The following is a 143,496-nucleotide window of genomic DNA, read 5'->3' as shown; positions in this document are numbered from 1 at the left end:
GAGGTTACTTCATTTTTGGGAGACCAAACAGAGATGGCCTACAGAGGCCCAAAATCCAAGGGAATGGCTGCAGCACATTCTTAGGGACACATTCCCTGGCAGCAATATTAAGTGTATTCCTACAGAATGTAAATGTGTTTTTGAAGAAAAGGCCCTTGGTGTCCTGATGGACAGCAAGCTGAACAAGACCCAACAATGTGCCCTTGCCACAACGTAAACCGATGGCATCTTGGGCTGCATGAGCTGCAGCATAGCCAGTGGGTCAAAGCAGGGGGTCCTTCCCCTCAGCACAGTGCTTTTGAGACCATCTCTGCAAGACTGTGTCCAGTTTTGAGCTGTCCAGTGTAAGCGGGACACCAAAAGTGCAGCAAGTCCAGCAGAAACCCACCAGGATGGTTAGGGTGCTAGAGTACCCAGGTGAGAGAAGAGGCTGAGAGCCTAACTGGAGTCTCCCACTAATTAAGAGGCAGATACAGAGAAGGTGGAGCCAGACTCTTCCTGAAGGTGCACAGCAGACGTGCAGAAGTGATAGGCACAAGCAGCAGCAAGGGAAATTTCACATGATTGGAGAGAAAAAAATTTTTCAGGGTGGTTCACCCCAGAACAGATGCCTGGGGAGACTGGAGCATCTCCACCCTTGGAGACGATAAGCTGGATGAGGCCATGGGCAACATCGCCTAGCTTGGAAGTCTACTCTGCTTTGAGCTGTGGTGGGACTCAAAGACCTCCTGAAGCCAACTCTCAGAGAATTGTCTCTATGCTTTACTGTTTCTGGAGCTGCAGCTCATGCAGCAGCATCCAGGCTGGTTTCAGCCCCCCTGGGCTGCGTGCAAGTGGGATAGAGCAGTGGCAGCACAGGAGTCCACAGTGGTTGCAAAGGTCACCTGAAGACCTGCATGGTTAGTGCACTTTAAGTACTGTGCTAAGGCACTACTGCTGTCAGTACCCGAGCTAGCAAATGGAAAACCAGCTCAGGTTATAGTTGCCTGTACACAGCAGGTTAGGTACTTCATCCAATAAATTTTCCTTTCTTTTTCGAACTACCACAGCTTATTCATCAAAAGAAAAGTTACTCTGCAGTGAATATTCATGAAGTTTAGCTTGGGGGTTACCAGAAAAACTTACCCATGCATAGTTCTTTCCTTAACCTAAGTAACAGAATCACCTGGGCTCAGAAATTTCATCAAAGCAAGACTTTCTACTTGGACTGTGGTCTCTATGAGGTGGGATGTTAGCAGTTCCCACAGCAGCTGGTGCCTAAGAGTCTGGGGAGATGAGAACATAAAAGTGCTCATGAAAAAAACAGTTCAGCTTGTTCATCAATGTTTAATTTTGTTCTGTGGGTCTCCAGAACTGGATCTTTAAAAGCTGGGCACTGCATCCTTCCTACTCACATCTTTAGGGCTCTCATTTCTTCATGAGAACTCAACTTTTAGCAAACCCTGATAGGAAATGCATCCATGTAAATTAGAACACAACCTGCCCCAGAGAGCAAAACAGGTGCAGTTTTCCTTTAAGAGCCATTTTCCACAACTGCTACATAAATAAAAGCTGATTGCACCAGAAGCAGGGTTTTCTCCATTGCAGGAATGGAGCTCTGGGGTGATAAATGTCAGTGCTGCTAGCTCATCTGACAGCACATGTGCTGTTAATCGCCTCCTCTCTGGGGAAACGGCAGGTATATTCCCCTCCAGGTATGGTGATTCATTGTCTGGAACTGATATCTCTGCTTAAATGGTGGATTAACATGATTTAAGAAATATTCATTGCAAAGTTGATTAGAAAGCACCATCGCCAACCTGGCAGGAGATTTCAGTTATTGCAGCATGATGCCATTTTGAGATTGTCAGTTTTTCTGGAGGAAGGCTGTATTGATGAGTCCTTTTGCACAGTGGCTCCAAAGAAGGAAGCCAAGAAAGCAGAGGTATGTATGTGCAGCAATGAGCCTTTGGATTATTTGCTCTCCTAAGTGTTTGTGGAATCCTGCAAGGGAAAAAAAAAAGGGGGGGCATTTGACTGAAGAGCAAAGACTGTGCGTTGGGAAAGCAGGGGTGTGTTCTCCTAAAGGCACCCTGTAAGATTGTGGCAGATGCAACACTGCCCTGACTCGAGGTTTGCTTTTGCAGAGCAGGGACATTAATCCACCTCAGGGTACCTGCGCAGCTTAATCCACTCATGAGCAAAAGATGCCGAGGGATCACTGGAAGCTCAAACTGCTTCTGCACTGTCAGCTACCACCTCAGGGCTGTTAAAACCACAAATAAAAGAGGGCCCCTATGCTTAGGGCCAACAGCTGCTGTGTGTTCCTTCCTCTGGTCCAGCAGGCACAGGCACCAAAGGGCAAACACCAAGTGCTGTTGAACATAGGTTTTCTATTAAGTTAGCACAGTTTGCAGGGTCTCAGCTGGCACTACAGAATTTCATCTGTTTGGGGATTTAATGAACCTTTATTCCTCTCTACCCTGGAATAAAAATACACCAAAAAATGCACAAGCCAGGGCTCCTTTTAAAAGTGATTTTACACTAAATATATTTATCTTCTCCCACCTTTGCCTAGCATTCCTGAGGGCAGACTGCTGTTCTGCTTAGCCAGCAGCCTCTCTGAAGCAGTGAGTTTTGTATCATCTTCTGGGGGAGGGGAGGGAAGGGATTGCAGGGAAGAGAACAGCATAACTTTCCCCAGGTACTGGTGGAATCTTTGGCATTAAGAAAGGCAACTCTCCTCACTCCACCCACAGAGCTTATGTGCTGAAGTATTAAGACTGCTATCTTTTGCGACATTTAAGACATATGTCTTCATTTCTTACTTCCACTGCTTTTACCCTTGTGAAGATCACACTCTTTTTAGCAGAAATACTCCTAATTTACACCATGGTAACTAAAAGAAATGGGCTGGGAATTTTTTTCAGTGTAGTGAACACAACTATGTTTTGTGTAAAGGAGGGATCTTCCTTCCACCACCTTCACATTTGCTGCAGTCCCACTGCGTTTGCATTACTGGATTAATAGAAGAATGCTATCAATCCATTTCATTTCCAAGTTCATAACCTTGTATATGGGTCAAGGGCTACCATTTATTTGCTTCTCTTAGATAAGATGCAGGGAGGCTCTGAATAATATTTTTTATAGACAATCTTTTTTGCTCTGTGTTTATGAACTCGTATTTCTTGCAGGACCTGCCCTTCTGAAGTACAAAATTTTATGAACGTATAAACTATCAGGCAAATAGCAAAGTCCTACTTCAACATCTGTTTTTACCCAGTCCTCACCCTTGAGCTGCCCCTTAGTGCAAATTCACCATGAGCTGTAGCACTTTGCCATATTCACATATGATTCATTTTGCTTGTAAATGAAGTACAACTGCTGCTGGAGTGAAATGTGGCAGCTGCTTAACAGTACATAATGAATCCGCACAGCTAGATCCTACTGCCACTTGAGGGAGGGGGGATTTGGTGTGAAAAATATATCTCTCTGGAGCCCTATTTTCAGAAGAAATATCCACCAACTTCAGACTATAGTGGGAATTCTTCAAGAATAAAAATAAAAAGAATAAAAAAACCAGGCAGCCTGCTACTGACACCCACATTAGCACTAGAATTTCCCCGTGGAATATTTTTCCTTCAGAAAAATGCCAATCTGTCAAACATGAAAGCCACTAGCAATGAATTTTCACCATGAGAAAGACACAATAGATTTCAATAATGCCACTAGGCTCCATTTTGATTTTGGAATAGTCTCAATTCTTGCTTATGAAAAACCCATCACTTCAGAATCCTCTCTGTATTATCCAAAAGGTATGACATTGCAATGTAAAAGAGATTCCAAGTGTTGTTGCAATAGCTCACTACATTCAGTCTGATGTTATTTTTCAGAACGTTGTTTCCCAGGAAATTTCTGACTTTGTTTTTCATTTGAATGAGGAACAGAACATGAAAGCACTTTGAATATACTGAACCTCTACAAAACTGAAGCCCAGTTTGGCCCCACAGCAGCTAGCAGTGAAACTCTCCATGAGGACAAGCCAATCCCGTCACTGTGAGCAACACTAAAGCATTTTTTTAAACAGAGCTTTCATAACATTATCCTTGCAAGTGACTTGGATACCTTTTCATCTGGTCATAGCACTGCTGTTCTTTTTTACCAAACTTTGCTAGTAACTGCTCAGTAAGGTAAGCAAGGGCACTAAGTAAGTGAAGGAGCACTTTTGCCCCTCTTATCATGCTGTCCCTCATCTCTCTCTTCATAAATGGGTATTGGGTTCCATGAAAGAGCAGTGACTTGGTTAGAGCCAGACCTTTGTGGAGGGATCATCAAAATTAAGTTCTTGTTTGCATCAGCATATTAGCCTTTGTTTGGCGTTTCTGTGTCCAGCTCTTGTTAAAGCCCTGTAGGCATGAGATAATTTTTTTCACGGTTTTTTGTTTTGTTGTTGTCTCGGTATGAACAGACTGCAAGTGTCTCGCATTTGTTTGTTTTTCAGAAATATTCCTGCCATCCTTTAATGAAGAACCCTTCAGCCTGCAGATCATTCAAAGACAGTTTACTAGAAACACTCGCAGTTCACAGTCCTCGCCTCTGTCCTTGCTGACTAGTGGCATATATTGCACAGCACAGCTGCTTCCTCCTTGACATCTCACCATTTGTGAGGTGCCAACAAGGATGCTGCCTGTATTCCAGTCAGAGAGGCAACTTGTTCACTTTTCCTGCTTGCTCCCACAAGACATGCAATGCCTAGAGATAGTAAAGGCTGCAATTTGAGACAAGCCAGACAGCTGCTCTGGTATTCCCTGTTCTTCAACATATACTCAAAACCTGAAATTGGGGTTACTATCCAAATCAAGGCAGGGGGAGAAGAGGGATCTGCAGCTAATTATGGCAAACCCTAATACTGTCAGAGTGAAATTAAGACCATGAGGTGGCTGGAAATCAAAGACATAACATCCTAACTTTGTTCTGTAAGAAGCCCTTGTAGAGCTTCTCCACCGCACAGTCAGCGAGTTGTATGCTGACAGTGTTGGTCATTGCTCAAACATATCGGTTCTGTGAAATACAAATAACGAGAGAGAAGGAGAAACTGAATTAATTTATCAGACTAACACTCCGATCAGCAAATTCCTGGAAATGTAAAAGCTAGAAAAACAGCAAGCAGCTGTTTTTGATTACTCTAGCTTCATCTTCTTCATCTTCATCTTGCAGGGGGGTTGGACTAGATGACCTCTAAGGGTCCCTTCCAACCTAAACTATTCTATGATTCTATGATTCTCTTGATCCAACAGAAGTGACCTCATCTGAAGTAATAATACCCCAAAATACATACCTGCAAGATACCTAGCAGTTTAAAAAGCAAGACTGTCTTGGAAGAGGATGGAAAGCATGCCAAGAGACAGAAACCTGCTGGGAATGGTCAAAAAAAGAGCATGTTCGCCTCAGGTACCATGCTCAGTAAGAAAGGCATAGGTCTTTCTGCCTCCAGGACAGGGCTGCAAGGAGAACTCCCAGCGAGCATGGGTGTGAGGCCTCCAGGATCATGCTGTGTTTCGCTGGAATACACAGAGTGCCCAAAACAGGTGTTTGTAACATTTGGATAAATTCTGAATGTGCCTTGCTGCAAGCAGGGGTTACCATCCATTGGTCTTGAAAACTGACGCTCCAGAGCTCCTCTCACACACACCGAGCCTAAATTCACTTCCACCCCACAGCATCTCCTTCTCAGTAGAAAATGAAGCACAGCACAAGGTGGAGCACAGCTTCTGTTGTTGCCCTGCATTCATCTGCTGCTAGAGCTTTCTGTGAAAAAAAGCAGCCCATGCTCTGTAACGCTTCTCACTAGAGACTCATTTGGTCTCTAAGAGCAATCTCGGCCATCAGAAGAGTCATCTCATAGTTTTCGTAACAGCATCAACACTTGCCAACATCACAGGGTTGGGCAATTAAAAAACCAAACAAACCACCAACCAACCAAAAAACATTACCAGCCTGAGTACAGTCATGTTTTCTCATCCTGATGACTTTGTAGCCAGATACCTCTGAGTTTGCTCATCTGACTAAGTAAAAAAACCAAAACACCGCCCATAAAGAAGGCAGCTCAGCTTGTTCTGGAGGCTGTAGCTGTTTAACACTCTTCAGCACTGTTGCTTCAGCTCAAACCAAACGAGAATATGACTCCTTATTTGAAAGGCATAGGAAGGGTAGCAAAGCCATGGAGAAAAGCCCCAGACAGAAGTGAGTTTCTCCAGTAATCAAAACAGTTTTGCTGCTGAGGGCTGCAGTCAAGGCCAAAGGAAAAAAAGCAACAAGATTTTTTATAGAAAGAGTTTAGGAATTTACCCGGATGAACTTTTAATACCAGTACAGACTTTGAAGGAAAGGCTATTTGTTCTTTTACAGTACAGCTCTGGTGGGTGCATTGGTGCTTAGGATTCATGAAAGACTAAGGCCCTCTGAGCCAGAAGAGAAAAGACCATGTGGTGAAGGTCTAGAAAGCAAGGAGAATTTAAGGCACAGAGCCCAATGGTGCCCTCCCTGGGGCAGTCATCCTGAACAGCATGGCATCAGGCCTCAGCCTGGGTTCAGACATACAAATAGCTAAATTCCTGATGGAAAAAAACTGTCCTCCCCAAATTCTGCTTTCCAAGAACTGTGAGGGGCCAGCTATGACCTGCATGCACAAATATATCAGCACATGCCACTGCAGCACCCTGGAAAAGAAAGTTTGTATGTTTGCTTTTATTGTCCATCCCATTGCCACACACCTGTGGTGTGTCAGGCACACCATTTTCCACACTGGCTCTTTACTGTAACCTCTTTCCCTGCTCTGTGCTGGCAGCAGGCTCCCAGTACATGCATGAGCAGCTTCAGAGCAGCTACAACCCAGAGCCCTTTTGTCAGGATGAAAGCCCCCTCTCAGAGATGCACAACATGCTTTGATAACGCAGGTCTGCCCTCTCGGCTCTGCTCTATCAGTACGCAGAACAATGAGGATTGGTACTATATCTGAGGTATTAATTAAATACCTTAAATAGCTAGATAAGCCATTTAGCTAGGGCTTAGTGCATGAAGGGAGAGCAAGATAGCAGTACAGAGAACCGCATATGGTCCATAGTGAGCATTTCTGACACTTTTAATTGACAATTCAACTAATGTTTTCCTCGGTGTCGTGGTTTAGCCCCAGTCAGCAACTAAGCACCACAAAGCCACTCGCTCGTTTCCCCCACCCCAGTGGGATGGGGGAGAGAATCAGAAGAGCACAGGTAAGAAAACTCATGGGTTGAGATAAGAACAGTTTAATAATTAACACAAAATAGCAATAATAATAATAATAACAACAACAACAACAGCAATAATAATAATAACAACAACAACAACCAGAGAGAGTGGTGAAACCCGGGGGGGAGGGGAAGTGATGCAACCGCTCACCACTCGCCGACCGACACCACTGACCCGAAGCCATGATCGCTGCTTCCCCAGGCCAACTCCCCCCAGTTAATATACTGAGCATAAAGTCATATGATATGGAATATCCCTGTGGCCAGTTTTGATCAGCTGTCCTGGCTGTGCCCCCTCCCCTCCTGGCTTCTTGTGCACCTGGCAGAGCATGGGAAGCTGGAAAAGTTCTTGACTAGTGTAAGCACTACCTAGCAACAAAGAAAACATCAGTATTTTAGCAACATTATTCTCATACTAAGTCCAAAACACAGCACTATGCCAGCTACAGTGAAGAAAATTAACTATTCCAACCAAAACCATGACACTCAGTTACCCATATTCTGAAATGGATTAAGGAAACTCATCACAGATTGCATTTAACTTTTCCAGCCAAACTGCACTATGTTTCTAAACACCTCCTTCTTCTTGGGGGAGGAGGAAGGGGACGACTAAACCCTAGCAAATTTCTGTGATCAAGCACAGGAGGCTATGGGCAACAGTCACAAACCAGGATAGAAACAGAGCCAAAATGTGGAACAAGCAAGGCAAAGTCTCAAGTATTTTACAGAGGATCACTTCTGTGAAAATTATTCCATCCAGTAAAAAAATAAAAAGTGTAAAATGCAAGGCAATGCCTGAAAGGGAAAAGGGACACTGTAGGAATGGCCAAGGCTCAGCAAGACCAGTCCCAGATTGAGACAGACTTGGAAGTGGTTGCTACCCATTGAGGTGAGCAAAACTGGTACAACACTATGCTGGGAAGCATCCAGAAGAGTCTGAAAATAGACTGGAAAACAATATGTAGTGCCTCAGTTCCTGATGCATTTTTAGTTTTAACTTTTTCTGGAACAGAACACGTTAATTTTAAATTTGGTGAGCTTATTAGGAACTCCCACACCAAATCACTAATCTCAATACCAGCACAAATATAAAAGAGGGTTTAAGATGGAGCAAGAGCTGGATGAGAAGCTGTCACATCCCCCACAGCCCACCTGATGATAAAGGTCTCATCCTTCTCCCAGTCATCTAATTTTCTCCATGATGCTGGTGAGCCATGCAGAAAGCGAGTGAGTATGGAGCAGAGCTCAGCAAAGCAGCTTTCCTGGCTCACTAATGGAAAAGAAAAGGCAACACCATCCTAGCAGCTCCCCAGAAAAAATATGGGACCTTGGTTCTGCCACAGTGAACCACCAAAAGTTTGTTCTCCGGAGCAAGAAGATGAGACAGATTAAACTTAAAAATAATCAATGCTGGGACCGCTTTGTACTGTCAGATTTTGTCCACTAATGTGGGATAACACTATGAGGCAATACCAAATCAAGCTCCTTGTTTACTGCATCGAAGAGAAAAAACTCTGTATAAGCATGTGTGTGATGTGCTAAAATGAAGACTAAGCTATTTCTCTCCTGCAGTCTGAATTTCAATTACTGTGCTTGTTGCAGCGTACTGAGACCAGGCCTTGGTAGCTATTAGCGGGAGAATCAAACTATAATGCGTTTGACCCAATATCTGTCCTAGTGAGTGACAGTGAATGGTGCTGAGGAGGAAATACTGTGGGCTGTGATGGATCGGGTTCCTGGAACAAAGAATTACCTTCCTTTTCTCCACTCCCTTATATCCTCCTGCGAGAATGGCCCTATTAACTATGGGCTACAGACAGCATTGCAGCATCTTGCAAGGAAATCACAAAGACAGGTTTCACACTAAATAACTGGACTGTCAGAGAGAGAAAATGATACGGTATTGCTGGGAGACAAAAGCTGAAAGTAATACAGTATAGATACCCCATCCTTCAGCTTCTCTGGGGCCGCAGGCTGCTGTTTATTTTGTGTGTACAGCACCTCATACAATAAGACTTTGATCCCTGACTGGAACTTTGTGATCCAAACATAATAACAAATAATTACTCCACATCAGAATGATGAATGATTAAAAACGTTTTGTTGTGTTTTAACAATCAGATATATAAAAAACACAGGGAAGTTTCAGAACAGTTACTCTTTAATTGTTTTTTTGTTAACCAACCCAACTTAATAAATCTCTGGGTGTTTCTTTAATGAACACAGTTATGCACTGTGGAAAAGCCAAGTGATTATCATAAAAATTATGTTTTACAAAGATTTCTATGCCTTTGTTTTACTTGCTGCATTACCAGGCCTGCAACATAAGCCACAGAGCTACAGTGCTGACATACAGTCACTTTTTAAACTCCCCCTCCTTTCAAGTATACGCCATTTGCCATTTTTGCACTACCACCGGTCACGGTTTAGAGACAGGTTAGATTCTGTTATCTCATTCAGCACTGAGCAATAAGTGAAGAGCAACTCCTCATCACTGCTCGCAGCGGACAACGCTGAAGTCGGTGGCTGGGACTGCCAGGGCTGTGTCCCACTGTTTGTCAGCTCGGCACTGCGAGGAGTTTGCACTGTGCGCTTTATATACATTTGTATTTGTCAGAACTCCAGAGAGAAAATTTTACTGGTGAAACATTCACAGAGAGACAATCTAAAGCAAAATCAGAAAGCATTTAGTTGGTAAATGAATTCTGACTTATAATTCAAGAGTCCATCTCAGAAACACACCCGAAACTCTTGTTTCTCTAACCAGGGCTAGCTCAAGGCCTGGATTTCCACGCACAACTGCCTGCTGGCTTCAGGATCTAACCCAAATGTCACTGACTTTGACAGAACGATTCAGCAACTTCAGTGTACCTTGGAGCACATCTTTTGGGACAAGGTAGCAGCACCCTAGCCCTGCTTGGGGTCAATGGCCACATCATGAACAAGCCACAGATGCTGAGGCTTCATCCCTACTGTTAAATACAGTGGGAGACACCAATGGCCCAAGTCTGTCCCTAAGGCCAAATGGCATGTGTCTGTACCACAAACTTATTTTCTCCCCAAAAGAAGGCAGTCTGATCCAGGCTGGCAGGGAATCAGCATCTGCAAACTGCTATCTGGTAAATAAGAGTGATTCTTTGCTAGACAGCAAAACCAACCTTTTTGAGTAGGATGACTTTAGTTTCAGACCTGAAGAAAAGCCCACATGCCTGAACATTTCCCTGTTTCCTTTCTTCTCCATCTATATCTATAGGTGTAACACAAAGTACTATGTCTCCCTGCCAGCCTGACCTTGCCCTTCATTTTCAGCATTCCTTTATGCCACCTCCCTAATGCCTGCCCTCACACCTCCACCTGTGCCAAGCCATTTCTAAAGCTCGTGTCAAAAGTGCTTGAAAAATAAATATTTGCAAAGGCCAGATCCACTGACTCTACTTGATGACTGTTACCTGGGGTGGTGTTCCCGATGGACAGCATGTCAGGTGTCACCCAAAGCACAGGAATCATAGAATCATAGAATGTCTTGAGTTGGAAGGTACCCACAAGGATCATCAAGCCCAACTCCTGTCCCTGCACAGGACAACCCCAAATTCACACCATGTGTCTGAGGGCGTTGTCCAAGTGCTTCTTGAATATCGCCAGGCTTGGCGCCGTGACTGCCTCCCTGGGGAGCCTGTTCCAGTGGTCCACCACCTTCTGGGGGAAGAACCTTTTCCTAACATCCAACCTAAACCTCCCTGGCACATCCTCCTGCCATTCCCTTGGGTCCTGTCATTGGTCACTAGAGAGAAGAGATCAGCACCTGCACCTCCTTCTCCCCTTGTGAGGAAGTTGTAGACTGCGATGAGGTCTCCCCTCAGCCTCCTCTTCTCTAGGCTGAACAAACCAAGTGACTTTAGCCACTTCTCATGCATTTTCCCCTCTAAACCCTTCACCAACTTTGTGGCCCTCCTCTGGACACTCTCTAGTAGCTTTATATCCTTAATATACTGTGGCACCCAAAACTGCACACAGTACTCAAGGTAAGGCCACACCAGCGCAGAGCACAGCGGGACAATCACCTCCCTCAACCAGCTAGCAACACAGTGCTTGATGAACCCCAGGACATGGTTGGCCCTCTTGGCTGCCAGGGCACACTCTTGGCTCATGTTCAACTTGCCATCGAGCAGAACCCCCAGGTCCCTCCCCTCAGAGCTGCTCAAGGAAAGTTGACTTGTGTTGCTGTCATCATCTACAGTAGGTATTAGAGGCTGAACTGTGGTGCCCAAAAAAGAATTATAGCTAATGCAACACCCAGAAAGCCTCATTAGCACCAAACACAAGTCTTCAGCCTGAGCTCAGATTTGACTCATACATGGATCTGTCTACTCTTGATTAAGTAAACCACTTACAAACACCTCCAATCAACCCTGTGGCCTAGAGAGCAGAGCAGGGCAGGGCCACAGGGTGTCCTGCCCCAGAGTTACACCAGCATATTTGATTTCACAGAAAGTTTCAGGAGGTCTGAACTCCACCCTTGCACATGATCAGGCATCTCCCATTCATTTCTCTATTTCTTCCCCCGGTGACAAAGAGGACTAATTGCCAGGAGGTGATGCCTTTCAGAATGGCAATATCAGGGCAGTTCAGCAAGGCTGTGGACGTCCCCATTTGAAAGACAGGTCAATGGGCTGGCATTCAATGAAAGTGGTTCACAGTCCGTCTGTCCCCACCCCCCACCCCACCCCCCCCCACTCCCCACCCCACCCCCCCGTTGTTTTTCTAAGGAATTTCTCTTTCCTCTTTTTTAAAGGATTTTTTTCCCCAGGTTCCTGCTACTTTCAAGTTACTTTTCTACAAATGTGCTTCTAAGTAATTTTACTGGCAAGAATATATTCAAAAACCATATTCTGAGCAAACCTTTCAGACACAGAAAATAGTCACAACAAACAGACTGATTGAAAATAGAGTAAGTTTCTACCATTTTTTGTGAAAAACCACAGAATTTCCACACCAACAGACTAGTGCAGTGTCCACTCTGTAACTAACCAGATGCGGAAAGCTTTTCTAGGAACAGTCCGTATTATAAAAGGTATCCATACCAAAACAAATCATACCTTTCCACCTGGTTCTTTTTCTGGGAAAAGGGAAGAAATAATGTGTGACAGATGCTGATGACTTTGCTCAGGGCACTTCTGCAAGGTACTCAGATATGGCAAGGCAGTGCATGGATCAAAAAGGTATCCATGTCAAAAGAAGTTGGAGGAAAGTCCATTGCTACCATTTGTCAATAAGCAGCTGACAGCTGTTTCTTCCTAACTCTGGGTCATATTCTTAAGGCATAGGCCGACTACTAAGGATTTTAATGACTTATTATTTTTAGTAGTACAAAACATTTAAAGGTCACATTCATTTTAGTCAGAAAATAGAAATAGTTCAAGTACCTTAATGCATTCAGACTAGCTAATCAACACATCAGCACAGCCAGGATTTTGAATCTCAAATACCTCACTTTGAGCTGCTCACTGACTGAAAAATTCGTAAATCAGAAATGACTAATGGCCATACTCAGTAAATAATTTCAGACAGCAAATGCATTTGAGAAGCCCTCATTCTGTCCGTAGGAAGATCAGAAATGATAAGAAGAGGTAACTTTGGCTGTCCTTCTCTGGGAAATTATTTACTCATAGGAAACCCCAGTTGTCTGGCTCCCAAGACACTGGCCCTGAGGAGATGGGCATGCCTGGGTCCAGCTCAGGGCATGCTCTTAGCAGTAATAGCAGTTGTCCTACAGAAACCCTCAGGAAAAGCTTTGCAGAAGCTGCCGTATTTATTTTAAAAAAAAAAAAAAAAATCTCTGTCACTCCATCTCCTGCATTGGCGCAATCCATCAGGAGAAGAAACATCTGCTCCTGCAGTGGCTGGCTGATCTCTCTGCTGAACCGCACACGTGGCAATAACAAAGCATTGTGAGGTTTTAAAATTAAATTTGCTATGAGATTGAAATCGGGCAGATCTGCAGCAGTTGCTGTAAAGCCATATACGCCCTACTAACAGCCAGCCATCAGGCAGTCACAGCACAGGCACCGCAAGGTGACTCCAAACCCTCAGGCTTGTTCCCTGGCTGCAGGAGAGCACCGGTTTGGATGTCCCCTTTACTCCTCCCCTAGACCAGATTGGGGACCGGATCCAGGGCAGCAGCCATCCTAAGGCATCCAGGCTCAGGGGATCAGCCAGAGGATTTCACCTTTGGGATGACAGCACAGCTCAGATGGACACCAGCCATGCACATGCTGACTAACACCCTTCCAAACACCTCAGCTCATCTTCCTGCTTCCCTGGGAGGCCTGTGGGTCACTGAGAGAGGATTTACAGCTCTCAGCTCCCTCTGACTTGGGGGAGATCACCCTCTTCCCCAGGGTAGAATGTGTAGTGTGAATCTGGGGTAAGGCACTGGAGGCCATCAGCCATGAGGAGAGGCCAGGCCTGCCCCGCACTGATCAGGACTGCTTGTGGCTGGTCCCGCAGCAGCCCCACCACACGGCACAGCCCGGCCCCTCAGCCGCCATGGTGGTACTTCAGGGAAAACGTGTGCAAGGAAGGGCAAAATGCCACAGAGACAGAGAGGTGTGAGGAAAAAAGTGAGAGAAACCACCCTGCAGAAAAGGAGAAGGAGGAGGGGAGGAGATACTGGAGACGCTGGGGCAAAGTTGCTCCTTCCCTTCCCTGGCTCCCCCTCCTGCTGCTCTCACAAATCACTCAACAGGGAGAAAGTCTTTTAGCAGCCAAAATCCAAGTCTCACCAGCTCCTTCCCTGGCTCTCCAGGACTTCCTGAGTAGAAGGGAGGCCAGGTGACCATGCCACAGGGCAGCTCAGCACCTAGAAATCCTCCTCATGGCTTCCCCCTCCACCCAGGGCAGAGCTCCTGACAGCCCCTGCAAACTGCCACGATCCATATCCCTTTCCAGTGATGGAAAGTGTCTTTTTGTTTACCCACCCGCGTCCGCCTATGTGTGAGCGAACATGTGCACAGGTAACTGTGCACATTTAAATCCTACAGATGCATAGATGTCTGCCTATGCCAGTCCCAGGAAACCTGCCTCTGCGCAATGGAGATTGCACATGGGTGAGACAATACATGTGAGCACACAAGGACCATGGCACAGCCATCAGCGCTGGGTCTGAATGCCTTACTCAGTGTTGAAGCATGCCAGATCCACTCACTTCTGCCCCTTCTGCACAGATCTAATTAAAATGAAAAAAAGCTGCCACTCACGGCCGGCAGATCAGCCCCAGCCAGCCATGTGGTTCAATGCCAGGTATAGACTTCACTGTCAGATACGCTCTAATCAGCTGAGCTGTTTTGCAGGCTTTTTTTTTTTCCCCTACTCCTTTTTCTGGTTGTTTTGTTCAGGGCTTTGCTGTGCTGGCAGAGTTCTGCCAGACTCCTGGGCAAATCACTCACACTGGGGTCCGTGCATGCCACAGACACAGGGTTTTCACTGGAGTTCAATGTAATTGCTAGCATTTATCACTTCAATAGCCTAATGAAGGTGAGATGTAATTAGAAAGGGTGTCAGCTGGACTATGGAGTTTGTTTTACAATTATCTATATAGCAGGTAACCACTGGCTCAGAACAATGCCTTTTAAAAGGCTGGTAATACCTGGCATAAATGTTCATCACTGGGTGACATAAAGTGACCCAAAGCCACGTTTTATAATTGCTGCTTTTTTCCTAAGCACTTGAAAGCAAACATGAAAAGATTGAGACCCTCCCAAGGGCTCAACCATTCCAACCATTGAAGATGGTTTATATCCACACAACTGAGCCCATAACTGTCACCTCAACATCATTCCCACTTGCAGAGTGATCAGCAGTGATTTTGCTTGACTGATTTTTGTCTGTGTAAGCAAACTCAAATGAATGCAACAATAATAAGAACTCCCAGCAGAGCCATTGCCATTGCAAAAAAAAAAAAAAGTCTCCAGAAGCACACATACAACCTTCTCATTGCGCACACACACACAAATTAAAATAAAGATCACTGAGAATCAAAGGCAGTTCAGGAAGTTGCATTTCTTCTGTTTTACTCAAAAGAAGTGTTCATACTCAGGGTAAAGTGAGTTTATGCAGTTGACAGGATGGCTGACCCTTATTTAAGGCAGAATGTCTAAAGGCATGAAGAACGCTTCTCCTGGATAATGATCTCCTGCTGCTAAATAAATACCAGGGTTTGTTGCTTGATGGATATTGTGCAGTAAAGTAATGATGGCTGATGGTGCTTTTAGCAGATAGTTTAACACTGAGTGGGAGATCAGAGATTCAGACAGTCAGAAGCCTCCTGAGCCCAACATCCACACTACAAAGTATGACTCTCCTTAAAGAGCTAATCTTGTTTCTGAAAAACAGAGTGTAGTTTTAATTTGTATAATCTCTTGAGGGCTGGCCAGATTACTAGAAGAGCTTCAGAGAAACAAGTCCTTTCCTCTACAGAATGGAAGCGTGGACTTTGGTACTTAGCTAATATTATGAGTGTGTTCTAGTCCTGGTAGCTTTCTCCAGATGTTATAGCTCTAGGATTAATATTCTGTTATATTGGCATCATTCTGACATTATCTAAAATGGATTTTAATTTAGTACAGAAGACTGACAAGAGGTAATGTTGAAAATTTTAGCTCAAAAAGTCAGAAAAGGGAAGATGTAGCCTGCAGCTGTAACAGTTTGGGCTTCGTCCAACCCCGCTGCAAGCTGAAAGTAGAGGGTCTTGTGCCTGCCTATGAGATGCTTCCATTCAGTTCATCAGGACAGGGTTCCCACAGGTCTTACAAACCCATAACTGGCTCTGCATAGAGCCTCCCAACTGCAGATGCAGTAGTGGGTTAGATGAGGGCAGATTCCTAAAGCACTCACAGATGACACCAGAAGTGTTGCTACCTACTTATCATGCAACACTCATGTCACTAGTCCACCATTTAACATTTTCACCAGACAGTTGGAAGCACTCAAGCCTTCCAGAAGCATCATCCTAATAGCTATGAACAGAACCCCCTTCTGCATTATGTGACCAGCTACAGTGCTTTTGAAGAGTGTGGTCATACTCTTAACTCAGCATCAGTCTGCCACCTGATACACACTCCCAGCCTGCTCTTCATTTCCTAGCCTAAACGGCATGCATATCACTTCCAGGTCGCACTTACTGTCATGGTGACATACAAACTGAGTTTATGAAGCTCCTTAAAATTCAAGTTGAGACCTGATTCCAGCTTCCCTGAACTTTGTGTAGCTGTATGAAGCTGCACAAAAGAGGACATGAAAAATGACCATCTCAGAGAGGCACCATTCTGCACTCACCTAGCAGGGTTTTAGGTGCCTTCACAAAGAAGAGGTAGCAGCTCAGGTACTCTCTTTCTTTTGGTCAATTGAACGCAGTTCTTTGGTGTCATCAGAAGAAGGTCTTCCTGGTTACAGTTACAACACAGCAGACAATCAGACTTGTCATTTGTGGCTCGTGTATTTATTTTCTACATGGACATCCCATACACAAGAATCAGCATAGGATGCCCCAACAGGTGGGAGCCTGCAGAAGTGAGAGCCTGCTATAACGTGGAGGCTGTATGATGACAGTGGTGGCTCAGAGAAAGTGGTGCTGCTAATTGCAGTAATTAAATAGTAATGATATAATTAATGCAAAAATTATGCATGGCTCAAATCCAAGCTATTGAATTGCAAGAGGTATTCATCACACCTACATGAAAATCGTTCCTGTTGAGATTATATCAAATCTGTTTTTACGACTTGATCATGGATAATGGTTAGAGGGAATTCAGGGAATGGTGACTATGTTCAGCAGTAGAAGTAGCCATTGTGAACAGCAAGGAAACACATAATGACTTTAAATTTGATTAGACAATTGAGCTGTGAAGACGAGGAGAACCGAAAAAGTCTTGCTATAGCAAGACCCTTCAGATCCATGCCCCAGACCAGCAGCAGATATTATGCCCCACATAACAAGATGCAAAGACTGGCTTCAGTTTCCAACGCACTCAAATGGACATTTGGCATATCCCCTTCCAAATGAGTGACAAAAAACAGGACTGAAAAAGTCAACTGGTTCATTTTACTTTTTACAAAGCAACCTTTAGTGAAGAGCAGGTTTGAAGACCAGCATGAACTCTGTGTAAACCACATCCCCACATTTCCAGTCCAGTATATTCACAAATCCCTAATCTGAGAGATGAAGGAAATGTATTAAAAACAACATTATGAAATTTTAACAAATTTGTATGATTTTGCTTAAAATTCAGGAATTGGGTATTCCCAGATAGCTGGTAAAAAAGTGTGAAAGTTAAAAGTAGTCTGTCATGTTTGCTCCATGCCTGCCCTAGCTTTCAGTTCATTCTGCAGTTTGGCTTCTAAGTTTTGAAAATCCACCTTGTCATATTTCAAGGTATCTCCCATCAGGGCCTTTAGGAGGACATGTTAAAAATATGGCTGAGAAGGTGTCATAAATTGCAAAGAAAAGAATTTTTTTGTGATGCTCAAAGCCAGTTGTGGCAGCCCATGAAGGTAGACAGTCACATCAGTCAGATGGCTGTGACTAGTAACTCTTTCCCTCATTTAAATCAGAAGACTACTGCTGTGATTGCCATTTGATTGCGCAGCAATAGCAGAACTGCAAAACGCTTAGAGTTGTTCGGCTGTGCTATAGGTTAAGTGTGCTGTATGTTCATTAAGCCTTCAGAAATGCTTTGGATTTGCAAAACTGGACTGGAAACGTGGGCAGCCCCCAGCCTTTCCCACAAATCCAGCTTGAAATATTACTACATTAAGTGGTAGTTTACTGGAACTATATTATTTATGCTTCCATATTGGGTACCTTAATGTAGTGATCAATAAAACCAAAGCATTTGCTGTGTATTACCATACATTTTACTGATTGGTCTTCCTATGGACAAGGACAGAGGTCTCGAGGAAAAGGGAAGGACTCTGAGCAATCTCTCAGCTGAATACGCATGCAATCAGTTTTAACATCTGTGCTGAGCCCAGAATCTTTTCCCTGGTGTCTTACCAAGTCACTGGGGTAAAGTCACTAGGGAGTTTTGAGACTCAAAATTAGCATATGGTATACAGATTTGTCTTCCAATAGCTTAAAATATTGTGGTTTATTTGTCTCTAGCTAAACATAGGAAGCCCTGAGGTCCAGTAAACTGGACTCGGTATTTGTGTTCATGCAAGCATACAATATATTGGCCATTTGGCTTTATGAACGTACCTTGCTTGGTGTCTAAGGAGGAGTAATGGTTTTCCATTTAGGCTGTGGAGTCTACTGCTTAATAATAAATACACTCTTGACATTGTTAAATGATAGCCTGCTTCTAATAAACCCCATGCTGATCTGTGTGTTGGTTAGAGTGGGTAATTCATCTCTCTGGGCTGTTAAAACTTTAGCTGGGATTATAGAGACAACATGAATCAGACACGATCAGCATGTCCCCTGCTGGTTTGCTCATTTTCTCCCCATAACAAAATACCAGCTAGTTTCCTCTTCATGTTGCAGATCTTGTTATTGGTTGATCTCATTATTAATCGCTCCTAAGGCTTGGGGTGCCTTTTCGTGGCACGTGCATAAGTGTCCTACATGGTCTACAGCAAAAGACCACTGTACTTTCATGTTCACACTTCTCCCAGGCTACTTGGTATCAAGTTGTAATCCTTTGTGTTCCCGAGTAAAGAGCCTGCAGCCACACTCCAACTCCACAAGAATGAACCAAGTGCTCCAATTTTTCCCTTTATTTGCTACCAGAAAGAAAGAAAGAAAAAAAAGGGGGGGGAACATATTATCCTTGAATCTAATTATGGCCTCATAAATCCAAATCCTCAGGAGCTATTGAAGAGTCTCATAAAAGCCATCCTCGTCATTGAGCTCACTGATACCCTTTGATCTCATGTGTTTGAGTCATTTTAAATGAGCTGGTCATATGCCAACAAGTAGGCTGCAGGATACACCAGACAGCCAAGTGCCCTAGGAAGAGCAGCTTCCAAGGAATAACTTACAACTGCCTGAACAGACCTGGGTTCTTGCTCCATCAGGGTCTCACCAACAGTAATCAGGTTCCCACTGGCTCTGCTGAGGTTGGCATTGGTTTCCCCAGGAGCAGGCATGTCATACCAGCAAGGTATAGCATACTCAGGCATGCACAGCTCACCACCAGTGGTCCTCCACAAGCTGTCACTGTAAGCCTGGGGAGAAAGGCCTCCCCTGGCCCCAGCACAGCCCTACACACTTGAGCACACAGGACACACTATTTAAGAAGCAGAGCTTTTAGCTCCCCATTGCCTCACATTAGAAGAGCTCAAGGCTGACGTTTTAAATCACAGACTGGATAGCGTGTAGTCCCTTCACACTCATCCACGCACCCACAGCTGCTAGTATTATTATTTGCCACAAAAGGTTGAAGTCAGGTTAAGGACATGTTCTTTTTCTTCCCCCAATCCAGTTACTTCTTACAAAACTCAGCTGAGGTGCCATGAATTTTTCCTTTCCCTTCTGGATGCTTACACTCTCAGGCACCTTTCAACAACTACCATTATTTATCATGATACCTGAATATGGGACCTTTCATTTCCACAGCTGCATACCGGCAAGCCAACAGAAGATTTGCTTTCCCTCACCAAAGGCAACGAGGTCAGCTGTGAGTGCTGCCCTATTCCTTGCAGAATGACTAGTGCCTGCCCCAGGCCTGGTCAGACAGGCCTGTTGTCTCAGGGAGAACCTGAGTTGGCATCTATTACTAGGAGTCCATCTGTTCCTGTTCAGGGGTAACTTCTCAATGTTCATAAGCCAAAGTCTTCAGCCCAGCCCTGACACTCCTGCCAAGGGAAAAAGGCAATACAGGACCCACAAAACATGCCCTGTCTTGGCACAACTAGAGAATGCAGCATTGTGTTGAGGGAAGAGAGGGGATACCTCAAGGCAGGAGCTGTGCTGCAAATGCACCTCTATCTCCAGTACCAAAGTAGTGCCCCAAGCCCTGATACCTCTTAGATATCTTAAAAACTAGGTGTTAGCACACATCAAGGAAACCTATTACAAAAGACCAAGAGAGATGGGGAGGAAAAAGTGGTGGTTTGTGTTGTGGGCTTTTTCCTCACTGCTTTTCCCTTTAAGGCACACTCTCTGTTTTGCTGTTTTCTGTAGGTTGGCTGCCAGAGTACCTGAACAGAACAGACAAGCATAAGATGAGGACCAGACTAGAAGGACAGGCTCAGCCAGAGAAGGGGAGAAGAGAGATACAAGATGCTGAATCTATCTAAAAAGAAAAGCGAGCTGCATGCATAACCCTCCAGAGCCACCACGTATCTGGCAGCCCAGGTAGAACCTCACAGACCAGCTTGCTGCCTCCTAAAGGGAAGGGGAGCAGCCTGGAATCTTATTGACAAGGCAAGTCCCTCAAAGCAGAGCTGCCTCACTTGCCCTGGTAATATGCTCTGAGTTACACCACCAGGCCTCATGAGTCTCGGTAATATGATTGGGAAATATGATACACCTGTCCTGAATTAGAGTAGATAGGTTTATCTCATTTCAGAGCCAACTCACGGATGGGTAGAGATCAGATCAGCTGTAAGAAAGTCCTTTTATTGTGCAACTTGTTATTCACGGTAGGGTGAAAATGGCTTCAATGGTGATCTTGTGCACTCTGAGGGATATCTTCTTATATCTAATGTAGTTTATACAAACCAAATTGGTTTTTGCTTCAAACATCTCTCTGCAGAAGAAAATCAATTTCAAGATGTAATGGCTGTGATCTTTCAAGCTAAGGATCTATTGCAAACAAACTAAGTGTTTGGCAATGCAAACCCGCAGAGGCAGGACAAGTAATGCACATTATCAACATATGTGCTGTGTCCAAATCAAGGTTTCACTTCTAAGGCACTGAATAATCCACTGACGTTGCAACAACAGTTTCACTAACAGAAGGAAAAATACTTAGTGACCAGATAAGCAAATTTGTTTTAACCCCTACAGCATTCTGGGGCAGCCATTTCAAGCCACTGGATCAGTTATCAGTCAAAATAAGAAACGCTGAAAGTGCAGGGTGCTGACCTGAGATCCACCCAGGCTCTCTGCACCCCTGGAAGCAGGTGTTTTCATCCCCAGATGATTTGTAACGTCCCTGGTTACTCCTCAGCCTCACCCACTCTGCTGCAGCAGCAGCCTCAGAGCTCCACAAGTTATTGTGCATCTTGTGAACTCACCCCTCTTGCCCTCCATCAGCTCATGCGTCATTCACACAACCTGCAAGTGCTTCCCATCACTGCGAAGCCTCCAGGAAAACTCCTTTTCACCTCAGCTTGTGCACAACCCTCCTCAGCTCAGCTCTCCAAGGATTAGTAAGAAGGTGAAAGCAGCCTGATTAATACCTGATACAAGCATGGCTCCTCTGAAGGACCACAGGAACACTGCAGAGTTGCATGCTCTTTTCAGGAAGAAAACTGAGGATGGGGGGTGTGGGGGGGGGTCTTTGCTCTGGTGCTCTGTTACAAACCTGACCCCATGGCGTAGCTCTGAGTCACTGGGGCTGAATTTGCAGCTTACTCAGACAAAGCACAGGCACTCCAGCCCACAGCCAGGAGGTCACGCTGCCAGTTTGCAGAGTGCCCGGACACAGCATTACAGTGCCTCATGCGCTCTGCAGAGGACTTCCTGCTGCAGCAGAGACAGCTGCTACCCTACAGCAAAAGCAGCCCTCTTCCTCACACAGGGTAGAAATCAGAAATTTTACAACTAAGAAGACTTGTAGCAACTTGACCTTTAGATGGGAGTTTGCTTCTTCATGCTTCTCTCAGTTTGAGTGGTGGGAACAGACTAGCCAGGGCACTTCTGTCTGTAATCAGCTCACAGCCCAAGGTAGGAAAAACTTGGGTCACAGAAACTGCGGGAAAAAGTGTTTACAATCAGTAAATTTGTTTACATTGAAGTTCTCTTTTTTTCTGTCCTTGTCTTAAAAATAACCCTAAACACATTTCTATTGGCTTGCAGACTCCAAAACCTTTCAGCCTGGGAACAATCCTGACTTTGCAATATTTTTCTTTTATTACATGTATCAGGTTACATAAAAGCTTTCAAAGCTCTGTTTCCTCTCCCTTTTTTTTTTTTTTTTTTCCTCTTTGGTTGGTTGGTTGATTGGTTGGTTTTACAGCTGAATTTAACCCTGTACGTAGCAATATCTTATCTGGACACTTCTTTCACATGAATCACAGGAAAGTAAGAGACAACATTCATTGCCATGAGCAGTTGAAAGATAATTGCTAGACAAGCACTTATGCAAAACCCAATCTTGAAACTCAGACACGTTTTCTTTCGTACATCACACACAACCAGCTGGGATTTCCTTAGTGCCCAAGTAATAATAGAGAAAACAAATCAGCCCCCTACATCACAAAAGCAGCATTCTTACCTACAAATTTATGTGTTTCTTTTCGTCAGCTCTAAGTTAAAATGCAGCTCAACTCAAAACTTAATTAGACTCAGTGGGAGAGGTAGTAGCTTGTAACAGGTTTTTATTCTTACAGGGTTCTGAAGGCACTTCAGTGAGTAACAGAAGAGTGGACATATGGTAAACATCCATAAACCTGGAATAATTTCAGTCCTTAAGTCTCATTGTAAGCTGGACACCCGTACCAGACTTCCTTGAACTCTTCAGCCATCTAAAACAGCCACATAATACTAAAACTGGTGGACTGATCATTTGAAATTAATTTAGCCAGAATATTAATGAACCACAGTTTCTTCTGCTGCTTTATGTTGACCATCAGCAGTTTGTAATCTGCTTGATTTTGCTTCCTTTACCAGTTCTACAAACAATTCTGGCCCATAGCTTTTCACTAAAGCTTACAAGACCTGAAATTTGAGCAGCCCAGATTCTATTGCACAGTTGTGAGCAGAGTCCGAGCCATGAAGAATACCAGCCAGCTCCACTGAAGACCCGGGTTTGCTTAGGGCAGTGTGGCAGCGTGACCCAGCCTGGCAGCTAAGCCCCCCAGTCACTCTTCCCCAAAAGGGGTGGGGAAAAGAATCAGAAGGGCAAAAGTGAGAAAAACTTGTGGGTCAAGATAAAGCCAGTTTAACAAGTGAAGGGAAAAAAACCACCAAACAAACAAAACAAGTAATGCAAAGGCAGTCACTCATCACCTGCAGACTGATGCCCAGCCAGTCTCCGAGCAACACCTACTGTTGAAAAACTCTCTCCCTAGTTTTATTGCTGAGCATGACATAATACAGTATGGAATACCTCTTTGGTCAGCTTGGGTCAGCTGTCCTGGCTGCGTCCCTCTTGCCCAACCCTAGCCTACTTGCTGGGGCAGCAGAGTGAAAGACAGAGAAAGCCTTGACACTGTGCAAGCACAAAATAAATAAAACACTGCTGTCTGCTACCAACACTGTTTTGGTCACCAGTCTAAAACACAGCACCATAAAGGCTGCTATGAGGAAAATTAACTCCATCTGAACCGACCCTGCACAGGCAGATAATACTGGGCTAACTCCAGACACAGCCAGTCCATTGACAGTCCAGTACTGCTGGTATTCCATGCAACAAAAAATAATATTTGGCTTTCTCTTTGTTCAAAATGTTCAGCCTTCACTAAAAGTTTCGGAAACTGAGGCAGGGAAATTAAGTAAGCTGTCCTAAATCACTCCTAGAAGAAGTAGAAGGGATTAGCATTCAGGGCTAGTGCTTGTCGTGAACCACAGTCCTCCAGTCTTTATCCACCAGCCCCATTTTCCTGTTGCCTCACTGGATAATCAAAGTTATTTGAATTCAACTTCCACCTCTTTACCACTAAATTACTACATCAGTATGTTGTTAGCTAAGGTTCCAAGCATTGATGCTCTGTGTTGTTTGCATGGCACTGCACTGGTACAGAGAGAGGATAAGCATAAAGTATCTGGAAATCACATAAGCAGCAAGTTAGGGACTGTAAGACTTCCCCAGCCCAACTAAAACCAGGCAGATTTGTTCTCACAGGAACATGGATCTCCTTCAGGAGGGACGGGGAAGGTTAAGGTGCTTTTTTGGGTTTTTGCATCATCTTGGTTGGATCTTTAAAAGGCAGTAGTAGTTCTAGCCCTGAGTTTTCTGCTCTGAATCTAATTTTCCCAAGGCACAAGAAGTGACTTACCTGGAGATGATAAAGGCTGCCACAAACCTCAACAGCCAGATGAGAACCATATTTCCTACTTTATCTTCTTTCTAATTAGTGCAAAATGTTACCAGAAAGCATTACCACCAAATGACATCAGTGCTTAAGAGGCATAGGCACAGGAGCCCATCTAGACACACCTATCAATGTCATGTGTATCTGTTTACAGCATGATAATAAATGTCTAGCCAAATAACAAACACGAAGCAAAAAAGGGCCATCTGTCTCTGGTGTATTTTACCAATGAAATAAACCTAAGGGTGCGAGTTGGATTTCAGCAGTAGTTAACCTTTCCCCTGACATGACGCAAAGTGTCTTTGCAAGGATGCTAAGCATAAGATATGCTAAATGGCATATTGGGGCTAACTCTGGAGACTGCCAGTCCATTGCCTTCTTATATAAAGCTTCCCAAGAGTCAGGCTGATACCCTCAGACTTCTCTGAAAACACTGCTGATCCATAGAGCCATCGGATAATTTCTTGGACCATGAAACAAGCCACAGTCTAAGGGTTACAGCCGATGGATACATGAGACACAATCACTAGTTTGCTGAGTGGCTTCTGTTCCCCAGGTCTGTTAGGTATTTGGTGGCATCTGGGCCCACAAGAGACTAGGCTGAATGATGCTACCTGCTTGTAGGGGACACCATGCCTGATGTCACCTTCCCCACTACCTGCCTTCCACTGCCCCCACCTTAGCATGTGTTTTGGAATAGGAGGGGATTGGTATAGCTTTTCAGTTTCACAAAGTGCAAGAGAGCTGAAAGTTGGTCAAACAACTCCCTAGAATACATCCCTGTGGGTCCCATGGGTCTGCATGCTCAAGCACACACATGTGTAGTGAGGTAGCTGTTTCTGCTAAGAACATTACCTGTTCAGAGAGCTTTGGCTGTCAGCAGAACAGATATTTTTGGCTTAGGTGGAAAATAATAAAGCTAGATAGGTCTGAGGTCCTGGTCAGAGTGTACCTGATGGGTGCTGGGCTTCAAAACTGATGCCAAGTTGTTCAGCTATTTGAATTTTCAGAATTAAAGTGCTGGCAGCTGGGCGGTCTGGGCTGCAGGCACAGTACAGGTGCATACAGGTTAAGCTGCAAGCTCTTGGGAGCTGCTTTCCCATGTGAACACTAGACAGGGAATGATTACCACTTGCCTGTCATCATCTGTGTGAAAAGTAGGTCTGATATTTCCTCGTTCAATTAAATAGAAGGACCCCAAGGTCACTACCCTTCTTTCTGAAGTGGGTCCATTTCATGTTAAGTACTTCCCTTTGTTTCCTACGCAAAGTGGTGACATGAAACAATGCCATCTCCCACGGACGAAATGACAGCTTGCTCCAGCCCTTTCATAACAGAAGCCCTTGAGGTTTGCAGCAAGGGAGCTTGATTAGGTTAGTAATCACTGCAGCACATGGAAAGCATTTATGCCCTGCAACCTTTTGTATATAAAGAATTATACTGGTTCTGCCTCTAAAGCTGGGGAGATTTACACATACAGCTTTCTCCCAGCACTGAGGGAGGAGAAACTGAGGCAGTAAAATCCTGAAAGCCAGCAATTTATTCAAGAAGGTATGCTGAGAGCACTTGAGGTCTCAAAGCTTATGGTATTTTACGCATAGTTTGCAGCACAGGGAACAAGGAATAGGATTTTCTGTAAACCCTAGCATTTTTAGAGACACAAACTAGTTTTTCAAGTCACATTGATGGTCTTGCAAAAGTTTTATTCAAGAGTTGTTACTATATAAAAGCTGTATGTGCAGCCCTTGGTGATTCACTGCCTGTTACCTGCTGCTGTGGTGAGAGCTGCTCTAAAGGATCAGCTAGAAAAGGACTTTCCAGTTCCCTCCTATTCTTAAGACTTCTTCTGAGATCTTCTGTCCTATTCTCCTTTGGCAGTCACCTCACTCCCACGTAGCTATTGCACCTGACATGACCTCTGGTTAAGGACTTATTTCCAAAACCCGAAGAAATCATTTGTGCCAAGTCTGCCTACACTTTCTGTAAGAGGTACTTTGTGACCTGCAGTTCCCTGCTCGCGGGTGTGACTGGGGGAATCTCAAATCTTTTCTTCAGTACTTCATGTCTTGGGCTACAAGGTACCTGGGAAGCAAAACCAGGTAATATCCCTTTTCCTTTCTCAGAGCAATCTCTAGTTTTAATAACCTGCCCTGTTCCTTTGGCAGCAGCACTTCCTGGGAGTTCCCTCTTCTGTAGCCGGGAAACTGGGAAACACAAATATGACACAATTACCTTCAATTACCAAAAATATTACTTTTATGGAAGAAAAGTGAAAATTTTGTCTTATTCCAGATCTGAAGCAGTGAGACACATAGTGAGATTATAGGGGAGTTTTCAGTGACTGAGGCTCACCCATGGCCTTCACAGAAGAGATATAATCACGTTACTGCCTCTCCTTCCAGCTTCACAGTGGTTTGTATCCTTTAATCTCACACACTGAATCCTCTGTTTGCTTGGGCTTTGGAGATTCAACAACCCCCATGTGCAGTTAGCACAGAGCCGGACTCTCCTGTTAATTGCTGGTTTGATCCTGGCCACAGCCATAAATGACTGCCCTGCCTCCGTATGCACAATGTGTACATGGATCAGATACAAAATTGAACGTGCAACACAGCTCCACCCACGCTGTCTGCCGAAGTCAAATGCATCCACGTGATGAAAGGTGCAACGATAATTTAGTGTTTTCCACTTGATCCCAGGTGATGTTTCTTAGCATCCCTTGGCACATCCCTCCTTGCACACCTGCCTCACTCCCCAAAAGCTACTGAGATGCTTGTTTGGCTGAGTCCAATTCACCTTTTGGTCTCCAAGGCTCTTCTACCTGTGTTTCCAGTGAGACTAAAAAATACTGTGCACACCAAACTTCTGTAGGGCCCATCGCAGGAGCCCCAGTATCCCTCTAAAACATTTCAAGCTTGTTTTTTTTTTGCCATCCCTTCTCTTTGAATGTGTAACTGCAAACAAGCCAATAATGGCTATATGCCTTGCAGACAACATCCGTTGTTCAACGTGGAGCGCCATGTCCTTATTTTTATTTGAACGATTCTTCTCCTGTCCCATAATACACAAGGACCCCCAACGGTTTTGCATTTGAGCTCCTTCTGGTGCATCTTGGCTGTGTGTAGCAATGCCTCAGCGCCCATCCCCGCTAAGTCCTCAAGCAGGTCAAGACATGGCCATGTCCCAGCGTTGACTCATGGCTGTGCTCTCACAAGGGTTGATGACAAGCTCTTTGGTGCTCTCATTCGTGTCCCCAGTCATCTCAGTGTCCAAACAGAAGCGGGAAGCTATGTGTTCAATATGTGACCCAACTTTACCCCATCGCTGAGGAGAGATACACAAGAGAGGAGAAACAGGGGTGAACAAGATTCCTCCTTGTTATGCTTTTACTATACTGTTCCAGCATCAAGAGGACAGTCATCACTAAGACTTTGCGACCTGATGCTAGGAAGTACAGGGTCCCTCAGCCAACACTCAGCAGAGAACATGCTGAGTATTTCTCCTATCAGAAGCACTCTCATTTAAGCTCAGCCTCTGCTGATAATATACTACTAACAGCTTTTTCCCCAGGTCGTTGGTTCAAATGCCAGCTCAATGATTAACTGCAGAGAAGTGTTAGCATCTGCTGGCTGACTGGCAGCCCATGTGAACTAAATTGCCAGTTTTGGTTTGACTTCTGCAGATAAATATCCAGATCACTACCCGCACTAATAGACATCCTTATCAACACACTCATTTAAGAGGCAAAGGGCCAAACAGGCCAGACTCTGCGCTCCCAGATAGACTGTGCTTCCCAGAGGAAGTTGGAGCACACAAGCGATTTGATGCGCAGCAATATTATGTTGAAACAAAGGGAACTTCAAAGAAAATGAGGGATTAATCAAAAAGCTCACCTGCTTGTTGTCACCTTCTTTGCAAGGTGACAGCAGCACCTGGGAACCAGGGAAGAGGGTGTACACGGACAAGCACAGCTGCTGCTGGCGGACTTGGTGGTTGTATGTGTACGTCCATTCCTGCAAAGAGGAAGAAAAAGAAAGGAGGTGAGAGAGATCAGGGTTGATTCTTGGTGTTCTTCCACCTGGAAAGCAAACGCTTTGGCTTGGATCCTGCCCCCTTGGAAACCAAGCACAAACCTCATTGACTTCAAGAGGCACCAGGATAGGTCACTAGGAAGTTTCAACTCTCCCCAAAACTGCAGCTACCATTGGAGGACTGTACGTACCAAAGGCAATGTCTACAAAACCTGCTGGAGGATAATGGTTCATGAGGCAAAGGATTTCATAGCCAGAACTGAGCTGTGGTTGGGGAATAGCGAGACAGAAAAATGGCATAAAAAACAGAAATGTGCAACCACACAATGTAAAGGCCTCTTTTTTCCATGGAAAAGCAGCAGAAATTCTCTCCAGCTAGCAACAGGAAAGAGGAGGAATTTTTGCAATACCCAGGATTCTGTTCCCAAATATCACAAAAATCAGGGGTAAAGCTCCCCTTTATATCAAAGGAACAGGACCGAACTCCAAACGTTTGCTTTACTGGTTTGCTATGATCACTGCTATCCCTGCTCCCCATGGCTGTCCTGGAGGTTTTTTTTGCTCATGTTGCTTTACATGATCACCTGCTCTTTATCAGGTCCTCAGCCCAAGAAATAATCTTTGGGGGAGCAGAGACTCGTTGTCCCGTGTAAAGCTCTCTGGGATTATAATTTTTTCAACCCAGGGATGCTTTTCTTGGGAGAAAATGAGAAGAGGATGACAGTTTGACCAAGATTTCCAAATGTAATGGTCAAAGCATCGTGTATGTACAGATACACTGCTTAGTCCCGTAGTATTTCACAAAAGTTTATTCCAATGCCTATTTGAGTTGAACATTCTCTGTCATTCACCTCTGCTCATATTACCCAAGAGCACCTGAGGATCTAAGGCTGTCCAGGCAGGGACATTTCCCTGCTATTTGTGTGTGTACACAAGCAGACAAGAGCTGCTTTGGCTTATGGGAAACCACAAACCACGCTTTTATGTAACCCCAGAGAGTGACTTCTGCAACAAGTTTTTTGCTTATAACTTTGTGAGAGTATTAACTTTAAAATTAGGACTTGAAGGAGTTTCTGAGAGCCCCTAGCCAGGGTGCAAAACAGGATCATTTCCTGCTGTATAAACAGCCCTGAGACAGTAGTCAGGCAAGCAGCAGTAGGAGCAGACAGAAAGCTCCCACAAAGCATCCGAGAAGTTGAGCCATGGCAGGGCTGGAGGAGAAGCAGTAGGCTGGCTTCACTAGCAGAGGGCAATAACCATGCTGGAGAGTGCAAGGCCGGGTGCCAGAGCATTTCTGCAATAGGCCCCAAGAGCCAAGGCAAATGCTTTGACAGGGTACAGGCTATGAGAAAAAGTTGCTGTGAAAGAAAAGGTGCAGAGAGAAAGCAAAAGAGTTGTGAGCTCAGATACTGAGGAGTCAGAGCTCTGGGAAGAGTGAAGTGAGCAGGGGTGCTGGCAATGGAGGGGAAGGCTGCATTCAAATGTGGGCCAGTTTAGGCTGGGTCTGGAAAAATGAAGGGTAAAAGGTGCTCCTGGGAGACTGCAACCCTTTCTGTGTGCCAGAGGGGGAAGTGAAGAATGACTGTCCTGATCTCAGAGCTGGGACACCTGCAGCTCCCCCTGACTTTGAATGGTGGAGGTTTTAGGTTGCATTAGCATGAGTTATTAGAGCAGGGAAACTCTGCCACCCCTTTGGTATTTGTCACCTTCAGCAGCTTTAACGCCTTTCCCTGACTTCAAAACAGACAGCTACAGGCATTTAATTCCTGGGAATATAAATCCCACTTCATTCAGGTTCTTAGCCACCTGGAAGGGAAAACACGCTTTTGCACAGCAGACCCAGATCCACAAGGACTTCACACTGTGATCCTCACACCCCACATTTCTTAGCCTACTACTTCCTACCAGCTAATGGAAATCAAACCTGGCTTTCTGAACAGCCTGCCCACAGGCTTCTCAGCGAGAGCCGCCCAGGATTTCAGCACATAACAAGCATTAATTTTCAAAGCCGTATTCTGCACTCAAAGGGCCTTCTGGCAACTCTTTCTTCTTTGTCAGATGGAGCAGAGTTTACCTGATCCTACAGTGAACGTGTTCCAGACATCCCAACCATGCACACTGTCAGCTGCTGTGTAAACTACCAGCCTGGGAAATCAGGTGCAAAATTAGTCCTGCATCTGTGAAGAATCAAGCCCTACAGGGCAAGCTTCAACACCTGTTCTTGGCGTCTGTGCTGCTACAAGCTGCTTTGAAAACCTGCTTTACATTTTTAACCGATTGGTTGTCATTTTAGCTCAGGACAAGGCCTGAGCTACACCCGTGAGGCTCCTCAGGAGCAGCAAGCTAATCCTGCAACTCTTGAATATATTGGATCCCCCAACTAACTCAGGGAGTGGGACTTTGTGACCTCTTAACCTCCTTGCTTCACTGAGGCATTTCACAGAGGACTGCTGCTCCCAGAGGTTCTCCATGGTTCTTTTTTTCCCAAGCCAGGCTCTGTTCAAGCCTTTCCAATATTCACATCCTTGTAAGGCAGGACCACCCTCCTACTCAGCAAAGTGCCACAGGATAGACAAGGTAACCATCTCTCCTAAGTTGTCCTTCATCAAAAGAAGTGAGGCCTACAGAGCTAGATATATGCATCAGTTCGATAGCTGACATTGGATCCTCCCCTCTTGCCCCCAGGCTGTCCTGCTACTCTCTTTATCTAAACTGACAGATTTTCACACAGCTCTTCTATTTTGGCAGAATGGCTTTTTATGGAAGCCAGTCCTGTTGAAAATGTTTTATCCAGTTCTACTCATGTCTTGTCTCTTTTCAGCCCTAGATGAAAGCCAGAGAAAATGATGCAGAAAATGAAGAAATTCTGGGGGAAAAAAAAAGTCACTTGAACACCACAGTATCCACTAAAAGCTTTGTGTTAAAGTACCGGCAAACGGCCATGCAAATTTTTATCTTAACTCATCTCTTCCTTTATTTGTATCAGTTGGGATGAAAATTCCTGCCTTTTTTTCCCATGAGAAACTATTTTATCTTCTAAACCCTGGCACACTGAGCGTTTACGTGGCTGGCACAGCAGTAACAAGAGCACAGCTTCGCACCCTGGTAGTTGTGAATGGGGCATCAATTAGGGTACTCCTAGGAAGGGAGACCTTCGGGGAGCTAACACAGCTTGAGGGCTGCAGACTGGTCTGAAGCAATGCCAACAGGGTTAAGAGCTGACCCCTGGCACCAAAGAAAAACAGACACGTGGAGTGAAACTGAGATCAAGATTTCCTGCCTTTTCAAAGACAAAGCAGTTCCTGATGAAGTGGTGGTGGAGGAAGGAGGAAGAGGGTGGACTGGGAGAGCAGAGCTACCAGCCGCACACCACGACCAGAAATCCTCCTCCTCCAAAGCCTCAGATAACACTTGCCCCATCTGAGGCTTGTGACTATTTTTCAAGGCTTTAGTATCATTTGAGCAGACACCTGTCACTGCTACTCAGCATCATTGTGAACTGAGGAAATTATTTTAAAATGCGACCTTTGGCTTGTCATAGCCTGGCTGGCAGAAGGAGAAAGAAGCCCCTCAGCCTAGCAAGAAGCAGCCCCGTGGGAGCCCAGAGTTATGTGACAGAGCTGTACATGCTCTGCTGCCAAGCAAGAGGTCAGCTGTACTCTAAAGCTGGGGTAGCAGCTATAGAAAAAATGTTTCTGAAGAAGCTGGGAACAACCTCAGCCCTCTATTATCTTTCTAAAGTCACAGTGAAGGATTTCCCAAGGCACGTGGTTGCACAGGTCACCTAACGATATCAAAGTGCTTCACTCATCCTGGGATGCAACTAGCACATCTCAGGAGAGGGAAAGCGAAGTACAAAAGGTGGCTATGGCAGCATGGGTGCAGAGGTCACACTGCTGCCAACCAGCCCCTCTGCTCTGCTGGCTCAGTCCAGCTCCCACAGCTCCAGCCAGCCTACAGCTAGGGCAGGACATGCCCATGGAGGAGAAGAACAAAGACTTTTGAGGGGAGGGAGGTTAGAAAAGAATTTTTATGGTTGAGGTGTGTCAGGAGGGACACTGTCATGTTAGTCTGGATAGAGGCTAAATGTTCTCCACAGAGGTCCTCAAGCCAAGGGGGGTAAGCTTCAATGCCACATCAGGCAGCTTATCACATTGCATTTCACCAAATCACAGAACAGTAGGGGTTAGACGGGACCTCTGGAGATCATCTCGTCCAACCCCACTGCTTGAGCAGGGACACCTAGAGCAGGGGACACAGGAATATGTCCAGGCGGGTTTTGAATGTCTCCAGGGAAGAAGACTCCACAAGGTCCCTGGGCAGCCTGTTCCACTGCTCTGTCACACGCACAGTAAAGAATTTTTTTCTCCTGTTTAGCTGGAACTTCCTGTGTTTCAATTTGTGCCCGTTGCCCCTTGTCCTGTCGTTGGGCACTACTGAAAAGAGTCCAGTCCCATTGTCCTGACACCCACACATTAGGTATTTGTAAGTATTGATGAGATCCCCCCTCAGACTTCTCTTCCCCAGGCTGAACAAACCCAGGTCTCCAGCCTTTCCTCATAAGAGAGAAGCTCCAGTCCCCTGATCAGCTTCGTAGCTCTCGGCTGGACTTGCTCAAGCAGTTCCATGTCCTTCTTAAACTGGGGGGCCCAAAACTGGACACAGTACTCCAAACGTGGTCTCACTAGGGCAGAGTAGAGGGAGAGGATAACATCCCTCGACCTGCTGGCCACACTCCTTTTAATGCACCCCAGGATGCCATTGGCCTTCTTGGCCACAAGGGCACTTTGCTGGCTCAGGGTCAGCCTGATGTCCACCAGCACTCTCAGGTTCTTTTCAACAGAGATACTTTCCAGCAGGTCAACCCCCAACCTGTATTGGTGCACGGGGTTGTTCCTCCCCAGGTGCAGGACCTTACACTTGCTCTTGTTGAATTTCATCAGGTTCCCCTTGGCCCAGCTCTCCAGCCTGTCCAGGTCTTGTTGGATGGCAGCACAGCCTTCTGGTGTATCAGCCACTTCTCCCAGCTTGGTATCATCAGGGAACTTGCGGAGGTTACACTCAATCCCATTGTCCAGGTCATTGATGAATATATTAAATAGGACTAGACCGAGCACAGACCCCTGGGGAACACTGCTAGTTACAGGCCTCCAACCAGACTCCACCCCATTGATCACGACCCTCTCAGTTCTGTTGCTGAGCCAGTTCTCTGTCCCCCTCACTGTCCACTCATCCAACCCACACTTCCTCAGCTTGTCTATGAGGATGCTCTGGGAGACAGTGTCAAATACCTTACTGAAGTCAAGATAGACAATCTCCACTGCTCTTCCTTTGTCGACCCAGCCAGTCACCATTACAGAAGGCTAAATTTCCTTCACAATGAGTGTCACGGACATGCCACCCAAATGCAATGGCAGCCCAGTCAGCTCCAACGTCTGGATATTTTGGGGTGCAGGCCAGGGAAACGGATGCTGCAACCTTCCCACTCTTTCCTCACTTGTCTAGATGACTAACTTTACACTCATCTTGCTGCTACTGTTTCCATGTGCGTGAGTACCCAGGCTGAGGCGTCTTCTGCTTTTTCATCTGAAGTGTGTCATGTTTCATGGAACTGCTGATGATTAATGGTTTATTAAATAAGTCCCAGAGTCAGATGTCTATTCCAAAGATGTATGTACTAATATCAACTGACACTTGGTTTGAAAAGAAAACCAATCATTCACATCTTTATCAGGTAGACCAGGGCAAAATTATGGTCAATTATTTTCCCTCAGATGCATTTCTCTCGTGAAAAACTAAATCAATCAGTTCATTTAGTAAATGACACACAACAAGATATAGAACACCAAGGCTCCTATGGGCAGGAGTGCAGGCAAAGCCCACTGTGCCCTGAGGATGGGGAGCACTGCATAAAGATCTCTTCCAGTCACTAACTCAAAAGTAGGTCTCTCTGAGAGACACCCCAGGGGACAGAGCCTACCCTGACTGCTACCAGACCTTCTGGAGAGGGAAGGGCCAAGTGGATCCCAGGAATGAGAAGACAGGACTCTCCTACACAAAAATGAGGGGTCTTCTTGAGCCTCAGAGCCCCATTTAGTAATTCATGATTAACACCATACACAACCAGGGAAGGTTTGTGAGATCTGCTAGGGGTCTAAATCTAATTTCACCTCAGAGTATTCTTCTCAATTTACCCAAATTATGGATGTGGCCAGGGCTTACAACATCCTTCCCCTGCACTACAGATAGAAACAACTAAAATAAAGAGCAATTGATTGCCATCTGACAGCTCCTGTTCCTCTGTCCCCAAATCACGGTGATGTATGACAGCTCAGATCTTCTCACACCTGGTCCCAAGACTTCATGCATGTGATGTCAGTAAAGGGCTTGGGAAGCCTAGTAAGGAGACAGCTACGGAAGGGCAATCAAGCAACTAATTAAGCAACATCAAATTAATACTACTAACACGGATAACAAAGGATCTGGATGGCCAGGATATTGCCGTAGTACTTACTGAATGCCACGAAAGCAAAGCTTTGATTTAGCTAAGCCTATTTTTCAAATAATGAAGCTTAGGGTAAACAAGATGTGACTTCAGTATGTTAAAAGTGAAGATTATTGCTCTATTCTGATATACCGAATACAAAACTAAGTAGCATTCAGGACTGCTGCATAATCTATCCTACACAGCCTGGTGACTGCAACCCCCATGTCCTCCACAAGTTCAGGTAGTCTTGTAACAATTGTGTAATTAAAACACCAGTTTCTATTTACAATGAAAATGTAAATATCCTGCTTTTACCTGAAATAATCTCCATGTGTACAAATAACAGAGAACTATCCTAGAAAGACAGAAAAAGACAAAAGGGAAAGGTTTTTCTCTATTCCTGCCTGTGTATTGCGTGTAGCTACTCAACATTTTGTTTGTAGTGCATGTTTCTGTTCCCCTGCAGAGTTAGTCCTAGATGTGCCCCAGAAATGGAGTTGCCATCCAGTGGGAAGCATTGACCTATTGCAGACAGAATCAGAATGGGAAGATGAAAAGTTTGTGGCATGAAGAATTCAAAAAATTTACTCCACCAAAATGTCAAAACAAAATGTGTTTGATGGGAATGAAACAATCCAACTTGCTGGCATGACATTTCTCACTTTAAAATACCACATCAAACTGATATTTCAGAAAGACCAATGCCATTTCATTTTGAAACACTAGCTTGCAGCAGCATTTTCCATCCTGATTTTCTCAGATTTTTAAAAAAACATCCAATTCATTGAAAGTTGCAATTGTTACTAACACATTTTTTTTTCCTTCAGCAGAGTTGACCCTGCAAAACACAGCGATCTGCTCTCATCCGCTCACTTCTCTTGCTGTTTGTGTAAAAAGTTCATGTAGCAGTGCAAGAAAGAAAAAGAATTTTAGAAACTGGAAATCAGTTAAACTGCAAGAACTGTAACTATGTGGTACTTGCAATTATATTCATTATACCTTCTGAACTGACGAAAATTCAAGTAGTCATTGTTGATTTTACCAGACTGTGAAGCAGGTATTATTTTCCTGGCTAAAGGCGGGCATGCAACTGCATGCAAAAGAGATGTACATAATGACATGCTTCATTTGCACATACAAACTAGGGACATTTTCAGCAGCATCTCCAGGCTGGGCCTTTTATATGCATAGCTACCTAGTTTGAATGTGTAACCATGAGGGTTAAGGACATACGGTCAAGTGGAAGCAAGCGCACCATTGTCTATTAAATTATTTCATGGCACCCCAAAGAAGCGAGTGATTGTTATCCTCCCTGTTTTGTGGATGGGAACAGTGAGAGAACTTCCTGACATGCCCAAAATCACAAAGCGAGCCTAAAGCAAAGGCAGGTTTTGAAGCTGCATCTTCAGGGTCTTGCTCCAGCCACTCCACTGCAAGGCACATGTGTACCTGCTCTTGGCTCTAGCATTTCATGGAATATGCTATTGAGAACACTGATTCATGTGTCTTTTTCTCATTTCAGTGAGACTGAAAAGAACAAGATCATCCTCATTAAATTCTCAGTAGTTTAATGAGCAATCTAATATTGAAAGAATGCAGAGTATGAAGTTATAAATACCATTGTGATTCAGTGCATTTTGAAAGAAATAAGGCTGAAAGATGAGGGGAAATTATAGTTCTCTCTGTCTTTCTCTGATCTCTGCAGATGAACGGCGCGTGGCGTTCCTGAGCAGCAGTAAGCGCTCAGTGCAGGCTAGCACAGAGATAAGCAGTCCACCCTGTACTGTGGCTCCTGCACCAGTCCCTGTTGCTGCCCAGGGCCTCCACTGAGGTAAGGAGGATTTACCAGGGTTTAACTACATCCTGCCTTAGGGAAAAGGCTGGCGGAATGGGTAATCCTCCAAGAGAGCTTTAGCCAATTTAGGAAATCACCTTGAACCTGCCCTGGAGCCTTCTCTCCAGCTGGCATCACAGGGATAGGCGACACATCTTACCTGTCCTGTTGCTGCTGTGCCTTTGCTGCTGATGCAAGGATTTAAGCTCAGGATGGGGAACTCTTGGGCTTCAGACTTGTGTGACTCCAGGCAGCTCTGTCTTTGCCTGATCATCCCAGTCTGATAGAGTGATTCCTCAGGAATCCTGTGGGAACAACATGAAAACAACATCCCTACTCCCCCAGGCAGACCGAGTACTTAAAGGGAGGCTCAGTGGGTTAAGGAGGGTGCGGTTGCACTATTTCACCTTCAGAAAATGAGAGTGGCAAGATCTATTACAATACTGAATCACTGAGAGCAGTACACGGGCAGGGATGCTGCAGAAGCAGCACTCAGAGATGGATGGATGGCCTTTCTAAGAGAAAAAATAAATAACACTGCACAAGGCAAACAGAGGAGCAAGGAACAGACTATGAGCAGGTTGAAGGTCAGCCTTCAGCTTACAGGAGCAGGGAACTTTATAACAAACCACTGCAGAGCCCTGGCATTCCCTGTGAATGCTGCTATGCAATACTACATGTGGCAAAAAAGCAAGAAAACAGCTATAAATCATTTTCACACTGTGATTCTGCACTCAGCCATTGCACCAGCAGGTCCCTGGAGGTATATCCAAAACATTTGCACACTTTTTGAGGATGGTTCCCCCTGACAGTGACCAGGGCAATGGATGCAATGGATTCTGGAGTAATTTTGGTGACTGAAAGGGATCTGAGCAAAAGCAACTGTGGAATTGCATAATAAGCTAAGCGTTAGGCTAGGAGTAAGGCAGAGCCACCTGAATATGGGTTATAAACTCCCAGAGTGGATGGTTTCACAACAGAGAAGTCTTGAGTATCACAGAACAGTGTGAAAGGACTGGAAATTAGGTCTTTTTTTTTTTTTTTTTTTTGTAAGCAAGAGTCATTAAGTGCTGAAACAACCACCAGCGGCTACGGTGGATTTTCCACCTTGGGACAGTTTTGTAATGAAAACTGGCTATTTTCCTATACCGCCTATCCCAGAGAGTGGGCAGGAGGATACCTGAGGAAGCCCCAAGAGCTAAGAGATGCTTTACCCCTCACCAGCCCTGCAAGCAAAGAGCCACAGAGACTTTAAGACTGCTTAGAGAAAGCAGGACCACAAATGAACCACATCACACTGTGAGCAAGCTGTGTTTAAAGCTGGCACAAAATTCACTATGCCCTTCTGTGAAGCTCAAAGGAGGGGCTGCCTGTGCCTCTGAGGCAGGGAGAGGTGTGGGGACTGGAGGGGCAGAGGAAGGGGGCAGGAGGGATGGGGCATCCTGCTGGCTGCTAGAGACAGGCAGAGATCGCACACCCATACCGAAGTTCGGGATAAACGTTTTCCAGGTACCACTTGAAGCCATGGCATTTCAACCTCTTCCGCAGCTCCACTCTGCTCTGGACACTGTGGGATGAAAATATCATAGAGATACAATGGAAATCATGAAAGTGAGACCCAACACACTGGAAAGGAAGGCTGAGAGAAACCCAAATGATATGCACAGACAGCAAAGACAAGAGTATCAGCAGCTCTGTTTTCTGCTATCTCCTGCATAAGCTTGGGTGGTCGTTTTGATCTCTGACTCTTTGGAGGTCTCACTTCATAAAATGGCATGATAACATATTGCCATTTTAACAAGGAGCCTAGAGTCTGGTGGATGAAAAGGTTCATGAAAAGCACAGTCATTTAAAAATTATAAGTAAAAAAATATGTTATCTGCTATATGCAATAAGTATTTATTTAATCACAGAACGGTAGGGGTTAGAAGGGACCTCTGGATATCATCTTGTCCAACCCCCCTGCTTGAGTAGGCACACCTAGAGCAGGGGGCACAGGAACACGTCCAGGAGGGTTTTGGATATTTCCAGAGAAGGAGACTCCACAACCCCTCTGGGCAGCCTGTTCCACTGCTCTGGCACCCTCACAGTAAAGAATTTTTTTCTCCTGTTTAGCTGGAACTTCCTCTGTTTCATTTTGTGCCCATTGCCACTTTTCCTGTTGTTGAGCGCAATATATTGGGTAATATATTAATGTACTAGGAAAATAATATATGCTATTATAAGTTACTCTTAGTTTACAGGACTACAGAAGGCCTTGACTTCCAAGAGCACCTAAACATGCCGTTAAGTCAGCAGAAGCTAATTACAGTGAAATACTTCTTTCTTTCATTAACTGAGGCAAAATTTCTGCTGAGGGATAGTGACATTTTCCAAACTCCAGCTCCTCTCTGGGCCAGCCTCTTCCAGCACCTTCCCTTCACATAGGCTATCTTCTCTACACCCTCATATATTTAGCAGGATGGAGCTGCTACTTCATTCGGTGTTGATGGATGGAAAGAAGATATGAATTCAGTGGAAACAGGTTAGTCACCAGGATTTCAATTTATTTATCCAGGAGACTGAAGAGTAGCCAGAAGGAATTTGGGTTTGGATTTGGAACCCTCCGTGGTCCAAAGGAGACTTTCTAAGGAAAGCAAGAGCGTGTGAAAATGAGAAATTAACAAAAATACTTGCAGTCCTTCTCATAGGGAGGCATTTCTGACTGTTCAAAGAACGAATGGCAAATCCTCTGCATACAAAGCACTTGCTCCTTTCCAATACAGCCTTAGTAGGCCCAAAATTTAGTGATTTTCCTGCCCCTCAGCTGCCAGCAAGACCTCTTGGACTCTCTCCCTCTAACTTTGCTCTAGGACCAGAAGCACATATGCCTAATGCCAAGAGCAGGACATAGGCAGAGGGGGTTTTCCCCCACCGTGATTCGGTTCACTCACTGGTATAAACTAGCTGTTTCTATGTTTCATTACTGTGCTCATAGCATCTGCCTACCATTAGCATTTAATTGAGCGTTACTACAGAAACAACGCAGGCAGGTTTCCACAGCAGGGTGATGTCACCGTGAACACCCACTGCAGCAGGCAGGGCACAGGTAGGGCACAGGCAGCAGAGAAAGACACTTACTTTCCATAAGGCCTCCCTTGGGCTGCAGGGCGAGCTGCATAGTAGTACTGCTTGAATTCGTCCATCCACACCTCTGCAGTGCGCTTGGTGTTTCTGAAGGAGGCAACAAAAGACAGGTGAAACCAAGGAAGCCTCCGAGGTGACATTTTCTAAAATGCATCAACTGATCCATCCCACTCTCTCCTCCCATCCTCAACTTGGTCTTTGGCTTCACCCAAACCACCCTCGAGCCAGCCCAGCTCTCACTACTATAGAAGCTACTCTTCCTCTCCATTTCTCCAGGGACCAAACAAAACAGGCCAAAGCTTGGGTGAAGGATTCACCATTTAAAACTCAGGTGGATGCTTTGCATCCACCAAAGTCAGAACTAAAGCTTCTCTTAAGCATCATCTCCTAGGCAGGTGTGCCTGGGGTTTTATTTAGTGGCTGGGATGGAGCTCTGAAAAGTGGTGCAAAATTTACCAAAGACTGAAAGCAAATATTTCCTTTGCATCAATCCTGTATGGACTCTTCTGCTTTGCACTCCTGGATTTCACTGAGGCAAATCTCAGCATCCAAAACTTAAAAGAAACCACCCCAGCCACAGTGCTGTAGCATAAATGTCAGTCTTCCACATCAGCCAGGTGCCTGGAGAAGGTTTATGAACCTCAGGAAACCTGCTGACTTCAGATGGCTCTAACTCTCCTTGCAAATGACTTTGTTGCCCCCATGCCTATCCACCCATCCCGGCCTGGATCAGGGGAGTCATCCAAGCTCCTGCTCGAAGGCAGGTGAGTGCCTCCAAGATATTGCTATCACTCCACTGGGTTGTGGGTGCCGTGGGGCAGGCTCTGATCCAGCCGAGTCCCACATGGCCAGAACAGGAGATAGTCTGAATGTGAACCCAGCACAACACTGGAGCCTGAGCTGTCACTCACACTGAAGAAGAGGCTGTGTGGAGAAAAATCAATATCTGACAGAAAGGTGGAGATATTTTTTGCTGACATCTCTGTTTAAACAGAGGTATGACATAGCATCAGGTTGCCAGAACCTGGTTCTCCTCTCGGTCTATATACTACATTAAGTTGTAGTATACTATAGGTATATAGATACTGATAGGTGATAGATACCTGATAGGTACCATAAGATTACCTGATAGATACCATAAGGTTAATAAAATCCAAGCTCCTAATGCCTACACATATGTTTCTCCAGACTGCTCTTCAGTCCCTTGCTGATTCACAGTGCTTCTTCCTCTGTCTCTAAGGCCACTGCAATAATCTAAGTGCTCTTCCTCAAGAGATGCTGAAGTCACAGTGTCTACATCTGTATCTAACCTTCCCCGAAGTCCAGGGTATTTTTGTCTTGGCTTCCTGATCTCTTTTGAGTTTATATGAAAATTGGGGATAAATGCTGAGGCTCATACCTAGGCGTTAATTCAGACCTCCCCAAAGTCCCTGTGTACCTGTGCCCGGGGTGCAGCCAGAGGAGCTGTACCCATTCAAGCTCCCCTTGCTCCTCCTGCAGGTGCAACGCAGACGCTGCCTTTTCATTCGGGTTTGCAGCAACTCCAGCAGTGAAGAAGTTGCCACATCCCAGCCTCTTCTGTAGGAGTCTTACTTCCCTAAAGTGAGAGCCATCCTCCTGACTCTCAAATTTGTGCCCTTCTCCTTGATGCCAGCAACACCCTGTGCCCCTCACTGCAATCTTTTAATAGCAAGGTGAAAAGGTTCCCTTCCTGCCCCACACACTGTGTGGCTAGAAATCACATATTAGGTATAACTGAGAGGCATAATTTGCACTCCCCCAGGTTGCTGTCTCATGCAAAGCATGGGGAAGCTGCAGAGAGCCCAGGTCAGTGGTAACCCCGCTGCAGGTGACTGGGTCTTCACAAATACTGATGTCAGCTTTTTATAACACTGGGAAACCCACACTAAAAGGAATGCCTGGTATAAGTGCCCCCGGTGTTTCTCTCTGTCATTTACTTAATGGACAACCTTCAGCCTCATGCTCTAAAAAAACGAAGAAACCCTTCCTGACTTCACTAGCTGCTCCCATCATCTTTCCAGTGTTGATTCCCACTTCTGGACTGCCTCCTTCCTTGCCTGCGGCTCCCAGGATCTTAGCCCATTTCTGCCAGCCGTTTCAGTACCTGTTTCAGTCTATGTTCCTGTGTGCGAGGACAGGTCCCCTTCAGCTGGGATGCCCTGGCAGTTCCTTCGGTGTCCCCACCAGTGAGGTGCAGTCCATTGTTGCCTCTGCTCAAGGGACAGCACCAGCCTGGAGGTGAAGCTACCCACTCCAGCACCCTGCTCGGCTCCCTTCTCGGAGAGGCATTGGGAACCAAATTTTCTGGTTCAGCTGAGCCATGCTCAGCCCTCAGCTAAGGTCACTGGGTACTGACAGACGTTGCTGGCAGCCTGATTTCAGGTCATAATAAATGTGTTCTGATGACCTTAGGGTCTAAACCATTTGCTGTTACAGTAGCTAGTACTCAGGGAGATGCTGGGCCTGTCCCTCCGTTTCTGTGCTGATGAAAGGCACCATATAAGTATCCTATTTCTGTCACATTCTCGACACTGTAGAAATCTTATGGGAGAGTTGTACTGACTTGCATTTTCTTCGGCTCACGAGATTCCTGCCCAAGGATATTTCAAAGTTTTCCAAACAAACTTTCCTCCCCATCTTCCCTGCTCCTCCCTCCCCACAAGGCAGCATCTTATTCCATTTCACAAAAAACAAAGCAAGCACAAAACACCTACTTAATGTATGTATTGGCATTTCCCTCTGGAAAGATATATGGATGTTTCTTCCGGAAGACATGTCCAACGCGGCTGCAGGGGATGATTTCCAGGCTCCCTCCACACATCCACACACGGAAAGAGATTTCTACAAGAAAAGCAGCTTCAGCATTTTGTCTTTCTCTCCTAGAGCAGGCTGGATCCTGGTGTTCCCTCTCAGTTCAAACTCTGCCACATTAAACTGGTGTAAATCAGTTACTGGAGGGGCTTTCCTAGGCACAACTCCCTTAAAAGCACATTTCAAAGCTTCTTGCAATCTGTTTGAAGTCAGTGCACTTAAAACCTACCTGTAGTACAGCAAGTGCTGTCACAGTGGCAAGAGCAAGACAGTAAGCAGGTGCCTTTCCATGCAGCCCTGCTTACAACACAGAATCATCTTGCCAGTTTTGTGCTCCTCTAATTACTTCTGCACTGCCTATTTCAGAGTCACTTCCCTCCAAAAGGCTGTCAAGTTCACCAGGAGAGGCCATGAATTTTGCTTATTAATCACTACAACAGTCATTATCTTTATGAATCCAGCATCAATTCTGCACAGTGAACAGAGAGCTGTGCATCTATCACCTGTCCCAGAATGGATAGGAGCTTACCCTGCCCAGCTCGTACTCCGGGCCATGAGTGCCAACTTTGTGGACCAACAAGGCACACACCTTCACACAAGTAAAGATCAGTGGTGGAAGGGATTACCCCAAGAATCCGGATAAGCTGTCAGTATGGGAAATGGCTCCTGGTTGCCCAAACCATTCTCTGGCTGGTCCACAGGGCCCTTCTGGAGGAAAACGAGCCTGTGGCACAGCTGACACCAGAAGTTACGGGATGCCTGGCAGGGAGTTGGATGAAATCCTAGCTGGCAAGGTAGGATGGGTAAACAGAATGGCTGATCTAATGGGTCCATCTGGTCCTAATGCCTGTGAAGCTATGAATCTGCAGCTACATTGTCAGACAGTCATGCTTAGACAGAACCAGCGTGGAAAAAATATGAAATTAAAAAGAAAAGGCTCTGCACTTCTTTTCATCCTATTTTATAATCTGTTGATAGTATAGAGCTACACGTAGCATTTATTTACTCCAAAACTACAAATTCCTCTTCACACCGCCCCACTCATCTAACTACAGAAGTCAGACAGGAAGACACCCATGATCTTTGCCAGCACATGCCCCTGACAGTCCCCTCATACACCAGCACAAGGATGACTTCTCCCCAGGTCAGATGCTGGCAAGACAAGCACCTGGGGCCGGAAGGCCATTTGGGCAGCGTGGACAGGTGGGCACTCCTCCTCCTCCAACAGTGGGCGCTACCAGCCTGCAAAGCTGCCATCCCTCCAAAAACAACTCACAGCTTCAGGGAGCAAAGGAGAATTGGAGCCTGGACCTCCAAAGCCACCTACTCTCAGATGCAGGTTGCTGCAGAGGTGGAAGCCCACTTCACGGTGTTCCCATCCCCACTCGCAGCACGCCTGCCTACTCCTGAGCTGATGGAAACAAGAGTCTGGCACTGCTGCAAAGCCCTTTGATGCCTGGGTCCAAAATTCAAGGCTTGATCCCACCCCCAACAGCTGGCCCTCGCAGCAGGGGCCAGCAAAGGCTGGGGTAGGAAAGCACAGCAGGGAGGAGAAGTATTTCTTTCCAGAAATCCCCTCCCCTTCCTTTCACTGCTGTGGTTACAGGCAAGAGCTGCAACAGCAGCTGGAGCCTCACCCCTTTCCCCAGTTCTGGGTATTAACAGGCCAATAAAAGGTGCCCTTGTGCCATGTCCTGGTGCTATATTGGGAGAAACCTTAATCACAGCTGCAGGGAAATGAGATTAGGGCAGGATACAGCCGCTCTAAGCTGCTGCACTCAGTTCTCCTTGCATGTGGCTGTTGCTCATTTGCCTGTGTGTCTCAGCACCAGCCACACTGCCAGCGCTGCTGAGTAAATCAGAAGGGTGCCTGATAAAATGGGACAATCAGCCAAGCAGCTGTAAACTGCTGCATCGTGCCTTCCCCTCCTGTGGTCCTTCTGTTCAGCGTGGGAAAAGAGCAACTCCCTAAAGGGAGGGAAAGACCTGCATTGTTCAGTCCTTGCCTGCTCTTAATTTAGAGCCTAATGAAAAGGTGAGCTGAGGTGATCTCTGTGCACTGGGAACTGGAATGAAAACACAGTGCTGGGGAAGATGGTGAAGAGTCTGAGCAATCTGCTACAAACATGTTGCACCCTGCAAACCCTGCTCCAGTCCCAGTGAAGGCAATTAAACTACAGGTTTCTGCAGGTAGGGACCACCCTTTGAGGCATCTAACAAACAAGGCATCCAGACAGACAGCCGAGAGCTAAATGCCTTGAGAGGAGGTAAACTGAGGCACCAGTGAAGGCATGGCACAGGGCCAGCTCAGAGAGCCTGCTCAGGGGAGCAGGACCCAGCAGTGCGGGTGGCCCCTCTGAGTGACCCCTAGGAGAGAGGCGAGCAGTACGCGCTGGGGCGCAGCAGCCTTGGCCTTAGCTTGGCAAAATATCTTTGGCGCATATTGCTGGCCTGCAACTCCTTCTGCCATTACTCATCAATTCACCTACAGGAGAGTAAGTAAATTTAAGAAGTAAAGCACCTACAATGTCCTCTCCCTTATCCAAACACACTTGCTTCTGTTTTGCCTGAAGTCTCCAGCCCTCCCTAGCTGCCCAGTCAATAACATTAAAGGCAGCAGCAATGTTCCCCAGGACCAGAGTCCTGCATCTCCTCAGGACTAAGCTACCAGAAAAAGCACAGTTCACTGCGGGTACCCAAAATGAGCAAGCACTCGGTCAGCTCCTGCCTTCTGTCACCTGCCCAGAACTGACCAGGGCCAGCAGGGTCACAGCTGCACTTGCCTGTGTGGGACAGAGAGGTGGGACATGCTGCCCTCCACTACTGTGCCTGCAGGAGACAGACCTTTGAACTGGGCACGCTTCTGCTCTCAGAGCAATGGGCATGACGGGATCTGCCCTGCTGCTACTTTTTGGTTGCAGCATTAGCCTGCTCGGCCCCCTCCTTAACTTCTGCCTTTGACACATAGATGTTCTGAGGCAGCATTACATGCCACAGCAAAGCCAGCGCTTGTTAGGTCAGGACCGGCCTCCTGGGCACAGCACCAGTAAGGGGAACACAGCACTCTGTAGGATAGGCCATAGCCATGCATAAGGAGGGCAACACCTGCGTTGCAGGGCATTGGACAAGCTGCTGGGAACGAACTGCCCCAGAGGGCAGGCTGCCCCATCACCATCATCTCCCAGGAGCAGGGGCTGGCTGCTGTCAGAGACAAGCAATGAGCAGCGACGGTCAGGAGTAGGGCAGCAGTCCCTCTCCTTCTGTCTAGTTCCCTTCCTGAATGCTTTGTTTTGGCCGTTGATCCAGCAGGGGAGGTGGGAGGGCTGCTGCTCCCTCCTAGTTTCCTCAGGGCCACCCCATTCAGAGGAGCAGATGCTTTGGGAGAGACTGGTGGCAAGACACCCACCCACAGAGAGAAAGCATGAGGGTGAGAGATCCTACTGCATAATAAGATATAAATAAATAAAATATGCTAGAGTAAAAAGGCGTGTGAAGGAAACAACAGTGCCAGGCAGTGGATGGGTTACTGCAAGGCGGCAGCATCTGTCCCTTGGATGACTGACAGCACTGCTGTATGTGTTAAGACACGAGATCCTTCCTTCCTTGCTAGCCACTCTCCCCAGAGGTGTCAGCTATTAAAGCCAGGTTCTGATCTGTCTCCCTGACATTGAGTGCCTCCCCCTTCTTTCACGGATACAGTCTATTGCTCTGATCTGCAGCATCACTACGACTTCAAAGAGAGAACAGCCCAGCCTGATCCAGCTCTGCTTGACATGGGGGACAAGGGACAGGCTGTTACCTCTTTCATGTGACCTCTCAAGTTTGCATGCAGGAGATTTCTTAATGCCCATCTTGCCCCATGATAATGCACAGAGGTGACTGAATTTAGGTCAGCTCTTAACCTTTTTTTCATGCAGGAAAAATGATAGTGTCAAGGAGGTTCTGGCAGCGCTCAGCCATCCAGCGATACAGGAATGGATAAGCAGCTGTGTTACTTTGCCAAGTGCTTGCATTGTGCCAGTGGAGCTACTGTTTCAGGCATTCTGCAAACTCAGGGAGGCACCGATGCCTCAGTTCATAGCTTCAAAATGCTACCATCAGACAATGGGATAAGATACGTCTTTGCTTTATTACTGAGAAAACAAGGTCAGGAAGGAATAGGAGGGGGTGTGTGGTATTCTTTCATCTGTTGGTAACACCAAAGCTGAGAATTCTGTGGTTTAGAGTATCTACCTATAGAAAACCAAAGCAGCATGGAAGGCAGGGAGTCCCAAGTACCAACATTTGCTCACTTCCCATCATTCATGGTTTGTTGGTTCCCTTGCTCACCTGAGACCGTAACTTACAAATCTAAGTGAGGGAAACCATGCAGAGTGTTAAAAGCAAAATCCAAAATGACCTTATCTCCATCTGGCATGACTCAGGAAGAGAAGACACCACAGCAAGTCATAGGAGGAAGAATGACTCACCGAAGTTCTCCCCACCCCAGATGTCCATGGCACTGTCATACTTCCCCAGGTGGTTGAACCAGGCTTTGTCGATCACAAACAGCCCCCCAGCAATGATAGGAGTCCTGCAGAATGGGTAAGGGAAGAGGGGACACTCTCTCAAACACTGCTGCAGCACCTGGATGCACAGAAGCAGCCCTTCCCTTTGCCTCCTTTTCCATTGTCAGGACATTACCTATGTATCTCCTTCTTACCAAACAAGGACAACACACCTCAAAAAGCATCTGAGCCTTTCTTTCAGCTGCCTTGGTATTTTGCTGTCAATCATAAATTGCCTGGTGCTTAATGACTGGCTAATGCACCCGTCAGCACAACTCCTACAAGCCCAAAGTTCACAGCTCTGATTGTAGGCTTCAGCATCAAAAATGCACTTAACGCTCGGGGGGTTATTCACTCAGACAGGCTTTTTGCCCAGAGCCAGCCTATTAAGAGCACCATTCCACTGAGGAGGGGAAGGCAGAGCCAATTCAGAAGGGCTTTTTAAAAGCCATCACTAGCTGTGTGATCTTCATTTCAAAACAGGGTTATTTTTCATTCTTTGGATTAGCTAAGAAAACTACACAGAGAAGGTCCGTGGAGGAGGGGAGGGCAGACCCAGAAGATAACTCGAGGAAACTCGCCATTTACTGGCACAAGTCCTGTCTCCATTCAATTGCAGACAGTGTGGATGCCTTAGCGTAGGCTCAGGGGGAGCTGGGGTCACTGCTGCACCCAGGTGAGTCTCCACAATGCTCTATGTGGCAGGATGACCAGGAACATGAGGTGAGCCTTCATGAAGCCAGTGAGAGCTCCTGTTAAAAACAGCATCCTAAGAAGCAGCAGCGCTTTGCTCCCCTGTGAGCTTTCTGGGGTCCTCAGCTTCCTCCAACACCTGATCTCCTCCATGCTACACACTCCAGCGCTCCACAGCTGGGGATGCAGACACTAGCATTTGGCTTGCTGCCAGGAGAGAATTTCAGCAGAATGAGGGACTCCCTCCATCTCACGGCATGAGGACAGATGGCATCTCTCCTGTTCAGTTTTGCTCTCTCTCCTGCACATCCTGAATTTCTGAGAAGCCTTCAGCAAGGTCCAGAAAATCAGTGATGCTCTGGAAAGGCTGGACTAGACACCATGTTTTATCAAGCAGGCTGAGGACACAGTGATAGCTGAGCTGAGAGAAGCAGAAGTCTGGAGCACTGGGCTTTTTCTCTAAACATATTCAGCCTCCTTAGCACTACCAAGCCACGAACAACCACAAATACACCCCTTCTACCTTTGCAGCACTCTCAGGCTTCAATAGTGGGAGATGAAGCTGTACTGCAAAACCCAAGCTAGCCAGGAGCTCGCTATAGGTATTGGAAGTTCAGAGCTGTCCTGGAAGGAATATCACACTGCTATAGTGCATGGTGACACACACAAGGTCAGATGAGATGCCTGTCCTGCCCCATGTTCCCCAGGTGCCTCCTTCACCCTCTTGACTTACTTAATGGGTTCAGTGGGATCAAGTCGTTTGGCTTTAAGCTCTGGAGAAAGTTGCTCCCATTTGAAATGCAGACTCCAGTCAAAACCTAAAACAGAAGTAGGGAAGTACCATGGGGAAATTAGAAATGGGTATGAATTAGGAGGCAATGCAGGCTGCAGAAACCATGTTTGATGGAGTATTTTCACCCCTTTCAAATGACTGAAGCTCTTGGGAGAAAAGTCCAGTGGCTAACATATTTTACTACTACATATGAACAAGAAACAACACATTGCATTACAATTGCAAAGTCAAGCACTCCAAAGGCAAGGAAAGTCAGAATTAAAGCTGCTGCTGAAACTCTACTTTGTCCCCTTTTGCACAGATACATGCTCTGATGGATATTGCGTGCTACAAATAGCACAGGCATACTAATAAGTGCCACAGTCACATCCTCCATTTGTTGCCTAGACATCCCCCATCTCCTCGTCAGCAGCCCAGCTTTCAGTGCTGCCAAGGGTGGCTTTGACATGACCCTTCTTTTCCTGCTTGACCGCCTTATCCATTGTAGCAAGCTCCATTCCTCATGCCACGTTTACCTGTCTCTAAAATAGCCTGAAAATAGCCAGTGGGGAGCACTGAACAGTGCTAATGCACTTTCTGCAAGATGGCAGAAGCCAACAGTGTGGTGCAGAACCAGCAGCCCCTCTGGCCAGCGCATTCTCATACCACGGGACAGGCATTCACAGGGCATGCACGTGACTTGGACTCACCTCCTCTGAGGTCCGAGGAAGCCGCCACATAGGCAAAAGTGTCCAAGTTGATGATGTCAATAACGGGGCTGACCACTCGGGTGGGATCCTGGAAAGTAGAAGTGAAATGACCCATGACTTCAGATCACACCCCTCAAATGGGTCAGGGGATGCTTTAGCTCCGGCAGACACCAGGTGGCTGGAACTCTTGGTGTCATTCAGGTTTGTCAGGGACAGATGCCCATCAATGCTGTCTCCTCCTCAGCCATCACATCAGTTCAACCAAGGAATCAATGGCAGCAGCACCAAGTGGCAGAGGTATTGCTGGGAGCCAGGGGCATGCTGATGAGAGAGACTGGGAAGGCAGGCACCGTCTGTCCTGGGAGAGAGGACTGTGTGCTGCTGGGCTGCTGAGCTAGCATCTCTCACCGGCTTTGGCTTCACCCACAGCCTCTCCCTCCACAGGCTGTGTATGTACTTGGCACCAACCTCGGCAGGATGCAAAGCGCCATCTGCCTTTTGCAAATTCACCAATGTATTCCCCTTTCACCTCCCTTAAATGCTTTTTACTGGATTTCAGAAGTCAGGCAAGAAACAGGCAGTTGAAATGACGGAGGAAAAACACAGGCTTTCAAGCAGCTTAAATATAGGCATTTTTTAAATGAACAAACTATGGGGATAGAGTTTTGCCAAAGGTGTGAAAGGGTTAAAGAAAAAAAAAGACTCAAATGATTTTAAGTAGTTGGTGGTGATTTAATTAACATCTTGTTATGGGCAAAGAGATTATACAAACAGTTATGAACAAAAATATCTACAGGAGAAAGAGATTCTGACAGCTTTGACTGGTCTCTTATCTCCCTTTTTCTTTTCAAAAATCCCAAACTCCAATTATAGCTCAAACTTCAAGCTTTTACCCTCACCAGATCAAATCATTTTTCACAGCCATGCAAAGGAAAGCAGCTGAGCACACACAAGCTTGCTCGCTCACTCAGAAAAGACTCTGTTTTAGAAATTAGTCCTAGCAAAGAAGTATTTAAATGCAGCTGTAGGAAGAAGCAACTGAAGGCCATGAGCCAGGACCTGGACTAGAGCTCAGGTTTTCCAAATGAGCATGACAAATGCTTGGTATTTCTGTAACAACGTCAAGTCAGGAGTCTTAACATGACTTCATGTGAGTCGAACAACCCACTGAAAGGGCAAGGTCTGCTGCACCTACGTACTGCATGGAGAAATTCAAGCCACGCCCAAGTGTGCTGAGCCTTTCAAACTCATCGCAGCAGCTGCATAGTGCCCCTCAGACTGCCGCAGCTCTGTATACCCAAGCATGCTTTAGTTGCCTGAGGGTAGGGGAAAGGTTTTAAGCAAAGCATCTGATTTGAGTGCCGAACACTGCAGGGAAAGGATCATATCTAGTCATTTAAAACTTGCCCCTCAGCATCTTACTGGTGAGCACTTCCAACGAGCCCACATTTGTCCCCAGTTTCAATTCCACACCTATACTCATTACATGGCACAACTTCTTGCAAGAAAATCTCCTTCACCTCTTGGCTGAGTGCATTATGCAGGATGCTAGCAGCTTTCAGCAATGCAACCTTCTCCTTACCTCACTTTCCTTGCCATGTCATGGGGCCATTTATATTTACTCAGCTTTCAGGAAGGTCTCTCTGACCCTCAACAGAAAAGCATGGCATACTCAAGAGCACAGTGCTGTTGCTATGATTTATTTTGGGTTGAGCACTGGATTGTATTATAGGCAGCTTCACCCTTCTGGTTTTTTGATACCCTCCCATGCCAGGGCATGTTAATATTAACAACACCCAAATCTTCAATCCTTTTTCACATGAAATTCTTAAATACCTGAGAACGCATTTCTCCAAAACACTTCTCAAACAAAACAAATTATGGAAGTAAATCAGCAGGAAAAATCTCTGAGAATGGTCCTGAAGACAACAGATACATTTCAACCTTGGAAAAGGACCTTGATTCCAGCTTGTCTCTCAACCTCTACATCATGACCTTGTAATGGACAACAAAACAGGCCATGGTTGCTCCTCTGGCCCCACAGCAGCAGCAGGCAAGGCAAGAGGGCCAGGCTGCCCCTCACCTGCCTCCCCCTGCCCCAAGGGAGCAAAAAGGGGGGGGGATGCTTGAGTTGGAAGTGGGGGGTCACCATCCACTGGCTCATTCCAGTGCCATTTGCAAATTCAGTTTTGGGGCGAGCTTGTTGAGTCATGCTGTAAAAATACCTTGGGCTAGATAATTACATTTTTAGGAAAGTTATTCAGTTGAAATGCACCGTTAATGGCTTCAGAGATATTTGTTCCGTAAGTAAAAACAAGAGCCTGTGTGCCCACGCGCTCACAGTCATATGCTCATAAACATGCTGGTGCAAAACACCCGCTGTTGCTGCCGCTCCCTGGGATACGTAGCCTCCCAGGCACAGGTCCCAGACCACCCCCCAGACCCCTCTCTTCCCCCCACATCCCTTCACTTGCTCTTAGACTTTCTAGTCCTGCTTGTTTCCAAACCCACATGCCAGGCACGCACCTCCCGTGCCCAAAAGTGAGCGTGGGCCTGGCAGGGGGCATGCCATTGCCTGCCAGGAAAACTCAGTGTGGGGCTCAAGGGGCACCTTAGCGCAGGTGCATGGTTGCACACCTGGGCTCCAGCGTTTCCCACCACAGAAAGCTGTAAGAATAGCTGCTCTGGTGAAGAAAAAAAAGAAAGAGAAGCAAAGTGCTGAGTGGTTGGTGGTGGCGAAAGAGCTGGGTGTGCTTCAAGGAACTCACCACTCCTTTGCTTGAAACTTAAATCACATTAGCTCAATGCAGACTGTTCCTAGGAGCAACACGGTAAGAAAATGCTTTCTAGGTGGCTACTTCTCATCACAGCAATCGGACAGGGAAGCTGGCTCTTTAACACAGCCTGAAGGTGGCAGCAGTAACATTTCATACACTCCACGGATCAATATTTTAACCCTGATAGAAAGGATGGGTATGGTGGGCCTGGGAAGAAGGAATCTGAGGACCTTATCCTGCAGCTTTTGCAAGCAGTTAAAAAGCAAACAAGTGGGACTCCACTTGCTTTGCAAGTCACTCAACACTCTTCGTAGTAGTTCTCCCATACTGCCTTCAGCTGAGCTGCAAGGCACTGGGCAGGATAAGTGCAGCATGAGTAGCAGCACAAGCTTACCAACCGCCTTACCTCCAGTGAGGGAAAGACTTAACCCAGAAGAGCAAATAAAAATAAGTTCATGGAGGTGAGGTTTGCATATGACGTTATATGCAGACCATGATGCAGTGAAACTCCTGTGGCAATGCTGCATGTGGCATCCGCATTCACCTGCCCCACGGGCACCAAATGTGGGGCACAGTCATGGAGCTGCAGAGGAAGGCAGCTCTGCCTGCCCCCTTCCTGCCACCACTGCTGCCCTTCTGCCAAAATACATCAAAAGCTCTGCCTGGGAAAGAGACAGTTTCTCTGGATATTCTTCACTGAAATACAGCAGAGCTTCGGCAGAGAATGAGGAATGCCTGTCTTAAAAAAGCTCAGAGGAACAACTGTTGCAGTAAAGTTTAGTGGTGAATCCCACCCTGGGGAAGGCCAGCTATGAGGCTTGAGTGGGGTATCACAGCACACGCTCTCGTAATTGCACGGAAGCTGCGATCGATCATATGAAAAGGCCATTTTCATTATTTTACCATTTATCAGCAGCACTGCGGCTCAGCCTGCAAACAGAGGTTGCCAGCAGCACTGACTGCCCTCGCCCACCTGAAGGGACCTGAGCTGGTGCTGTGCCCCATTTGCCCCTGTCTCATTGCTGCTGCACACAGGGGACACACAGCCCAACCAGCACAGATATCACATATGGAGGTGAGAAAAGCGAGACACCTTGGATGATGGGCACTGTGAACACCAGCCAAGCAGATTTCTCCATAACCCATTGCCTTGGCTTCCCCTTGCTCCTCAGCAGCCCTTATTTCAACATTATTCAGTAGTTTTAAAATTACTGAGTAATAAATACTAGCAATCAGGAGCCATAGGTGTAGCAAGGGTGGAGGAATGAGGCATAGCGAAGGGAAAGGACCATGCGTCCACACTGGAGCTGAAGGCTTCATTCCCTGCGCGGTGCTAGCAGGTCACCAGCACAGAGCTCCCTCTGACTCAGGTGACAAAGTGCTAGGAGGCCCCATGTGCGTGTCTGGTGAGACAGTTGCCGCCGGCGAAAGGCGAATGTCATTGTCTGCTCTGAAATCAGCAGAATTTAAATCCTATTAAATCAATTTATTAGTGCTTAATTTGCATGAAATTAAATTCAGCCCCTATTCAAGGAGCCATCACTCCCTTAAATCATCAGCACTGAGCATTTTACATGAGCTTAATTAAAACCTCTTCTGGAGCACTGCCCACTTATTCCCCTTTCACCACTCAACCTGTGCTTGCTGGGTAGAGCCCTACTGCCCCAGAAGGCACCTTGCCTCACGCACCAACATGCTCTCCCAGTCACAGAAACAACCCCACCTGGCTGCTGGGTGGAGGAAGATCAGCAAATGCCACTTTGTACCCCAGAAACTCATCACTTTCTTACTTGGATGCCTGCGTGCAGTTGGTTACAGTTGGGTGGTCATGCCCGTTGAGAGGGAAGAGGAGGTGGACATCAGTGATGTAACCCCGGGGGGTAGCCCTGGTCTCTCAGGAGCACTCACCTCTTTGATCCTCTGCAGCAGAGGGAGTAGCCAGTCCTTATTCACCTCACAGTGACTGTCGAGGAAGGTCAGGACTCCTGCTCCTGCCACATCTGCCCCTCGGATTCGTGACCGGATCAGACCTGTTCAGGGACATACCATGTCAGCTGCCACCCAGATGGCTGGGCAACGTCCCCAGGCTCCTCCAGCATGGTCTCCTGCACTTGTGCATCTCCTGGGTTTTGACCCATCAAAATCCCATTCAGATAAAACATGGCTTGGGTTCATAGTCTCCTTCCCAGCGCTGCAAGGCATGCCAACCATTTCCCAAGGTCACCAAAGCAAATAAACAGCCCCACCAAGATTAATGGTTTTTGGCACTTATGCCAATCCTTAATTTGCGCAATTATTTCTGCTGTCACCTTCTGGGGCAAAACACGACTCAAAATGCTTTCATAACCCCCTACAAGTAATAAATCTAACATAGATGTAAGTCAGTGGGGAATGGGCCAGGGGAGTCGAGGGTGGAATCACCTCATGCCAGAATTAGGCTTTTCTTAGACCGCTAACTTTTCCCTGCTGTGCCCCTTCCCACGTCCCAGTGACCACCCTGATCTCTCTCCCACCCTGGGGACACTGCTGATCTGCAGCTCAATGGGAACATATTTTCCACAAAGGAAAGAGGCTTGGCTCTTAAGGTGCTAAGAGCTCACTTGGCTCATCAGGGCCCTGATGGTGAATTTAGAGTCCTTCAGAGCTGGAGATAGATTGCTGTGTGCGTTTGTGAGAAAGAAAAATGAACAAAGAGGGAGGTCATGGAAAACAGCTGCACGCATGGATTTCACGCTAGACTCTTTGGCAAGACCACGGCTCTTAAACATGCTCTGTTCCTATTCATACAGGAGTCAAATGGCTTTCCAGCACTCCTCCTGCCTGTGACCAATGCTCAAGCGAATCACAGCATAAGAGAGGAGATGGTCCATTGGCAAACAAGATGACACACAGGTTGCTCAAGGGGAGCAGAGATTCTTGATGAAGGAGAAACAGTGGTAATACAAGGGGAGGCAGGGGCAGATAGAGACAGAAGGGTTTCAGGGAGCAGTCACATATCAGATCCATGCAGAAGGGAGTCACTGACTTTTAAATTTTAAATAAAAACTCCCTAGAGGAGAGGGGTCAAGGAACAGCCTCTGACCAGGAGGGAGAGGGACAGGAGAACAAAGCCTAGAGCAATCCAGTGTTTGCCAAGGTCGCCTCCTGCAACAGAGGTTGTCCCTGTATCTTTCTCTGCAACTTATAAGATCTTGTGGGTAGGCACAGTCTGCTGTACCCACCCCAGCCCTCCCCAAATCCTGGCAGGTCCTGAGGAATACAGCTTCAGTGAAGTATTAAGTGAGGTAAGCCCTCCAGGCCGAGTTCCCAAATCCTGACTGCTTTATAGAGCACCAATACCTGCACGTCCATCCAGTGCTGGGAGCAAGAAGATATGTACCCCCAGAACACAGAAGAGAAAGGTGAGAAGGAGGTGCAAGTCTACTGAAACCTCCCCTACCCTCCTGCCAAAGCAGGTGTGTGTCTTACACCCACGCGTGGGTGATGCCATCCTGACACCAGACCCGCAAAGCTGAAACCTTCTGCAGAAAGAATCCACAGACAAACCCTCTCTGCTCCTCAGTCTCTGCAACCTGACACTCACTTGGACTTTCACCTTCGATTTTTAGCATGAAAAAACTTCTTTGTTTTCCTCATACTGCAAAGCAGGAACTGAAAACACCCATTCAGGCTATGGGGAGCTGGAAAATGTCTCAAAAGGTTGCCAGCAGCAGCCCAGTAGGACACACATTCATCCTCCATATAGCCCTTCTCAATCTTTCAAATATAATTATTTAAAAAAAAATCTCACAGAAACAGTAGGAGCAGATCTCCTCTCTTTTATTAGAGCAAACATCTTTAAAAATAAAACCCGGGGCTTTGTTTTGCCTGTTCTAATTTTCTGGCTAATAAGCTACAGCTGAGCCTCATTGGATATCTTAATAGTCCCATCTTTTTCAGCCAGAGAGGATGGATCCATTTCAAATCCTAGTCCTTTATCACATGTCCTTTTATCAGGGCCCCCGTCTCCAGGAGCTGCTGACCTCCCTTGTCACCCGCTCCACTGAGGTTCCCCCCCTCACTCCATCACTCACGGCTCCTGAAATCTGGGCTTCCCCTGGGTCATGGGCAGGCAGCTCTTACCTTCTCGCCGTCCGTTCCGCAGGCACTTCACCTTGGGGAGCTTGCCCAACAAGCGGCAGTCGTCAGCTTGGGAAACACAAAGGGAGGACATGTCACCCTCAGCCCTCATAGTGGCTCTGGCAGCAGAAATGGTCCTAGGGGAGATTGGGAGCAGGGAGAGGTCCTCATCCTGAACTGGCTGATGGCTTGTTAGGGCAATGGCACTGCTGGGGCACAACAGCATCACCTCCCAGCTCATGCAGTGTAAATCAGGACTGGCAGAGCAGCAGTTTTCATAAAACTAGCGTAAACCTAGCAGATTTACACCGAGAACACCCGAATTACACTAAAGTCAGCATAGAAGAGCCGTGGTAGGGGTCAGAGTCAGAGGTTTTGCACATTAATGTAAATTACTATTTTTGGTAGCTGCAAAGCAATACATAAGCCATTGGATGCATGTCTATGTGGCAGGGCAGGAGCCTCCTGAGGTGGCCTGTGAGCCCTGAGTGAGGAGAAAAGGATGGTCAAAGAGAGCCCCGTGGAGCATCTGAGGGCTCTTCGTGCCCAGGGCAGCAGCTGCATGGGGCAGAGGGGCCCCAGAGCCACTCACACCCAAGCTAGGGAGGCCCTGCAATCCCACATGCAGTTGCTGCCATTGCTCTTGCCCCAGTGCTGCCTGCAGCCCCAGCGTCCCTCCTCACCTGGTGCAGGCAGGTGCACCCATCACAGCCCCCTCTATCTCTGCACACCCACGCCATGACCTCTGCAACCCCTTTGTGCCTCTCACCACTTCTCTGCCTCTTCTTTCTCGGCACACCTGCATGTGCCCCATCCCCACCACCCACCCTGTGCATCCACACGCACCTCCAAGTGCTTTCATCCCCTCCAGAAATCTTTGTTGGCAAGAGACATCACCGTACTGGTATCCCTAACATCTCGGTTACTGAGCTGCATTGCTCTGCACACAACAGGGGAGCAAAAGTGGCAGGGGTTGGCCAAGTACCTACGATGGAGATTTGCTGGGAAGAGCGGGAGCCCACGTGCAGAACAACTGCATCCCAGCAAATAAAAGGTCAATGGACAGACAGAGGTGAGAAATGAGACACAACTAAACACAAGATAAAAGCACCAATTGCTTGGGGTGGGTTGCAGGGAAAAAAATTGACCATGTATGTATAGCATATTATGCAAATACATGTATTTTATGTAAATGCATGCAGACCAGATGCCAGCAGGCTCAGACTATCACAGGAAAGGAGATGCAAGACAGCTGAGAAGCTCTAATTTCAAGTAGCCAAGGGGCTGCTCTAAGTTACATGGGAAACAGGCTCCCCCCTGTTGCCCTGGGATGAGTTTAAACCCAGCCCTGCTCCTTGTCCCTGGCTCATGCTATCGGGTCTGCTGCAACAGGGGAGCTGCATTTCTACAAACCTTCCTCCTTTCAGGAAGGCAAGTGCTTTGTCTATTTAGCCAAATAACCAGCATTTACTTCCTCCGCCCTTCAAAAAGCCTTCTCTGCTTTACACCAGGGCAGCTTGCATCCTTGCACCTGCTCCTTTTCTCCATTGCAATCACTCTACCAGTCCCCAGGCTTGCCTAGCCTGGGTCCCCGTGTGCTGGAGTCGCCCCAAAGCTCACCATAATCACTGCAACCCCTTTCCCTGGCTTCAGCAGCTCCGCAGGGAGTCAATGCCGAGAAGTAGATCTCATGTGAAATCTGTCCTTAATACTCGCCAAGGCAGTGCCTATTTATAATATCCAAGAGTAAAGCACAGATCTTTTTTGTTTTTAAACTTCTCTGGCTTTGTTTTCACATTTCCTAGTAAATGGCTACATTTTGCAGCTCCTTGAAATTTAAGAGCCACGGACCGCTCGGCCTAGATGTGGCCGAGGTGCGGCCACCCTTTTTATGCCTGAGACAGTTTTTTTAGCATTTACTCTCAGCACCTGGATCTTCCACTCACCCATCTCACCAGGCAAGGTCTTTAGCTGGGGTAGTTTCCTGGGAGGCCCTGGGGCTTCAGCTACTGGCTTTTGCTGGAGATCAGACCTATTGATTTCATTTGAGTCATGCAATTAACCGGGAGAGAATGGCAGGAAGATGTGGGCTGTCTGTGGCGTACAGCGCTATTTATGGTGCATCTCAGAAATGGGCAGCCCATGCGGGAAATCCTCTTTACATGGGTGAAAAAACCACCACAAAAAATCAATCATGAGTTGCTGGCCACCTACATAAACATATGCAGAACATATGCATACATCAGGAGGGTCAGACTATTATTATCCTGTGCAATTCCAGTGGTCTCAACCCAGAATTGCTCCTGGCTGCAGCTGAAAGCCAGATTAAACACACTACGGCTGCAGCAGGATACAACTGAGTAAGGATTGGATTCCTGTCTACTGGGCATAAAAGTGATTTGCTATGCGCTTTTCTTGTATTATTTTCATGAGAAGAGGTTTGCTCATTTGGAATTTGAATTTTCCATGCAGCGATGCAAACCTGGCACAGCGGGGTTTGCTTTCCACACCTACAGAGCTTTAAATTTCCTTCCGCTTGGACAAACTCTTCCCCCCTCTCTGCATAAATCCTAGTCTCTCACAGTCATTTTTGATTTGGCCCCTTGCTTTTAATATAGAAAGGGTCACTTACGATCATCACTGAAGTCATCCACTAGTATGATTTCATGGACGAGGTGCACTGGGGTGCGGTTCAGCACGCTAAAGAATGAAGAGAGAAAATCCATGACAGTGCTTGACCAACTCAACAACCCAGCAAACAGGTTGGGAAAGCTTAGGAATCAACCCCTGGCAAAGCACAGAAGTCCAGGCTTGGATTTTCAGAAAGGATATACTGGATAAGAGCAAGAAACCACCCCCTACCACCACCCCCAGTAACCTACAGTGCCTGGCTTCCAGCTCCCTCTAGCCTGATCTAAGAGCTGAGCGCCCAGGATTCCTGGGAAACAGCCGAGATTCACCACCTTTGTGAGCAAAAGCAGAGCCCACGTAAAGCGAGGAGAAACAGGCTTTTCAGCAACATGCACATCACACCATGCGTCCTAACAGCGCTTACAGCAAAGCTGCTGTCACCCTGCAACCTCTCCTGGGGCTAATGATATGGTGTCCACCAACAGCAGGGCCAACACAGAGAAAATTACCCAGCTCAAACCCATCTTTACAGAGCTCACAGCCGTGGCAGGACAACTCCTGTTTTTATCCGTGAGCTGATTGTGTTTCAGAGACTGCCGAGAGGGTAAGTGCAGCGTTGGAGCCCGCCTACTTAATGAAAGAGAGAGGCTGGAGGATGTGGTTCACAGCTCCCTCCAGGTGGACAGACACTGTGAAACGTGACTGAAAGCTACAATCTTCCCTTAATTATGCCACGAAGGACTTTTTAATTATTGTTATTATTATTAAAAAGTCTAGACCTGTTCTTCCCCTTTCTCACACAGCACAGAGGGCAGCAGAATTACATATGCGTAAAATCCCACCCCATCAAAGGGGTCAAGGCTGACTTCTTGAAGCAGAAACCCCAGGGCATCCCAAAAATCTAAGGGCTTCACATGGGCTTTGATAATGCCAGTTAGGTGGCACAGGCCATTCCAGAATTCAAACTCCTTTGCCTTCGTCCTGAGCATGGTTCCTTTTTCTAACAGCATTTAAAGGCCCCCCAAATTTCACACCTGAGTCTGCCTTCTGATCTGGGTTAGGAAAAACCTTCAAACTTACTGCTGGCATAAGAGGACAGACACCCCCTGAAGCCCCTGACACCTCCAGATCCTTATTGACAGGTTTCCCTGACCTCTCAGGCTCCCAAAGCTCCAGCAAAGAGCCTGGAAGTCTAGAAAACTGTGTCACTGGCCCAGACCCCAGTCAAGAGGGCTCCAAAAGGGCAGGATCCCCATGGAACCCAGCTGCCCAGGAGTCACCAGCCCAGTTGGCAGGAACCCAGAGGGGTCCCACAGCATCACCCCCAGATATACAAGGATGTTCATCCAAAGGGCTACACTTCTCTGATGAAACCTTCTTGATGAAAAACCACCAGCCTACCTGCCCAGGAGGGCTTGGAGTATCTATACCTATTGCCAGGTGCCAGCTCCCACCAGGTGCTGGAATTACAACCCTCTAGAGAGGGAAGGAGCTGAGACAGATTTTTTTGGAAGGAGAAGAGGACAACCCAAAGCAGATGTTTGAAATGGATCCTCCCTCCATGTTTTGTTCTGGGTTCCCCCCCTGCCCCCAGCAGAAATCCTGAAAAAAAAGTGGGTTTTATCTCAGACCAAGGCTGGCCCCTCCCTTGTGGAGCTCCTCAACATCACTTCCAGGCCCATAATTACTTTCTCTGGCAACACAATCCCAGCCACCTCCAGTTTCAGGGTCTTGGCAAAAACCATGATTTCCCCTCCACTTCAGATGTTTTGCATGTTAAGGTTTGGGTGAGGAGGAGAGGAAAGCCTCTGCCCCCTAAGCAACGAGTCATATTGGGAGCCCTAACAGCCAGGAGCTGCTGTGGCCACCCCAGCATCACTAAGGCTTGCACCAAGCAAGGGTTAGACAACACCACTGTGCCAATGCCTGCAGCCTGCACAAAGTAATAGAAAAAGTGGCTGAATGCCCCTCCTCCTGCTGGGGCACACAGAGCAATTTAGATGTGCTGTTCCCACCTGTCAAGTGTTTTTTAATTATTATTATTAATAGGTTTGTTAATTTTAAGAAATCCCCATATGCGAGAGCTGAGTTCAGCAAATTACCGTAGCTGAGCGTCAGTACAGAGAGACAGGAGAGCAATATCATGCTCAGTGGAATATTTAACAAGCGCTGATTGCCTGGAAACCTAACTTGGTGAAACCTGCAGGAAAGAAGCAGACTTGTAAAAAAGCCAGCAAAATAAATAAATAACCTGCCGAGAGCGGGAGAGGGGGAGGCAGCGAGTACTTGAATATTCAAAATCTGCCTCCACCCAGTTTCCCCTACAGATTTGCCTGCCAGAAGTGCAAAGCAGGGCTTAACTCTACAGAGAGGTGTTCACAAAGGGGCTGATTCTGCTTTTGCTGGTACTAGCAAGAATAACTCAACCAAAACCACTGCATTGGCTGTAGACTCAAACCTAGACCCATAGCAGTACCTTGTGACTTGGAGGAATTCCCTCCAGGGCACCTCTTAGGGACGAAAATCCAGCAGGGACCGCTGGCCTGGAAGATGTGCAGCCCAGTCTTGGCTTAGCTGCAGGCTCCCACTGTTCCCAGGTCAAGCCATTTGCTGCCAACTCTGTGCCTAAATGCCAATGATGGCCATCTGTGGGATGCAGAGGGTTGACTACAGCAAGGAGGAAAAAGTCAGTGTGCAGGCTGATGAGAGAGCAACCTCTCCAAGGCTTGCCCCATCTCCAAGAACTGTCATCCTTCTGTGGGGTTAATGACAGACACCACCATGGGTGACACCACATCCCCCGGCACCAAAAGCAGCCTCACCCAGCAGCATCACAGCCCTCTCCCATCACTTCCCTTGTGGGACTCACCCACATCATGACACTGTGCCAAATCCCAAGTGAACAAAGCCCTGGTAAGGGTGGTCCAAAGGCTGAGTCTACCACAGCTTCAAGGGACCTGTTGTCCCCTGGTTTCAGCAGGCTTTGAGCTCATCATTGCTCTTGCGAATCTGTGCAAGCCCCAAAACTGCTGTGAAGCTATGGGCCACTTGATACAGGCATGAAGAGATCCACAGCAAAGGCTGCAACACCGCAACTGCACCACACTTCCCAACACAGGTGAGAGCGAGCACACCGGCTTTTCAGCAAAGCCAAATTCATGTCTCCAACAAATTTTCTACCTGTACTCTATTAATCACATGATAATGCACCCATGCCACTGGAAACACAGGAGATTATAAACACCCCTCCTGCAGCACTCCTCAGGGAGGATGGGAAACAGAGACACCAAATACGAACAGGACATTTTCAATGTTACAGGGGTTTTTTTTCAGACAGACTATAAAAGCACTTTTAAAAATTCCAAGGCAGCTTTTCTATTACTTGTGCCTTTGCTCAGCTTTGATTTTTTTTCCTATACTTTCTTTTCTTTCTTTATTTGTGTGCATGGCTTTTTTTCCTTTTATGTGGGTAAAATCAGAAGACAATTAATATTATGGTGCTTTGAAGTCCCCCTGTTATTTATAGAGTTTTTCCCTGAAATCAAACATAGGTAGATATACTGCAGTGACGGGCACATTTTCACAAATCAAAACAGCTTTTAACTTCTGTTGAGCCAGGTATCACAATGCTTTCTCCCTTAAATCACAGAAAGACCTGTTACCATCAAAATGAAAACTCTTGCCTCTAGTCCAGAAAGCGCTTACGCTTACTCAACCCCATAAGACCAGATTCGCTGCTGAATTATCTTGAAAAGTTAATGCCGAAATTCTCTTTGTTTCAGTGGATTTAGCAGATGTTATGCAGATGTAACCATGGAGAAACTCACCTTAAATATTCATTGTGAGGTTGTTCTTTCATCCTCCTCAATGATTTGTTGGAATCCTTTTCCACCTACCCAAAGGTAAGCCCTGGATTGAACAATTTCACCTCCAAATAAATACCACTGCAGAAGTCACCCTGATGTGTAAGACATGGAAAATGTTTGCAGGGAGGAGTTCAGATCTTCTGACCAAAGGTTGGTATGTTTTTGGTCATCACCCAGAATACCAGTTGCTTTGGAGAGGTGACTGTGGACATCGGTCCTCGGGAACTCATGAACCTACTAATTCTCTCCATGGCAACGTACTGGGACTTGTTAGGTGGGAAAAAAATACCTTTGGGTGTATAATAAAGTGTCAAAAGGGCCAAGGGTCACAATTATAGAAATCAGACTGAGAGTGCAGAGCGAAAATGCCCGCCAAAATGAACTGCTTCAACAACCCAAAATGGCTAATTATGTAGGAAGAGAGACATCACACCAAGAATAACCATAATGAGCATTGATTACGCTGCGGCTTTCGCATTTTATTCTTTCAAATACCCACCAAGCTCTTTGAAATTCAAGAGTTCTCTTATGTTAACATCAAAAGGTAAAGGCGCACGGAGGGCTGTGTACTTAGTCACCGTGAGAGATGATTAGCAAATTAAGAAAAAAAGAGTCCAGGGTTTAAGCAAAAAGCAGAAAAAAGATATAAAAAAAATAGTCAGCACAAAGTGCTAATTATACAGTTTCTGCGCAACACCTGGCTTGTTTTTGCTTCTTTAATCAGCCTCGTTTCAGTTATGGCACAGACTCTATACAGTGCCACGGCTGCCTAAGGAAAGAGGAATGCGGCTTTGTCATTTCCCTGCCTCAGATGTGTCTGGATGCAGACAAGGTAGTGGCACGAGGGGACGGTGTGAGGTGCCAGCTGTCCAGGACATCACTTCTCTTACTTACAAGCACTGGAAAATGAAAGGTGTGATATTCTCCCTGCTAATTAATGATCTAAATATTTGATGTGGTATTCACAGCACTCGCATCAGGACTTTTGCCAAAGGATATGTTTTGGTTTGTCAGTGAGAGGTAAATAATTAAGTCTCCTTATTCCTGTTCTGAGCTCCCCAGCTGCAAGTTTGAAGAATAAATAAATAAAGACCACTCAGCAGAGTAAATGGGACTGTTTCACCCTCTGCCTGGCAGGTTGCTGGCACAACACCTCCTACACTCCTCTCCTGTCCAGCCTGCACCAGCGCTGACTGGCCATCATGCTCCCAAAATTGCCTTGCTGGAGGAAGTCACAGCACGATGGTGGTCTCTGATGGTCCCGGAGCAGGGCATCACCCCAGGCTGCCTGCAGTTCTGCCTCCCCAGCCCTGCCTCCAGGGCAGGCAGCCTTTCTCTACCCACCATTGCCAAGGACACCCCCAGGGATGGGGCATACACCAAGCCTGGCTCCTTGCAGACCTCTTCAGGGGATACCGCAGCTCATCAACCCCTGAAATCACAACTGCCCACCCAGCAGTGGCCGCATCTCAGCATATGAGCATGCTGATGCCTGCAGAGGAAGGATGAGAAGGAAAGAGGATGATTTTCTCATAAGCAAGGCAGTTGATCCCCCTAACCACACAGGATTACACAATGGGGAGGCACTACTACCCATCACTGTTAAGAGCCCCAGCACCCAGCCTAGCCCCAGGTGATGAGGAGTGCATCTTTCCTGGCTGTGCTGCTCCTTCTCCAGTGACTGCTATGGCCTTGGGGATATCCTTAAGCTCTCCCACTGGAGGAGCTGGGTAGCTAGAGGTGGGCAATGAGCTGGATTCTCTTCCTAAATCCAGGCTAGCACAGGATGGAAAGAGAGGAAAGAACAAAATTGTATTTTTTTTTAAATTGTATTGCTTATTCTTTCCCTTGCTCCTGCCTTCCCTCCTTGGGTTTACTCGCATGGTGCCATCCTCATTGGAGACTGTCATCTTCTTTAATACACTGAGCCTTGGAGCTTGAAATGAGTGAAACTGAACCACAGAGGGATAAGAAACTTGCCCAAGGTCATTCAAAAAGTGAGTGTCTGAAACAACAACCTGACGGCAGTTTCTTCACTGTCTGCCTATTTAAAAAAAAAAAAAAAAAAAAAAAAAAGAAGAAAAATCTCAGGAGCTACTTTGCTATTCACCATCTCCTCCTTTCTGGCCTCTTCTCCCCTTTTCTATTTCCATTTCTCACGACACCCATTCCCTACTACCTAGACACTGGTACGTATTCACAAGCATAGTTACACATTTATAAATGCTGACTACATCATTTGCAGAGATTTGGGCATTCGATTAATTGAGCTTTTCTTTTTTTTTTCCTCCTCCTTTTCTTCCAGCTGGCAAATGGTCAGAGAAAAGATCGTGAAACTTTTAAATGAATTAATTATTCAACACAGTCCACTAGCTTTTCTCAATAGCCCTGACACAAATTGTTCATAAACAAACTGTCACAAATGCCTGCAATGTGACTTGCATAAGGGGTACTGCGGAGGCCACGTACTGGTGTCTCTGATTCACGGGTCAGAGCACTCACATCCACACCAAGAGCCAAACGCAACACACTGAGCCTGCAGTACAGCTCAGCCTTAGCACTCAGTGAGCATTAAAGCTCTCAAGCACCTAGGAAAAGTGTAGGAGTAGCAAAATCCCTCCTGCTCATCATGTACATGGTCCCTTCTGCAAGAGCTGATTTCATCCTCTTCTATAGGGTACCCTCACCAGCATTTTCCTCTGTCACCCCTCTGTGTTTACATCTGGTCCTGTAAGAAGTGCTCCCTTTGGAGGGGCAATGCTCCGTTGCCCCATGGCTTTGGACGAGCCAAGCACTGTCCCTTTGTCCTGTTTCTTGCTCCTGTCAGGCTGTTAACTGAGAACATTAATTTTGCAATGAGGCTGGAAACCCCAACTTGCTGGAACTCAGGAAACCAGGTTTGCAACCCAGTCTTCCACCAGCCACAGAAAAACCAACTCTGTTCCTCAGTCCGTCCATCTGTCAACTGGGTTATACCAAGACACACCATGGAGGTGTACTACAGAGAACAGGGTAGAAGAGGTGCCCATTTTACTCACCGCTGTGCTCAAAGTGCATGGAGACACTTGGCCACAGACTGCTCCAAAAGGCACAAAGCAGTGTCAGGAGGACAGTTTGTTCTGAGTGGCAATGGAAAATGATCCATGTTGTTACAGCCACCGTGGGACAGAGTTATCTGAAAGATCTAATTAAACTAAGCATTTGTTGAGCAAGGGGGAAAAAACAGAGCAGCCAGAAGGCATAGAAAATTAACCTACAGAGGCTGAAGAGACAGATGAGCTCTCAACTGGTCAAAAAACAGGCACAGAGGTGGCAATACACACATAATCGTGGCCAGAGAAGAGCAGAGCAGGAGCCACGTCACCAGCACGACTTGTCACCAAGGACCGTCTGGGTCAAAGCAAGCCTCTAAGTACTGCATCCAGGAGGAAAATGGTGAACCCTGATGCGAGGAGGTCACCTCCAAACCATGAAGACCAAAAAAAGGAGGGTCAGCTCAGGAGAGCTCAGGATCTCAGCCCAAGGATCGGCAGGGGAGATGGGGACCCAAGGCTGTTATCTCGATTCCTTACTGCTCAGGCTTGTCACTGTGGTGCAGCTCAGTGCGATGCTCCACAGGGCTCTGGCACAATTTGGAGATCAGCCTACAGGAAAGAGGGCTCACAAGGGGCCCATGAGTTGGGAAAAACCTCCCCACAGACGAAACACGAGTGCTGGAATTGCCAGGGCACGTGAACGGGGAAGAGCAAAGCTGTGGTAGAAATCACATGCAACCAGGTAAGAAGGCAGTAAAGCCAACTAAACAAGTCAAGCAAAGAAAAGAAGAGGAACAGGGAAGAAAGTCTTTTTATAGCTGGAAATCAGAAACATCAGAGGACAATATCCTAGAGGAAGAAGGAAAAAATCAAACTACCTGTATTTCTAATCATGCCATCACAGTTCTCTAGTGAAGCTGAATACGGGGGACCCAGGCAGAAGAGCTGCGTCATGGGTCTAACATCTCTCATGTGACAACATCACTCAAGATCGTACTTGCCAGGACAGCTGAGTGCTGAGTCATGGGGAGAAATGAGATTAAAGTCCATCCCTGCACTTTACATGTTATCAGCATCCTATATCTCAGGGGCTAGAGGACTGCACTTGGCTTTGCCTTGCCATCTCTGTTACAACGGGTTTTGGAGAATGGTAAGCCTATGCAAGGCACTATAAAGATAAAAGAGACGGTCCAGGATCAAGGATGTGGTACACCAACACCAACTGTCGGTGTTATGCACACCCAAAATCCACACATCCTAGAGAGAGAAAGTGGTGATAGATTACTAAGTGTGAAGCGAAGGAGATGGGATTGGGCACTAAACCATAAAGCAAAGCAGGAATTCAATTTCAGGACTGTCAAACTCACTTGTGGCGCTGGGTACATTCACCTGAGGAAGGATGCTGTTTTCAGAGAAAAGCCTGGCAAGGATGTGATGGCGAACAGGGCACAGCTGAGGTCTCCCCACAGCCAGCAACCCCAGTCTGACCAGTTCCAATGATGGCAAGGGGTCCCTGGGAATGCCAGGCTTTAACTGACAAGGCTTGCATCAGGGCATAAACCTTCACTATATGGGCATGAGACACACCTGCAAACCACTTATTGCTGGCACAGGGCAAAGCACGCCCAAGCTCACTACAGAGGAACCCACCAGATGAGACCTGGAGATAGACTCCTCAAAGATGCGGTGGACGCACTACCTTACTAAATCTTCCCACAAGAGAACTTGTGGATTCAAGGCACACATTGGGATTAAATGCCGATTTTAAAAACCTGTGGTGAAAATGAAGCCTTTAGTCTATCCACTACAGCAAAACACAGCCAAAAACAAAACGACAAATGAAGGAATGGCCACATGCCCAGAGCACTCCACCGTGTATCCAGAGGAGTACAGAAACCGTCCTTGAAAACCTAGTCTGCATGTGCACCATTAGAGCTTCTCAATTAGCATGCCTTTCTGGCACTTGATGGGTCACTGGAGAAGCTCAAACAGCAGTACCAGAGCAGACATCTGCAGAATAATAGCTGTCTCTAGAGTACTGGGACAAAATACATCTGAGCACTGATACCCAGCTGGATATAAAACCTCTTATCCCAGACTCTGTCTAATCTTCTGCTGCTCCCTCAAGACTGTCCCTGCAAACTTTCCTGAGCATCCCACTGTAAAACCTATTTCTAAGAGACCAGCTTTCACGCTAATTTCTCCCAGTAATTATTTGAGACCGTAGCTGGTAGGTCTGGTCCCATTGCTGCGGTGTGTGCAAACAGATTCTGACTTTATTCATGAAAACTTCTAGTCCACTCACCATTTTTTAAGAACAGACTGCGAGCTCTTACCTCCTAATCGTCCTTAGCAGGGTCGACCTGGCCTCATTGTGGAAGGTGATGACAATGCTGGTTGGTGGGAGGTCCTGGCGATAGCGCAAAGTCGTACACCTGGGGAGGGAGAAAGAGGAAAAGGCCATTCAGGTGCTGGAATTCAAAGTGGGAGCTCACTTCATTAACGCAGGCAGCAGATTCCATCAGTAGATGGTCCCCCAGCTACTACTAAAAAAAAAAAAAAAAAAAAAAAAAAAAGAGGTTTTCTGTGTGAATCCTTTCTGAAGGAGTCCAGAAACTGCCAAGTAAGTCACTGAGAATTAAAGCAGGAAAAAGAGCTTAACTGTCATTAATAGGAAGGGATGAGAAAGGAGGCAGCCAGCCTGCAGCCCTTTTCTCTAGCCATTCCTTCCCAGCTATCACACCCTCCTGGTGCCAACAGCCTCCCCGCCAACAGGTAGTGGGAAGATAAATGCCCTCCCCTCCCTTTTTGTATTAGTTAGGGCACCACCACCTTCAGTAAGGATACTCCTCACTGACATTAGCATAATGGGATCCGAAATGGGTCCTTCATGCCAAAGGTAAGGCACAGGTGAGGTACCTGCAGAAGGCCAGCTGCAAATCTTATGCTGCCTCAGTGGCTCTGTCAGCTTCACGGGGCTTTTGGTGACATTCCAGAAGTACTGGGCTATCGTGCTGAGGCTTTTTTCTTTCTTAAATTGAGGCAGGGGCCCAAGCACTCTTGTACCCACCTGGCTGGTGGCACCAGCAGAGGTAAGAGCATCACTGAAGCTCCAGCTCCAAACCGCCTCACTCCCAGCTCCCGAGGCTGAAATTTCCATGAGGCAGCCACAAGGTAAACCAAGCCCTGTTTCTAAATTGATTGTTTCCTTATTCGTTTTGCCTTAATGGCATAACCTGACTACAGGGAAGATTGGGATTTAACACTTTCCAAGCCAGCCTGCAGAAGGTGAAAACCTACAGCTGCAACCACAGCCCCTGCTGCCTCCTTACCAAGGGGAAACATCGTAGACTCTGTAATTACTTTGACTTTTAGCTGATGAAATTTGTTGCTTTTACAGACCGACACCAACATACTCCTAGCTCAGGAAACCAGATACACCTCTTACATCTGTGCTACTCTTTCTAATTCCCTGTCAGACCATGTGATGGACTTAAGATGACATGCCAGTGGCAGGATGGCACCCTGTGACCAGCCTGAGGAGCTCCCCGTCACAGCCATCACACCCCTTCCCATACACATGGCACTCCCCTCTCTTGTGTCACTGCCCAGGTGCTACAACTACTATCCTCAAATGAAGCAGGAAAGAGAACCGAGCAACCACTCTTTCAAGAAACCATCAGTTTGCTCCCCCAAAGCTCTGGACCACGCTTTGCAAGGTGAAGTAAAAACAGATGGAAAAATTAATGTGGGGATGGGGAGGAGAAAGCAAGTAACAGTAGCGAAATATTGATGATTTATGCTATCAGCATGGTATGTTGCACCTCAGAAATGCCAAAAAGCTTAAGGTATTATTTTTAATGAGGTTTTTCACCTTTTCATTTTGAAATTACATTTCTGATTATTTACAAAGTGACCTAAATAAAAGGAAAAAAGAGCATGTGGCAGGTGAAATAATTCCAAAGGTAAGGAAAAAAATGACATCTTGGATGGGACAAAATATTTGCAAGCTTACATTAAATCTGTTGCTGCCTTTTCTCACCAAAACCTTTCCCAAATCCTGCCTCAACTTGACCAAAGCAGATTTCTCATTACTGCCATGTTCTTGCAGCATAATCACCAACCCCCAAAATACATCATTCAACCAATTCTAATTCTAGGTCTGTCCTCAAAGGACACCGAAGTTGCACAGCTACTCCTCATGCAGGAGAAAATTCAGTGACATTGCCCTGTGAGACAATACCCTCATTCATCTAAGTTACATCTCAGGGATGCTGAAAGCCGAGGGTTTCTGAATTACTAAACAGCACCAGGTCATGCCCTGAGCTGCTCAGCTGGGTCGCTGTGGCGCCTTGCGTCATCCAGGAACCAACTTCAACTGAGCTTTCCCAACCTGATATGAGAAAGAAGCTGCTGCTGCTTGGTGCCTGCTTTGCCACACTCAGGCTCAGCTCTCGCTTGCTTTGCAGAGCTGCAGGGACAGACTACAACGATTGCTCTCCCTGTGCTATTTATACACCATTATGTCCTAACCATTCCCAGATGCGTGTCCTTCCACCCACTTTCAGCACGGCATCAGGAGGGGTTGGGTGGAGCAAACAAGGGAAGCTATTTCTGGAAAAGAATGAAAAGAGGGCAGAAAATACAAAGTCATCAATACTTTACTTATGTTATTACAATAGTTAAGAAGCTAATAAATAAAGCTGCAGTGGATACATGCTGTATCACCCACCAGTGGGAGTGCCAGGGGTATTGCACACTGGCTGGGTCTGCCAGTGCTGTGAGAAAGGCTTCTTGTGCGTGACAACAATTTGATTTTAGAACTCCAGGTGTCTATGCACCTGATCAGCCTAATTAGACAACATGCATGAGGAAAACACTGAAACATCATATATGAGCACCTCCATGGTCACTGGCTCTGTGACTCACCCCTGACTTCTGTATAATAAGGCTCACATCCCAAAAACGTAGCACTGCCGCTATGGAGTGGACAGGGACCTGGCAGCACCCCAACCTCGCCTCGCCTCTGTGACCAGCCCTGCACCGCAGGTGGGACCCGCTGCCCCAAAACCAGCCCACAAAGGGTTAGGCTGAGCTGCTGCATCTGCCAGGGCTCCTCGGGGTCCCTGTGTGGCCCTGACTCTGTCCTTGCCCAGGTTTTTATTCCTGGGCCCTTCTTTAAGGAGCCCTCCCAAACTTTCCTCCAGTTGATCCCTTTTTTTTTTTCCTTCCCCTCTCAGTGTAACTGCAGCTTAAACATCCTGGCTCCTCAGAAGGCAGATTTCAGTTTAAGTTGTTGACTACAAGTGTTTTTTGGCACTTGCTTGGGTAATAAAAACCACAGCTTGGAAAAGCATTAAATCCAGCATGTCCAGAATTATTTTGTGTGACAATTACATCTGGGGTAATTTCAATTTAATACCTCACTGCAAGTGAAAATTGCAGCATGCAGCCCTAAAATTGCTGTAATAATGAAAATAAACCCACTAAGAGCTGCCTATGCTACCTCAGGCTGTCACTGGATAAACATTTTGTGCTGCTTATGGTATTTCATAGGTCACCCAATTGCCAACAGCAAAAAACCAAAAACAACACCCACAACATTTTCAGGAAACCAATGAAAGTTTGAGGGTATTCTTTTAGATTAAAAAAAAAAAAGTAATAACTGCATTGCTTCTATTTGCAGTGTGTTGAAACTCACTGGCTGAAGTAATTTACAGTTTCATGCTTTGAAACCTTGCAGCAGGACGGGGGAGCAATCTTAGCACAGCAAGTGCTAGCAGGAGCACTGCCAGGCTGAACTGCCTGCAACGTGGGCTGCTCCACCAGCTCACAGCATCTGGGGGGCAAAAGAAGACAGAAGCTAGTCTGGCCTGCCCTAAAAAACCTAGAGGGAGCATCCAGCTGGAGAAGCAATTACTATTTCCTCCTGCAAACCCAGAAATCAAACTCTCATTTATTGGGAAGTTTTACTCTTCTGTTTTAAGGTTATTTCCCATTCAAATTTGAAATAATTTCAGAATCAGAAAGTTATAAAAGGGGCATTCTAGCTGCAGACATCTAAGGAATCACCCTTGGAAAATCCCAGCCTGGACTGGCTGTTCGCCGTACTTCCTTCAGGGTGGAAGGAGCAGCACATCTCATCTCCTTGTTCCCAGTATGCCATTAACAGCTCAGGGATATATTATGGTGCGCCTGTTTGCGGGGACAGGGAGCAGACAGGCGGAGCCCTGTACTCATCACCGGAATTGCAAAGCCCTCCCGCAAAGTCCCAAGCTTTAGACACTCCAGGGTTCCTCACAGGCCTCTGAAGTCCCTCACTAAAGACTTTTTTCTTGGGTTGCTTTGACCCTTGTGCTCTTGGTGAATGAGGGGCTATCACACCCTGATGGCCTCTGCACGCAGCCACCCCTGCATCCCTAGAAGTCCTCCTGATGGGGCAATGCACACCCATTCCTGGGGCATGTCAACCTGTTTTAGATTTGAAATGGCAAACTTAACTCATAGTGCCCCTCACCAAACCGAAGCCCAGCTGGGAAACACTGCTACACAGCACAATGGTGAACAGAGATGGACCCTGTTCCTCGACACCTCCAGGTCCACCCCTGGGCTCATCCAGAGTGTGTTTTCTCCTTGACATCTGCCATCATGTGCCCGCAGAGCTGCACTGTGTCTCCCAAAATCTACCTCTCACACTCCCCCTCTCCTGGGTCTTGTTAACTTCCTTCAAGAGATGATTATCCCTATCCTGCTGCCCCAGCTTCCCCTGCCAGGCTTGTGTTCATTCCTCTTTTCTGCTTCGATGCCACCTCTTGCCAACAGCTCTGCTGTGAATTTTTAACGTTTTTCCATGAAGTCAAAGCTCTCCCTTACCACAGCTCACCACTTCCAAAGTGCTCTCTGCATATTTATTTTGAACAGCCAGCTTCATCAGAGCTACACCATCTTTCAACTCCCTCCTGGCTCCTCTCTTCTCCTTGGAAACACGTGGGAGAGCAGTCTCATCACCACACGTCTAAACCAAGAGTATTTGGGTTTGTTTCTACACAGTGCTAACAGGGCTCTCCCTCTCACATCTACCCAGAGGACAGGGACCTGTCATCAGAAACAGTATGGGTTCATACCACCACCAATGGACAAACCCTACAAGCACTTGTGTTTCAGATGACATTCTTTGAGTCTGACTAGCTCTCCAAGCTTGATGGTTCTCTTGAGTGAAGACATGTGCAAGAGTCACACCACAACAGTGCAAATACCATGAGTTGCATGTTATAGATTTGGATGCTCCACTGGAAGCAGAGAAGAACTTGGTGGAGAAAGGGGGAAAAACATTAAAAGTCCTTTTAGTGCACAGAAAAAGTGAACTAAATTACACAAATCTCCACAGCAACTTCTAGGAAGAGTTAATACTAACATCAAAGCTTTCAGCTCATATCCATGCTGGAAGAAGAGACCTTGCCAGCCTGGTGCACACCTCTGAAGGGACTCAGCCAGTCAGGACCAGAGCAAGTCTTTGCTCTAGCCTGGCCTTGGGCTGGACCAAGTCATCCATGCCTGGGAGAAGCCTCTACAGCTTTGCCCAGGCTATACACCAGTCAGTCAATGACTATGTCCCAGGGATCTTGATGTCATCCCAGACCCAGCTGGAGAGACAGAATGGCAGGAAAATAGAGGAGAAAGACCAGAGATACTGAAAATATGTCTGTACCTTACCAAATGGCCTGGAGCCAGTCCGCTTCTGGAAATAGGGGGAAGTCCAGGAAATAAAAACAAGGAAAGCTTTCTTTTACCATTTTTCTTTCTTATCGTGAAAACCAGCTCAGCACTCTCTGTGTTGAGCTACTTCACCTAGCTATTGTGGCCAGGCATCCTTGGTGTAGTCACTGCAATTCCTCTCTCCAGGACGCCAGAGGAAACTGGAGCAAGTCTTGACAAACAAGCAGGTGTGAAAAATTACTCCCTTGGAGGAAAATTAAAGTTACTGCTCTAGGGAGCAAAGACGACACCCACCACAGGCAAGCAAACAGTCACTAGTGGGAGGAAAGAGATTAGAGCCCCAGCTGCCTTGATGAAGCCAGTAGCAAGGGTGCCCAGGCTCTGCCTGCCTGTAGGGATGGCAGGACATGCAGGCACCTTGGTCATGCCTCTCAGCACAACCTCTCACGGTGGCATAAACCCCAGCCAGTGGGAAACCATTGTGCCTAAACCCTGTCTTGGAGCTGGAGCAAAATTACAGGTGAATTCCATTAAAATAATCTAAAAATAGGGACCATGGACATGTTGTGATTTAGAGCTATATTGCCATGTACGTGCCAACTCGTATGGAAGCTAATGAGTTCATAGAGCTTACTGCTGGACAGGACCATGCACTGTCTCACCTGATGTCTGGGAAACAGGGTCTCTGGCATTTTTCCCAGTTATCTGTGCATATCTCAGTTATCCATGCATTAAGCGCAGTGACTTGTGTCTGACAGCACAGTACCTTTCAAAAAATCAGTACTTTATGCCCTCCAGAGCCAGAAAATTCAAGAAGCGCTCTTCATGTTACAATGCATCAGACTCATACAACAATATAAACAGGATGAGACAATTCAGTATTTGCATGACCAGGGCACACAGAGGGGTCAGTGGCCTCCTTCATGACATTTACCTCCTGTTACCACCCTCAGTTCTTCTTGGCTCTTCCCAAGTCATCCTTCCTGCACGTTACCTCAATATTTTGTCACTCAGCTTTGAGAGACCTTCCCAAGATATGCCAGCATCTCCTCCTCCTTCTGTGGGTATGCATTGCACCCCATCAATCAGGATGAGGCTGCTGAACGGAGAGCTGACCATAGTCTGCCTTACTGCATGTCTCCAGCACCACCATGCACTGCCTGCACTGGCTGGCACCCAGGGCCATGCCAGGGGATGGCTGCTAGCAGTGAGCAGGCTGCTTGCACATCCTGCGCTTGGGGTTGTGCCTGAGACAAAGACCTCCTGAGAAAGCTCTGGGGTTTCCTCCATAACACTAAGAGCTTTGATGCTGACCACACCACTAGGATACAGCACAATCTGATCACAAACGTCACTGCTCGGCGCATGTATGTGACCTTTGTAACACAGTAGGAAGAGCAGTGGCTGTTGGGATTTGTTGTGGTTTAGCCCCAGTCAGCAACTAAATACCACACAGCCACTCACTCACTCACTCCCCCCAACACTGTGGGATGGGGAAGAGAATCAGAAGGGCCAAAGTAAGAAAACTCGTGGGTTGAGATAAAAAGAGTTTAATAATTAAAATAAAACAGTAATAACAATAACAATAATAATAGTAATATAATGAAAAATAAAATAACGAGAGAGAGAGAGAGAGAGATGAACCCTCGGGAGAAGGAAAAACAAAAAATCCAAACAACAAGTGATGCAACTGCTCGCCACCCGCCAACCGATGCTGACGGTCCCCAAGCCACGATTGCTGCCTGTCCCCCCGGCCGGCTCCCCCCAGTTAATATACTGGGCATGACAGGAACCCGGGTTCAGCTCAACTGCAGGTTGACCCGAGAAGGTCAGCCTTCTTGGGTTGACCAAGGACATTTTTCTACACAGCTTCTGGAAATTGAAATGGTGCTATGTTTGACTAGTGTACAATTACTATTTCCTCTAACTCACTGTCTCTTTCAGTCTCTCTCTTTCTTTCTTTTCCCTGCAAAATAGATATCTAAAAAATTAATCAAACAGCTAAATTTGAAAAAAGGAGAAAATGCAAGAAATAACCTTCCGTGTACATGACGTGCTGCTGCCTGTGAACCTCAAAATTGATGTGATGATGCATTTATAATTTATTAAACATTTGCTGGATTTTTGTCTCTGGAAAAGGGAAGGGGAAAAAAACAGAACCTACTAAAAAGCAAGGAGAGAATAGCATGGCTGCATTTAAAAACAAGTTAAACCAGATTGTGTGTCTTGATTTTCAAAGCAGCTCATGAATAATTCAGACTTCTAGGGCCCTCCACACAGACTCAGGGTCTGTCTTGCTTCTTGACTCCCCCCACCCTCTCTTCCTCAGAACTGAGGCAAAAAGAAAAAGGAGCCAACAAAAGTGAAGAAAACAAAACAAAAACAACCTTCTTTGTCTTCAGTAGAATTTTAAATTGTGGCCAAATTTCTGATGCCAGTTTTACTGGAATACCAGAGCTGACATCAAAGGTTTTCACTTGGTGAAAGCAAAAGCAAAATCTGGCACCCTGCACCTTCCTGGAAAGATCTTTAGAAGCCAGGACAAACTGGAATTATATTTCAGAGGGTCAGAACCACAGATTTAAAGATTCATTAGGGAGGACACTTTCTGACCAGAGCTTTCTGGCACCAATGGCAAATCAAAGCAGAGGAAGTGTAGAAAGTCCCCATCCCCACAACATCTCCTTAGTCATAACTGGAGAAGGAAAAGCCCAAATCTACACTGTGACAGCTCAAAAGCACTTTAAGCAAGCAGGAATCTGCAGTGTTTACAGCAAAAATCCACCCAAACGGCCCCGAAACATTGCCTGTGGTCACCCTTCTGCTACAGTTGATGGTGTAGAGCGTTAAGGTGCTAGGTAGCTGAACAAACAAACAAGAGTTTGATGGAAGAAATTGTCTCATAGCCTTAATTATCAGTAGTAGCGAGCCTTGGAAAATTAGTTCCATTGCTTACTAATACTCAACTTTGATTTCAACCTACGCAAACATACTGGGTCAATAGAAATTCTGAGACAAGCACTAAAGTTAAACAAACAACTTCATTCTGTCAGAATTACTTGGAGCAAGTTATAAAAGTAATCGATGGCACGTAATAACTATAAGACAAGTGGTCAATATGTTATAGCAGTCAAAGGCAGAGGATGGCTCTAGCAGAGTGATCAATGGCACCCCGGGAATGCCAAAGCGCTTGTGATTAAATGATGTCCATCATGAAGTCATCAGCGGACCCCCGTATGGTTCAGGAGGGTGCCACACCACTCTCTGCGATGGGCACTGAGGCAATCAAGGATTTATCTTCCCTATAAAAACCCCAGGATCCTCTCTGTCTTTTGAAGGGAAGGGGGCACATAGAGTTTATAGAGGAGACCTGATGCCTCCATGGGTTGACCGGTGTTGGCACACCCATCCTGAGGGCCATGGCTGGGGCTGTGGTCAATCCTGGTCTATCAGAGAAGCTGTTCCCCTGGTGCAGCAATCGCCACAGTGATACCACACCCTCCCACTGGCGGTTCCTGCAGCTGCCGACATGCATCGCGGCATCGCTTCCACTCCAGCACATCATTTGTTCCAGAGGAGCCCAACGTTTACTTTTCATCTGATACTCAAAATCACTTGCTTTTAAGTACAGCCTGTCATTTTTAGATGGCTAGAAGTGTCAAAACCATTTGAGATCTAAATGAAATTTTTCCTTTTCAGGATGAGAAAAACAGATCTCTTTGGCCTTAAGTTTTCCTGTATTTTTACTCTTACATTCACTGAGAGTTTTGCTTTTGGTTTATCCTGAAATTGCTAACTCCTGGCTTTTCTTTTTCTTAAATAACCAAAGAACAGAAACACAGTTATTCCCTCAGCTCTACAGAGTGCTGTTCACCCGCACAGCCCCCAAATTCAGGCTCCAGAGACGTGCCATTGACAACACTGACATAACCCAGGTGTGGGGAGCAGAGCAGATCCCACCGCCTGCTCCATCTCCATTTCCAGCTTTAGTGTCTCAAACGAAAGCAGCAGCAGCGCCTATGTCCGCATGCTGCTCACCTTGAAATGGAGTGGTTCATCTTCAGGACGCAGCGACTGGCAGGTCGTTGTCTTTTATTAAATACCCAGCTCTCCACCCTCCCCATCCCCCATCGTGACAGGGACATGCAGAAAGATCACTGTGCCACAGACAGATATCTGGGGAATGAGCTTTTATCTCTGGGTGAATGTGTCGCAGAAGTGGAGCTAATTAACTGGGGCTCTGTTTTTGAAAAAGGTTAATATTTTATCACATGTCTTCTATCTTGAGGAATAATTAGCCCTGGCAGTACTAGCTCTGCTGTTTCCCACGGGACTGAGCAAGAGACTGGAGGCTGGAGAGAGACACGTGACACTGATGGATAGACAGCTTCTCAACACTGGGCTAACAGTACATCTAACCAGCAGTTACTTCTCAACACAAACTAACCTGACATAGAATATTAACAGAGGCAAAACCCTGCTCTAAAGGCAGTACATATTCTGCTCATCCTAGTCTATCCCCTCAGGTACAGGGGATGCTTTAAACCAAGGCACTGTGACTCAGTCAAGAGGTTCACAGCTCCGGCACCAGAGCAGCAGTCCAAACCCCTTCTCCCCAGGCACTGCTGCCGGTGCCAGCTCTGGAGCAGTCTCTTCTCTCCTTGCTCCAATGCTTCGGTCTTCACAATAAGAGGGAAACCCCAAGGGCTCCCCCAACTCTTCCATCCCAACAACAAACCTGCTCTCATGGGGGGAACCGACTGCTGAAGCAAATTCCCACAGGGACTGCAGAGGAGAAACTCCCCCCATTGCTTGCACAGCAGTCCTCATCGGGGAGTACAGCACACAACCTCTCCCCATAAGACTGCTAAGAACAGGGCTGGGATGCAAGCAGAGTAAATGGACAAACTGGAAAAGGGTGAGGGAAGAGTAATTTCAGATCGACCCAGACATATTTTGTGCATGCGTTTTTCTTGGCAAAATGCAATGGACGGGTGGGTGGGGAATTTCCAAAATGAAATCAAAACTCTCAGGGGGAAACAAAACCAAAATAACTTAGGTGAAGGAAATATATCACTTCGAGAGCAGGGAGAAATATTTTTCAGCTTTTTTTCCTCTCTGAAACAGCAATTTTTGGCAAGCAAAACATCAGTCCAAACAAAAGACATGTGTTCTCCTCCAGGGAGGAGACAGCTAGGATGGAGGCTGTGCCTGCTGCTCCTGAGTGAGTTCCTAGGACTCTTGGGAGGATGCCTGTCCCGTATGGATGCTCCTCCTATCCAGCAAGGCACTGTGGGGCTGGGACAAGTGACTATTTGGAGAAACAAAACACAGCACGTAGGAAATGTAATGTTACACCATGGTGTTTGCTGGAACAGTCCAGAGTCACCCTCACTGCCAGGAGCTGGGCTTCGAGACACCAAGGTCCTATGGGCTCCCCCAGTACCGGAACTGCTGATCCCCTTTGCCCTGCAGACACCTTTTAGCTGAGAACACAGCTCAGAAATCATTTCTGCTTGCTGCGCAGACAAGTACCATAACTCACACTCCTAGCACAGCTCTTTCAGATATAACTGGCTTTGCCCTCCAGAAAAAAAATTAGTAACACAGCCACTTAACTGACATATCCTCCTGCATTCAAAACACCCGCCTATACATTTCCATCGGCTCCTCATACAGTCTAGCTCACTCCTCAACTCCTTCCCAACAGTCACCCTCATCCTTCTCACTCAAGAAAAAGAAAAGGAGGGGGAGGAATAGGACTGCAAATCCACTGCTGCAGTCTAAGTACCATCACATTTGCCATTTCCCGACAGCATCCATGACCAAGACACAAACAACCCTGCTCCTGAAGAACACTAGCCTCCCCCTGCCCCTGCCCCAGCATCCCTTCCCAGTACCATTTTTAATTAAAGCACCTCAGCCTGCCTTTCTCTAGGCAGCCCCTTGAGATACAAAACTGGGCCATCTCATGGCACATCAGATCCTGCCCCACCTGGTGGTTGCGAACATCCAGTGTCAGAGCCCATGACTCCAGGGTACAGTTCACAACCTGGGACTAGTTGAGCTGCAGTCAAAAACCTGAGGGGAGCCACTGCGCTGCCAGGGTGAGGAAGACATAACACCTCCAAAACCAACAGGGTGGCAATCCTTTCACTGTGATCCAGGTAGCCTGGCAGTAATGATTAACCTCAATTTCTGCCTGGAGTCGCTTGTTGCCTGACCTGACCCACCACCTCCAGCTTCAGGAGCAATCAGGCAAGAGCTGGAGGACACAGTGTTGTTGCAGGCTGCCACAGACATCAGAGCAAAATCTGGGGTTGTGTTGGGATCTCGGCACTTGGAAGCCCCTCTCCTCCCCAGGGAGGTCTGTGCAAGTCACACAGGGCAGTTCAGATGTCAGTGGGGCCTGGGGAAGACACTAACCCCCAGGAAAAGCACTAGAAGAGCCAACATGGACCACTGCAGAAGTCCCATCACATCTGAGGAGGGAAGAACAGGCTCTTCAAGACAAGTGAATGTTGGGATGATGGTCTGGCCAGCAGTGTTGCCCAAGGACAGTCCCCAACCCAGACACAGGCAGCCACCTTGGGGGACATGAGACCTCTCTCAGTCCTCAAGCCCACTATAATCCCATTTCATGCAGCCCCTTTTCATCACTATTTCCTTCACCCCACCCCACCATTAAAAAAAAAACAGAAAGCTTCAGAAGAGTGCATTAAATAGAAAGAGGTATTTGAAAAGAATCATTGCATTCATCAAGTTTTGTCCCCTGAAGCTACCAGCCTGTGTCTCAGAAGCCATCAGGTCTAGCTGGCCTGCTCCTCAAGACCTCCACCTCCTGGCAAGCTGTCCCACGGGCCAGCAGACCACAAACATGGGGCAGCAAACTCTACAGATGCTATCATGCATTAGGGTGGCCACAGCCATTCCCAGGATGGAGACTTGAACACACACCAGCTATTTCCCAGTACTGTGCATTTCCAACCCTGTTTGCAGCTGGTGAGTCCCCAGAGAGACCCATCACACTTCCTGCACAAGCTCTCCAGAAGCAGTAGGTACAGCTATTGGAAAAAGGCACCTTACCGACTTCCTACCAGGTGTCCCCACATCTATGTAAGAAACCAGCTCCAGCAGAAGCACAAGAAACACAGGTTTTTGTAGCACTAAAATGGTCCAATGAATATTTTTCTCCACTTTCAGGCAACGCCATGAAAGTCTGAGGGATTTTTGTCTCTGAGTGGGAGAGGGATTTTTGTCTCTGACCAAGTTTTCTCAAACCTTAGGAAAGAGAAAAGTTTAGGAGTTTTAGTTCCAGCTTGAAACAAGAAGTCAGGGTTTCTTCCCCTGCCCTGAGCAGCAGAGGTCTGGACAGATCACAGCCCTGCAATCCAGGCAGGATTTAGCCAGGACCTTCCTCTCTTCTTTGAGGAAAGGCAAAGCAGATGGCCACAGTCAGTCTTCAAGTGAGTTCAGGCATCCCTATCAGGAAACACTTCAAATTATGGATCTTATTCTCTCAGAGAAATGCACATAAACCAAGAACCTCTCTCCTGGAAGGAGTGAAGTGGTTTTGGATTTACACAAATGTGAAGGAAAAAAAATGTAGAGGTCTGTGTGCACATCATATTCCGAAATACCAGGGACTAAGGAGTGCATGGAAACATAGGGAAAACATAGGGTGCTTACAGCCCAGCCTATAAGGCTTTCTCCTTTGTTGATTTGGCTCTGGCCAGCTCACATGAGGAGACTGTATCTTTACCACAGTCTTGAATGAGTACAGTGCTAAGGCCACCACATCTCACACTGGATGCACTGCACAGGATGCACAGTGGAATTCAGGGCATGAAAAGAGCTGCAGAGCCCAAGCAGCATGAAAAGATGATCCTGGAACACTGTGGGGACTTTGCCGGAGTCTAAGCAACCCCATCACTGGCAAAGCCTTGCAATGTCAAGCCAGAAGAGATACATGAGTGCAGTAGTTGAGTGTGATAGTTAATTGCATCACTCTTGGGTGATGAACCCCAAAGAGAAGAGAGAATTCCCCTCACTGCTGTCCCACCAAGAAGGACCTGAGTCCACTGAACATATCAATGTCACCTAAGCAGCAGCACAGACTCTCGCTTGTTGATCACATGGATAAAGGCCTCCAGTCACCTCAGCAGCCCTCCATCAGGGCAACTGGACAGTGGTACACAGATTTGAAACACAGATTTGCTACCAATGTAATGATCAATCCTGGAAAAGATGGTGGGTAGCAAGGACAGGAGGCTTTAGCAAGCATGCTTCAATGTGCACCTACCCCTCCTCTCATTTAAATGCACTCACTATGGGGAGAATTAGGGCCCATAGTGTTTGCAAGATAGGAAAGATACAGGTAACGCAAGTGCTGCAAGGACAGCTATCCAAGCAATTGCAAAGCTTGTTAAGCAAATGCAGGCAGCTGGCAGAAAAGAACTACAAATTATGTGCGCTGCAATCAAAGTTTGTAAATCATGTCAGCTCTTACAAACGCTGGGCCAGGCCTGAGAGGCAGGAGCCCCAGAGGGGTCAGAGGTTTCTGCAACAAGAGAGAAGCTTAGGCCAGTTTTGTGGGTGACCCCTCTTTGAGCAGGAGGCTGGATCAGAGACCTCCTGTGGTCTCTTCCAACCTGAATTATCCTATGATTTTATGAAGTGCTTGCTTCTGATTAATAGCTGTCTTGCTTTCCTTGCTTAGCTGCCAACAATTGCAAATCTCAACAGTCCTTGTTCTCTCTGCCACCTGAAAACAATCTCTCTGGGTTTTGATCGCTTACCTGTTCCTCAAACATCCTTGAGTTTCAAGTTCAAATTCACCCAGAAGACCAAGTACAAAATGTCACTATGTGTGGTGAACACTCCAGATGGACTGAACCCACAAAGTGCAGAACTGAGCTCTTTTGAGCGAAAGACTCAGATTTTGGCCCACCTATAGTCATAGGTGGGTAAAGTTTGGCCAACAGGCACACAAAAGCCAATGCTGGCCCAGGAGCGATCGGCAACAAACTGGCCATCACAACCATGAGATGCCAGTACAGCTGTCTGACAGGGGCTGCGAGGCCAAAATAAATAGCACATGGTAGTCCAGAGGACACAGTGCACATTACTATTCAAACTACACCTCACCCTTAAGTCTTTGGCCAGATGGGACCTTCCCAGTTTGCATCCTCTAAATTGAACTTCGTGTTTCATGTTTCAGTTCATTCAAAAGTTCATTCTCCAGCAGCACGTAGGCCCAAATTGTGAGTGACAGCAGGTCTAAACTCTAGCACAAAGTTATAGGTAGTGGGTTTTGATAAGGGGAGCTCTATACTGGGTCTTTTGTAGGCAGACAGCAAATTTTCCCAGCTAGGAGAACTGGCTGCACTTGTAACCAACCTGCATAGCAAAGGTCTGAATTTCTGGAGGGCTGAAGAGCTTGAAAACAGGATAACTATGACGAGAAGAGATAATAATGACGGTTCCCTAAAAAATAAAATAAATCCCAGCATCACGTGATGATCCCATCTTACATAGATGGTATGGCTGGATCTCAAACGGTTGATCAGTGGTTGGTGATAGTGTGTGGAGAGAGAGCTGGCTGCTCAAAGCCATGTGTCTCACTGACTTTCAGCTGCCCAACTGCAACAGGAGAAGCTACAAAACATAGTAATATACTTTCTTTCACACCACCAACCTGGGCTAGCTATTTCAACCATTGCCAAAGGGTTACCAGGTTGCACAGAAGCACCATGAGTGATTCCCTCTCTTAAGACGTTGCCCAGCCTGTGAAAGTTTCAAACTTACACCACAATAGCCGATGGATGGCAGAAACAAAACTTGGCCTCTTCAGGCGGTTCCAGTTTATCCCCAAGACACACACCAACCCCTGCTCTGCTTGATGAACTCATATCTTCATCCCCAGAGATTTCAGCCTAAGGAGGTGATGGAAAAACACGGTGTTGAGCACTAACCCCTTGGGGTCTGGTGTCCAAGAGATGAAAGCAATCACCCTGTTTTCTAATGGAGATACTTTCATCTCAATGTGTTTTCCACTGTTCATTTCTGTAACTGCTCGCCTGCAGGGTCATGCTGTGCTCTTGCCTGTAGTCAGGAATAAGAATGAGATCAAGACCAAAGGCAGGGTGATCCCAGATCTGCTGGCAAGAGATCCAGAGACAGCCCTCATCTGTACAGGCTTTTGCCCAAATGTGATAAATGTTATTTTGTAATGAAATCACGAATGACCTGGCTTTGCCCAGAGAACAGCATAACAGCTGGAATAACAGATCAAGAGACAGAAAAGTCTTTGGGATATTGCTGGCAGTCATGCAGCAGCTAATAACAAACCACAAAAGCAAGAAAAGACCTGTACCCCCTTGCATTCAGCCCCCTCCAACCTATGCGAGGTGCTGCCAGCCCGCTCTCCCTGAGGCATCATGCACCATTCTCCCAGGGGAGCACCCACACAGGGACCCCCCAGCCCACACAAGAGGTTGCAGGACAAAGCAAAGCCTCCAGCATGCACACGTGGCCACACAGTCTTCTGGATTTCACTAATGCTGAGTCCAGAGACGTGGCAACATTTGAGTGCTCCATCTCCCCCATCCTCCTCGCCTGACCCCCTCTTCTGCGGGCCAGACAGGCTTAGCCTGCACAGCTCCATCTGTCCTCATGGACAGAGACCTATCTGCCCCCACCACATGCAAGGCACCTCTGCTCAGACATGCCCCACTCCCTGCTGTCCCACCACCCCTCTGCCACAAGCAGAAGCACTCAGCAGCATCAGCCGCAGGGAGATCTCATGTACACACACACACCTGTACCCACGCCACTTCTTGCCCAGGTCTACAACAGAGCGCAACCAGAGTCAGCAACTAACAAGACACTCCCTGAATAAGCAAATTTTAAAAATAACAGAATCCCTCGGGACTTAGTCTGAATCATGCAGGAAACTGGATTAGCCTAGCTACAATCCAGAGGCCACAGTGAGAAATGTATGCAGTCAGCAAAGGGAAGGGCAACAGTAGACAAGAAAAACTTCTAGGTTCAGTTCCACTTTCGACTGTTTGAGGTCCATCCAGGTAATGTCCCAGCAAACCTTCCCTCGAATTCAAAGCAAGTTTGGCCACCTGCTAGGTACTTACCTGCTTCTGCAGGTCTAATGCTCAGGTACTGCTGAGGATGGCAGAGCGGAACCCCACCTCTGTCCTGCTTGTGGAATAAAATGGGCTTTTCTACACATCATAGAATCACAGAATGGTAGGGGTTGAAAGGGACCCCTGGAGATCATCTTGTCCAACCTCCCGGCTTGAGCAGGGACCCCTGCAGCAGGGAGCACAGGAACACATCCAGGCGGGTTTTGAATGTCTCCAGGGAAGAAGACTCCACAAGGTCCCTGGGCAGCCTGTTCCGCTGCTCTGTCACGCGCACAGTAAATAATTTTTTTCTCTTGTTTAGCTGGAACTTCCTGTGTTTCAATTTGTGCCCGTTGCCCCTTGTCCTGTTGTCCGGCACAATCCTCTTGACATACACCCTTCAAATATTTATAAGCATTGGTAAGATCCCCCCCTCAGTCTTCTCTTCTCCAGGCTGAACAAACCCAGGTCTCAGCCTTTCCTCACAAGAGAGATGCTCCAATCCCCTGATCAGCTTCGTAGCTCTCCACTAAACTGGGGAGCCCAGAACTGGATGTAGTCCTCCAGTTGAGGCCTCACTAAGGCAGAGTAGAGGGGAAGGATAACCTCCCTTGACCTGCTGGCCACACTCCTTTTAATGCACCCCAGGATGCCATTGGCCTTCTTGGCCACAAAAGCACTTTGCTGGCTCAGGGTCAGCCTGATGTCCACCATCACTCCCAGGTTCTTCTCAGCAGAGCTACTTTCCAGCAGGCCAACCCCCAGCCTGTATTGGTGCATGGGGTTGTTCCTCCCCAGGTGCAGGACCTTACACTTCCTTTGTTGAATTTCATCAGGTTCCCCTTGGCCCAGCTCTCCAGCCTGTCCAGGTCTCATTGGATGGCAGCACAGCCTTCTGGTGTATCAGCCACTTCTCCCAGTTTTGTATCATCAGCAGACTTGCTGAGGGTACACTCTGTCCCTTCGTCCAGGTCATTGATGAATATGTTGAACAGGACTGGACCCAGTACAGACCCCTGGGGAACACCGCTAGTTACAGGCCTCCAACCAGACTCTGCACCACTGATCATGACCCTTGAGAACATGTTGTTCTCCAAACATTAAGTTCCTCCTTTGGGGACTCTCAAGAAACCAGGCAAGGAAGATAAGATGCCTAAATCTCTATGTGGGGTACAAAATGCATTTCTAGCTCCTGAGACCCAGTGTTCACCTCGATTCATCTCAAAGTGGTTTTGGTCTAGCAGGCAGTAAAGTTGAAAGAAGACAAGGCAATGTCAGAAGTCCAAGGGGATCATAAACATGCTAAGCCAAAGGCAATGCATCAAAATATACTTTTCTCCTCTTCAACTCTTCAATTCCAAGAAGATATTACAATATTCTCAGTGCACTTGACTGCTTGCCACTCCTAGGATGCAATCATCATCTCAGGCAAAAACAGAACCACTTCAAAACCCGCATGCAATACAGCTGCCCTCACGCAGTCTGCACGTGGACATCTACATATGTTTTCACGTGCTGTGTGCCAAACGTATTCACACAGGACACAGAGACACATGGAAGGTGTGCAGCAGCAGAGATGTATGCTCAGCCCTACATGCCCTACACAGGTACCACACGTGGCAGAGGTAGGAAAATCCTTGGGACAGCGTATTTGTCCTGGTAATCCCCATCCACAGCAGAGTCAGGTATTTTCAATTACCCCAACTAGAGCTGCTCCAACGTAGTGCTGATCATGCAGCCTCTGCACCCTTGGGATGCACACTGCAATTAATGGGTCAAAATAATGCTGCAGCATGCAGTGCTTCAGGGCTGAAATCCTGAGTTTTCTGCACCTTGAGAATTCAAGACAGCAGCTCTTTGCCCCAGGGGAATGTCACAAGCATCACCTCTTCCTGTCCCTCTGTGAACAGTCCCTACGAGCAGAGCCACCAGCCCTGGGCAGCTCTCCTACCCAATGGACACTCTCCAGCTGGTACTACACTGTTGTTTGAGTCAGGAGACCTGAATGAAATTTTATGGTGTGTGCTGTTCCCTGCAAAGGCAACATGACAGACTACAAGGGCAGAGCTTTTCTAGGGGACACAAGTTGGTGTGACGAGGCCCCTGGGCTGCCAGGATGCTCTCATCTTCAGCAGACAATGTGATGCCTAATCTTCATATCTGCCAGTATCCTTACCAGCCTCGTGTTTCAATCACGATTTTAGCAGATGCTTTCTCTCTCTCAGACACACACATATGCACACAAATGCACCCCCTCAAGCAGCTGTAAAATTCAAGCTTAACTGGGTAGGTAGGGCCCCTTGTAAAGCACTCAGGACTCAGTGAGAGACAGAGCTTCAAAAATTTGCAGGATTACTGCTTTATGCCAGGATTTGAGAGGGCTCCATCCCTAGCCTCCTTGCTCTAGCAGCTCTTGTGACAGCACTACTAAACTCAAATCCGCGCTGCAAGACAAATAGAGGAAAACAGGCAGCAGGGAATGCCTGAGGCTACCTGTGATAGCCAGAGAAGTCGGCTGGAGGCTCTTACCTCTCCTCCACCCACTACCTTTTCATCTACTCTCCTCGTCCCCGATTTCACCTCTCTGCTTCGCCACCGTCAGCAAGCACAATCCCCAGCTCAGCTTGGTGCTGGCCACAACTCATGGTCCCAGCTAAGCCTTGCAGCCACAACAGCATCTGCACATCTATTAAACACAATGGAGCATTTGAGAGGTAGAGGTCAGCCTAAGCAGCATATGGAGCAACCACGTGGCGAATACCAGCCTCCCCAGGAGCTGTCTGCCACAGATGGAAAAAGCCCAGGAGCCATCACAACGAAATCTTCTGGCTGGGGGGTGATGCATCCTCCCTGTCAGCTTTCCAAGCCGCTGAGCAGTACGGGAGACCTCAGCTCCTCTCCCTCCATGTGCACACCTGGCACTGACTCACTCGGTGCCGTTTTGGTCCTGTGGTTTGCCAGTGGGAGTTGAAGAAAGTGGGATGTGGTGATGAGGTAACCCCAATGGCGTGTGGCTACCATGGCGGAGGGGGACTAGCCACCCATTCCAGCGGCATGAGATGGCTGTGCATGATGTAGATGCGCCACCTAGATCTGGAACCAGCCTGCTGCTGTGGTCACAAGGATTTTTTAACCTTGACTCTTGGTGGGGATGTGATACACCACCAGAGGACCATACATGGTCTTCTGGAGAAGGACATCCCTTCACATAGTCCGAGGGATTAGTTAATGTGCAACCAGGAATGCAGTTAACAGCAGGCAGATGCAGGTGGGTCACCAGGAGCAATGCTCCAGCTGTGAGATCTCCCAGGCCAAGGGACATGATGTAGTTGTCAGAAGCCATGGCATTTCCCTGGATGAAACCACCCATAAACCAAGAACAGGCTCGCAGCCCCATGCTGGCTAGAGGCAGGCAAGGGGAGCCACCACAATCTCTCCAGCTCCAATTCCTTATAGCACTGAGATTCTTTTCCAGCTGAAACTGTTCCACTAGTTGCAACTTAAAAAACAAAATCAATCCAGCAAACATTGCTAAGCAACTGACTGTCAGTGCCACATCCCACCCTGCTGAAAGTATTTGCCCTCTCCTTGACCTTCTGGCAAGGAGCTTGCTGCTCAGCCCTTGCCAGATTTTGTATATCCAGCTATTGTTGGCAAGTCCAGATGCTTGGCTGGATTAGCAAAGAAAACTCCAGGAAATCTTCTGCAACCATCCTGGTGAAAAACACCCCACAGAGAGGCTGTAAGGAGCAGCAGTCCCACATCGCAGGCACTAGGATCAGGACTATGAGGTGCTGGTCTCGAGGAATTACCATGGTTTGCAAGTCTGTGTGTCTTGGTGCAGCCATGTGTTGTACAGAGGTGATAAGAGATGGAGAGTAAACCTGCTGAAAACCTGGTTGCAGAGCAGAGCAAGCTGCTTCGGGCAACAACATCTGGCTGAGAGGCTGAAGGAGAGCCTGCTTGCCCATAGGGACATGCTCAAGAGTTGGGTAAGACCCTCTGCAAAGTCTCCTGCCCCTCATGCGAACTTTCTTTGGGAATAGCAGCTGGCCAGGAGCACCTTGGCATGGCTCCTGCCATGGTGGTGCCCCTTGGTGTGGGGCCTGTGCCAGGATGCACCTTTCCCCAAGGTCAGCTGAAGCAGAATCAAAGTCTGACTCTTTGGGTTCACTTTCATACAAGCAAGCCTGAGCACTTCCAGTCTGGCTTGCACAAAGCAGCCTGAGCCAGGTTTGCCATTGAAACCAAGTTTCTCTCTAAGCACAGCCCCTTGGCAGGCCACAAAGCGTGAGCCCTGGGGGTCTCCCATCCCTCACACAAGCCTGGTCTCCTGTACCTAGCTCTCCCCTCTGCAAGATGGACCTCTCTTAATCAGCCCCAGGCTGGACTCTCTTTACATGTTCTGGCACAGCCACCAGCAATTTCTCCCTGCTCCAAGAGCAGGCCATGCTCATCCACACTTTCCCACGCAGCTTCACTGAGTAATTCAGGACCTACTCCCAGGTTGCACAGTAGTGCAAGAGCATCACCTGCAGCAGCTCCCTTAACACCTGTGCCGTGAGCAAGGATTTCTTTCCAGAGAGGGCTTTGCAAACTCTGCACCTTCCTCTCCCCCTCAACCACCATGCCCGGACCCTTCTCCCTCCATCCCACCCATCAGTGCCTGCCTCTCCCAGGTCTCCCAGCAGCCCCATTTCCTCCGCGGCAGCTCTAATGCCCGGCTAATGGTGCATCATCCGCAGCATTGTTCCGACATATTCAATAAATCAGAATCCAATTACCGGGTTAAGGAAATTGGAAGCAAATGCAATTAGCCCTAGCCCCTCCCACATGCTGTGCCCTCGCTTCCTCCTTAATGAGAACTTTTCTTTCACAGGAGCACTCAGCACCGCATCCGCCCACCCAGGAACAAGGTGGCTGCCACTGCGCAGCAGGGGTACAGCGAGGGGGCAGCCGAGTCAATCTTCCATTTTAATAGGGCAGATGGTTAATATCCCTGGCATTAATTCTCTCCAGGAATAGCACACTTGCTCTCTGCTCAGCTATTACAGGCATCCGTCAGGGCTGACAGTTCCTCTCCAGAGAAAGGAGCATCTGGTCCTTACCACGAAAAGAAGCTAAAAAAATATATAAATAAAAACACACCATTGCTTGCTATAGGGCTGGAGAATTGGCACTGTTTCAGTATTTCAGCCTAAGTGCTGCATTTGGACTGGAATAGGGGAAATTCAGAGTTGGCTCAGATGGTGGGTATTGGGTTGCTCCAAATGATAGAACTTGGGCAGCAAGGCTTGGGTTCAGCATAGGGCTCCCACCAGAGCAGGGCTTCCCCCAAAAGTGCTCCAAGGAGAAGGCAGGAGAGGACAGCTACTGCCAGTGGGCTGTGACTTAATGCCAGGCACAGCTCCTTGGGAAGGGCTTGCACCAGCTGTGGGCTAGGGATTGCCGGCAGGGGCCAGGCATATACTGTGTTCTCTGAGGACAAGGAGGAAAAATCCATTGAGGGAACCCTGGGGGCATTTCCTACCCCAGTGGGACACCCTGGCATCACTCTGTCCAGCAGACTATCAATTAACCCCACTGACCATCAACAACCTGCAGCCATGAAGGGCAGCTCTTCCCCAATGAGTTTGGAGAGGCAATCAGAGGGAGGCTACAGCTGCACTCACAGCAAGCAAGGGTGCACCGAAACTCCCACCCTGCCCTTCCCACACTGACAGCAGCTAGGAAGCATGGGTCCCTCAAGGCAACCCTCGCTGCAATCTTGCCTCCCTCAAGAGGTCCTTTGGGAGCCAAAGGATATTTTTGACCCGATGGTGCTGGAGCTGCTAGTAACCCAACTAGTTTTTACTTTCCTCTCCCCCTCCCTCAGCAACAGTCCCTATTCCCCACAGTAACTCCTCTCTCTCCAGAGCAAAATAAGTGCTCAACAATTATTTTATACCCATTGCACCATCTCATTGCATCCTCTGCAAAGCAAGAGTTCCCAGCACCAGTGAAGACTCTGCCCACTGTGGGGATGCACTCTCACACACCCATTACTTTTCTCAAGGGGGAAAAAAAAAGGCTTTTAATTTCTTTCCCTATGGTCCTGGAATAATTTATACAGGTTTTCATTAATAGGTTTAGGACTGCCAGAAATGCCAAGAAATCAAGTAAAGCAAAAGATTCAATCCTAAAAATACAACCCAGGCAGAACCAATCCCAAACACACCTGTTGGGCATGGGTGAAGGGCCCAGAACCTCCTAGCATGCCAAAACCACTGCCCTGAAGAAGAAAGGGACTATTCACCCATACAATGAAGTTTCATGAGGAAGACCAGAAGAAATCGGGGGGGAAGCAGAACCTGTGATGGCGGGTGTCACGGACGGCACGGTCACTGGGGATCCTCTCGCTCTCCCGCTGGTTAAAGGCATGGAGCCGGTATGGGTCCTCGCCGCCCTTCCACCTCCGGACACTCAGGTACCTCCGCTCTTCAAACTGATCCCAAAGGTCGTCCCAGTCCATGTCCGAGCCCTGTGCATACAAAGTTAGCCCCGTTAGAGAGAGGAGAGACCAGAGGACACCTGACCCCACTCCAGACATCCTCCCGAGCCCTGCCAGAGGTCAGCCAGCCCTGCAGCACGGGCAAGCATCACAAGAGCAGGCTAACAAGGAGTCACATTAGGTCTTCAAGGTTTTTTTTTTTCCTTAGGTCTTGAAACAGCGTCAAAGAGAGCCTGCCAATTTGAATTTAAAATTACTAATTTGAAACCAAATTCAGGCCTCTGGTGGATCCCCCTCTCAAACAGCACAGTCTCAAGAAAGATAAAAGCACGATGCTCTTGTTAGGGTTTTACTTTCTCTCCAGCCAAAAAACCAAAGGTATTTTACACCACATGCCCCATTACCCCTGTAACCTTTCAAGCAGGAAAGGACCATCAGATAGGACCAGTTTTTCAAGCCCAATCCCACATTTCCACAGCTGTACCCTGGCCCCAGGGCTGGCTCCAGCAACAGGACCCTGGAAGAAGGGGGCCATCATCCTCCCAGCCCAATTTTGATCCATCTTTGCCACAAGTCTCCCACCAAGGACTTCAGCCCTACTACAGGGAGAAGAGTGGGCAAGCATGTGCCCGTGTGGACCCCCGCCCCCAAAAGGATGGAGGAGCTGCATTTCAGGGTTACCCAACAGCCCCGACAGCCATCAGCACGTTTAAGCATCCCTTGGCAGCCTGGTGCCATCAGGGGGTTTAAGCATCCCTCAGCAGCATGCTGCTGTCATAAGGTTTAAGCATCCCTCAGCAGTCCGGTGCAGGAGCCAGAGAGGACAATGCAGCACCGATAAGATCTCGTTACAGCAGCACAACCTCTTTGATCTCAGCCTACATGTAACACGGAGAGATGCAAACATTTACAGATATCTCAGCCCTGAAGAAAATTGTGATCTTATCCAGTAATTGATCTTTTCTTCTTCATTTCTTTTTTTTTCCCCTCCTCAGTTCACACCATCTCAAAGCCGATTTTGCCTGCTAATAGCGCAAAATTAAGCTTTTGAAATGGGTGATTTTTATCCCGTAATTGATTTTACTCGCATCTGGCAGCATGTTTTCTCTAGTTGTAGGAAGGGGAAGAAGGAGTACCGGCTCCTGCAAGTGAACTGTGGCAGGACCAAACCGGGTACCTCCAGCCACATGATGCCCCACACCACCCTGGATCACAGTGACACAAGCACCCCCAAAATGCCAACAGTGCTCAGGGATGTAGGGGCTTCCAGATACAGGTTCGTATTCCTCCTCCCCTGGTGTGACCCCATGGCTTTCTCAGGAGCTCCTCCAGCACCTACCCCAGTGCAGGAAAGATCAGAAGAAACCGCTGAGCCACCAGCCCTACTGGGAGAAAGTTATTCAGAACGGGGTGAAAATTATTCAAGGCTGGGAGAAAGTTATAAAACCAGTAAGGTCATTGCAGGAGGTTTAAAGGAGGATGTATGTAACCCACCTGCGGGCTTTCAGGAGGAGCAACATACACAGGGTGATAAATATTGTTTATGTTTTTTCTAAGGCATCTTGCAAAACATGTTCACCGCCCCAGTAAAAGATCAGGGAAAAGTGAGCCAATTGCATCTCAGAGACACCAACGGCCTGACGTTTATAAGATTTCATGATGACCCTGGGGGGCCTGGCACCGCTAAAACAACTGCTGCAGAGTTGCAGTCCCTAAATTTTAATGCTGTGAAGAAAAGAAAAAGTTGGTTTTATCAAACTTAGTAAGAAGAGAAATGGCTTTTAAAAGCAGCCACAAAGCACTTAAGGCTGTTAGATGTGTGTGTATATATACTTTTTTTTTTTAAAGTCAGTTAAACCCAGTAGCCTTGGATTAACTAGAAGGGTGCAGTTGAACAAGCATCCGACGGCTCGAGCAGTAGGGCAGTTGTGGCTTCAGGAAAACTGGAGCTTCTGCACATGCTGCAAGAGCAGCAAGGCTCAAGCCAGGCCAGCAGAAGCAAGGGGTCAGCATGCAGGAGGCTCCTGGCATGTGCGTCAAGGTCTGGGACAGTATTTCCCCAGCACCTGTCTAACCCCACTACCTTCCTGTTACTGGGGGATCCCAGTGGTAAATGGATAGATGGGCAAATACAAGTGCCTTATCCCATGGCATTTGCTTCTCATCCTGCCCTGGATGTACCCTGCACCCAAGGGTTGCATTCCTGGTTCACACCACAGTGAACAACTAATACCCCTGTGAAATCTCCACCTGAAAGGCATCAGCTCACCTTGATTCACCCAGGCTTTCCTTTCTGGTTTGAGGAAAGCTATCAGTAGGATGGTTCCTAAATATCAGGTAGCCAAATACACATCTGAGATGAAGAGCAAATAGATGCCAAATGGAGATTAAAGAGTTATTTTAGCCACTATCTGGCCACAAAACAAGCCCACGGATTGGGTTAACTTTCTCAGCCAGAAGTAGATACCCAGGTTTGGTCATTTGCTTTCAACCCATATCTCCTGTCCAAATCTTCTGGGTGTTCTTCAGCTTTCCATCCCAAGATTCCCTGCAAGGGTAACAGAAATCAGAGCAGGATGCTAAGGCACACGCACTCGCTGACCTCTGCAAAAAAATACCTGTGCAAAGCGGTGAGGCAGCAGCCTCAGATGAAAAGCTCCCAGCTACGCAAGCAGAGGGAGGCAGGAGACGTCCCCAACCTGCATGCAGGGACTTGCCTGCTTCTTGGTGCCTGATCAGGGATGGGGAAAGTGACTTAAAGCGTAAGGAGAAATCCCCTTCGCTCACCCAGGGACAGCACATCAGTTACAGGTTACTGGATAAGGTCTTCATTGTAATATTTCCGCCATGTATTATCACCTCTTCCTCACAGCAGAATTCTGTCTTGGGAGTTATTTAACTGATGTGCAGAAATCTAAATTTAATTTATTATGATCTAACTCACTTTAGAAGCCAAATTACCCTGCACTAGAAAAGGATCAAGTCAATACTCCACTTGCCTTTCTATTTATCTTCTACAGGGCTTCTCTCTCCAAGCTTCATATTCATTTTCTCTCATGTACCAGTAATAAATTTCCATTTTTTTTCTTGAAATTAGGTAATTTCTCTTTCAACATTGCAGTTTAATGGCTGGTATTAATTATAGGAAACACAGTCAATGCTTAAAAGATTTTGAGAGACTCAGTGAGTCTGCAGGAAAGAGAGGGCAAAAAATATCCAAAGGGGTAGCCAGCCACTCTTGGCAAACGAGTGCTCCCTCTTCCGACACTGCATGGGGGCGGGGGGGTCCCCAGTGGGGTCAACAAGAGGGACACCACCACCCCCAGCCCAGGTAAAGAGACATGGACAAAATTCACTGTGGAGAGGAGCTCCCATCTCATGCCAGCACCCAGCCGAGAGCAGGGCTCGCAGAGAGTCTTCTGCTTTGCCAGCTCACTAAAAGCACCCCCCAAAACCACTAAAGGCATCCTCCCAAAACTGCCTGCCATCTCACCAGCAAAGGGCAAACAGCAAACCCCTAGAGAAAGCACAGAGGCAGCTTTTCACCACAACTGTACATTAAAGATCGAAAGCCTCTCTGCGCAAAGACGTAATTCATCATCTGCCTCTTAAATCACGGCTCAGAAACAAAAAAGGGGAAAAAATATTAAAAAAAAGTGGTGCTGTGGGGGGAGAGCAGGTCATTAGCAGTAAAACTACAATTTTCTGGCAACTGCTAATGCCTTGTTTATGTGGATTTCTGCAAATATGGCATTTTAATGGCATAATAATTGTGTGATTACAGTACAGCAGAGATCGCTGGAGCAGGAAGGAGGAACAAGCGACCCAGCTGGCTGCTGCTGCAGACCTGCAGCGTCCCCACAGGATCCTCTGCCCCCTCCTGCGCCCTCACCGCGATGGGAGGTCAGAGCAGGCTGGACACCAGGGAGGGGGCTGACATGTTGTGGCTGCACCTCGGCTGCAGTGAGGCGGCCTGGTGGGGAAAGGGAATTTTGGGTGACAAGACTGGCCTAAGAAGAGCTGGCAGTGACCAGGGACAGGCAGGTCACACTGGTCCCCAGGGCCAGCCTCCAGGAAGAAAATTAGTGGGTGGCACAAGCCAAGAATGGACTCTTACTCACTTTCTTCTTTTGTGGCATTGTTTCAAAATAGGGAACTTAAGCATCTGCTAAAATAAAAGCCAGTTTCCTCTTGGGGCTATTGTGTGTTACTGTTAGATCAAGGTGAATTGCACTGGCACCATCCACCTCCTTTCAGGAAGCAGCAAACCCAAGACAGCCCAGTGGGCAGGCAGAGCTGCCAGCGTTAGCTGGGGAACCCCAAGTTTTGCCCAGGTGAAGGGGTTTTGCCTGTGCAGGTGCACTGACAACCCCAAGGGGATCTAGCAGTTGCCAAATGTGCCACTACAAACCCTTGGCCCTGCCCTGCACCCAGCTTTCCCTGGAAAATCTCATTCCTACATAATCCCTCTACTGAGCATTCACTGCTGAGCTTCCATCCTGCCTTTCCTGGGACTAAGGCATTTAAAAAAAAACAGAAGAGGAGTTGGGAAATAAAAAATAAATTTAAAAAAACCCACCACATCATCACAAGCTCCAATAAACATGTGAAAACTCCAGAAACTTGGATGCCACACAGCATATCACTGCCCGGCCACGCTCAGTGGCTCCTCTGCCTGCAGACGGTTGGAGCATGCGTGTATATTCACCGCAGCTCAGGGGCACTGGAGGTGGAGGGCAATCTTTCAGCAGGAATTGCAACCAGGCATTATACAAATGAGATTTAAATGTCTTGATCAAGCGCAGGGCCCCTGCAAGAGGTTCAATTATAGAGCTGTTACCAGCCGAGGCACTAATGCCATCTGAAAGGATTATAATACTTCAAACAGGGTAGGGTTCATCCCACCTCATCCCACCGTGACAGCGCACTTTCCCCAGAGGTGATGCAGCCCTGCTTCTTTCCTACCACCTCCATCCCCTTCCCTGTCGCCCCAAACAGCCCAATGGAGCACTGAGGTACAAGATCCTTCAGTCAAGCTTTGGCATAGTTTTCCCAATGCCAGATCCCAGTGGCTTGGCTTAGCCCTGTGTGTGCATTACTGTGCATCCCAATAGCCTCATCCCCAAGATACAAGGGGGACACAGACAGAGCACCATGGCCATGGTCTTTGCCCTGCCCAGAGAGTACATGGTGGTGCCAAAAACAGGCTGCGGATTTCCTGAGACCAGGCTTCATACCCATCCTGTAGCACCATCCTCCAGTGCTGCGGGTACGGCTCAGGCAGGGAACTGGGACAGACCCCCAAAGGGTCACGTCCACACCCCTTTCTCTTATCCCCCTTCCCCAAACCACACAGCCCCCCAGTCAAGCACTTAAATACAAACTTAAGCAACTCCAGACATTTGGAAGAAGCCCACAGAAATCCCTGTTTAAATGCTTGAGGTTACACACTTGCTTAAGTGCTTCATTGGCTCAGTGCCTCTTCTCCAGCTTTGTGCTGACACCAACCATGCATTGGAAATAGAGGTAGCTCTGGGCCCTGGCTATCATCTGCCCTTGACTAGTCTCCTGCCCCATGGGGGTTTTAGCTCCAGTTACTTTATTTGAGGCCTGTGAAGCTCCTCTTCCTCTTGCACCGGTACCTAGGCTCAATACGCAGGTGTACCTCGGTGGCATCTCCTCTGGGACTCATGGGGATGCACAGCAGACCCATGTCTGTCATGATCCCACCCTGCCCCAAGAATGATTGGCAGCTCCCACTGCATGGAGGTGATTTACTGCCTCTCAAAGGAGACCTGCAGATCTAAGCCTGCTCTGACCCCACTTGCTGGGGGAAGAAAGAACAAAATTAAAAAAAAAAATCAAATAAAACATTAATACAGATACCTAATTAAAGCAAAGCACTTCTCCAGCAAAGCCTGTCCTACAGCTGAGGTCCCTGGAGAAGCTCTGAGCAGCATTCACCATTAAGCTTCCTGCTGCCGCTGACCTTTCCCTGCTCATGTACATCCTCAGGCACACTGCTCCTGCTTCAAAGGATGGAGCGTCGCCTCCTCTTTGCTAGCTCAGCAGGGAACATGAGTCCCTGAGGACTTCCCAGCAAGCATCCCACTTTCTCATTTGGCCCTGAGGCCAAGGCCATGTTACCACCACCTCTGCCCAATGCCCAGTTTTCTTTACCTGTTTCTGTCCAACCTGCCCTCTAACACCCACTCCTGCATGGGCAGTGTCTGGACCTCTCCTGTGTCGCACACATGTGTTTACACAATCAAGACACCTACTGCATGAGGCAACAGAACTGATAAAGGCTGGAATGTGACCATGGAAGAAGACTTGACCTCCAGGAACTGGGAGAAGACTTGACCTTCAAGAACTATGGCTGCAACTGCTGCCTGGATGGAAACAGGCCCATTCAGGCTCTGGAGAAGGCTCTCCAGTCTTCCCGTGTCTTCTCTGTGAACATCCCCATGCTCAACTAGCATCAGCACAGGCTGCTGGCCACTGATACAGTGCAAAGAGTCATCCAGGGCTAGGGCAGCTGGGCCATCATTAAGTTAATCGCAGCTAGAATCAGCTCTCTGTGTATCTTCTGTTCTGTATCTGCAGTAAATGATATACAGAGTCCGAAACATTCTCCAAAGGTTTAAATCTGCTAAACTCTCCAGCCAAACACAACAGCATGAAAAGCCGCCAGAGATTTATTGATGCTTTTTCCAGTAAGGGCACCAAAGCTTTAATTTTAAAACGGATGGCCAGGGCAGTCACCAAAATGGGGAATTTATTCGCAAATCAGGAGCAGGGGACTCAGAGTTGCAAGGAGGGAAACATGACAGATTCATTGCTTTGATGAAAGGCCAGATTTTGTTTCCAGGGCTTCCCTTAGGAGAAAGCAAGCCAGCTCAGAATTCTCACCACGCTTATCAGCAAGCGCTCACCACGCTTGCAGCAGTGCCAGGTTAAAATATACCCCCACCTCCTGCAGGCAGGCTGGGCCTGAGCTTCACGTGTGGATGATGCTCCTATCCACTGGCTGTAGCATCAGGCCACCGTCCTGCCTCCACACAGGGAAAGGCAACACGTTTGCTGGCCAGTATCACATGCCCCAGACATCCCCGTCGTAACCCCCATCATCTCCAACGTGCTGAAGAAACTTCTGCCTCCTTGAGATGATGGAGAGGAGTGCAGGATCCAGGCCACTGACCACCTCTAGAAACAACATCCAGCTACAAGATTCCCTGTGTTTCCACTTGGAAAGATGCTCCTCCTGGGCCCCCAAAATCAGGTGCATGCACACAGCTGTACAGAAGTTCACTGCATAAAGAACACAGACTTTAATTCTTTAAAATAATAAATTAGCCCATAGGATAGCCTGACACATGAAGACAAATCCTGTATAATTAAGAAGGAAAGGAAGCCGATTATATCCTCCTGGAGAATATTGCTGCCTGCTTCTGTTTTATTTATACATTACACTGTATAATGAGCTGAATATTTAGGAGGTCAGCACAAACCAATCTGCTGACTGGAGAAAAGAGAAGACCTAGCTCTGTCTGTGCCAGGAGCCAAGCAGGAGGATGGAGAGGATTTTTGGTCATCTCCTCCCCCTGCCTATAGCTCCCCTGAGATGCTGTGGGACTGCTCAGATCAACTACTTACACTCAACTGCTTGTGCTCAGGCTGCATTGGTCTTCCCAAGCCTACATCAAAAAAGGTCTGAGCTCCCCCACAGCCCCCTTTAAAGGGTGAGCGAGGTCAGCCCAAGCCCATTGATGCCTGCAAACTCTTCTAACGGGTCTGCAAACAGTAATTTTGGACAGCAAACAAGACCAAATAGGTTTTAAGAGTCCACAAGAGTATCTCTACACTGAGATATTTTTTTCTTAAGATTTCAGGCTTAAAAAAAAAAAAAAACCAAACCAAAAAAAGGTGGAAAAACACTGGTCTGGCAGCAACTCTGCTCTGTGATGAGCCCCCTGGGTTGATGGCAATAGTCCCCCACCACCACTCCCACCAGCAGTAGGATGCCTGCCGCTCCCCTGGGCCCTCTCCACCTTTGCTGATGCCAGCTCTCCCAAGCGCCTTTGCCCCCTGCTAGAAGGGGTCCTCTCAGCATCCCATTCTAGGCTCACCACTGTGTCAGGAGATGGCAGAGAGCATCTTCGTGGCCATTGTGGTGCGTTAACCAGAGCACCATGGGCAGCCCCTCCATGGCCCGTTGCCACCACTCAGTGCTACTGTCCACTTGCAGCACAGCGTGGGCGAGCCTGAGAGCTGCTCCCCTGAACATCAGTGGCAATTACATGGGGTACTAATTGGGAAAGAAAGCAAGGCAGCATCCCACGTGGCCCCCACACCAGTCAGATTCAGCAAAGATCAAAAGCATTTGGGAAGAGCCCAGATCCACGGTAGGTAAATGAAGTGGCAAAAAGGAGCTCCTGCATGGACAATGTTTTGTTTTCCTTCTGTGTCTCTTCAGGATGGACATGAGCTGCTTCCCAGCCATGAAGGTCAAACCAGCCTTCCCAGGCTTCAGCAGGAGCAGCAGATGATTTAGTACTCAGGCGCCCATAGCTGCATTCGGTCTCCAGCTGAGCTTTGCTCATCCTTCTGCTTAAAAGCCAAAGCTCCTACCAAACCACAGAGCTTGAGCATCTCAGAGGTCAAAAGAGGTCTCCCCCTTCCCCACTGAGCTGCAGGTCCCACGTGCCAGAGGACAGCCTGGGATGGGGCACATCGGGCAGAAAGGGCGGGGGAAAGGGGAAAAGGGAGTAAAGGGTAAAGGAGCCAGCAGCTGGAGTCCTGCTCTGAACCCAGTGCTTTAAAAAGCAGGCAGCTAATCCGAACCGCACCTCCCGAGCAAGGAAGGGATCGTGCTGTTAATACACTCAGCATCCTCGACCCAACGCAGCAGCAGCAAAGCCAGGGTAATCCATCTGGTAATTGCTTCCATGGGGATCTTTACACAGCTTTAGAAACTAATGCTACTATCCTTCCCTGAGCAGCCGCCCTTCCGAACCAAGCAGCAACGAGGGGTGATGGATAACAGCAGCATATTAATGTGAAGGGAAAAGTGCCTCTAAGGGAGGGAAAGCTCAGCCTTTATTTTGCCTTGGTTTATTCTAACAGAGGGGAAAAAAACCCAGAGATTAGAAAAATAGATATTCAAGCAAAACAAAATAATTGCAAATACCAAGGCAGTTTATATGTGTGGTTCTACCTGTCTTCAGGAAGCCACCAGCTTGCCTTTCCCCCTCCTTCTGCCAGCTGACTGCTTTTGAGGAGCAGAGCTTTACCAAGCGGACACCAAAGCACAATCTGCTCCAAGGAAGGACCTCAGCAAGGACAAGAAATGCTGTCAGTCAAAACTCCACACTCCTGCACTCGATTTCCAGCTCTGGAAAAGTCCCGGACTGCCCCCAGCCATGCCGCTGCTTCCCTGCTCCTACAGTTAACCCACAAGCTCCCAAGGCTTGGTGGGAGGCTCCCCAGAGAGCATCACCTGTGCCGAGCAGCTCCAGCACAAGGGCTTTTTTTGTCTTCCCATCTCTCACTCTTCAAAGAGTGGGAAGAGCAGAGGAAAACTATTGCTGGTGGCTAATCAAAATGCCCCAAACCCTCTCAGAAAGCTTTCCTGGCGGATGTGTGCTATGCAAGTGATGTGCTGCAGGCCAACCCAGCTCAAACCATGCCAAGCAGCCACCCCGGTACTGGCAAAGAAAATCTCAATTGCAGCAGGACCTTTCCAACATATTTAAAAACACCACCAGAAAACATGCAGGCTGCCCTACCCTGCAATGAGAGGATGCAGGAGCCAGGGGTGGGTTTTCTGCAGCCGGCAGGGGCAGCCCACAGCACGGGCTGTGGAGTACCGACCTGTGGGGCATCCTGCTAACCCTCAGTGCACAGCCAGAGTGTGAGACCCACCACCAGTATCCCACCAACAAAAAGCGCCAGGGCTTCAATGTGACCCACCTCCTCATCTCATACACGCACATTTTGCAGAAAGGCAGGCATTTCTGTAACCTGGAGCCAGTCCTCAATACACAGGTGGAGGGAGATGAAGCTCAGGTCATGGTGACAATGCTCCAGGGTGCATGTACTATCCAGGCTCCAGCCCATCCTCCCCACAACTCTCCTCAAGGAGAAATTAGATATAAAACATTTGTGACAGCAAGAACTGATCTAAACCTTTGATCCTTAGCTACCTGCTGCTGGAGTGTCTACGAGATTCTGGGCACTGGGAGCAACATGACTGACAGCACCAGATATATAGCAGCATAATTTAGAGCATATGTGTCAGCCCAACCTTCTCCTATCTCAGCTCAGTAATAGGAATTAAAAAAAAACCAAACACTAAAAATCCAACACTGGCTAGTGAGAAATGCACCCTAGTAAGGTACGGTCTGTTAGAAAATAAATAAGCCTGTTGAGGAAGGATTGCAGGTCCCTGCAAGCCGCAAGCACAAGCACTGCAGGAGCCTCAAGAAAGTGCCTTGGGATGATGCAGGCTTAGCTGGGGATGGGGAGACTAGAGGGCACAGCACGGCTGGTGTGACCTGGCTGGACAGATCACAGGTAGATCTCCAGGGTCTGGCCACCTGTCAGCAGCACAGTGCTGGTGCTCGCAAAAGCAAACCCTGAGGAGAGCTGGGAGCTGTGGCATGGCACACACCATGTCCATGAAGCAGGGACACGCCGTGGACAACAGAGTTGGCAGCAGGGGCAAAAGCTCATATCGAGGCTTGAACAATATTCTAGGGTAAGTTTGCCCCAAAAATCATCCCCACAGGGGGAGAAGAGACAGTGCTCAGCTTCTTCTGGAGCAAAGACCCCCTTCCGCCACCACAAAAGCCACCTGCTTCCCTTGAGGGACAGGCTTAAGCAGCATTATCCTTTCCAAGAAGAGAAGTGGGCAAACAAGCATGAAGATGCACACCCCACTGCCCCCTCCTGCTGCGCTCATGCGAAGGCACGAGCACAGCTCCCCACATTGGTAGGGAGATCAGAGATGCAGAAGAGAAACAGAAGGAGGGTGGGGAAAAAAACCAAAACACAAACAACCAAAGCTGTAATTGGGCTTGTAGCAAATCACATCTGTAATCTGGAGAACAGCTGTGTTACCACCAAGTGCCCATCGCTGGAGCCCTCGCACCTGGGAAGATGTTGGGTCAAAAAATCACTGCTATGTCAAAGCCTGGAAACACAGGACAACCTTCCATTCTCCTTTCCTTAACACATTGGCAACACCTGATCAATATTTCTGCACATCTCTAGAAGCAAAAAAAAAAATTTCAAAAAGCCCACACAAAATAAAAATAAAAAACAAACCCACTGCTAAGTCACCTGATGCAGCAACCGCAAAACACCTCCCGAGAGCATGGAGATCTGGATGGAAACCAGCAAACAAGCACTGAGCTTTGGTGTTATTATCAGGGGGGGAATCTGATTCTCTCTCACACATACACACACATTCTGCTGCAATAAGGAAAAGAGGATTTTTGGAGTCATCAGTCATGAAAACATAGCATGGAAGTCTTGATGGGCAGCTTCTGCTTGGGCATGCACCAGCCCCCTTAGTTGACACAGGAGGATGTTTCCTCTACTCCGGCAAGGCAGTACAGCTATCTGTTCCCAGAACGCTCCTGGCCAGCTCCACCACAACTCCACACACTGTAGCTAACCCACACATGGAGGTAGCAAGCTTTTCCAGGTACCTCAATGCATCAAACCCCAAAACCTCATCCTCTTCAATACAGATAGCCAAGCGCTGCTGTAGATAGCATTCTGTATTATCACACAATATGAGGAGGCACCATGCTCACTCTGCTTGCCCACGTGCGTGGGCAGTGGCAGGGTTCAAATCAAAGCAAAAGTAAGCCCTCCTAAATCTTCTGGCTCTTGACGCTTTGCCAGCTTTGGGCTTGGATGGGTGTGGTAGCAGCAGGCATGGTACAGCTTCTTAAAGCACAGTTGGGTGGCAAGTCAACACATGCTCCATTTGTTGGCCGTAGCAGTACAGAGGCTTACCACCAAAGGCTCGCCCACCTGTCTACCAGAAATGAGCTGATAGGCAAAAACTCCAGGACCTCCAAACTCAGAGTCAAGCACCAAAACTGCCTGATGCTCTCTTCAACAAAGAGCATTTCGCACCAAATGAACGCATCTGCTCCGCCAGAAGCTGTACAATATCTATCAAAGATGAAGGTTCCTGCTCTCAGAAAGCCGCAGTGGGGAGAGGGAAAGCACCCCACACGTCACAAGGAATGGAGAGAAGAGGCTGGGTGTCATTTTAGACAGCCCCACCACCCAGTTGGGCCATGGCTCATCCTGCACACCTTTGATCCCCCTTGTTCCTGCAGCAACACGCTCCCCTTGCCAGCAGCACTGCATTAAGGATAAGGTGGGATCAGACATGGAATAATACAAATGAGGTCACATTTGCTGCTGGCAGTAGGTACAAAGAAATAAGAAGCCAGTCTTCCTAGCCAGAGGTAAATGAGAGGGTGGCAACTTTTCTTCCCACAGGTTTGGATATACCACTACAGCACCCAGTGGCCTGCAGCTACAGGGGGAAGGGACTCTCCTTTGCAGAGGAGCCATGTCTCCAGCCAGGCTTCCCAGCGGAAACCAGGGGAGGTGGAGAGTGGACACAGCAGGGAGGCTCTCCACAGCTGGAGGCAAGTCTCTCACACCATCCCTGCACAGGTCTGAGTAACTGGAGATGAAACAAACACCTTTTGTTACCTGGATGGTCCTTCAAGCACATGAAGCCAAGCCCCAAATTGGTGATGCTGTTTCCCTTAATGCTGGGCATCTACTGGCTCATTTCTCCACCTTCACATCCTCCTACATCCCTCAGCAGCTTTTTCCTTCCAGCCACAGGCATGCTTCTACCACCCCTTGCTCCCCAAGACCTTGGCACAAGCCACAGCATGCCTTCAAATGGAGGGGAGAAGATGGAGATACAAAGAGCTCAGGGGTATGTTCAGGCTTTAATAAGCACACTGGCACAAGCAAAAGCCACAGCACCTTGTGGAAGGAAGGGTGAGAAGCAGAAACCCTGTGGATGGGGAAGACCTGCTGAGGAGTAGAGATGCTACTTCACAGACCCTTCCCAAAAACACAGCAGTCACACCACAGACATCCTACCAGCCATGGGGCTGGCAGGCTTGAGCATCTCAACCAGCACTGGTCTTGACGGCTCTAAAAAAATCCCACCTGCCTGCTTTTATATTTGATTTACTGCTTGTAAAGGCACCTCCAGAGCTGAAGCTCCACCTGAGCATTTTCATACTCTTAGTGCCCTCGCTGGAGCCGAAACTCTCACGAGACACGAAGTGCTCTGGACACACCACCACAGGCTCCCAGCTCTGAGCTGGACAACCTGCCACCAGCTTGTGCACAGCCCTGGGAAAGGCAGGGGCAAAGCCCCAGCTGCAATGCCTGCCACAGCCCCAGCAAGCCTCAACGCAGATGGGAACAGGACTGGTCCCTCTGCAGCCGGCAGCATATGCTGCTGCTGCCCACATCAATGCAGGTGCCTGGAGAGACACACCAGAAATAACTGGTTACACAAGCCAAGACTTTTTCTCCTGTGCAGGCAAAGAGAGTTTTAATCCCAAACTACTGGGTACAGCTAGGCATTTGAATGCATCCCCCTTTTTGCAGTGGAAGGAAAAACAACTCAAGGGCAATGAAATGGACCTAAAAATGTGCCGAGGCAAAAAAAGGCCAGCGGGAGGTACCAGTAGCTCGTGACAGCTAGGCTGGTGAACATCTGTATGGCAGAGATTTTCTGCTCTTGGTCTGCCAGAGACCTTTATGTCTGCTCTAAAACAGGGGAATAATGCTCACTTAGAGTCTCACGCTGAATTAATTGTTGCAAAGTGGTCTATGGTTCAGCAACGACAGATAGGAAGGCAGCAGTAACTACAATCATAGCCATGCTCAGCAAGACTAACGATCTGTGCTGTGCTATGGTCCCCGGTAAGCTGTCTGTAACACTGCTTAACGCTTCAGAGGAGGATGCACAGCAGCCCCGGCAGCAGGGATGCACCTTCCTCCCTGCCCAGCTCCCTGCATTGGCCAGGGGTCTCATTCCCACCAGGCACAGCTTCTGCAGTTGTACCCCGTTGTACCACCTGGCTCTAAAACCAAGCTGGGGAGCATGGTGTTCAGAGGAGCATGGAAAAAGAAAGGGGAGGGAAAAAAAAAAATAAAATTGAGCAATGCTAAAGGAAACAAGTTATTTTAAAAGGCTTCCTCTCCTCTGCCAACTTCTGACTTGCTCCTGGGCTCTCTGCCCAGCAAGAAGCATCAGGCAGGGTGAGGTGCGGGCAGGGCATGCACAGCAGTACCTGTCCAGAGGGTGGTATTTCCTGGTTGAAGCCGCCACGCAGACCCAGTGCAGGGTAACACAGCCAGCCAAAGTGGCGCAGAGGGGCAGGGGAGGAATGAGGGTTTCGATCCCCATCCAGCTCCATAGCAGATTCCCTCCTGCCCAGGTGGAAAGGAGCAGCATGCCCACAGCTCCCTCGCTGCCAAGCAGCTTGTTCCCACACCCAGCCCCAGCTTTCCACAGCCCAGTTTTCTTACAGGCATGTGGTAAATTAAATATAACAGTGTATATGCATGCCATGTTTTCCATGCTCATTTACACACACTTCCCAGCAAAGAGCCTCCAAGCTGAACTGCTACAGCTGCCGCTGGGATGCACTGTGGGCATGGAGTGGGAAATCTGGCCCCTGGGGAGCAGAGTGACAGCCATGCACAGACAGGCTGCTCAGAAAGGCAGCAGTGCTGGGTCACATCTGTCTAAATACTCCATCTCTGATGGGAGTCTTGACAGCAAAGACCTGGGAAATAGTACAGGCGAATGAGCACAGGGACACCTCTCTGAGCACCCTGCTGCTGCCAGCATGCTCCCATCTTCACATTTAACGCCTGCACAGACCTTTCTCCCATGTGTCTGTCCGGTCACTGCTGAACCCATGCAGGCTTTCAGCACCTAGAAGATGCTGTTGTAACCTTGCATCCATCTGCATTGAATTTGCCCCCTGCCAGCTTCCTCTGATGACCCCAGCTCTTGACCAGGAAAGACAGGAGGTATTTCCTATCCACTCTTTCTTGGCTAATGACTATCCTCCAGATCTCCAGCACAACCCACCCTCCTCCATGCCAAGTTAAGCAGCCCAAACCTACTTCCCACAGAGAAGCCATCCCAAAGTCTCGATCACCCCATGTTCCCCCTCTCTGCACAATTTCCAGTTGTACAGGCCTCTCTCCAAGTCGGCAGTAAGCAAACAGCAGGCAGGAATCACTGGGGGTTCCCGTGGCAGCACCCTGCCTGCCCTCACCCCTGGACCACCCATGGCTCACCAGCAACACCGCTGACCTGCCCACTGTGCTCCAGCCCTCGGTGCTTGCTATGGGGCACCATTCACTCCCTGAGCATCATTCACCTCTGCTGGCAGCACAGTAAAACCCAAGCACAAGCCACCCAGCAGTGGCTGTTCAACAGTCATGTCCTCTGTCCTGCTAGTTAAATACCTATGAAAAAACAAGCAGTAAAAGACCAATTATTCTAAAATATGAGCCCAGGCTGCTAAAAGGTGTAGGGGTTGTGGGAGCAAGGTACATCAAGACAAGATGTTCTTCCCCACTGAGATGGGAAACAAAATCACAAGGATTTGGCAGGGGCTCTGCTATTTCCAGTGCTACGGCTGAGCTCTGGCAGGCTTGCTTTGGCTTATCCCTCACCCCCTGCCCAGCACCAGCGATGCCAAACAGGAATGGGCAGCCAGAGCTAGTGGAGCAGGGATCTGCTGCCGGCACCGGGCTAATCCCTTACTTTCCGAGACAAAAGTGGTGAACTCATGGAATAAAATTAAAATTCTTCTTTGTGCTTTGATTTAACGTTTTATCTGTATTGGAAGCAGTAGGGTAAACACGTGGGAAATGTGAAGCAAGTAACCGCTCCAGCTCAGTAGCAGGAGGAGGCAGAAGAAACACTAGGGCATCTAGGGCGAGCTCTGCGAGGCTCATTTTAAAATGTTCCCTCCGCCAACACAGATAAATATTTGAGCAAAAAATATTACAGAAAAATTCAGTTGACTCACGAAGAACAACTGTGTTAAATATAGAAAATAAATTAAATAATTAAAGGGCAAAAGAAAAGGTATTTTAGCCCTGCTTTAAGCATATTTTTCATTGCAGCCTTACATGGGGAGCCACCAAGCTGCTTTTAACTCTTGGAGTGAGTGAAGCAGGTGGCAAAGCAAGCTTTTGCCATGCTCCCAGGCCATATTTCCCCCTGTTGGGAAGTGGGGAGCAGTGGGACTGGCATGGGGAGCTCCCTCAGCCACTGCCCCATACCCCCAGAGTATAGCACAGCCTCACCGAGGGCGCCCCATCCCTTCTCCACATCCTGATGGGGCAGCTAAAATGCAGAAACAATAACTGCTTTTCCCAACATTGGCTCAGAAACTCTCTGTGGGATGTAAACCCACTGGGAATGATCTATAAGCCGTTAGCCCAACGGCTGGGCTCTCCCAGAGCTGCAGGTATATGTGGCAGCTCTTCCAGTACAGTCCAATTCAAGCTAAAAAAAAAAAAATTGAAAAAAAAATCCCAGCTCCAAATATACTCGAAGATCTTGGGACAGGCTGAAATTTAGGCTACAGATGTTACTGCCAGGAGTCAAGCCCTGCAATTTAAAGGTGCCCTGGCACTAACCCAGCCCAAATGCAGCTCCCATCCTCTGCTGCACTCATAAATTACACAAGGCAAAAAGAGCAAGCTCGAAGCATCTGCATGGCTTTTGAGAGCTCAGTACTGATCTCGCTTATCAAGCCTTTTACAGATCCCTAGGCAGAGTAGAGGAGCTCCTCAGACCAGCAGGGAAGCCTGAGGCTGCCCAGGAAGAGAGCCACGTAGTCCTCCACTCCCAGAAATTATTCCCCAATATTAAAGCAAGAAAAACTTGTGGGAGGCTGTGCTGGCAGGCACCTGCTGTGGCTGGGGGAACAGCAGGGCCGTCCGTCGGGCACCACTGTCCATCCCGATGGCTCTCTCCTTCCACAGCCTGCAAGATACAGTGGATAAAGGAGGCGAGCAGTAAGGTAAGAGGATAGCTAGGGAGGATATCCCAGGGAGGTGATAAGTTCAGAGCCAAGCTCTTTCATTAATGTCCCTCTCCCTTCTTCTACCAACCCCCCCAGAAAAGGTCCTTTCCTCTTTATGGAGTGACATCCTCAGAGTCTCTGCTCTAACGAGGTCAGCCTTGATGCTGGGCAACCTGGGTAGTCCACAGAGGTGAAATACTTTAAGACACATTTCTGTGTCTGTGATCAGGAGGCTGAAAACCAGCATCATCAGCTCCCTAAATAACACGCAGCGTCTGAGGCTACACCGCTGATCTCTGCAACAACCCCCTTCCTCTCAGCTACATAAAACCTATATATAGGAAACCATACATATATGTATATGAGCTCCATATTATTTTGCCTTTTCTAAACAGTCTGATAAAGCATCACAGATTCACTTTTCCTAAGCAGGAGACTAACACGCCCATGGCTAAGCAGTGTCCCCCGCCCACTGCGCCACATTCCTCTCCGTCTCTAGCCCTGGGTGCCTCCTCTTCTCTGCCAGTGCTGCTAGAAGTTGCAGAGAGGAGGATTAAATTGCTACACCAAACTAACTGAAACAAATCCAAAATATCCCCAATATTTGTCAGGCCACCCTCTTTGAATTTATCTCAGCATCAGCTTTACAGGGATGGAAGAGAGAAGTGTGTGGCCTTGGGCTGCTGGGCAACAAAAGGCACAGCCCAAGCATCAGGGACGAATTCAAGCAGTGAATAACAGGGTTGTGGTTAATGGTTCACAAACATTTTATGAACATGCTTGTGTCTTCCTCGGTCGTGAGCAATGCACGTTGCACAGAACGGGCTCTGCATCCTTACCAGAGCTGCCAGCGCTACCAACGTCCCCTTCAAGACATCCATAATGCACTGCATTTGCAGCAGGACTGCGGGGAAGAGGCGGCAATACCAGGTGACATCAGTTGGTCCCCTCTGGGGGTGTGCGAAGCATCAGGATGCCACTTTGCACCTGAAGGCACTCCAACCACTGCAAGTTCCCTCTAAAGCATCCCCTCAGTTCGTGGGGTAGCCATATTCAATCTGAACCACCAAATTTGCCCACTCTTCCCCAGGCTTAGAAAACCTAGTAATACTGAAGGAGTTAGCCTGTTGCTTTTCCTGTCTCACTTCGACATGTGCGGCTTTGGTTTTAATTGCAAAGTCCCCACACCCTGCAAACCAAATGTAGCTGGAATTGAAACTGAAAAGTAAAACTGCCTATCAAAAAAAAAATTCAAAGCACTGTACTGCCAAAACTGAGCAAAATGCACAAAGCAGCGAGCTTAAATCGGGAGGGGGAAAAAATTGAAATTACATTAATAGCATAATTTAATTCCTAATAATGTGAGAGAGACTGGCAATGACATGGGAAGGTGAGCTATCCTCAGCCCAAGGAGACATGGCTGTTTATGAAACCATCTGGCTGTCAGCGGCTCGAATGCCACGCGAAGGTAAAGTGTAAACGGCCGCTGCATCACGTCACCGTGCCAGCTGTAGTTAGGCTAGAGCCGGGCTGGCAGCAGCCCTCTGGGCAGGGAGAGGATGCTCCGTCCTCCACCTGGTGGGGTGGGGGCAAAAAAAAAACCCAACCAAAAATCATCTGCATTATGGGGAGGAGTAGCAGTCTGCGGTTTATAGTGGTTTTTATTTATTGTATGTAACTTGTTCATTTAGGAAGAGGTTTATAAATCATTGCTTTCTCAAAAGTGGGCACCAAGTAACAGCAACATGAGAATATTTCTTTGCTTTTAAGACAGCATTGCACAAAAATTATCAGATCTATTTAATGGGCTGTTGAAACAGTGTAATGCCAGCCTCTTATGTTATTCTGGTTCTTAATGATTTTTATTAAGCAAAGAGCTGGAAGGAGATCAACTTGGCATTCCTGGTCTCTGCAATTATATTCTGCTCAGACACAAGCAGGAACTATAGCTAAACAGCAACAGGTAGGATGATATTTAATGCCCACCTCTATACCTCAACATTGTCTGTTTTGAAATAGAGTCCTTGTGCCATTTACCAGCAGTGAAACTAATAGGATCCTGTAAAAATCAATCCATAAACGCACAGATGCTAAAATGAATGGTTTCCTTTCTGTTCCATTTAGGGGAGGGCTCTTTTATGGATATCTATATACTGGCATAAAAATTTCAGGAACAACTTTCCTAAGTCTTCATTAAATTCAAGGGGACTTTTGTAGAGAAGACTGCTTTAAAAGAAACTGCTATTTCACACTGCAGCTCGTTATTACCCACAAACTTAAAAGAGCGATACTTGTGAGAGCTGCCCCAACCACGCCGCGATCCCAACAGCGGGGGAAACCAAGGTTGAGGTTAGGATGGGACACCGAGCCCCATGCCCAGCATGGGAGCTATTGGACTGAAACGGTGTGCCATCATCCACCAGCATCCCTGTCCTTTTGAGAGCGACTGCCGCACCCACAAAACAACACTGCTGATGGGAAGACCCTGCCCAGGCTCATCCCCAGGGAGCCCAAGAAACTGGCAGTGCCAGGGTCTGCCCTGCTGTCAGTGGAGGGTTTCCAGATGGGAGAAATAAATTCATTAACTGAAACTGAGTGCTTTTGGGCAGGCCAAGGTGTACATTTCTTGATAAAATATTTAATGAACACAAATGAAAAAGAAATATTTCTTCCCCACCCTACCCGCTGTGTTAATGGCAGGGGGTGGGGGTGGGGTTTTTTTGGAGGAAGCAAAAAGACCACCTGGCCTGTTCCTCTCTTCTTAAAACAAAAGTTTATCAGAGCAGCTTTCAAACTGAGAGATTGTTCAGATTTCTGCCTCCACAAGGATATTTTTTCCAAGACCTCTTTCCTGAAAGCACCGCAATAATTCTTGCCCCAAGAGTGGGGTGGGGATTCCCAGCAAACCCCTGCATTGCTCACCGAACCAGCTTTGCAGGCTCTGGGGTTAGCCTGAAGTCCCGGTCTGGGGTCCCCCTTCTGCAGGCAGGGATACTGCCATGCAAGCCTCCCCTGGCATCATCCCACCTGACTCCAATTTCATTGGTACCGCTTGGATGCAATGACTCTGCCAGCACTGACAGCTGAAAATAGATGGGCGGAAAAGAGCCAGGTCAGGCACGCACAGTCCCCCAAAACATGTCTTTGGTCCCTCCTGATCTACAGGGGACATCAGCTCCCCAGCTTCCCTCAGCAGAGGAGGAGGAGACAGTGACCCCAGGGAGCAGCTTCACCACTGCCAGCCAGTAACACTGACATCCCTTGGATAGTCCACTGGGACTGCCCCTGGGAAAAGCCAAAAGGCAGAAAGCCACTAGCACATCACCAGATCCTCTACCAGGAAAAATTTTCCATGGGACTTAACAGCTATCTCTAGTGTAAATTGGGATTAAGGGAAAAACATATACCCAAGCCCTTTGTACATCTGCAGTGATCCGTCTTGTCTCTGGCAGCTTAACATCTCCAGAAAGATGTAGCTCTGCTGTAGGAAAAATAGCTCCTAAGTGCTCCCGGCCATGACAGATCCCGAGGCGCACAGCAGAAGTTCACAACTGCCTCCTGGCTGACAGCCATGCTCACAGAACTGAATTTCACCTTACCCTCTTTTGCCTCCTTCTCCAGCCACAGAGGCTTTTCTTCATCTCTCCTTCCTCACATTTCACTTCCAAGGTCACGGGACTACAACAGCATTGTTTTTGTTCCATACCCAACCTCAGAAAACAAATCATTCCCAAACTGTCCCACCAGACACCTTGTCTCCAACACCACCAGGAAGATGCAGATGTCCCCACACTGGTTAGCTACACATTACTCCCTTATGATGTATGCTTTCCCCCAATTTTTTGCTAGCAAGAGACCATCCCAAGTCATGAGACTTTTTTTCCTCCTCTTATAGAAGCTGTGGCTGAGGATGGCCATGCAGATGTCAAATCCTCCTGCTGCCAACCATCAACTGCTCAACCCTGTAGAAGCCTGGCAACCTCAAGATCCACTAGTGAAACCCCTCTCTCTCCCTGCAGATAACTTTCCATCATCCACCTTAATTTCTTCCAGCCCATGACCCATCCCAGTGAGATGCCAAAAACTCAGCAGCATACTCAAGGCAGGGGCATGCTCCTGAACTACCAACCAGTGTTATAACTTCATCAGTGTTACTAACACTTCACTTTCCCCTCCGATTTCTGCTTTTCCCCTTCTTTTAGTTAAATCGGCTAAGATTTCACTAAACTTAGCTAAGTAGCTAATTTTACAAAGCGTCCCACATTAAATCTTTCCTTGCCTCGAAGTTCCCATCTATAAAAAGAGAAACATTATCACCAGTTCGTCTCCAGATGACAGAGGTTTAAATCACTGCCACCTGACATCTGGTTTGCAGCCCATGGGGAGCTGCCAGGCTCTGTTCAGCTCCAAGTGGATAATTACCCACCAGTAGAGGTGCCACCAACTCGGCTCCAAACACCCTTCCCCATCCCCAAAGAGCAGGCCAGGGCTGAGGGATACGGTCTGGGCAGCCCAGGGACCCAGAAACTGCTGCCACTTGCCAAAATCAGTGTAAGGCTGCAGCCTTGGGGGCTGCCAGCAGCACTTTAAAATTGAAGAAAGAAAAAAAAAAAAAAGAAATCCAGCTAAGGCAGGCAGCAAATGGAGAGGTTGCAACCTTAAGAGCTGCAGAGACATTCAAACAATAGTATCTCAGCTCAAACCTTCCCCGCAGCTGTAGATGGCGAGGCTATAAATTGGCCTATGATTTAGCTCCATTTGGTGCCCTCTATTTAGTCCCATACCTCAGTACCAGCTTTCATCCTTAGCTCTGCCATCCATTAGCTGCTGTCAGCCAGTGAGAGGGGAAGGGGGCTGCTAGCACGGCTCTCCTGCCCTTTTGGGGTACCTGCTGGGTGGGCATGGCATGCTTACATGGAAACCCCTTTTTCTTTCCCCAGCAGGTCCCATTGCAGCACCTCAAGTCATCACTAGGACCCACACCGCTGGGCCGAGGGGCCTTGGTCAAATTAGACATTTCATTTCATAGCCCATCTGTTGTTGAGTACACTATATTTTTCCGTCTTTTTTTTTTTTTCCTTTTTTTCCCAGGGTTTTTTGTTTTTGTTTTTTTTTTTCTTCCTGCTCCCCCTCAGTTCACATTACAGCCATCATTTATCTCTACACCACCGGCAAGCTGATTTACTGCCTTCATCAGTACAGCTCTGGCACAAGCTGCATGAAAAAGGGATGCATCGAGCCCAACACACAATGGGGACCCAGCCATAAGAACCTGGCAGGACAGGGGGGAGAGCCAGGGAAGAAAACCATCCAAAAGCAGAAAACCAAGAGCACCAACAGCACAATTTGCTTCATTTTCATTGTGGCAAACATGGGAGGACGTAGCAATGCCGGGACAGACAGACAGGTATCCTGCTGGGCATCCCTGGAAGATGGGAGTTTTGAGGCTAAACACTCTAGGAGAGAAGGAGATTTGGGTGAGATGATCCTTTTTGCCCCCTAACAAGGCAGCAGAGAAACATGCTCCATCAGGATTGACTCAGACAATTTCTGCTAAGCACCTAGTTCGCTCTCCCTCTCCTAATGAACAGCTTGACAAGCTCAAAAATCAATGAAGTCTCGGCAAACCCTGAGCAAAGCCTCCTGCCAGAGCCCAGCCAGGCGTTGCCGCCGCACTGCTCTCTCTAACCAAAACCGACGGGGGCGTGATTAGCCGACAGGTTCGTTAATGGCCACCCCATCAGGACTCTTCTCACCGAGACCCCGTGAAAGCAAGCCATGTAAACAAGTCATCTGTGGAGCTGTCAGCCTTCTCCCTGGCAATACTGGCACAGAAAAGAGGGGCTGCTGAGGCTACTGCTGGAAACCGGCCTTGGAAAAGCCCCCAGCATGTTCCCATGGACAAGGATGTTCAGCTCAGCACCCCTCTCCCAGACACCCATGGGCCTTTCAAAGCCCCCAGCCCCACAAGTTAAATCTGAGTCTTTACAGCCAGATGCAGCGCGTTTTTGGGGCCAAATGGGAAGCACCAGGACACCTCTGAAACAAGCCACCCACTTGCAATGGGAAGCAGGCAGAGGAGAGAGAGGACAGCCTCAGGGGACTGAGCAGGATGGGGAATAGCCCAAAGAATGCAGCAGGGTACCAAGAAACTGCTTTTGGCTCTTTTCTCTAAAATACCTGGCAGGCTGAAGCCCCCTCTGGGGCAGCTGAGGCTGCATGCAAGGGACAAGGCTTTGGTGGGGAAATGGCTGTGTCCCAGCACAAGCCAAGGAAACCCAGAAGCTGGGACAACAGCATAGGCATGGCAGGGAACAGATGCTCCCCAAACCTGATACCAGACAAGTCCCAGAGGAAAAACCAACTGGGAGCAGCCTCCCACCAGCATCCAGAGAGCCTGGGGTGGATCAGGGCCTTTTCACAATAAGCAGCTGCTGGCTTCAGTTCCAAAAGCCTCCCCACACCACCACCGTAGCACCCTGTGCCACTCCCCCATTTGCGTCACTACCAAGTATATACCAGTATATATTCACATCTACATATCTTACTCAGTTTGCTGTTTTTCCCATCCAAGTCTGAAAAGACGATGAGGAGAAACATCATGTGGTGTGTACAGCAGTGCTGCATCATACATGTGTCCCACTCACCCTCCTGGCTCCTGACCCTCACTGTGCCTGTGCCCTGTTCTCTTAACCTCTTGGTGAGGGGCTTGTTTCCCACTTCATTTCATGGCTCTGAACCATTCCCTCTGTGTTTGGTTTGCTTAAACAGCACCGTCACTTAAGACACAGAGGAAAAAAAAAAAAAAAAAAAGGAGGTGGGCAAGTGGGAGAGATTTAACTCTGCCTGTGAATCTCCTCGCTGGAGGGGCTTCACACGCTATTCAAAAGCACCGTTGATTTAATCATCAGTGCAATGCTATTGCAAACAGCAGCAGACAGAGCCTGCAGGAGTAACGGGCTCTCTAACAGCATGGATATTAAGGGCATTTAACAGCCCTTGTAATCACGCTGTGGCTCCTTGCAAGAGCACAGCCAGGCAGCACGAGGAAAGGCACTAAACCACGCTGCCAGGTTATCAAACTTCACCGAGCTCCTTACGGCACCTGAAATCAGCCCCACTTACAGAAAAGCAAGCATTGGCTTCCCAGAACATTCTCTTGAAACCAATTTCCATGCGGCAAAAGCCCTTAAGCACATGCTGGGATAAACTGGTTGGCTTTAAAGCCTCCTTCAGTCAAAGCTGGCCCCATGCAGAATCCGGGTCCCTGTAACATGGAGTAAACATTAAGACCTTCAGCAAATTAATCTCATGTACCTGTGTTTGATGCACTGGGAAAGGATTACTGGGGGAGGAAAAGAAATCCTGAGCACGGCATGAATTTAGCTGTGCCTTAGAAATAGAGACATAACACACTTTTCAGGTCAAGCATTAGTTTGTTCTCAAAGGAAAAAGATCCCCAGCTTTTCCATTTAAAAACTTTTACTTTTTTTATTGGATTAATATAATTCAGAAAAAAAATTTCCTGTTATTTCAATGCAGAAATGGCCAGTTATCTATTGCAGCCTACTGTAACAAAATGCCTGTGAAGCACAGCCACTCCTGCCCTACAGACTTGAAACACAGTTTCTGGAAATAAGGAAAAAAGTGGGAATTCATCTGCTTTACCTTTCGGCTACAGTAACGGCTGCTAGTTCTACCTGAAGATCATAGAATCACAGAATGTCCTGAGTTGGAAGGGACCCACAAGGATCATTGAGCCCAACTCCTGTCCCTGCACAGGACAACCCCAAATTCACACCATGTGTCTGAGGGCGTTGTCCAAGTGCTTCTGGAATATCATCAGGCTTGGCGCCATGACTGCCTCCCTGGGGAGCCTGTTCCAGTGCTCCACCACCTTCTGGGGGAAGAACCTTTTCCTGTGATGGGGACATCATCTTAGACCGAAGCCTGCATTCAGAAAGAGAGATGCTAGCTTGGCCAGGGCCATACACTCAGCTGGTGCTAATGTCAAAACCAGTGTTAATACCAGGACGTCTGCACCAAAAATTAGTTGATCCCAGTTGATATTTACATACTGAAACTCGGAATTGTTTGGCTGTGAGATGGTGCAGGCAGATTTTAGCTGGACTAACACCCACATTGCTGGGTTCTCCCACCTCCCTAGTTATCTCAGCGCAGCGCAGCCTGTGCACCAGAGGAAAGGGAAATAACTATCTGGTCCTTCATTCACACCTTTAATTATTCATCTTATACTGATATAAAATTAATTGAAGCAGAATAAGCTTTTATCCCAAATACGGGTGCCCACACAGAGGCACCACTGAGATTAAAAGGTGCAAATTACACTTTACTTAATGAGCTATTGCACAGGCAAACCCCTGTGCTGGACCTGAGTCCAGCTGCACCTACAGCAAGCGCCTTCATACCAGCTTCTGCCCCAGCTTTACAACTGTGGTCTAAGTACAACACTCTGGTTAAACAGCAGATGTCCAAGGGTTTGGTTAAATAGCAAAGATGTTCTGCACTTCTGGGCTGCATTTCATTTACAGAGTCAGGATTTGGCCACAACACTGGCAGTGGGACCTGATCTCTGAAGGATACAAGAAAGCACTGAGAGCAAAGAAACCCTGTTTTACAGAACACCGAGTGGGCCTATTGGGGAAGGTCGAGCACACTTCACCTCCCAGCAGCCTGTACCCTCGAGTACCAACAGGTTTTCCTCCGGCTCCACGCATGCTAGCAGAGCTTCTGCTTGCAAAGGCCAAACTGGAGCTGATTTTCCTTCACTGACGTTGCCTCCAGAAGAGAAGGTGTCGTCACCTCCCCAAGGCATGTGGTGTCTCTGGTGAAGAACGACATCTGAATGACCTTCGCCAGCACTCAGATGCCTATTGGAGCTCGATCCTACCTTGCAAGGTAGATTGCATTTATGTTTCACATTTGATTTTGGAAACATCATGTTTCTTGAGTGTGCAGGTGTGTCAGGAGGTCCCTGCTGAGCAGGCACATCTGTATCTCATCACCCAGTTCTCTCTTTTGCCACTTGCAAGTCTAATTTAAAATTTCAGATATTTCATTTGAAAAATGTCCCAGTGACCTCTGTTTGAGACATCCTTCCTTCTCCAAGCTTAGGGGCTGGGATTTCAAATTGGGCAGATGACCACCTCTCTAACAGGCTCAGATATTTCACTTCCCCTCGCCCCCCCAAGAACGCCACTAAATCAGGCAAACTGAGGAGCCTTTGCAGAGGGTAATTTTGCACAAATACCTGACACTTCCTAAGACGGCAGCAGCTGAAGTCTCAGCAGATTTCAGGTTGTTTGCAGGCTTGATCTTCTCACCGTTTCTAGTGCTGACCAAACCCGTCACACATCACCTCTGCAAGGGGGACATACATCCTTATTTATCCAGGAGCCGTGCAAATACAAGTATTACTGCTCGTGAAGCCCTTGGCTGCACAAACGTTGAGCACAACAGTCTGCGTGCTCTGGGGTCAGCAGGGAGCAGTAAGGAATAAGACAAAAAAGTTGCTTGAAAAGGGAGCAGAGGTCATCCAGCACACTGCATGGGTACTTTTGTACATCATTACATTGGGAAGGATTCAAACTACATCTATTTCAAGGAGCTAAATTAAAGTGGTGATAGGTACGGCAGTACGCTCCACTTTATAATCTCAATCCTGGTCTTCAAACACCCAGAACAGCATTCTTCTGGGTAGTTAACTATATGGTAAAAAAAAATGTCAGAACTCAAGAAAAAAAAGGCAAAATTATTTTCCTTCTTGCTTCCCAGAATTTCAACCCCACAGCAGAATCGCTGCTAACAGCTTCCCAAGACATGCACCATCCCTCCTACAGCAAGCTCTCCATCCACCCATCTATCCCTCCTTTGCTCCATGCCATGGCAGGAGGGCAGGGATTGCTGGTGCTGGCTGGCCCCAGGCAATGCTCATCATCTCCTCCAGTCCAGAATCAGGTCCTCCACATGCCACGACCAGCAGACCGGACCACTTGGACACTGCTGGGCTGAGCACCCGTCCCCAAGCACTGAACGGTGGTTGGTTCTTTCTTTTTTTAAGAGATCTAAACCAGAGATCTTCCTGTGGGATGGGAGGGCAGGATGGGAGGGTGCTTCATGAAGCGTTTCGCAGTACCACGAGGAGAACACCATATGCAGCCTACACGCCATACACAGTTTAACTCTGAGCGTTATATGGATTTTCATCCGTTTTGATCACAGTCACAGGAGCAGATGGCTGGTTAATGCATGTTTGAGTCTCTCTCTCTCCAAATTACACCGTGTTATCATGCCGGGAAAATGCAACGGGAATTATAAACGCCACGGCTCTTCCCCGCTCCCTCCCCATCCAGCTCCACTCTTGCCAGAAGGCAGGACCGTGCAACACGACAGCTTCCCTCCCAGCTCGGCTCCCAAACACCAGCTCCAGCAGCCACCACCCACCCCCCCATCTTCCCACTGCCAAAACCATCCACCTTCCCCAACTGGACCCCAAGTTCTGCATTTTGGCTGGGTAAGGGGCTGCAATCCCAAACATCCCTGAGGCAGATCTCAAAGGATATTAGAGAGCCTTATTCCATCCTGAAGGACCTCAAATCATCTCACCAGGTAGTAGAAAAGATTACCCTGACTCAGAAGAATTCTTTAAAAAAAATAATTTAGAAAATCAATGTTTAATAAAAATAACTGACCCAAGCCATTGAAAATGAGCTACTGTCACCTGTAACTCCTCCCTCCCATCTTTTCTCCGTTTCATCTAATGACAAACAACTAAAAATTCAATGCACAAGACATAAAAGCTGTGCACGAACTCTCCCCGACCCAGGGGGGCTGCAACTGAGGCCTGCGCCACTGAACATACTCGCATCTTATTTGCAAGCCGCATGCCTCCATAATGTGTTATGAGGTGTGTTTGTAACCAGCGGATGCAGGCAGTGGTCCTTGAGGAGGCAATGGTGTGTGTCTAAATGCAGGCAAAGCTATTTAGAAACCCAGGACAAAGCAGCCTTGCTCTCCTTGCTTGGGCCAAATTACATCCTTTGGACTTATTACTTCAGTGCTTTCAAAAAAAAAAAAAAAAAGAAAGAAAGAAAGAATAATCCGTCTCAATTTCCTTGGCTCTGCAAACCTTATTTAGACAATAGACGGTGATTTCAGAGCTCGTTTGTTTTTGCACCACACGAGCCCTGTTCTCCTTGTATCACTTTCCAATCAGGTTTATTGTTGGCATTTCCACTAGAAAACCAAGAAGGGGGAAAGGCTAAAACCCTCAGTCACACTTGAGATGGAGGAGAAAAAAATAAAATAATAAAAAATAAAATAATGATCTATCTTTCCCTGATCTCTCAGCTTGATCTGAAAATGAACCTGTTTTGCTTCTGAATCAATTCTCTCCTGGCACCACGCTTCCTGTGGTCCTTTCTGAGATGAGATGCAATCATTAGCTCACTTGCTCCTCCAAATAATATCACAAAGCCGGAGCTCAAGCTGCTTTGCAGTAATTCATCACTTATTTCTGCCTATGTGCAGCAAGGCAGGGTTTGGCAGGGGACACAAGGCCCACCCCAACAGCACTGTGGGTGCCACCGCCAATGCCTCCATGTCCTGTCTGTGGGGTCAGTCCCCATGCAAGGAGAAAAACCCCACAGAGAAATGAAACTGGCACACTGCCTCTTCCCAAAACACTTCTCCGTGACGCGCAAAGGACCGCCGCACCTCCCTCACTCCCTCAGGGCTGTAGTAAGGGTTAATTAAGGCTTATGAGGAGCTTCCAAACAGAAAGACTGAAGGCAATTTATTAGTACTACTAATGCCGCCTCCATAAACAAAGCGGTGAACTCCTGGCGAACCTGTCACCACTGATCATACTCCGAAGGCATATGTTAACAACGACACGTCCTCCTCCTCCCAGCACCCCAGTGCCATGGGAACCCAGAGTCCCAGCCCACCCCGGACTCCCAACACCCATCCCACAGTGGGGGCCTTCCCAGGGTACCTTATAGACTGATCCAGCCCAACCTAGGGACACTCTCCCCACCAGAGCAGTGGCTATACGGGAAAACCTATATCTAGGCAGCCCACCTTCCTGGGCTCCTATGGTAATACACAGGAAGAGTGGAGCAATGCTGATTTAGATGAGCAAAAGATGGGGCTCAAGATCTCCTCCTTGGCTCACTCTTCCCATAATGCTGACTCCTGCTGAGATTTTGGAACCAAAAAGGGGAAAGAGGGTGGGAAATCAATTTAACTGCAGCTTAGTAAGCAACTGTGCTAAGTGTCGCTGGCCAAATCTGAACATTTCACTATGAAGGAAAGGGGGGGAAAATGGCTTTGTCATTGCATGGGAAAGTGGATTGAGAGCAACACACACCCCCCACACCCCCACCCCCCCGGTCATCTGCTCCTCATCCCTTCCTTCTTTAAACAGGAGGAAACCAGCAAAAAAACACACAGCTAACACCAGCAATCTCCTGCTCAGACTACTCCAATTAATAGTCAATCCACTGCACCCTTTGTCATTAGGCTACATATAATTACCCCTTCACACAAATGTCTTTCTTAAACAGATCCTACTTTTGCTTTCTCTGCAGATACATTCCCTGTAATTGGTTTTATTGCACCAAATGCTGGGCTGCCCTCATGGAAGGGAATGCTTATAACTGTGTTTCTTTCTCCCAGCTGCAGTAGGTTACTTTTGCTTTTCCACAGCTTCTTGCAAGCTTGCTTTTTCCACTGGCAAAGACTATAGCACCCAGAAGTACCAAACTGGCATCCCATAGGCTGAGCGCACTGAATATGCGTGTCTGAGAATCCAAGAAAAACACTCAGCTCAAACCCCCATATTCAGCTACCCGGGAATTCACCAGCCTGGGACAATAATGCTACACCCGCACTTATATGGGCTTATAAGATGATGTTATTTGCAAGGCTGCTGCTCTGAGCACTGCCCTTTCCCACATCTGTGCTTGCCCAGCTTGTGCCTGCTAAACCACAACAGTCGGGCACAGTGTACCCAGCATGCTCTGCCCCAGTCTCTACGCCTAAAACCAACCTTTCAGCTTCAGGAAGGAAAGAACAACTAGTCCTGGTACCATAAAATGCTCCACAGACCTGCCTTCCCCAGGCACAGCCATTTGTAGCCCTACCCTGAAGCCATCCCATGTGCCAAGTCCCCCTGCCCACAGAAAGGCATGGATCACACTGCAGAGCCAGGGTCAAGAGATATCTCGGCAGAGCAAGAAGTAGCAAGCCCAGCCAAGACAGGCCCTGGGCCACAGGCACATCAAAATAAATGAGGATGATGTTCTCTTATCGCAGAAAGGAAGAGCAAGGAGGAGACAACAGCCTGGGGTTTCAAGTAAATAAGCCACCCTTGTACATATCTGAGGTGGTGAAAGGATAAAACATCTTCCCTGATAGTCAGCATCTTTCTCACGAGTGGAGACACTTCACAACATATGAGCTGTGTCTATGACGCCTCGGCATCCAGACACAGAGCAGATTTCAGAGACCTCCCTGCTCAAAAGCAGGATTTTCTTTTGTCAGGCCCATCCCTAAGTGTCACCAAGGGCTCAGGGCCGCGAGCCAGAGCTGAGCCCTCATGACAACCCAGCTGCAGGGGCTTGGGCCCTTCCCTGTCACCTACCGAGGGGACACCAACATGACATGCCATGCTACACCAGCCACCACGAGACGCTGCAGCCCGGAGCGATCCCACTGGCAGCATGTAGGTGCTCTGCAGGGACCTTGCCAGGAGAAGCAGGTTACAAGAGAGACCATGACGCTCCTGGGCCCAGCTTACCCCGGGAGCATCACCACCTCTGACACCCCTTTGGAGCACAGCAGCTGGGATTTTCCAGCTCTTTCTACCCTTCCAGAGCAGAATAAAAAGTATTTTCCTCTTCTGGTACTCAACACCTTTTGTTAACAAGACATGTATCAGCTGCATAGAAATATATTTAGCATCTTACTAGCAAAGAAGCATAATCCTTGCACCCTCTCCCTTTCTCCCTGATTTGTTTTTTTTAAGCACCAAGCTAGGAAAGACACCTGGACATCTTGACACTCACTGTTTTGCAAAGCAAACAGGTCTTGCTCAATCAATATTTATGCCCCCATCAGTCACAGATGCAACACAGAGCTCTACCGGAATGTAATGGGAGTAAAATTCATTCATTGCAATTACCAGTGAAAAGTTAACAGGGTTTTTTCATTGACTGCCTAGTGTTTCACAGGTATTTTGGAGAGCACTCTGATCTGTAGTCACTAGATTAATTAAACGAGACATACGAGGCAGGCTGTTTGTCTGTGGCTGGTTTAGCAGCCAAGGTGACTGGGTGCCGACTTTGGCAGGACTTCTCATCTTGCTCCTGCTCTACAAGGACGCAGGCGTTTGTACAAGGAGGCGGCCGTGCCGAGAAAACCGCTTTCCCAAGTCCAACAGAAGGAAGGCAGGTGCCTGAGAAATGGCACCCTTTGATGCACCAGACCTGCCCCGTCTGGTCCCACAGACAAGGACAGCTTGGGCATGGCTTTCTGTTTTGTATTTCCACATCCATCACTAATACACCAGCAGCAGACAGCGACTGGATTTCACCCCATCTCCCACACCATTGAAGCTTTGGACATCCTAGAAATCCTGGGTTTGCTCTTAAGATTTCAGGGTGGGATTTCACCAGCAAAGCACAACAGAAGTTTTCTCGTCTCTCCTATCCTGGACCTACCCATGCCCCCAGCCAGCATAAGCATCCATGCTATTAAATGTTCTGTCTTTTTGTTCCTGTCAGCTTTGGCACTTCAATCCCTTAATTGTTAAGATCTGAATTTTTGCAGGATACACAGTTATTTTAATCTGTTAAGTGGCTCTGCTGTTATAAAACTGACAGGAATTTAATATCTGGAAACTGTCAGCTGAGCTCCAGGTGCTGGGGCTTTCTAGATGGCAGTGATGCAGAAGGAAGCTCAGGCTGGTGCGAGGCACACAGGCGCAAAGCTGGCAAGCATCCCTTTGCATTGAGGTCTGATCCTGCAGGGTTCTGAGCACCCCAGAGCACTCTGAGCAGGCAGTGAGTGTTCTGAGCATCTCATCATCTCCCAGGAGCCACCCCCAGCTGCATTTGAACACACTCAGAGCTGTTGCATTGCGAATGCTAGTACAAGTATATCAGGTCACTCTTTTTAATAAAATGAACTTTTCCTCCATAGCTTTTCTCCCGCAATCCAGCCCGCAATGGACCCACTTTTCCTCCAGAGGCTGCCAGCTGTGCTTCAGCCATATTTCAGAGGGAGCAAACTGGCATGCAGGAAGGAATGAAGAGAAATAAAAGCTCCAAACCCAACAGCAAAGTCTTCCTGCCCCCCTGCATGCACTGCTGGCCCAGAGCACCAGAGCCCCCCAAGAGCCTCTCAATGCAGCTGGGCTCTTCTATACAGCCAGCTCCCCGCTCTGGCCTGCTATGGATTCACCAGGTGGAGGGGATGAGACAACCAAGGGGCTGTCACCTACCCCTCTCTTTCTCCCTCCTTAGCATCCCCGGCACAGGGCACAAGAATGAGCCAGGGGAGCCAGCACACGCATGAAACATCCCCGCAGAGCCAGCTATGCGTACTCCTCACAAATCAGTTTGGGAATTTGCTTGTAATTAGTCCTGTGTATCAGTTCCTCTCATTATTGCTCAATGTAATTAAGTTATTAATTTATATGTTGTTCCCCCCCCGCCCAAAGTAAAGGGCCAGATCAGAGGGAGGCAGGGGAGATGCTCGGTGGTAGCGCGAGGCCGTGAGCCCAAATTACCCAAGCACATGCCAAGCCCCAAACCACCTCCCTGTGCAACTTCAGGTGGGTCACAGCAGCCTGATTTGCCAAGAAGGTTGAGTGACTCCTGTTCCTCTGGAGTCAACAAGAGCCAGGAGGATACAAAGTTCAATTAACCTCTCCGGGTCCCAGTTTATCCAGCCAGAAAACTGCCCGGGCAGTGAGACAGGCTGGAACTAATTAATGCTTGCAAAGTATTTCAGAACCCTTTGCCGAAAGGCACAGAGGGCAGGAGGCATCCATGAGTCCCAGCTGATCCGTAACCCCAAGCAGCCCCATGTCCTTACACCCTCATCCATCAGACTCTGCTTTACTGCAGGCTGAGCCCCCAGCTGCTAACCAGGCACCCGGCCGGGCCATGCGGGTAATGCACCCTGGCAGAGGCAGGCATGCCGCTATGGCTCCCTCCCTTCTCAGCCAATTTATAGGACTTTATAAAGGGCAGAAAAAGGGCAAGGACAAGTTTTGCTTATTGAGCTAACAGGGCTTGATCTGCCCTTTGAAAAAGAAAAAAAAAACCAAACACCAAGCAACAGCAGCAATAACAGCACCAGAGGGACAGGGGAGCTTGTCCCTGGAGCAACTTCACAGTCCTGAATGAAGCAAGTTATGTTCTTCTACATGCCACCAGCCCTGCAAGGTTACTACACCCCACAGCCCCAAAGGAGTCCCACACCCTAAAATCCAGCCTCAGCCTGCTCCGGCAGCCCGGGCATGTACCGCCAGCGGCAGGGAGGAGGAGGGAAAAGAGGCAACAGGGACTGACGGGAGCAAGGGCTGGCAAGAAGGGGAGCCCTTGAGCCTGCCCACCACTGGGCAGCCATGAGATCCACAAAGACAGGATTAGAGGCAAAAGGTGGGGGGGGAGAAAGAGGAGGTGAAGCCAAGTTAATTACAACAGCCGGCTGCGCCTACCTCTTCAGGCACAAGTAGCTCAGGAAAGCTCAGGTACCGCTGCCAGACCTGCCCCAAATGCCTGCTTCTGCCAGGGCTGTGAGAGGCCAAGCCAGCAGCGTGTTTTGGGGGTAGGCAGGACTCAAAGACCGTGGCAGAGCCCTCACTCCAAGTACCTACTCCTTGGAAACCTTGCCAACCCCAACACAGGGTTCTCCAGCTGCAGGAAAAACATCGCAAGCCTTCCTTCAGGAAGCGGAGCACCGGATCTGGCACAGGATTTGGGGTAAAGGGTGAGGCAGGGTGCAGACCAAAATAGCAGCAATGGATGGACAAGCCCTCCATGAGAAGCAGCTCTGCCACTGGCCCTTGGCAAGCCACCAAGGTGCCATGGCTGGCCATTGAGCTTGGGCACCACGGCCTTCTGGCATCGGACGATTGCTGTGAGCCCTGCCGGGAGACAGGCGTGGGCAGGAGGAGGCATTACCAGCTGGAGCCTAACTAGAAGGGTCTAAAGGTTAAATCCACATGAGGCATGATATATGGTGTGCATATGGCTGCAGAATTAAAGCTCGACTCAGAAAGAAAGCAGAAGGGGGTGTGGGGTGGGGGGTGGTTAAAAAAAAACCCACGTCAGAAAATGCTGCCAGGAAACCTGATGTGGATTTGCTCCATTTCTCCACCGTAGCTGTGCTACAAAGTTTGCACTGCCATTAGCAACCTACTACCTCCAGTTTCCTAAGGAATTTGGGAGGACAACTCTAACTGCTCAAGTTTTCATCATTGGCAGCCAGTCCCCCTGGCCAGGGGAATGGGGCATGCTGCCAGGCTCCTCTCTGGACTGCAGCATCTCTGCCTCTGGTACCCAAGTCAGCTCTGCAGCCGTTCAGAGGGGTTAACTGAAGTGACACCACGCCTCTGCGCTCACAACAAGCTTATAATTCATACTGCTCAAAAACAGTTTCCAAAGCCAAAAAAAATGTAATGCATTAAAAAACGAAAAAAAGAAAGAAACTGCACTCTATGGATCTCAAGGGGATGCAACTGTTTTGATGGAAAATTCAGAGGAAATGAAGGAGAGGCAGTTTTAGCAGTCAAATTGCTGGAGTTATGGCAACTTGGCAGTTGCAGCTTCGAAACTCAGGGCCTGATGCTGTGTGAAGGGTGAAGTTCACTTCGCCAGCTGGGGGAACCCAGCCTGGCCCCTACCAGCACTCCCCACCTCAGGGTGGGGGGAGCCTGGAATGGCAGCAGAGAAACAGAACGGGCCACAAAATGAAGCAGCAATTCAGCTGCAGTTAGTGTTAAGCGAGAAGCAAGCTTCATTTCAAGAATACAGGAGCTCACGTCAAAAAGGGGAGGTCTCGTTTTGCAATTTTTAGGAACGCAGTTCCAAGAGGAACCTATTGACACCAAAGCATAGTTACGGTTAAGAAAGCGCTTGTCTTCTAACTCTGTTTTCAGTGACTTACTACCTTCCTCTGCTAAAATAAATAAATAAACGTATATATAATTATTTATTTTGAGGCCTGAAATTGCATGGATTTGTTCCCGTCTGCCAGGACTGAAAGATTTCTGAAAGCCTGAAAAAACCTCCTCAATCATTTTAATTTAAAAAACATGGAAAACCAATAATTCCTCAGGATGAAAAAAATCAAAGTAAGCTTTATGAGTTCTGACTTTTTTTTTTTTTCCAATCAGGTCGTTAATTCAGTTGCAGAGGCGACACATCTACGAGACTCTGTGAAGACATGGCCAACACATATAGCTGCTGTAAGTCATGGGCTAAACGCTCAGTTCGGTGTCACTGATGCAAGGGCTGAGGGCTTCGCACCCTTCCTCTGCTGCAATGACCCTTAATCTCAGCAGATTTTCAGGACCTGAGCACTAACCCCGATTATTTATTCACTATTTACAGCAGCATAACTAAGAGCAGCATCTAATCTGTGACCTTTGGAAAGTTAACCCTCGGCTAAACTCAGGCCGCTCTCGGCAGTTAGAGAGGAGAGGACACGGGACCTTGCTGAAAGGAAGCTGCTCGCAGCTGCCTGCTTTTCGCAGCGTTTGGGCAGCGAAACTCCTCTGTTTCACTCCCTGTGTCCAACTGGGATGCTCCTCGCATCTCTCCCGCGCTGCCACTCCGGGGACTCAAACACGACGCAGGGACACGCGATTGCAAACGCACCCTTCTTCCACCCGGGCCGAGGCTTACGGGGCAACACTCCTACCCTCGCCCTGTCTTCAAACAAAACCAGTAATCGAAAGCCCCAGTAATTCACCCGGGCTGGTACCCGCAGCTCTGCCAGCCGATGCGCCCCAACCACGCACCACCGAAACGCTCTCCGACTGCTCCCCTCGCCTTTCGGCCAGGACACAGGATCGAGCCCTTCCCGCTTGGGAGAGGGCTCAGAAACGCCGGGTGACCCACGGGGGGGGGGGGGGGGGGAAGGAGTCACCCGTCCCCCCACGAGCGACACGAAGCACTCGCTTTGTTTTGCTGGGGCGCAGCCGCCCCTTCCTTACCTCCGCCGTGCGCCCCTCGGCTCCCGCCGCCTCCAACTTCTTCCTCGCGCCGAAGAAGAAGAGGAGGAGGGCGGCGAGCCAGAGCACCCCCAGCAGAGACAGCGCCAGCCGCCGCGTCGGCCGCCTCATCCTCGGGAGGGGTGGGAAAAGTCCGGCTGGGGAGCGGGGAGGGGACGAAGGGCCGGGAGGGGGTTGGGGGGGGAGGGAGGTGGGCGCCTGCGGGAGCGGGGCTAGGCGGGGAGGAGGGTCTCGCCCGCCCGCCTCGGAGCCGGCGATGCGAGTCCTGGGCTGTGCATGCTATGCAGGGGAGGGGAGGGGAGGAGGAGGCAGAGGAGGAGGCGCCGGGGTGGGGGGGGTGCTGGAGCCAGTGCCGATCGCCGAGGGAAGGTGCTGCGCGGGGGCACCCCGGGCCCGGCGGGGGAGCTGGGGGCGGGGGGGACGCGCCGCTGCCCGCACCCCACCTGGGGGGATGCGGCCACCCGGGGATGGGGACACCGACCGCACCGGGTGGGGGGGGAGCGCAACCGGGGACGCCCACCTCTCTCCCCTCCCACGCACCGTGCGTGGGTCCAGGCCACTTCCCAGCGCCCCGGGGCCGAACGCGAAAGGATGCGGGGGGCCGGGCAGCGCCGCCGCCAAGTTGGCCCGGGCCGGTCCCGGTCCCGGGGCGGGAGGAGGCCACCGCTCGACAACACACAGAGGAGGCTCAGACATGACGGGAAGATTAATTTATCCAATTGAAACAGCAGGGGGAATTCAGGTAGGTGGAATTTAATTACTGGATTTGGAAGAGAAGATATGAGTCTCCAGAGCTGTCAAGAGCACTTAAAAAATAAAATCATAATCATCGGCTGTTGGTACACCGGCAGCAGCTCGGTGCCCAGCTGTGGTCCTGGGGGCATGGTCCTCAGCCCTCATCCCTGTCCTGTGGGGTGTTCCCTGCTGGCTCCACGCACAGCCCGCACAGGGCAGCTGAAGTGGGAATACAGACATTGCTGGGGTGGGGGGGAATCAACAGAGCAGGACTCCAGAAAAGAGCTGCCTCACCCAGCTGTCCCTGCTCACCTGCCTGACTTGCTGCTCTTCTGATCCTGCCACTGACAAGTATTGCACAAGCTGAGCAATCCCTTACAGAAGACATTAGAGAATAAATTAAGTATTGGAGCAGATGCAAGTCATTCACGTTAGTACAAAAACTATAGAACAAACCCCATAAAAACAGGAATCCATGCATAAAGTAACATATGGAATGAATTGAAGATAAGATGTCAAACACTGGAAAGTCCGAGGCACATGTTGTAAACAACCTCTCCTATGCATTTCCCACACGCTCCTCCTGGTTTTATTATTTCCTGCAGTTGTTTTCTGTCACTTGCTAATTTATCATTTGTGATCTTCATCCTCTGTCCTCCTCTGATTTATTTCCAGGGCTCTGTAAGCCCTTCTCCCCTAACATAATCCGTGCCTCTCAGGCCCAACATTCGCAGAAAGATGCCCAGATAAAAATTTCATTAGCATCCACAAAAAGGGACATTTCTCTTTCTTTGTTTTAAGGCCGTCTGACTTTGAAATGCCTTTATCAGAACAATGAAATCCAGGTCCAGCAGGCAGGCTTAGGTTGAACTTTGTTTTACAACAACGGCAGTGGTGCAGCCGAGTGGGAGCAGAACTAACTGGGTGGGAAGAGAGTGGAAAGGCCTTGTGCCCTGGTGAGCCACCAGCCCAACATCACATGGGAAGCCAGCGCCAGCCTGAAAATGCCATTTCTTCCCATGGTGTGCATCACTTGTCACACCAATTAACCTTCCTCAGCTGCATTCTCAGCCAGGGTAGCTGGACCACCACGCTCTGGCTCTGCCACTATGAGACATCTCTACCCAGCCTAGAGAGAACCTGCAAGCGGATGCAGGCAGTACTCTCCTCCCCAAACTGTTGTTTTATGCTTTCTCCTGAAGGGTAAGGTGAAGCACCTGAGCAACTTTCAGCAGCTGAGGCTATCAATGGTGGCTTTTCACATGGGTTATACTTGTGTTCTTACCTCATGCCCACCCCAGCTATTGGCACCGGCTGGTTACTGCCTCCCTCTAACCCCTTCAGAGCAGAAATGGCTTTCTGACTAAAAAGATCATGTTGCCATGAGTAGAAAGTAGCTGCTGGTGTTTTCCTGGCTGGGACAAAGCATCCTTGGTCACTGTAACGCAATGTTCCCCCAACACGTTTGCAAAGGGTGCTGAGCATTTCCTACCAGACCTCGCTCCATGGTAGGCGAGCTTTTCCAGATAAAAGCTCTTGGGTGTTATCATTCAAAGCTGGATTAAAAAAATTCATCTTTTTGTAGGTCAGACTTTCAGTGGAAGTTATTACAAAATATAGGGGGGAAATACAGAAAATATCAGGGACATACATTACAAATTAGATTACAGGTAAGGTAATAAATAGGGCAGACCTGATGAAAATGCAATCAGATAATGCTATCTTATTACCTTGAGAAACAACTCCCTCTGCTGAGAGAAAGTTTTATTGGCAGGGCTTGGTGCTGTGATGAATAACTGCTATGCCTGGCCGAGATAATGGGCAAAGGCCCAACTCTGTCGCCGTTACACCAGCAAGGAGGGTGACACCACCAGTGCCACGGTGACACTGTACAAATCTGTGCCTGCTGGAGCCCTGTGGCTGCTCTGTGCAGGGGACCCATGATGAGACAGGAAATTCGAGGTGCTCTAGCAATGCATATGATCTCCAAGAAAGTCTGTTCCTCCTGACCACGTGCATGTATGCCGGGACAGATAATACATCAAGCAAATGATAGTCACAGCTATTTAAACAAGAATCAGGCAAGACTACAAATCTCTCTAGGTTCAGAGTTGTTTGAAGTCAGACTTTCCGAGACTTGTATAAAAATTCTACTGCAGTTCCATTAAAACCATAGCAGTAAAAAAATCTTCTGTTGTATTATTGATAACCATATGTTCTCCATTTTTCTAATTTTTCATCTGCTGATCGCAGGTGCTTTGCAAGTTGGGTCCATAATGTACTACCCGTTTCCAAGAGAGCAAAACTTAAGGCCAGCAGTGCAGCCAAAGACAGAAAAACATCTAAGAAACAGGTATTTAACATTTGTTGGTATCAGCATTGCAAAGTTGATGAAAAATGATTGCTTCATGAGAGCAAAAATAAGACATCATTTCTGAGTGGAATGGGGACTCTTCACAATTGCAGCCTGAGGCGATAGCCCTTTGAGGTCCTGCCTTTAAGGAAACGCTGGTAGGGAAAAGTAGCTCTCCTTGCTATTTCAAGAGCATCTGCAAAGCACAGCAAGAGCGTTTCCAAAGGAATTTCATCTCACCAGGTCTACAAAAGCTGGGCACTGCTTCAGTACAGTTTGTACTAGGACTGCTCCTGGGTTTGAGTTCAGTTCACATCCAAGATCCCATCCACAGAGAAAAAAAACATATTTCTTTTCCAAGAATCTTGTGGTTTGTTCCTGGAATTTTGAAAGGAGGATGAACAGATACCCTTAAAAAATTATCTGAGGAAAGGATCAAAATCTACCCCTGACTCAGGATTCTGGGAAGTCTCAGCTGAACATCACAGGTTATTTTAACTTAGAGGAACCCCACTGAGCTCTGGCTGAAAAGGGGCTTCTAGGACACAGAGCCCCACCTGGTACAGTCCATCCTTTGGGACAGCCCAGCTCTCACTGCTGTTTATGGCAGCACAGCTGCTCCACAAAGAAGCACTTCTTGTGGTAGCAGATTTATCAGAAAGAAGGTTTGTTTGCAAAAATAAGAGACAGGCATTTGAAAGGGTCAGCATGGTAATGTGTGGTTACATGGGGAGATGGATTTAGTTCAGTGGTCAGCAGTACCCTTGTGGCCCTGCTCCAGGCTCGGGGAAAGAAGCTCATACAGAGGCTTCTCTCCCACCCCTGGAAGAGGGTGTGCTACACTTGGTGAATTTAACCACGCTGAGGACAGGGCCAGGCAGGAGTGAGAGCACATCAAGCTGCTCCCACATAGCTACTTTGGCAAGTGCTGAGCATTGGCATGTTTCACAACAAGCCCAGCTGTCCCTCTTCACCCAGCAGCCAAGGTGCCAGCCTGGGTGCAGGGCCTCCAGGAGAGCAAGCCAACACATGCCCGTGCCCAGGCACCACCCCGACAGCCCCAACCTGCTCCCAGGGGATGACTCAGAAACCATTTGCTACTTCTCTAGGGGTGGAGCTGTGCTTCGAATGCAGTCATGTCAGTGACTCTTCCAGGTTTATATTTAAAACAGGAACAAAAATCCTTTTTTTGGATCTGCAGCTCCTCAAAAAGCCTCCAGGTCACCTAGTCTGTTCCTAATCCAGTCAACGTGGGCAGAAGAAAGGGACAAGCCAGCAGATCCTTTGCACAGGGCCTACCAGCTCTGCAGCACTTGTTACCAGCGTGCTTCAGCCCTGTGGCATGCCAGGGTACAAGTGCATCCTGAGACAGTGGCTCCTAGCCATGGCTGCCATCACACACAGTCCTCAAGGTTGTGCATGACAGTGAGGGCTCTCTGCCACCTCAAACAGTACCCTACCATCTCAAAAAGCAGCTACTGTGAAGGCTGTTGAAGATACCGTGAACATTATCCCACATTTTTGTGGCAGGTAAGCTCTGCCTTTGATTTTGTGCTGTAATGGGAGCCAAAAAAGAAAAAGACCAGCGCTTATGCTGAACAATGTTCTCCCTGTGTATCCTCAGAGAAGACCACAAACGTTAGAGACAGCTCTGGCCTAATACCAGCAGAATTGTAAGTTAAAGTTCTTTAAACAAGTAAAAGCTCTGTAGCTGGCTGTCTCCTTTCCCTCACAGAGATGACAGAACTGTAGTTTGTCCTACACCTGCAGGCTAAACTGGAGGGTCAAACATGAAGCTGTGAAGTTCTCACCTTCTCCACTTGGGTGATGATACTGCTCTCTACCTCCTCACCTACTGCTGCAACCAGAAAGGGAAAGGGAGGGATTCCTGTGGGCTTCTTGCCACTGTTGGAGTTGCAAGCAGATCTTTTTCAGTAACTGTAAAGGTTGTTTTTTTTTTTTAATTAAACCACAAACAGTCTTCTTTAGCAAACTTTCCACGACCACATCTCCAGTTAATTAAAGGTTTAAGCTGTCAGGAAATGCTATGCATTAAAAAAATAAAATAAAGAGGAGAGCTACTTTTATAGCATTTGTTAATTGAAGTTCTCATCAAGTCAGCTGCGGGAACAAAAGCTGTTCCCCGAGTAGATGGGCACCAGCACACATCCAGACATTCACTTGCCGTTCCTCCAAGTCAGGTTCCCACCTTCAGACTAACTTGCATGGCACAGATAAAGGAGGCAGTACTGAGCTCCCTCAGAATTGGGACACATTCAAAGACTTCTCCATGTTAAGGCTGGAGGAGGGTGGGGGGAATTCTTGCCTACCATAACATATTATATCTGGCATCTTTAGCAACTGTAATTCACATTCTTCCCAGTCATTGTCTCCATTTGCTGCAGCGCAGGTTTTTCTGGATTAGATGCAGCCTTTTTACTAGCTCCCAGCATTTCCAGGTGCCCGATGGTGCCAGTATGAACAGATGAGGGAATAAGAGCCAGAGCAACGGGAGATTTGAAGTGGGACATGTTGACTTCAGCATGTGGCTGGGGGTACATATTACAGAGCACAAGAACGGAACCCTTGGGCAGTACTCTTCTGCTGTGACCACCTTCAGTACTGTTCACTGACTGCTTTTGAGTAGCTTATTGCCACAGGAGAGCCAAGTCTTCCAGGTCCTGTCTGCCTCCAGATGTCTCTGGTGGTTGACATTCTCTCCTGATGCTCCACAACACAGGCATTTTCTGGGGACAGCCCAAGGATAAGTGATGGCTGCTGATCCCACAGCCTAGTTTTTCAGTGTTTTGGCCAGGGGGAAGCTGTCTAGCTCTAGGTCACTGCATCAACAACCAGTGACAGCCACTGCAAATAGCCAGAAAAGAGCATTTAAGACAAAGAAGGCAGATAGCTTTACAGGCCAAGTTGCACCAAACTATCAATAAACAAACATAGCACAGGGCAGGTGAATCTTTACCAGCAACACCTGAGCGTTCTGGGCATCCTGCATCCTCAGCACAGCTCTGGCAGGCACCCATGCTCCCAGTGGACCCCAGTGCTGCTGTAACTCTACAGAGGACGTAGAGCTGCTTAGCTGCATCCCAAGGAGATGTGCATCTGTGTGCATGCATGCACGTGCCCACACCCCCCATCCATCTCTAAGAAAGCAGAGAACCCTGCCAGAATTCAGACTAAACCTTTCTGTTACTTTGAAAATGCCAAATCAGTCCTTTTAGCCATCTGCAGGACTATATCCCTTAGACACATCCAAGCCCATAATTGCAGTTTGAACAGGTGACACTCAACAGAATAAAGAACAACTCAGGTGATGGGTGAGAGAACACATTAGCCAAAATAAAGCTGTGTCCTTAAAGCACCTTTAATGCCTCTGTCCTTTTGTGTGCAGGTGTTAAGCAGACTTCAGAGCCAAATCTCTACTTCTGTGATATGTAAGCGTGGCCTGATGCCAACTGGGATTTAGGGATCTATTATCACAGCTGGCAATATGTAATGCTGCACCAAGCTTTTTGTGAGAAGGAGTGCTTTCACAGCTGGATGAAAAGTTTTACCTTCATCTTCCTCCTAGATAATTTTTCACAGAAAAAATTCTTGACTATTCATCCCTCCCCTCTCCTGAGGGATCCAAAAAACAGAAGAGAGTGAGCCACCTTGCTTCTTAAGATTTCGATCCCAGTATTTAGGTGAAGTGCCACGGGATAGACATTTCTTCCATATACAATCAAATGCTTTAATTATAAAGACAGAGTGATTTATATTTGATCAGGTAATTGCCTGCTCTCAATGCAAAAGCTCCAAGGTGCTAACAACTAACCCCACATCTCCTTGAAAAATAGTTAAGAGGAAGCAGTTACTCTGCAAAAAGCAGGCACAACCTCAAGATCTATGTTTGCTCCACATTGATCTTTTCATGGGATCCACCGTGAACTCTTACAGGAAAACACACACAGTGCTCCAAATCCTGCCTACCTATAAGGGAACAGTATTCAACCCTGAAAGTGCTCAGGTGGATTAACATCTCATTTCCCATCACCAAATCATTGGTGCTGGTTAAAAACCAAAGCAGCAGCTTGAGTTCCCCACTAGTCCCCTAGTAGGACAAAATTTCAAGGCTGCTGTTTAGAAAACAAAGTAATGTTTAATTGTACACATTTGTTTTGCTGTTACTGAGCAAGAACAAGTTAGAAGCCCAACAGCATTATTTTTTGTTCCCCACATAACACCTCATTAATGCATTCAAACCTGTTAGAATTTGTTAGTCCCAGAGGCTCTTGTTGAACCTGAACGATCAATAGATGCAACCAGAGCAGGTAAAGAGGCAATCAGGGTCCTAGAAAGTTGAAATATTTTCCATTAGGACACCATAACAACTTCCCCTGAACAAGCCTTTCAACAGCTGGTGCTATGAGCAAGGGGACACCCCAGGGAGGAGCAACCCAGGCAAGACACTTGAGGGAAGAGATGCATCTTGATTTGACCACACAGAACTGAATGTGCTCTGGACAGCAAAATGTGCTCCAAACAGCTTGGGCTATCCCACACAGGAGAGGTATTTCAGAGGAAATTCTGTGTATGGGAGATAATTGGAAGAAACCACGCCAACCTTCCGAATTCTGATCGCCTCACAGTAATGAGCACACAAGCAGATGATGCATATGCATGAGAACATAATTAAGAGTGGTAAAACCTGGAAGATTTTCAAACTCCATGGCAATTACCAACTTAAACACACAAAAAATTAAGATAGCCTTATACCCAAAGGAAAGTTATTATTCAAAGTGCCTTGCCTCATTATAGTTAGCTTGAGCTCAAACAGCAGGCTAGCAAGCAGGGGAGAGCTGCCTTCCATTAGCAGCAGGTGCTCTCCCTGGGACAGAGGCAGGATGCTGACATCCTTCTGCTCTTGCTGAGACATTTCAAACGATCCCAAAATGCTTTAACGGAACAAAAATAGAAAGCAGAGGGCGCATATGACTGGCAGCTTGGGCTCCCCTGTTGCTCTTTGGGCTTCTCTGGTGAAGAACATTCATGGACAGAGAGTTACCCTCTGTAAATAGACTCACTAAATAAATGTGGTAATTAAACTGAATATTATTCTCAGTAGAAACAGCAGCAGGGAAATGATTTGCATAAGAAATGTGGATTATTCATGTAAATGAATGTGTTATTTGTTTATAGAAAAGATTAAGTCTCGTCTAAAGACCTAGAGCTCAGCTATATGTGAAAGCTAACACTCAACCAGTGTCTCAGGCCTTCACTGTGCTCTGTCCACCTTTATCGAGTTCCTCTTTGCAGGACTAGCTACATTTTTCTCCTCAGTCCATTTTGCTAAAGCTCAGACTCCTCTCAGTCCAGGGGGTAGTTAATCTTCTCTAGGAAGCCTGTTTTGGCTGCCATTGAAGTACCTTTACAGGAATTCAGGCTTTTAATCTTCATTTCTGAAAGCTGAGACTATAGGCAGGAGAAAGGGGAGCAGTTTCTAGATTTGAAATGCTGAACAAAAAGCCTGACTTAGCAGGATGGATCCTTTAGTTTGCTTCCTCCATATGCTGGATGAAAGGAAGGCATCAGGTCTGAGGCTGACTCTGCCCTGCAAGTTCCAGAAACAGCCAGAAGTATCCTCAGTTTTGGGGGCACAACAGTATCTCAGGGCAGGCTAGCATAGCCTTGCAGCCCCCAAGAGCTGGGCTTCTGATGGAGACACAGCATGGCTGCCTCCCACCCTCACCATGTGAGGGTGCCACCCCATGACATGCTCACCATCGGGGTACTTTCACCCTGCTACCTGAGCAAACCAGAAGGGGCTGATCCTACTGTAATCATCTCCTATTAACATCACAACAACCTCATCCTTCAACCTAGCAATCCAAGCCCAGAGTTATTCAGCAAGGGAGCAGCACTGACTTAAGACAAAAAGCGGCCTTAGCTGACACTGCGGACCTTCAGCCCTGCAAAACAACCAGCTCAGCTGCTGGAACCATGCTAAGAAGGGTACAAGCACCCAGCACTGCCTCTTAGAGCAGCAGCTTTACCTACAATCAGGAGACCTTCTCACCAGCCTTTGCCATCAGAAACCTGCTAAGTAGAGGCAGCTCTTCTTATATGCCAAGTCATTGAGGCAAAACACTCTCAGCTGATCCCAACTTTCATGAGTATGCAACAGTGTGGGCCACCTGGGGATCTGTTGCCTTTAGTTGCTTTAAATAATTTGAGAAAGGATGAAAGTCTGCCTCACAATGAAGTGGGAAGGGCTTGATTTACTGTCACGGTAAGTTCTCCGGTGACAGCTGTGTTTGCAGCTCAGGTTTTGGCACCTTCTTTCAGCAAGGCAATGTGGACTTCTCAGCTTGCTTCAGCTGTTTCAGGTGGTTGATGTTGATAGTAGTTTTTTGATGTTTTCAAAATTAATTGTAACATTTTCTGTTATTTAAAGAGTAGTGTTGAGGAATGGCACCTCCACATGGACTTTCTACCAATTTTCTCCTGAGATTTTGTATTTCCAAGTACTTGTGCACCATTAAAAAAAAAAAGATTAACAGGAAATAGGGGTTTCTTCAACTAGACTCAGCAATTTATTCTTGCAGCATATGAATTATTTTCTGTTAATTCATCCCCTAAATTCTTTATGTGCTTAGCTATGTGTTAGTTTGATAGAGTATCCCCTTCTTTTTGCATTTGATACAATTTAAGTTCTGCAAAACTCAGCGGTTTAAACTCTTGGAAACTTGTACACATTGGAAAATATTGACCAAGACAATGGCTGTGATGTGTCCAAGCCTTGCATCCATGCTCTGCCCTGCAAAAGTAGAGAGCAGGCTGAAGGGGGAATTGAGTTCTCAGCAATGCTTATCTCAGCTGTTCAAAAATTGTGAGCTCTTCAGATCAAACTACCTTAGAGATGCCCAGGGTTATTTCTGTTGTCCATATTTACCCGATGAGCATTGGGAGACCAGGGCTCACAGTTCTCCACAGCCCCCAAGGACAAGCATCTTAATGTCAGGCTAATATGTCTTCAGTATCACTGAAAGGCAGGTAGTGCAATGCTGGTAGAAGTTGGCCACAACGGACGTGCTCAGCATGGGCACCACCTGGGTTTCAGACAGGGCTCTGACAAGCACAGCTCCAAATTAAAATAAGACCACCAGTGGTCTGTCCCACCACTTTTATGGATGCGGTCAGACCCCGGTGCTGGGACACATGGTGCGACGTGAGCCAGTTCCTGAGTGACTTCAGGCATTGCCCTGGAAAGCTGGAGCTAATGAACAACTGGAGCTAATGTGTTCAGGGGGGAACACCTCAGCCCTTCAGTTTTAATCGGCTGACACATGTGCACCCAGATCCTAAGAGGAGGAGACAGTTTTAAAGACCAGGGTTTACTGAGATGTGTGTAAGATTAAGGAGCAGGTAGGAAGCATGTGTGATGTTGAGTTTGTTTTCTTTTTCCTTTTAAAAGGAAACACAATAAATGACAATAAACACCCAAATTACAGTGAAGGGGCAACAGGAAATCTTATACCCAAAGACGTGCAGCCCTCAAAGTATTCCCTGCATCCAAAATGGCCTGTGGCCATTTCCATGACCCTTTCACTGGCATGGGTGTGCTCACGGCGTGCTCCAAAGCTCTGCATTGCCTGCTCAGTTTTTAGGGGAAACACGCTAATAGGGGGCTGGATCTAGAGACTTGCAGAGCAGGCACGGCCACAATTTCTGGAGCAGTATTCCTAGCTAACACTTTGGTTTTGAAAGGGACAGCAGGCGGAGAGAGACAGTGGTAACAAGGCTATCTCAGACATAACCCCGCACTGCACATCCTCTGGAAACTTGGTGTTTAGCTGCAGAGGCAGGACTCTTCTGCGGCCTCAGCCCAAGCGAAAAACAGTGTTGCTGCTGCCAGCAGCCAGGCTGAAAGCACCCGGGTCAGGGTTGCTTAAGACCCAATTTCTCACTCATGAGCTCCAGCTCTTCAGCAGTGCAGAGCTGCTTTCAAGCAATAAGTGGTTTATGTCTAGCTGCAGTGTATTTATGAGAAAGAAATCCTGCTTTCACCTGAGGAAAAAAAGCTACTTTAGAGCAACTACCTCTTTCATTTCGTCTCGCTTAATGAGCACCAGCTATAGACATCCTTCTCATAGCCACATTTGCAGGAGTGTGAGGATCTCCACATATTTCCACAGGGTGATTGGCTCTTAACCCTTCCCTCCGCATGAGATGTGTACAGGACTTCTTAGAAACAAAATGGATCTTTTGAAAATATGACTCTTCATAGCAATCCACAATCTGGGTCTTTTGAATCTGAAAATGTAATTTCCACATTGGTAAATGGTTTACTAAATATTCCATCAAAATGGGCTTCAAGAGAAAACTGGAATTTTAATTGCATGTTTTCTTAATGGAGGTCCCCTGTGCTAGATTATGGGTGCAAATTTTCCTAGAAAAGCTTATTCCCCTCAACAGCAGTAGCGAAGGCCATTTCCATTGTCTCACAAAACAGCTGAAAATTTCTATAAAACCCAACTTTGTTTTCAGCCTGACTTTTACCTTGAATCTGGACTCCAAGGACCAATTTGACCAGCTATAACATTATTAGTGATAAAGGGGACGTGTAATTCACCCAAGAATCATTTTATACGACAACTTTCTACCGCTTCTTCAACAACAACAAAAAACCAAACTAGGAGATAAGCCCAGGCAGAGAGCACTTCTGCCTGGTATCTGCGGCCACCATAATGCCAGGCGGGTGCTATGCAAGCAGCATCAGCCTCGGCACTGCCAGGCTGGGTAAAATTAGTCAGGATTTTGTAGGTTTTTTCCTTTATCTGCGGAAAGTCAGCTTCCTACATTACATAGCTGATCTGAGCAAAACAAAGGTCTGCCTGCATTGGAAGGGAGCGCGATGGAGACATTAATTTCCCCAGAACAGGTAGTGTAACAAATCAATCCTGACTGCACTGATAAATTGAACTTCAAGCTTGGTGATACTGCTTTTCAGGTCTAATCCAGTGTAAGACACAGCAGGAAGGAAAGGCAAAGGCACTCGTTAGCATTTCATTCTGCAAAGAGCTACTCTCTGAGCAGGAGAGAAAAAAAATAAAGGTCGTCTTTTTCCCTTCACTTTCAGCACAGTATTGCAACTATTTTTGAGGAAGGTGACATGGGGCGGTGCATGGGTATGCGCGGGGGTGTGCGTGCTGATAGTGAAGCGCAGAACTGCCCAGCAATTGCTGGCTTCTTGCCAAGCCCCAAACCTTGGGACAGGATCATAACTCAAGCTCCTGGATGCCCGTGAGAAAACCTGGCTCACCGCAGGATGGGATTTACACAGCAGCAACGCTCTGGTACGCAAAGTGAAGAGGAGCTGGTGGGCTGGGCTTCAGGAGGCTGAGGTGCCGATCAAGTCTTGAGTGCAGAGCCCCAGGCTGAGCACAGACAGATCACTCCCCCGGGCACTGTACAAGTACTTCTTTTTCTAAGTAGACTGCAAGCCCTGGTCTCTGGGTAACACAGCAGCTAGTGCCCTGGGGACCTCATCTTCCTCCCCTCGGCACTGTAAAGAATAACAAAGGGGATTTTTGCCCTTAACTTTTCTGAGTCTGGATGTAAACATCATGTCTGTAGGAAACTCCAGCTTTTCACCCCTCTTTCACATTGGAGCACAGGGATGCATTCAGCCAGAGTCCAGCGGGACTAAGAGTGGGAAGAAATTCTCCCAGCCTTCCATGTTTGGGCAGAAAGCTTGAAATGCTGGCTTGAAAAGCTCACAAAAGAAATAAGACTTAAGGTTTGCAAATTTTGAAATCCCGTTGTTTTAACTGAGCCTCCTGGTGGGGCTGCAGGACTGGAGAGGGGGTGAGCAAGGATTGGTAGAAGCTTGGATTTGGCAGCGGCTTTGACTCCATGTTCCCATGTTGTCTCTTTATTCCCATCACTGCCCTGTACAAAGGCCTGCGCTGCTGGGACACCACGTATCCACTCTGCTCAGCTGCAAGCCTTGGGCACTGCTTGCCCTGGGAAACAGTCTTTTTCCTTCCAAAAGCCTCAAAGTCCTCATTTTTATGTCTCTGGTGCAATGACAGTTTGCCCTTTAGCGGTCCCTTTTGTGGGTCATGGAGTTAGGAGTATAAGTAGTGCTTAATAATTAAAACCAAAGCAACATTATTCACTCTACACAGAGCATTTCGTGGTATGGTCAAAGTCCACTGGCGCAGCTTGGCCAGCTACGACGGTGGTTTGTGCAGTAGCTGCTTACATGAACATAATACCTCCCAGCAAAGGACTATAACATAGTAAAACTGTAACATAAGGCAGAAGTCTTGTTGGCCCCACTGTAAAACTGGTGAAAAGGAGAGATGTGACCTCAGAGACTACAGTGCAATGTCTCAACAACATGTTGACTTTCAAGTTTTAATCGATTGACCATAAATAAATAGAGATAGGCAGCAATACTCAGACCTCAAACCTGGCCCAGCTTGGTTTCTCTCCAAAGGCGGTCAGCCTTAGCTGTCCAAGGGCAAGAGCCCCATCATCTTGAGGTGATTTGCGTTGGGGAAATTTGTCCCCAGAGAGCAGCTCTTTGCCTTTTGCATGAAGCCAGATGTCAGGTCTCTGCCACAGCTCTTCACTGAAGCTGTGACCACTCCAGCCATGCTTGTTGTTGCTGTAAGCCTTAACCCCTCTTTTTGAATCCTGTTAGGCTTGAGAGTAGAGCCTGTCCTGTTGGCATCTGGACAGAAGCCCTGACCGTGCAGGATGCACGCAGCAAGGCTTGACAGGTACCTGCTGTATCCCGACTGCACACTAAACGTGTGCACCAACAATATCCAGGAAACAGGAAACAGTTCCAGTTGTGTGTGCATCTTGCAGCAATCAGCTGTTGCTGAATATTTTGTTTGCAAAAGGTTGATTAGTTTCTTTCAATTTCATCGCAGTCTTGCTGTTACAGCATACCTCATCACCCAGCTCCTCTTCACAGTCAGGCCATTATTTGCTATTCTTATTTGCACCTGCCTTTTCCAAAAAGGACCTTTATTAGCAATACTAGTCTCAAGCCACAGCCCCACTTTTCTTTCATTTCTGCTAGAGTGATACCACCCACTGCAAAGCTCAGCATCTCTACAAACACTGTGGTTACAAACGAATGCATCCTTCAGCAGCCTTTTAGACCATTTTTTCCACAATGCACATCGTAAATGAGGAGTAATATATCTTCAGAATTGCCCAGAAAACGTTATTCTGTTAGCAATATAAAAGCCTCACAGTGTCCGAGTAGATGCCCTTGCCAAAAACATTTTATTGTGAGCCAGATAATTCAGTTTGAATTGTACATGGTTTGGTATAATCATTCCAGTAAAGCATTCTTTACAATTCTGTAACAGCGAGTCACATGGCTCAATAAAGTTTATTGCTGCAAATGCTTAGTGATTCACAGCATGGATGAATTCTGTTTCTTTCCTGGATCAAGTAATCAATAGCAAAATAATCTCTCTGCAATTACATTGCTCTGCATTAAAGAGGTGTGAAGTAAATAAGTACAAAATCTGATACAAAAAACAGTGTGTAAAACATTAAAATGAAGTGCAATTTGAAACTGGGTGTCCTGCATGACATTTTTGTATATAGCCCATGGCAGAGCTATGTCCAGCCTCCTCCCAGCCTTAAATGATTCTTGCTCAGCTGACTACACACATTGTGCGACAAACCCAGTTGGGACTGACAGATTTTCGTCCCATCGTGTCCAGCAGAGTCCTGCTGTGAACACTCTGCACGCATGCAGATCCCCCTGGTCATCCCCGTGGGTGCCAGGGACCATCTTTTTCAGAGCACATTGAAACAGCAAGAGCTATGCTCTCTCAATCAACCTTTTCGGTTCTCCGGTGCAGTTCCTGCGTACAGTAAATCAGTGTTTATAACATCTCCCGCTGAGCTGAGTGCAAATTAAATTAGGCTAATTTGGTTTGCACCATCGTGTTCAGCTGCAAGTCACAAAAGGAAAGAGAGGCATGACAGTTGGGAGAGGACATGTGCTTTGTGATAGGAGCTACTAAGGGAGCTCCCCTCCGCAGCCCGGCAGGATGGCAGTGCTGTGACACCACTGCTCAAGGGCCCGGGATGTCTCTGCTCCCTCCAACCTGCCCTGCTTCACAGGTCCGAACCCTGTGGCTCCTGTGACACCACAACGGGCCACTCACAATAGATGATAGATATATCATCTGTTATAAACAAGTATAAACACAGCTATCTATCTATCTGGTTCTAACAATTTTCTCATAAAAACAGTATGAAAATGACACTGTTTAGAAACAGACTGTTCCAGGGAATAGAGAGCGCACTGTTGTTTTTACCGTTTAATCCTTCCTGACTGGGAACACTTACACGCAATAGGTTTTCTCTCTAAGTATGCTTATGCTCTTGCACAGGCTTCAACACAGTGGTAAGCACATACCTGAGCTCAGGCTTTTGCTCATGTTTACATTCTTATCCACAGTTCACCTCATCCCTGAATCTCATATGCATTCTAAAATGATATTTATGAGATTAAGCACCTAAAAAGTCACAAAAAGCCAGAGGGAAGGCTGCCTATGCAAGCTTAATATAACTCCTTCCTACAAAGGCATTAGAGTATGGTCTTTCATTATATCTTCATTCCCGTTGGAGCTCTGTTTCATTCACCTAGACGAGGCTATGCAATGGAAAAAAGACACAATTGTGCTGTCCATGGGAGTGCAAAAAAAA

At 47.6% G+C, this 143,496-nt stretch overlaps 1 protein-coding gene across 1 annotated transcript; it reads right to left on the bottom strand.

Moving 5' to 3' along the window:
• Positions 1–22,791: 22,791 nt before the first annotated feature.
• On the bottom strand, positions 22,792–127,934 carry GALNT14 (polypeptide N-acetylgalactosaminyltransferase 14). The gene is made up of 15 exons (XM_064446410.1): positions 127,644–127,934; positions 91,129–91,298; positions 68,261–68,359; positions 59,025–59,092; positions 56,396–56,461; positions 54,182–54,303; positions 49,497–49,584; positions 48,748–48,832; positions 47,244–47,347; positions 42,678–42,804; positions 39,937–40,029; positions 38,300–38,383; positions 36,977–37,121; positions 28,358–28,477; positions 22,792–27,788 (listed from the first exon to the last, which is right to left on the bottom strand). Exons 1-15 carry the CDS (start codon positions 127,770–127,772, stop codon positions 27,630–27,632), a joined length of 1,659 nt encoding a protein of 552 aa, XP_064302480.1. The 5' UTR covers positions 127,773–127,934; the 3' UTR covers positions 22,792–27,629.
• Positions 127,935–143,496: the final 15,562 nt, after the last annotated feature.

The sequence above is a fragment of the Phalacrocorax carbo genome, chromosome 3, assembly GCF_963921805.1.
Source record: "Phalacrocorax carbo chromosome 3, bPhaCar2.1, whole genome shotgun sequence".
Lineage (NCBI taxonomy): Eukaryota > Metazoa > Chordata > Aves > Suliformes > Phalacrocoracidae > Phalacrocorax > Phalacrocorax carbo.
This window is presented reverse-complemented; position numbering and strand designations above follow the sequence as displayed.

Excerpts from the sequence above, each read along its gene's own strand:
- GALNT14 (XM_064446410.1), bottom strand. The coding sequence starts at position 127,772 with ATGAGGCGGCCGACGCGGCGGCTGGCGCTGTCTCTGCTGGGGGTGCTC. Across the intron at positions 48,833-49,496 it reads TTCCTCGGACCTCAGAGGAG|GTTTTGACTGGAGTCTGCAT; the intron begins GTGAGTCCAAGT and ends CTTCTGTTTTAG. Across the intron at positions 40,030-42,677 it reads AATGCCAATACATACATTAA|AAACACCAAGCGCACTGCAG; the intron begins GTAGGTGTTTTG and ends TGCCTCCTTCAG.